Source organism: Bidens hawaiensis, unplaced genomic scaffold, assembly GCF_021521415.1.
Source record: "Bidens hawaiensis isolate Kalapana, Puna unplaced genomic scaffold, B.hawaiensis_p1.1 tig00014105_1, whole genome shotgun sequence".
Classification (NCBI taxonomy): Eukaryota; Viridiplantae; Streptophyta; class Magnoliopsida; order Asterales; family Asteraceae; genus Bidens; species Bidens hawaiensis.
This window is the reverse complement of record NW_027492214.1, coordinates 1-104,596: the sequence shown is the minus strand read 5'-3', so window position 1 is coordinate 104,596 and position 104,596 is coordinate 1. Positions and strand designations below refer to the sequence as shown.

The 104,596-nt window shown below is 34.8% G+C and overlaps 3 protein-coding genes and 5 pseudogenes across 3 annotated transcripts; 4 read left to right on the top strand and 4 right to left on the bottom strand.

The window, feature by feature from the left end:
- Nucleotides 1-22,270: 22,270 nt before the first annotated feature.
- On the top strand, nucleotides 22,271-32,587 carry LOC143545950 (ankyrin repeat-containing protein ITN1-like; annotated as a pseudogene).
- Nucleotides 32,588-45,945: 13,358 nt separating this feature from the next.
- LOC143545946 (protein RETARDED ROOT GROWTH-LIKE-like) lies at nucleotides 45,946-49,565 on the bottom strand. Its single transcript, XM_077037716.1, has 7 exons — nucleotides 49,114-49,565; nucleotides 48,110-48,221; nucleotides 47,828-47,993; nucleotides 47,595-47,743; nucleotides 46,495-46,646; nucleotides 46,292-46,406; nucleotides 45,946-46,173 (listed from the first exon to the last, which is right to left on the bottom strand). Exons 1-7 carry the CDS (start codon nucleotides 49,467-49,469, stop codon nucleotides 46,036-46,038), a joined length of 1,188 nt encoding a protein of 395 aa, XP_076893831.1. The 5' UTR covers nucleotides 49,470-49,565; the 3' UTR covers nucleotides 45,946-46,035.
- Nucleotides 49,566-55,594: 6,029 nt separating this feature from the next.
- On the top strand, nucleotides 55,595-65,139 carry LOC143545949 (ankyrin repeat-containing protein ITN1-like; annotated as a pseudogene).
- Nucleotides 65,140-89,139: 24,000 nt separating this feature from the next.
- LOC143545948 (F-box protein At5g07610-like) lies at nucleotides 89,140-90,401 on the bottom strand (annotated as a pseudogene).
- A 972-nt stretch (nucleotides 90,402-91,373) lies between these two features.
- On the top strand, nucleotides 91,374-92,126 carry LOC143545947 (dirigent protein 16-like). Its single transcript, XM_077037717.1, has one exon. It carries the CDS (start codon nucleotides 91,374-91,376, stop codon nucleotides 92,124-92,126), a length of 753 nt encoding a protein of 250 aa, XP_076893832.1.
- Nucleotides 92,127-93,395: 1,269 nt separating this feature from the next.
- Nucleotides 93,396-94,642, top strand: LOC143545944 (dirigent protein 24 pseudogene; annotated as a pseudogene).
- Nucleotides 94,643-95,486: 844 nt separating this feature from the next.
- LOC143545943 (dirigent protein 10 pseudogene) lies at nucleotides 95,487-96,177 on the bottom strand (annotated as a pseudogene).
- Nucleotides 96,178-97,019: 842 nt separating this feature from the next.
- On the bottom strand, nucleotides 97,020-99,121 carry LOC143545951 (uncharacterized). The gene is made up of 3 exons (XM_077037718.1): nucleotides 98,480-99,121; nucleotides 97,767-97,887; nucleotides 97,020-97,680 (listed from the first exon to the last, which is right to left on the bottom strand). Exons 1-3 carry the CDS (start codon nucleotides 99,119-99,121, stop codon nucleotides 97,124-97,126), a joined length of 1,320 nt encoding a protein of 439 aa, XP_076893833.1. The 3' UTR covers nucleotides 97,020-97,123.
- Between the last annotated feature and the right edge of the window lie 5,475 nt (nucleotides 99,122-104,596).

The following is a 104,596-nucleotide window of genomic DNA, read 5'->3' as shown; positions in this document are numbered from 1 at the left end:
GGAACCTGAACCTAAGAAGATGAAGAAGTTCCAATTCTTTCCGAATTCAAAGATGTATTTCCCGATGAACTACCTGGAATACCGCCAGATAGAGATGTTGAGTTCAGAATAGACTTAGTTCCAAGAACAGTTCCGATTGCTGAATCTCCTTACAGATTAGCACCAACAGGAATGAAGGAGCTAAAGAGACAATTAGATGAATTATAAAGGACTTATTCGACCGAGTTATTCACCTTGGGGAGCTCCAATATTATTTGTCAAAAAGAAAGATGGATCGATGAGGATGTGCATCGATTATCGTGAATTGAATAAAGTTACAATCAAGAATCGCTATCCGCTCCCGAGAATCGATGATCAATTCGATCAGCTCCAAGGGGCAAGTTATTTTTCTAAGATTGATTTGAGATCTGGATATCATCAGCTGAAAGTTCAAGAAGACGATATATCAAAGATAGCATTCCGAACTCGATACGGACATTATGAGTTCACTATTATGCCATTTGGAATCACAAATGCTCCGGCAGCTTTTATGGTCATGATGAACCGAATCTGCAAGCCCTATCTAGATAAGTTTGTTATTGTCTTCATTGATGATATTCTTATCTATTCAAAGACGAAAGAAGATCATCAAGCCCATTTAAGAGTCATACTGAAAACGTTGAGGAAGGAAAGACTTTATGCCAAATTCTCTAAGAGTTCTGGCTGTATGAAGTGCTATTCCTTGGGCATATTGTAAACGAGAAAAGAATTCAAGTAGATCTAGCAAAGATATCGGCAATTACGAAATGGGAGACACCCAAGGCACGACTCAAGTTAGAAGTATTCTGGGGTTAGCCGGTTACTACCGAAGGTTTATTCAGAATTTTTCCAAAATAGTCGTTCCTTTGACTTCACTTACTCAAAAATTTGTTAAGTTCGAATGGGAACTGAAACAAGAAGAAGCTTTAGAAATTCTGAAGCAGAAACTGACAATGCACCTATCTTAGCCTTACTTGAAGGTCAAGAAATTTTACCGTATACTGTGATGCCTCACACACAGGTATGCGGTGCGTTTTAATGCAAGACAAGAAGGTGATTTCTTGTGCTTCTAGACAACTGAAAGTTCATGAGAAGAATTACACCACACATGATCTGGAGTTAGGAGCTATAATATTCGCGTTGAAGTTATGGAGTCATTACTTATATGGTGTAAAGTTTATTGTTTATACTGATCATAAGAGTTTGAAGCATATCTTTGATCAAAAGGAGTTGAATATGAGACAAAGACGATGGATGGAAATGCTCAATGATTATGATTGTGAAATCGTCTATCATGAAGGAAAAGCCAATGTTGTGGCTGATGCTTTAAGTAGGAAAGAACACGATAAGCCGAAAAGAGTTCGAGCTTTGAGGTTGGAACTTAAAATTGATCTACTTACTGAAATTAAAGAAGCCTAAAAGTTAGCACTAGAACAAGAAAATATAAAGGCTGAAAAAGAGAATGGTACTATAGATCATTTGGTTAAAGGCGATGATGAGATACTCAGGTTAGGAAAAAGAATCTGGGGTACCGATGATAGGGAATCTACGAGAGAAAATCTTAGAAGAAGCACATAAATCCAAGTATATGATGCATCCTAGAAGTAATAAGATGTATCATAATCTTAAAGATGACTACTGGTGGATTGGTATGAAGAAGGAAATTGCCTTGTATGCTGCTAAGTATTTAACATGTTCAAAGGTCAAGGCAGAACATCAAAAGCCGTTAGGTTTATTACAGCAACCTGAGATACCAATCTGGAAATGGGATATGATTACTATGATTTCATCATGAAGTTACCAAAGACTTCTCGTCAAAATGATGCAATCTGGGTTATTGTAGATAGACTTACCCAGTTTGCACATTTCATTCCAATACAAGAAACGTTCAGCATGGATAAGTTAGCACAACTGTATGTAGAAAACATTGTATCATTACACGGTATGCCACTATCCATCATCTCTGATAGAGACAGTCGTTTCACTTCCAATTTTTGGAAAAGTTTTCAAAAGGCAATAGGTACACGCTTAAACTTGAGTATAGCATATCACCTATAAACTGATGGACAAAGTGAATGAACAATTCAAACACTAGAAGACATACTTCATGCTTGTGTCATAGATTTAGGTGGTAGTTGGGGTACTCACCTATCTCTAATGGAATTTTCATACAACAACAGTTACCACACAAGTATACAAATGGCACCATATGAAGCATTGTACAGACGAAAGTGTAGAACGCCTGTATGCTGGTCCAAAATTGGAGATAATCAATTGTCAGGACCATAAATTGTCCAAAGAACGACTGATCAAGTAATTCAAATTCAAGAAAAATTGAAAGTAGCACGAGATAGATAGAAGAGTTATGCTGATATACGACGAAAAGCATTAAAATTGAAAGAAGGAGATAAAGTGTTTCTTAAGGTATCACCTTGGAAGGGTGTTGTCCGTTTTGGTAAAAGGGGAAATTAAGTCTGCGTTTCGTAGGACCATTTAAAATTCTTGAAAGAATAGGTCCTGTAGCTTATCGGTTAGAGCTACCGGAGGAGATGCAAGGAATCATGATGTGTTCCATGTATCGAGTTTACGAAATTGTTTAGCTGATGAAATTCTGGCAATGCCGTTGAAAGACGGGCAAGTCAATGAGAAACTTAAGTTTATAGAAGAACCGATACAAATCGAGGATAGCCAAACCAAGTTCCTTAAACGGAAAAGAATGAAACTGGTAAAAGTTAGATGGAATTCTCGACGTGGTTCGGAATTCACTTGGGAACTTGAGTCTGAAATGAAAAGGAAATACCCACATGTATTCACGTAAATCTTGAGGACGAGATTTTTCTAAAGGTGGGGAGGATGTAACACCGTGAAAATACCCCATCTAATTTTTCGCTAAAAATGTAAATTCTGAAAGATAAAGGACTGAAAATGAAAATTATGGTTTTCATAAATCTTTGCGCGACGCGAAGCTGAACTAGAACTACTTCACGCTACGCGAAGTAGAAGGCACACAAATCAAAAAAGGTTGTTCTTCGCGCGACGCGAAACCTGGTTAAGTAATCTAATCCACGTGTCCTACTACGTGTCAACACGTGGCATCACGGGGCAGGCCACGTGTAAAATGGCGGCTGAGAGGTGGTTCACGCGGCACAGAGTTTCTTCGTGCGATGTGAAGAATCTTAAAATTCGCCTATAAAAGGGCACCTACGGATTTAAGCTCAAATCATCCCATTTCACTTCACATTTCACATAGTTAACCTAGGAATTCGTGCAAAGAGTTTCTTGGCATTTTGAGAGCTTGTTTTCGAGAATATTTGCACGAGAAACAAGGTTCTAAAGCCCTTTTGACAACCAACCGACTTGCTAAGCGAAGTACTGCTGACAAGTTGCCGATCTTTTCCTAGTCTTTTTCTCGAGTAGCCGCCTAAGGTAGGAACTATGCTTTAGTCACTTTACTACATAGTTACTTAGAGCCTAGTTAAGAGTATAGTCGTTAAACTATAATAGATTTTCCAAATAAGGTTTTACTAAAGTAATGACGTTACTTCCACAATAAGTAATGTTATCAAAACTATATATTTTGACGGGCATGTAGTAACTGTAAGGGGGATATCATTAGTAGACTCTTCTTGCCTAAGGTAAGTAATGAGTACAAATCTCAATCAGCTGCGGCACCCGCTTACTTACTTGGAGAAGTTTTCCAGTGTGATAGATTCTATTAAGCCAAAGCATGCTATCCCGAACATCATATGTAAATACAAGTATATTTTCATAAAAACGACTATAACTATACTAAGGTTATGTCAGACTTATGGTCTGCTGAACTGAATCAGACTTAAAGTGTCACATCCCAACCTAAGGCGAAAATGCCAGGGCGTGATCCGATTGCTCACAGCTCGAAGATACTATCATATATAAAATGTGACAATATCTAATTAATTATTTTATTCAAATAATACACAAATTATCCAATTATAACAGACAATTTACATATATGAATATAAGCACAAATAATGTTTATCTTGATCATATCCTAAGGTCTTGTCTAAATGTTCAAACTTCAACCTTCAATACAAGCAACCTGCATATGCATAGAAAATGGAGTTTGTCAACATAAAGTTGAGTGAGAATATCACCAGTTTTGACACCACAATATGAATAAGCATAACGTAATAAAGGCGGTTAATGTAATCAAACCATAAACAAGTATGTAGACCGTTGCCAAGCGAATCGGGCGTTGGTCAATAGCATGAGCACCCACTATATGAATGAATGAATAGTAATCCAAATATACGAATGAATGAATGGCAACACAAGTAAGCAAGTAGCACGTATGTTTGATTAAGTCACTCACAATGACACGTATGCATTTGTTTGAATATATATATATATATACATACATATATATATATATAGTATGAAATACGGATAGGTATGCATATATCCACAAAACGTTTAGAAAAGTTGGTAAAATAGGGGAATGATAAAGTCACTTTAGATTAATGACAAACGAATATAAACACGATTAAGCGAGTTAATGAATAAGCGAGTCGCCCGCTACACGTCAAACGATATAACCAACTCAGAATTTGGGATTTTAGGATATGGGATATATGAAAACGATATATGTATGTATATATATATATACATACATATATATATAGTATGAAATACGGATAGGTATGCATATATCCACAAAACTTTTAGAAAAGTTGGTAAAATAGGGGAATGATAAAGTCACTTTAGATTAATGACAAACGAATATAAACACGATTAAGCGAGTTAATGAATAAGCGAGTCGCCCGCTACACGTCAAACGATATAACCAACTCAGAATCTGGGATTTTAGGATATGGTAATATAAATGAAAACAAACTCGTTGCCGCTAGAATCAATCCAAACGGACGTTTAGAACTTAAGTTATGCTTGTTTTAAGTTTTTTAAGCGAGCTGGTACTGACCAGAATCCGAACTGCAAGTCGGAAGCCAATTTTTTTTCAGTAGCCTTAGAATTACGTTACGAGAATAAAAGTCTTCTGGACCGAACGTTGAATCCGACCAGAAGTATGAGAATACTTAAAGTCAAACTTGTTGACTGATTCACCCTTTAATGAGTTTTAAGCGAATTGACTAGTCAACACCCTTAAACCACCGAAATTTATTGAAGGTTATTGACTAGGAAATGTTAATGAACGATTTCTATGTTTACAACTTACCAGGAAAGTGAAAGAATAATGAGGTACGATGAGTCAAAAATCCTAAAGCAAGCAAAGTCAACCGTCTTAACTTGTATCTTCAACAATAACGCGAAAACCGAAGAATATGGTGAAGGTTGGAGGTAGATGACGGCTGGAGGGTCTTTCTAGGGTTAGGATACATGTTTGTGGCAGAGAATTATGATGTGTTTATATAGAGATTACAAAAACGACCTATATTTAGTAAATTCACTCGTTTAGGAAAATGAATACGCATTTAATGATTAAATCAATGAAATATGTTGTAAATTTCGTTCATGATCAGTATTTTAGAGTATGGACTTGTATATTTAGTTAATATCCTTTTCTTGGACCTTAATTCACTCGATTTATGCCTAAAATAGGCGATTTACATGCTAAAATCAAACTAGGAAACGAGATCGGACTTAGAGTCTGTTCAGCTAACCCATAGCGCCGCGTGGCCAGGCCCTAGGGGTGCTATCGCGCAGCGCTCTGGTTTGATAAGGGTTAGAGTTTGAAATTTGACATAAATGGTCGTTGTAGTTTTTAAATTGGTCAAATATTGAACATTTTATAATTAAAACAAGAAATTAGTTACGCATGAAACCTAAAGGAGATAAAATGAATTTTAGAACCTTAATTAGTTATAAATATGTAATATTATTATTAATAAAGATCCAAAATAAGTTCCCGGATCGGTTATTTGTAAACAATTACGGATTTGAAAAATCCGAAATGTTACAGTCTCCCTACTTTAGGGAATTTCGTCCTGAAATTAAGGAAAACCATAACATTATCGTTTTGAAAATAATAAACCTTTAAGGAAAATATCATAACGTAGAACTTTCAATAATCGAAGCAACGCTATCCGATAAGGGCACTTATATATAGGATGTACCAGCGGCGTATCAACTATGTCCTTATCATTTCATCATTTATACCGTTACTCAAAGTTTCTTCGGTTCTAAACTATGACACACAATTGTACGCATTATGATTTCCATGCGAGGACTCGGATAATTTTGTTCGCGATCATATTACTTTTATCGTCGGATGGTCCGCATAACTCGTTTCATCATGTGGGTTATAAAACATTTAAAATCATCATTTTGAAAGAAACAAATATTTTGATAACTTTAGATATCAATTCAAGAGATACTTATTAAACGTTCGGGTTTGATTATTAAAACCAGGTGACTTCTATTATATCCTTTGATTAGGAAAGTTACAAAATTTTGGAGATTGAACTGGATTTCTTGAAGTAGACATTTGAAATGAATTATGATGATCGAGAATAAGCTAAGAGTAGAATATGAAGTTAACCGTGATAGATAAAGGAACTTGATTCATGAAATGATATGTGCAAAAGTTTAATTCATAACAATTCTTAAGATCGAGATTATAAATTTAAATGAAGATTTTGGTGAGTCGAGTTTAGTTAGTTGAGAACTTATGAGATTTAAAGAGAAGTTAATATAAAGTTATAGCTTTTCAAGTTTGTGATTTTGAGATGAGATTTTAGATTAAGATATTCTTAAAATATTATAATAGTTAGTAATTAATAATTTAAATATTAATGATAATACGAAAATATACGTACTTGAATTAAATTGTTAATAGATTAAATTGGGAAGCGGATATCCCCGAATCACCTAGATAGTCTTATTCCAATTAAATTTTTAAAATTCAGATAAAATATAAAGTAGGTAATTGAAGATATTAAATTAGATTAAATTGGAAATTTGTGGATTTTTCTTCTTTTTAAAAAAAATATTATAAATAACAAATTTATAATGGAAATTAGTAAATTGAGTTATCGATGATTTATAATGGAAATTCAAGTAAATAACAAATTTTAAATTAATCGTAATTTCAAAATAAGATGTGAAGTATATAAGGTAAACACGGGGATAGAAATACATGAACCACCATAACTATTTTAACAACTACAAATTCACCATTAAAACATTCAAAATTTTCAATATATATCAAAAAATCAAAGTGGGGAGTTGAAGTATTTATGAACCAACGTTTTAGTTTCAAATAGCGCACTTAATCAATAAATAAAGTGAGTGATAGGTTTTAATGGGGATTTATCAAAAAGTCAATTTTAATGGTAAAAGTTAAATAAATCAATGGAAGATTTTTAATTTAAAAATAGAAATTATAATGTATCTTGTTGTTAATAATCTAACTATATTATTAAAGGGTCAAATTATTTTACAAAGGGAGACAAAAATGAGAAGGGTTTCTAGCCAGACAAAAACACAACCCCTCAAAAAAATTAAAAAAAAAATCATAACTCAAAATTTAATAAAATTTCAAAAAAAGTAAAAACACAAATTTTTCCACCGTCTTCCTCATTCTAAAAAAATGCCATAATGTTGAGGGAAAAAGATCATTGTGTCTTTTTGTTTATCATTGTGTTTTGTGTGTATTTTCTTCATTGATTGTGTTTTTTTTTCCTTGACACTGTGTCTTTTTTTCTTAATATTGTGTTATATTACTCAACATTATGTTATATTTTATTCGGCATTGTGGTATATTTTGCGACCTATTGTGTCTTTTTTTTAGTTATGTTAATTGTGTCTTTTGTTAATTTTTGTCATTTTGTTTTTTTGTCTCTGCATTGTGTCTTTTTAGCGTTTTTTTTATTTTTTTAAGAACGAGGAAGACGGTGGAAACATTTTGTTTTTATTTTTTTTGTTTTTTATTTATATTTTGAGTTATAATTTTTTTTTATTAATTTTTTGGAATTTTTTTGAGGGATTTTTTTTTTGTGGCCACAAATCATTATCACACTTCTTATTATTGTCTCAATTTGTATTTTAACATTTCCCTACTATAGCAAGATAATTTTTTCATATGACCTCACTCTAAGGTCTTCACATAAGATGTCACGTAGATACTATGTGAGCAGCTTCCTATATTATCAAGCCAATCAACTATGTTATATTTGGAAATCTTAATAAATAAGTTATAGATATATTCTAGATTGATGAATATATATACAATTTATTTAAATATCCTATTAGTATGTTATAAGTTAATCTTTGCATATGTATAAATATAATGATCTTGACATTTCTTCTAATCACGCGAGTCACTGTCCAATATTGTATTTAAAGAGGTTTTTAGAGATTTATGAATTGTAAAATTTTGTTTATCATTATTTATATCTTATTAATCCATAAGGTATGTTATTATGTATATTATTAAATTTAACTTTTTTGTTGTATTTTTTTAACCACTCGTGTATCACACGAGCTCTATACTAGTATGTTATTATAGACGTGTAGAGAATTTATTATAGCTATAGAATTAATGTATTTTCAAATTTAGAAAAATACTTTTTATATTAATGTAGAGATTTTATTAAAACTTGAAATGTAACGACTAGGACGAGAAGAATGACGATGATGAGGCTTGGGATTCAAAAGTCTCAGGCTCGAAACCTGGTTTAAGGGATTTTCTTGTAGCGGTAGGTTTCCTCCCTTAATTTACGTTATTCCTAGGTGAGTAAGCCCGGAGCATCAAAATCAATATAAACATATGACATCATGTCTCAAGAAGCCTCACTCGAGTATCGAAGGTACTTCCAAACGCTGCTAGAAAAAAAAATAATAACAGTTAATAGGGATTTGGTTTGCCAAATTATCAATAATAGTTTTTTATTTTTTGGAAAACCAACAATAATCGATACCTTTAAACATATGAACTTTGTGTGAATGTAAGAACGGTTAGGTAACGGACGAGAAGACAAAACAACGAATATTATCATAAATGGTTCTCATACTTAGTTCATACCTGTCACAGCCCCCGGCCCCTATACTTCGGGAGGGGAGCCGTGAACGTTGAGTGGTGGTGTCGGTGTTTATTAAAATAATTTGCAGCGGAGTTATAAAAACACTATAATTCTTATTTCATAAACTGGGATAAAAACCTATTTTTATACAAACATAAGTTTTATAGGGATAAACCCTAATTTATAAAACACGTTTCTTTATTCTGGTGACAGGCCACTTATTTAAGCTGGAAGCCCGTATGCATCATTCCTTTGTCTCTAACAAGTCACCTAAAACATATTTAAAAATATTTGATCAGCAGGAAATACTGGTGAGTACATTAATTTATAAATGACACATTTTACAGTTACAGCATTAAGATGCTTTTACATCTGCCTGCTTACAGATTACCGAAAGGTACTTGTCACTCGATCGTATCTATTGTTGTGGTCAAATTACTTATTGGCTAATACTTGTCTAATAAGTAACGTGTAATAGCCCAGTAGGCAAGCCTTGTATACAAAACCCCACAATACCAGTAGTAATCATCCTGTAAGTCTGCAGAGACTTAATCACTGTAATGTATCAAATATTTGGACTATCTGTCATGAGTTTAATGGGTTTAGAAAAGCATCATGACATCATTGGAAAATTAGTTGTCTCACGCAAATGTGAGTTGTGCAAAAACTCGAATGTCTTACCTTGCAAGTTTATATTTAACAAGCCTTCTGATGTTAAGCAACTAGATTAAGCACAATGTAGTATATCTATATTAGTATAAACCCATAATTATAACGATAATCACAAGACATGAAACTTTACACGATGGCACAATGTCATACCTTGTTAAGGTAGAGCTTTTGGATTCGTGTTATAAGTTCCTTTCGATCGGAGAGGTGCCGTTACAACTACTCGGGTATAATATCACCTTATATAAGAAAATATTGAGAGAGAAAGCGAAAATGAACGAGTTGTGAAGTCTAGAATCCCTCCCTATTTATACTCGAAATTGAGCATCTTCGCGTTGCGCAAAGGAATCTTCGCGTCACGCGAAGTTGATGTAGGGTTGTCGAGTCAGCCCTAGCTATGCCACGTGGCATGACACGTGTTAGGTACGTGTCATCGTTGTGTGACTTCCACTTCGCGTCGCGCGAAAAACTCCTTTGCGTCGTGCGCAGGGCAAAACACTTTCTGGATAACTATTGCAACTTCGCGTAGCACGAAGAATCTTAAGCTTACTCCTTCGCGTCACGCGAAGGAACAAAATACTAAGGCGGCCCTTAAGCGGCTCGCGGCGATGCGAGCGTGCAAAGTGCGCCATCAAAGCGCCACATTGCGCCCATCGCCCGAGCCCGTGCCCGTGCGCGTCGGGTGCTTCGCACCCTCTGCTAGGACTACTGGGTGTGATTTGGCACTTAAGAATATTATCATTTGAGCTCTCTTCCTTATAAAGAGCTTACAAGTTTTGTAATCTAGCGATGCGAGACAAGAATTAGGAATCCTATTTATACCATGGTGGAAGCCTTCCATTTTCTTTCCTCCACCAATGTGGGATGGAATTTCACTTCCTTTACATTCTCCATTCTTCCTTTTTTCTCTTTTCCTTCTTATTTCTTCATTTCTTCCTTTAATGATTTTATTTCTTTTTATGGTTTGTTATAGTCTCCCCTCCTTATTTTGAATCTCGTCCTCGAGATCTATTGGAATAGGTGTGGTTATTTCTGTTTCATTTCTAATTCCAATTCCCAAGTATATTCTGGTCCACATCGTTAATCCCATTTCACTTTGACAAAAACTATTCTTTTATGCTTGAGATTCTTGATCTTTCTATCTTCAATTCGTAGTGGTTTCTCAATGAATTTCAACTTTTCGTTTACCTTTATATCTTGAAGGGGTACTTTTAATGATTCATCAGCCAAGCATTTCCTTAGATTGCTTACATGAAATACATCATGTATACCTGTCATTTCTTTGGGTAACTCTAGTTGATAGGTTATTGGTCCAACTCGTTTAATAATTTAGAATGGTACAACAAATCGTGGACTTAATTTTCCTTTCTTACCGAATCGGACTACTCCTTTCCATGGAGATACCTTTAGTAGCACTTTATCTCCAACTTGGAATTCTAATGGTTTGCGTCTATGATCTGCATAACTTTTCTGACGATCTCGTGCGGTCTTTAATCTTTCATTGACTTGAATTATCTTGTCAGTAGTTCTTGTACGATTTCAGGACCTGATAATTGTTTTCCTCCTATTTCTGCCCAACACACTGGTGTTTTGCATTTTCGTCCATAAAGTGCTTCAAATGGGGCAGCATTAATACTTGTATAATAACTGTTATTGTAAGAGAATTTTATAAGTGGTAAGTGATCATCCAATTTCCACCAAAATCTATCATACAAGCTCTTAGCATGTCTTCCAATGTTTGTATGGTCCTTTCACTTTGACCGTCTTTCTGTGGATGGTATGTTGTGCTCAAGTTTAACCTTGTTCCCATGGCTATTTGGAAACTTTTCCAAAAATGAGAAGTAAAACGGCTATCCCGATCAGATGCAATGGATAATGGAACTCCATGTAGTGAGACAACTTTGTCTACATATAACTTAGCTAATTGTTCCATTTTGAAAGTTTCCTTCATTGGTATGAAATGAGCAGACTTTGTTAATCGGTCTACAATCACCCAGATTGTGTCATTACCTCTTCTTGTTGTAGGCAATTTAATAACAAAATCCTTTGTTATTAATTCCCATTTCCATTATGGAATTTATAATTGTTGAAGTAATCCTGATGGCTTTTGACGTTCAGCTTTAACTTACGAACAAGTTATGCATTTCGAAACATAATTAGCTACATCCTTTTTCATTCATATCCACCAATAGGTTTTCTTCAAATCTTGATACATTTTATCTTTTCCGGGATGCATCGTATACTTGGATTTGTGAGCTTCCTCGAGAATCCTTTCTCGTAGATTACCAATGATTGGTACCTAAATTCTATTCCCCATTCGGAGAGTCTCATTACTCCCTTTGATCAGTTGATCAATTGTACCATTTCTTTTCTCATCAGCAATGTTATTTTCTTCCATTGCTTGTTTCTGAACATTTTTCACTTCATTAATTAAATTGATTTGAAGTTCTAATCTTAAAGCTCGTACTCTTTTAGGTTTCTCATGCTCTTTTCTACTTAATACATCGGCTACTACATTAGCCTTACCTTCACGATACTGGATTTCACAATCATAATCGCTAAGAATTTCCATCCAACGTCTTTGCCTCATGTTGAGCTCCTTTTGCCCAAATATATACTTTAAACTTTTATGACATGTGAATAAAGTAAACTTGCTACCATACAAATAATGTCTCCAAGTCTTTAGGGAAAATATTATTATTGCTCCCAATTCTAAATCATGTGTTGTGTAATTCTCTTCATGCTTCTTTAATTGTCTGGATGCATAAGCAATAACCTTTTCATGTTGCATTAATACACATCCCAATCCTAATTTGGAAGCATCACAACATACTGTGAAATCTTCAATTCCTTCTGGCAATGCAAGTATTGGGGCGTTTGTTAATTTCTTGCTTTAAAGTTACAAAAGCTTCTTCTTGATTGGGTCCTCATTCGAATTTAACATTTTTACATGTTAACTTTGTTAACGGAACTGCTATTTGGGAAAAATCTTGAATGAAGTGTCTATAATATCCTGCTAATCCTAAGAAACTTTGAATTTCTATAGGAGTTTTAGGAACTTCCCATTTAATGATCGCTTCTATTTTGGCAGGGTCCACATGAATACCTTCATGGTTAATCAAGTGACCTAGAAACTGCACTTCTTTTAACCAAAACTCACACTTCGAGAATTTAGCATAAAGCTTCTGTTTTCTCAATAGTGTTAAAAGTGTATGAAGATGTTTAATATGATCATCACTAGTTTTGGAATAAATAAGTATATCGTCTATAAAAACGATTACAAATTTATCCATATACGGTTTACATATCCGATTCATCATATCCATGAATGCAGCTGGTGTATTGGTCAAACCAAATGGCATAACTGTAAACTCGTAGTGACCATATCTTGTCCTAAAAGCAGTTTTAGGAATGTCTTCTTCCTGCACCTTTAATTGATGGTATCCTGAGCGTGTTGAAAAATATCTAGCTCCTTGAAGTTGATCAAATAGATCATCAATTCTCGGTAAGGGATACCGATTCTTAATTGCGACCTTATTTAATTCTCTATAATCGATACACGTACGCGTCGATCCATCTTTCTTTTTAACAAACAATACTGGTGCTCCCTAAGGTGATGAGCTTGGTTGTATGAAACCTTTTTCTAGCAAATCGTCTAATTGCCTTTTCAATTCTAACATTTCTGTTGGCGCTAAGCGATATGGTGCTTTAGCAATTGTGATGTTCCTGGGATCATATGAATTCTGAATTCTATTTCACGATAAGGCGGTTGTCCCGGTAAATCTTCTGGAAAAACATCAGAATATTCCGATACTACCGGAATTTCTTTTAGCTCCCTTTCTTTGGCGCTAATGATTAAAGAAATCATATATACTATGCATTGCTTTCTTAAGTAATTTGCCTCTTTTATTACCGATATAAACTTCGTAGGTCTAGGAATCTTGTCTCCTTGAATTGTAATAGTCTCTCCTGTTGGCGTACGTATCTCAATAGAATTCTTATTACATAGGATTCGAGCATGATTGGCTGCTAACCAGTCCATTCCTAATATAGCATCGAATCCGAGTAAATTCATTGGAAGCAAATTTGCTTTAAACTTGTAACCTAGTAAGTCTATATTTTCTCCTTGAAGTACTTCGTGAATATAAATGGAATTCCCGTCGATCAGCTGTTTCTACTATGCATACTTGATTAAGGTTGGTTAAAGGTTGATTTAGGGTTTGACAAAATTTCTTATTTATGAAACTTTGATTTGCTCCAGAATCAAACAATACTTTAGCATAAACGTCGTTAATAAGAAACGTACCCGTAATGACGTTCGGAATCATTGCTGCCTCTTATGCAGTAAGCTGAAAAGCTCGTGCATTCCTCTTAGGGCCATCTGTATTTTTAGCTTTGTTGTCAGGCACCTTTGTCAACTTTGGACATTCTGGACTGATGTGGCCAGTTTCTCCGCAGTTATAGCAAACACGAGTTTCTTTTCTTTTACATTCTTCAACTGTATGACCAGCCATCTTACAATAGTTGCAGAATTTAGTCTTTTTGAAAGCGCATCTCCCTGAATGCCTCTTTCTGCAGACTTTAAAGAAAGGCTAAGCATAGGATTGCCCTGTTCCTTTCTTTCGAAATTCTTGAGAAATTTTCTGGGCTAAATCCTTCTTTTTGCTTTTTTCTTGTGTTCGGATTAATCCGTCTGTCATGGTATTGGCTAGCTCAACTGCTTCCTCAATTGTTTGAGGTCTAGCCGATTTTACTAGATCACGGATTTCACTTACTAATCCCCAAATGTAACGAGAAATTAGTATTGTTTCCGGCGAAGCCAAAGCCGGTGCCATTCTTGCATATTCAAAGAATTTCGTCGTATACTCACGACATTTCACACCTTCCATTTTGTGGTTAAAGAACATAGTAACAATCTTTTTTCTTTCATGTGGAGGACAAAATTTCCTTTCTACTATTTCTTTAAATTCACCCCAGATCATAATGTAAACTATGTTGTTTCATTTTACTTGGAGGACTGTATTCCACCATTCTAATGATTCATCAATAAGAGATTGGAAGCATACAATATCTTATCTTCTTCAGCATATTTACTAATTCTTATAACAGCTTCTGTCTTTTCTAACCAATGTAATGCTGAAATGGCTCCTTCATTTCCAGAAAATTTGGTTGTCTTACAGGCCAAGAAGTCCTTGTAAGTACAACCATTGGTTTTTAACTTTTTAGGTTGTTTATTTTTATTTCCTCCATTCACATTGTTACTAGCTTCAGTGTTAGACTTTCGTTTGTTGCTTTCGATTTTATCTCTAATGATAGTTACTGGTTGTCTAATGGCTGCAGCAATTTGTGGGATTGCTTCAGCAATTCTCTGAGCTATCATATTGTCAATAGCATTCATATTCAGAGCATTTTCTTGATTGGAATTTTCATGATTATTTTCACGGTTGTTAACAGAAACTTCATTATTCGACATCTGAATTCCAAATAAGAAAGGAATATTAATATCTTAATTGAATAATAAAATAAGCAAGATATTAATAACACATAAGCACAAAACATGTTAACACATAAACATAGAATATGTCAAAATCGTCAAGGTTTGCGATATGTACTCTTTTTTATATATGTATCACTATATTTTCATACATACACACCATTTTTTTTACAAAAAGGAAATTACTATAATAAACATATATATATATATATATATATTAGTTATATTATATATAGGGTTCTCTATCATATTATCTCCAGATCATGCTATCCCCAATGTCTCTCAGTCGGTTGGCGGTTTCAACAAGCTCTTCCCCGTAATGAAGGAGTTGGGTTGTCATCTCCGGTGTCATCGTGGGGTAGTTGGCAGTTTCGGCCTGGAATGGTGCGTATGGATTAGTCGTCATTGTGTGAAATTGCCAATCATTTGTCCACCATTCTTCGAACTGAGATTGGTTTATAAGTTCATCAGGGGGAAGCAGGTTGGTTGAGGTTCCTGCCCCCATGTCATTAACTATTGGTTGGAAGAATTCGCATTGGTCAGGCATAAGCCTAGCCTTTCTTCCATGGGGAGGTTAGCAATAGGTTGTGTTTGAGGGAGTTGTGGTTTGGTTGGTGTTTGAGGTTGTGGCTGTGGTTTGAGTTATGACTTTTCTTTTTTGTTTTCTCATTCCCTTTCTCCAATCTATATATCTTTTTCCCCTTTTTGGTTTTAGTTGGTTTGGAGTTGAGGTTGAAGACTGGGCATTAAACACCATTGGTTCAGCTGGTTTTTCTTCAGTTGATGGATTTACTCTCTCCATGTCTTTCGTATTGACCGATATATTCTCAAAAGCCTCTATAAGCTCACTCATGCTGTTAACCAAAAACAATAAAACAACGAATTCAAAAAAATATTATAGTATTTATATTTATGTATAGTTAAAATCTTATTCATAGAGTTAACACATAGGTTAATGCATTTATTTCATAACATTTAATTAGGTATTGTTAAAATACCTACATTACTTAAACAAGTGGCTCTGATACCACTTCAGCTGTCACAACCCCGACCCCTATACCCTGGGAGGAAAGCCGTGAACATTGATTGGTGGTATCAGTGTTTATTAAAATAATTTGCAGCGGAATATTTCATTAGAACCGTAGTTAGGAAAAATAGATCAGAGTTATAAAAACACCATAATTCTTATTTCATAAACTGGGATAAAAACCTATTTTTCTACAAACATAAGTTTTATAGGGATAAACCCTAATTTACAAAACACGTTTCTTTATTCTGGTGACAGGCCACTTATTTAAGCTGGAAGCCCGCATGCATCATTCCTTTGTCTCTAACAAGTCACCTGAAACATGTTTAAAAATAATTGATCAGCAGGAAATACAGGTGAGTACATTCATTTATAAATGACACATTTTACAGTTACAACATTAAGATGTTTTTACATCTGCCTGCTTACAGATTACCGAAAGGTACTTGTCACTCGACCGTATATATGACTGTGCTCATATTACTTATTGGCTAACACTTGTCCAATAAGTAATGTGTAATAGCCCAGTAGGCAAGCCTTGTATACAAAACCCCAGAATACCAGTAGTAATCGTCTCGTAAGTCTATAGAGACTTAATCACTGTAATGTATTTAAAATCCTTTGAAAATATTTGGACTATCTGTCATTAGTTTAATGGGTTTAGAAAAGCATCATGACAACATTGGAAAATTAGTTGTCACACGCAAATGTGAGTTGCGCAAAAACTCGAATGTCTTACCTTGCAAGTTTATATTTAACAAGCCTTCTGATGTTAAGCACCTAGATTAAGCACAATGTAGTATATCTATATTAGTATAAACCCATAATTATAACGATAATCACGAGACATGAAACTTTACACGATGGCACAACGTCATACTTTGTTAAGGTAGAGCTTTTGGATTCGTGTTATAAGTTCCTTTCAATCGGAGAGGTACCGTTACAACTACTCAGGTATAATATCACCTTATATCAGAAAATATTGAGAGAGAAAGCGAAAATGAACGAGTTGTGAAGTTCAGAATCCCTCCCTATTTATACTCGAAATTGAGCATCTTCGCGTTGCGCGAAGTTGATGTAGGGTTGTCGAGTCAGCCCTTGCTATGCCAGTGGCATGACACGTGTCAGGTACGTGTCACCGTTGTGTGACTTCCACTTCGCGTCGCGTGAAGAACTCCTTTGCGTCGCGCGCAGGAAAAAACACTTTCTGGATAACTATTACAACTTTGCGTAGCGCGAAGAAACGCGAAGGAACAAAAATACTAAGGCGGCCCTTAAGCGGTTCACGGCGATACGAGCGTGCAAAGTGCACCATTAAAGTGCCACATTGCGCCCATCGCAGTTTGCCCGAGCCCGTGCGTGTGCACGTCGGGTGCTCTGCACCCTTCTCTAGGACTACTGGGTGTGATTTGGCACTTAAGAATATTATCATGTGAGCTCTCTTCCTTATAAAGAGCTTACAAGTTTCGTAATCTAGCGATGTTGGACAAGAATTAGGAATCATATTTATACCATGGTGGAAGTCTTCCATTTTCTTTCCTCCACCAATGTGGGATGGAATTTCACTTCCTTTACATTCTCCATTCTTCCTTTCTTCTCTTTTTCTTCTTATTTCTTTATTTCTTCCTTTAATTATTTTATTTCTTTTTATGGTTTGTTATAATACCTTTTTTCTTATCATGTCCAAATATATCTTTATGATGCATACCCTTGGTGTGAGTTATAGCGGGAAAAGATTGCAATAACTAGTGTACACAAGTCGAATGTATCTCAAAATTCTTAAATACCATTATAAACCGGTGTGACAAAATTTGAGAAAAATATGGAAATAAAAAATAGTTTAATCCTTTAAAAATATTTTATTAGTTTTTAAATATATTTTATTATATTAAATTATACAAAATTAAGAAATAAATGAATTGATTATAAAAAGTAAAGATGAAAAGTGATAATGGTTTATCGGTTGAATGGGCATGTATGAAATGCTTTTAGACTCTCCACAAAATGTTCTTATACCCGTAATTATTAAATAATCAAAAAGGAAAGAAAATAAAAACAGTGCCGCAAAATATGATTTTGAACAAGTGAATGTTTTTTTATCTTAATTGACTTAGAAATCTTTAAAAATGTTAATATTTTTTAAAAGAAATTATATTTGAGATATTCAAATTTTATTATTATTTAAAGGTATTAACTAGTTTAATAAATTAAAAAAAAATGATTTTTTTTCTGGATTTCAGCTGTCGAGTAATAAAACTGTAAATGCACATATGATATGTTGAGTGTACTTTGGCATGGGACGTGGTCGTATGGTACCAAGTATTATGTTTAATAAATGAAACTTTTAATTACTCCTTTAAAATAGTACTATGCTGGGGTGGATTAAGGGTCTGTTTGGTATGAGTTAATGGAATGGACGAAAGAATGGAATGAACGTGGTAATGGAATGAACAAAGGAATAGAATGAGTTATTACCATTCCAATGAGATGTTTGGTTACCACATGGAAATGAAATCAATCATTATTTTGCTTTGTTTGATAGGTAGGAAAACAATAAAATTAAGATGGTAATCAGTGGCGATGGTGGTGGGAGGTAGGTGGTGGTCGTGGCATTGGTGAGTGGTGATGGTGGTTGGCGGTGGCGAGCGGTGGTGGGCGATGGGAGATAATGGTGGTTGGAGGCGGGTGGTGGTAGTGGCGGTGATGGTGGAGGTGGCAGGCGTGATGGTAGTGGCGGTGATGCAGTGGTGGTGAGGGTTGGGACGATGGTTGATGGTGGTGGGTGGTGGCGGTGGTAACGGCGGCGATGGACGGTGATGGTGGTGGTTGGTGACAGCATGCGGTGGTGGTTGGTGGTGGGTGTTGATGGTGGTAGGTGGCGGTGGTGGGAGGGTAATGTTGTCGATGTAAGGTGAAAGAGGGAATGGAATGAAAAAAAAACATGGGGTATGGATGGAATGAAATTGTAGTGTTTTAGAGGGAATGGAATGGACTAGGTAATGGGTCATTCCATTCCTTTGATCAACCGAACACACTTTTCTCCATTCCCTCATAATGAGTCATTCCATTCCAAACTCCATTCCTGCTTACCAAACGCTACCTAAGTGTCGAGCGATGGGGGTATAGGCATACCCTCAAATCTATAGATCCTTTTATAAACTTTTTATTTTAGGCTCAAGGACACAAGGGTTGTGGGACTCTGTTGAACCACCGCTTAATGCAGTTCTTGACGAAAAGATGAACAAGACTACACGTGCATTTATATTTCAAGCAATCCCAGAAGACGTCCTATTGCAGGTGGCAAAGAAAAGGACGGCGAAGGAGATCTGGGAGTCATTGAAAACAAGGTATGTAGGCGCTGAACGTGTACAGAAAGCACGCCTACAAACACTCAATAGTGAGTTTGAAGCCTTGAAGATGAAGGACGGTGAGTCGGTTGATGAATTTGCTGGAAAACTAAGTGGGATGATCTCAAAATATAGTAGCCTTGGGGCTACTCTCGAGGACGAGGTTTTGGTAAGAAAATTGTTAGATTCGGTTCCTGAAAAATACATTCAGTTGGTGGCATCGATAGAACAAACAACGGATGTTGACGATATGCCATTCGAAGAGGCCATCGGTCGGTTGAAGGCGTATGAAGATAGGTTAAGGCTTCGCCAAAGTAATCAAAGTAGTGATAGTGTTTGCTGTTCATGAAGGCAGAAAACTACTTGAGTTCAAAGGGTCCGGGGAGGACTCAATTTTCTGGTACTCGAGGGAAAAGCGACCGGGGTGGTCGAGGTGGTTCAAAAGGGCGAGGTAGCAACCATGGCAGGGGTAATCGTGGCGGATATGCTTGGCAAAATGATCAGAGAAACAACTCAAGAAACAAAGATAAGAAATACATTAAATGCTTTAAATGTGAAAAATATGGTCACTATGCATCAGATTGCAAAGAAACAAAAGAAAGAAGGGAAGAAGCAAACTTAACTGATGCACAAGAAGAAGAGGGTGCAGTGATGTTAAGCATATATGGAGAAGAAATGCCCACTATGGTGTTATTAAATGAAGACAAAGTGGTTCCAAACCAAGAAAAAGGACGGGTTGGTGAGGACCGCGGCACGTGGTACCTCGATAATGGGGTAAGCAACCACATGACGGGAAGGAAGGAATTGTTTTCTGTTTTGGATGAGAAGATAATGGGATCGGTACGTTTTGGAGATGGGTCGAAAGTTCAGATCAAAGGTAAAGGAACAATTCTATTTGAGTGCAAGAATGGCTAACAACGTGTCATCACAGGTGTGTATTTCATTCCTGTTTTGCATAGCAATATTATAAGCTTGGGACAGTTGACCGAGGAGGGATATGATGTGAGAATGCGGGGTGAACACCTAACTGTACATGACGAACCAGGGCGGTTGATCATGAAGGTGCAACGGTCGGTCAACAGGTTGTACAAAATTTTCCTCAAAGCTACTAAGCTTGTTTGTTTACATGCAAGTTTGGATGACGAGGCTTGGTTGTGGCATGAAAGATTGGGGCATGTAAACTTTCATGCTTTAGAAACAATGGGAAAAAAGAAACTGGTTGATGGCATACCAATAATTAAACACCCAAATCAAGTTTGTGAAAGGTGTGTAATGGCTAAGCAGGCAAGACAACCCTTTCCACAAGAATCACTTTGGCAGGCTAATCACCCATTAGAACTTATCTATGGTTATCTCTGTGGTCCGATAACGCCACAAACAGAAGGCGGAAACCGGTACTTTTTCTTGCTTGTTGATGATTATTCCCAGTTTATGTGGGTATACTTGATTAAAAACAAAGATGAAGCATTGTCTATATTCAAGAAATTTAAGATGCTGGTAGAGAAAGAAAGTTCTCACAAGATCAAAATGTTTTGATCAGACCGCGGTGGCGAGTTTAATTCTAATTTGTTTAAAGAGTTTTGTGAACAGGAAGGAATTAGAAGACAACTAACGGCTCCTCACACTCCGCAACAAAATGGAGTAGTAGAGCGGCGTAATCGTACAGTTATTGAAGCAACTAGAGCTATGCTAAAGACGATGTGTGTGCCAGAAACTTTGTGGGGCGAGGCTGTTCGACATGCTGTGTATGTTCTCAACCGGGTTCCAACAAGAAGAGTAAAAAACATGACACCGTATGAGAAGTTTAAAGGAAGAAAACCAACACTCAAACACCTTAGAGTTTTTGGTTGTGTCGCATACGTGAAGATGATTGGGAACCAAGTGACAAAATTGGGCGACAGAAGTGTTGCAATGATAAACTTGGGAATCGAAGAGGGTAGTAAAGTGTATCGGCTATAAATCCAAATACAAAAAGGATTGTAGTGGGTCGAGATGTTATTTTTGAAGAAAAGAGGAGATGGGAATGGAGTAATGTTGATAAAGTGCAGCCCATACCCAAGGTGGGTTGTATAAACGTTCCAGGATATGAAGAGGAGGGAACCACTGAAACCAACTCATTCAATAATGAAGAGAGTCAAAGTTCAACACCTGTGACACCAGTTAACCCTAATTCATCCCCATTTCTATCTGATCATGATGGTGGAGGAACCTCAAATGAACAACAGACCCCGATTACTCCGGTGTCGAGTTCAACCCAAAGTAGAAACATCCAGCAATCACCTAGTGTTCTCGATCACACACCTTTACAAGGGTTTAGATCAGTTCAGGGTATTTACGAGAGGACCACACAGATGACTAATGAGGAAGTACGAGACCTTTATGACCAAGAATTATTGTTGGCAGATGATGAGCCCACAACATTTAATGAAGTCGTGCAGTATGTTGATTGGCAACGAGCAATGGAGGCGAATTGGAATCAATTAAGAAGAACTATACTTGGACCTTAGTTGATTTACCAGCAGGTCACAAGCCTATCGGTCTGAAATGGGTCTACAAATTAAAAAAAGATGCTGATGGTCAGATAACATAGTGCAAGGCGCGATTAGTCGCGAAAGGGTATGTCCAAAGAAAAGGAATTGATTTCGAAGAGATTTTTGCTCCTGTGGCCACGTTAGAAACAATCTGGCTCATATTGTCGATGGCAGCTAAAGAAGGGTGGATTGTGCATCATCTTGATGTTAAATCCGCATTTCTTAATGGAGATTTACTAGAAGAAGTGTACGTCTCGCAACCTGAAGATTTTATCATGAAGGGAAAGGAAAATAAGGTATACAGGCTCAAGAAAGCACTTTATGGGTTGAGACAAGCTCCGAGGGCTTGGAATGCTCGTCTTGACAAATCACTCAAAGATCTCGGTTTCACTCGATGCGCTCAAGAACAAGCTGTGTACAAAAATAAGTGTTCGAACTCTCTTCTTATTGTAGGGGTCTATGTCGACGGCTTCATCGTGACCGGGACAAGTGAACAAGAGGTTAAAAGGTTTAAAAGAAAAATGATGAAAGTATTCGACATGAGTGATTTAGGCCTGTTGTCTTACTATCTTGGGATTGAGGTGAAACAAAATAAAGATGGAATAAGTCTAAATCAGTCCGGGTATGATAGGAAAATTCTAAAGTTAGCTGGGTTGGAGAATTGTAATCCCTCAAACTGGCCAATGGATCCGAAGCTACAGTTAACTAAAGATGAAAATGGTGAATGTGTGGACGAAACTATGTATCGTCGTCTGATCGGTAGCCTCCGTTATTTGCTCCACATTAGGCCTGATTTAGGGTACTTGACTGATGTGTTTTGAGTAGATTTATGGAAAAACCAAAGGTTTGTCATCTCCAAGCACTAAAGCAGGTTTGAAGGTACTTGAAGGGTACGATTGGATTTGGTTTAAAGTACAGAAGAGGAGGTGATGGTAAACTATTGGGGTATAATGATAGCAGCTATGGTTTGGATGTGGAAGATAGGAGAGGAACTTCAGGTATGGTGTTTTATTATTCAAATAGTTTGGTTACATGGGCCTCGCAGAAGCAAAGGAGTGTCGCGTTGAGCTCGTGTGAAGCGGAGTTCATGGCTGCTACATCAGCCGCTTGTCAGGCGTTGTGGCTGAGAAGTTTGTTAAGTGATTTAACAGAAGAACCCTAACGGGTGAAGTTACTGGTTGATAACGAGTCGGCTATCGCACTAATGAAAAATCCGTGTTCCACGGTCGTAGCAAACATATAGATACAAAGTATCATTTTATTCGAGAGTGTATCGAACGGGGACAAATTCAAGTGCAACATGTTAGCGGTGAACTTCAAAATGCTGATACATTAACAAAGGCACTACCTCGAGTCAAGTTCATGGAGATGAGAGCACTGATGGGTCTTGAAGTTCTTGGAGATCCAGGTCAACATTAAGGGGGAGAGTGTGACTTAATGCTGACTTGGGCAGTTAAAGAACTGGTAATGTCATAAGATTGGGTAAAAGAAAGGTCAAGAAATAAATAAATGTGAAGATGTTTCGCTTTCTTTTGTTACTTGTTTTCTTAATTATAAATAGCATGGTAGATTCAATGTCTAGATGTACTTTCAAATTTGCTTTTCCTTTCTGCAAGTAATAACATCAGAAGTTTGTTATCACACTTTTGTTCTTTCTATCTTTTGTTTTTTCAATTTATGCATCTCTGATTACCAACATATAGCTGCTGAAAAGGGACATCTTGAGGTTGTGAAACAACTTTTGAAGTACTCAGATAAAGAAACACTTACAAGAAAAAGCCATTTGGAGTTTGATACTTTGCATATAGCTGCTAGTCAAGGACACCATGGTAAATATCTTTTGTTGGTTTCTATAATAGATTTGTTTATAGCACTATGAGTTAGTCTACCAACATCTTTTTTTGATTCCTACTGCAGCTATAGTGAAACTACTACTTGACCATGATGTATCACTTTGCTAAACTAGATCAAAAGGCAATGCAACTCCACTTATTACTGCAGCTTCAAAAGGACACACTAAAGTTGTTCAAGAGCTACTTTCAAAGGATCCAAGCTTACTAGATACTCCCGGATTCAACGGTAAAAATGCATTGCATCTAGCTGCAAGATCAGGGCATGTTGAGATTGTGAAAAGGTTGCTTGAAAGGGACCCACACCTGGCTAGGAGGAGTGACAAAAAGGGTCAAACTGCATTACACATGGCTGTAAAAGGGGCTAGCAGTGATGTGGTTAAGTTGCTGCTGGAGGCTGATGCTGCTATTGTAATGTTGTCTGATAACTCTGGCTTTACTGCTTTGCATGTTGCCACAAAAAAGAAGAGAGTAAAGGTACATTTTGAAATCAAATAAATCTAACATACATAATCTGCATGTTGCATTTGAGACGTTGATAATATTCGAATTTTATATGAAAAATTAAAACGTGAAGAAAAATCACAACGAAATGTTGACAAAAATAAGCATGTTAAAATGGCGAATTAGAAATTTATAAAATCATATTTAAAAATTTTTAAGAGACACAAAAAAAGTAAAGAAATTCTAAACCATGAAGCAACCTCGAGGGCTTCAATGTTTGTGCTTCATTGACTTGTTTATTATTATAGGCAATAACTTCATTTTTGAATAAAATTTACATCAAAATTTAGAAAAATTGAGAGCCTTGAAACTTGAATTGAAATTGCATGTTACATATTTTATAGAACATCATATCCAAAAAAAAAAAAGTATAAGAGAAAAAAATCGAAATTGAGAGTGGGTCATCTTTCAAAGGTGGTTGAGGAAGAAAAGAGTTACATACAAAGAGACTACCTCTTAATGGCTCATAACCTCTTAATGATTAAAATATAAGGTAGCCTCTTAATGGTCATTAAGAGGCTACCTCTTAATGGCTCATAACCTCTTAATGTTTAAGAGGTAGCTTTAAGCCTGAATAGTTAAGAGGTAACCATTAAGAGGTAGTTTCTTAACCATTCAGACTTAAGGTTATCTCTTAACCATTAAGAGATTATGAGCTATTAAGAGGTGGCCTCTTAATAACCATTAAGAGGCTACCAAACAGCCCCTAAATCTAAATGGTTAACAAGCTATGAAGTATGTATTAATACTTAAGATATAAACATATTAATTCCAATATTTTGAAGATATAAACATATTAATTCAAATATTTTGAATTAATATCCGGCCAAGATTCATGCAGCAAATCATGTCTTTATATTAGGCATTAGTCTAAAATTAATGTATCATTAATAGTATAAAATCATCTCCTTGATTTTAGTCTATGGTTGTATTATATATTGTAACCTCATTATTGTATTATATATTGTATTATATATTGTAACCTCATTATCAATAATATTCACTTTGAAATTTCAAATATTATCTTATTCTCTAAATGGTATCACAGCCAAGGAATTCACAAACTCATCGCCAATACCTATTTTCCCCCCCTCACCTGCCACTATAACTCTTTTACGTTGACCACCCCTTTAAGCTTTTCACATACAGCCACTACCACACCTCTCTTCCTTCCCAATTATCTTGTTTCTTTTTCTTTCACCATTTTAAATCCAATATGGCTAACACAAACGAAACCTCACCAAGCACAAATCCATCGTATAACGTTACTCGCCCCTTTCTTGGCAAATGTCAATGGTGTCACACCATAGGCCATACCCTCACTACTTTCCCTACTTTCAGGAAATTAGTAACACATGTTACCGTACCTCCCTTCAACCACAATCCTACAACAAAAACTCCACCGCAAGCAAATATGATGGTTATGCAAAATAACTCTACAACAAAATGGTTAATGGATAGTGGAGCCACCCATAACGTAACTAATGACTTAAATGCATTGGCCAACCACGCACCGTACGATGGAACCGAGGAGCTCATCATTGGTGATGGTTCGTCTCTTAAAATCATGTAACGCCCGTCAATTCCGGTTTCAGGAATTAAAGCTTGTAGAGTATGTATAATTCTCGGGATTTATCCAACGTTTCTCGGAAGCCTTTACGTCATCCCGGTACGTCTAATCGCTTAACATTTCTTCCAAGTTGCATCATTATTAAATTCCGGGGGCTAGAATGAAAATGTTTTATAATATAACACTAAATAAAAAAACCCAAAACCCTATTTCAGCAGCCGGTCGCAGCTAAGACCCCCCCTGCTCGTTTTTCTTCTGCCCAGCCAAGTTTCGGCCGTGAAACTTCAATTCAAGGTCGGTTTTATGATTCCCCATGTCTTTTACACCTTAAGTGATCATATTAACGCGCTTATTGGTCGTTAAGGTTGAGTTTTGATGATAACAGTTTGCTGACAGATTCGTATACGTTTATTGTAGGGTCTGTAACGCGATGATAATCCATTGTTTTTTATCGATTCTTGATTCCATAATGTTCTACTTTGAGTCTAGTTTCCAGAAAGGTATAATACGTAATTTTTGGACGAGATTTGAATGGTTTTTATGAATTTATAAAATCGAGTGTCAAAGCTGATGCGGGATGACGGATTCTGGTCTGTCTTCCCGACGTCATAACCTTTTTTCGACAGGTCCAAATGGGTTGGTTCCACTTCTGGAAGTTAGTATTTTTAGTTAGGAACCAAACCCAATTGGAATCGTTTAATTTGGTTCGGTAATGAATTTTATAAAAATAAAACCATCTTGTTGCGCACTGAAATAGTTGCACGTACCTTGCTGTGTTGGATGAATTTTTATAATTTTTGTGTCCAATAGAAAAATATAATAAAAATATTTTTATAAACCTAAGACATTTATCAAAGTCTTGTAAAATTTTAATAATTTATTTCAAAGGTTACCCTATGTAACTAAATGCATCTTCGCATGCTAAAATCTACACGTTTTACTCGTTATTAATCGATAAGTTCGTTTTAGGCTTAACCGGTGGATTTGGTTAGTTGAAAGATTTTAGGGGCTGAGATAAGGTTGTTGGGCCTTGGGCCAAGTTGTTGGGCCTTGGGCCAAGTGTTGGGCTTGAACGGCCCATTAGGCAAGAGTGTTCTTACGGTCTAGTTTAGTAACACGTTGTGTATACTTTACAGGCCCTTGCTTGTGATTGTGCACTTAGGGATTTCCTAGCTCGTTGCAGGTGTTCGATTGATTTCATGTGAGTTCTTGATGCCCCGTTTAACTCTTTTTAAGTTTTGGGCTAGCATTTACACCTAAGTGTTTTTCTTCCTTGATGAAATGTTTTGAATGGTTTTACATAGGCTTGCTAGTATTGGTAGGCCTTGGAATGTTATAGAATGTGTATGTATATATATATTTATATATATTTAGAATGGCCAATATTTGGCGAATGTTGTAGTCGTCTCGACTACTGAATGTTGCGTATGCCTACCTTGTGTTGCATGCGCCGAATGTTACGTGTTTGGGTTGTACGTTTGCTCGACCCTGAATGTTTATAGTCGTCTCGACTACTGAATGTTGTGTATGCCTACCTTGTGTTGCATGCGCCGAATGTTACGTGTTTGGGTTGTACGTTTGCTCGACCCTGAATGTTTGTAGTTGTCTCGACTTCTGAATGTTGCGTATGCCTGCTTTGTGTTTGCATGCGCTGAATGTTACGTGTTTGGGTTGTACGTTTTCTCGGCCCTGAATGTTATTATTGAATGTTATATATATATAACATATATATATTGATATATATAGGAATGCACGTATAGAGATGCTCATACGTAAGAATGACTATTTATCGAATGTGGTGACCTAACCGATATATTTCCGTTTACCGTTTTTAAAACCGTTGGAATGATTATTTAAGACTTTTGTTACTTATTTAAAACTTGAACTCACTCAGCTTAAGCTGACTTTGTGTGCATGTTAGTTTGAGTTTCAGGTTAGGAAGAGGATGCCTTATCGCTTGGACGTGCACGAAGCTACTTGGACGGTGAAGGGCATACGGGGAATGAAGATTTTATTATTAAACATTTATTTTTAAAAGTTTTTATTTAAAGATAATTATGTTGATTTTGGGCAAAATTCCCAGGTTTTGGGAACTCATTTACTTATTTACGTTTTGCGCCGAATTATACTCTGTGATGCTTATTTTAATGAAAAGAATTGTTTTCAAGTTTAATTATTTTTACGAGTGTTTTAAATGATTACCAACTGTGAGGATCCCGGGGTTCGGGGCCTTACAAATCACTCATATTGGTTCACTTCTTATACATACACAAAACACTACTCTCATACTAAAAAATGTTCTCTGCGTTCCTTCCATCTCTAGAAATATTATTTCCATTTCTCCTCTATCTTGTGACAATAATGTTCTAGTTCAATTTTTTCATTATACTTTTTTTATCAAGGATCCAAGTTCGAATTTCCTACTCCTTGAAGGAAAAGCTACCCGTGGAATTTATGAACTTCGTTCTACTTCCCACCATCCTCCGTCTACTTTCACAATTCACAAGGCTACTTCAAAGTTTTGGCATCATAGGTTGGGACACCCAAATACTAAGATACTAAAATATTTATCTTCCTTTGTTGATTTCATTTCTCATTCTAACAATGATTGCAACTCTTGTCATATTAACAAGAGTCATAAATTATCATTTCATAAATCTACTTTACATTCAAATGCACTGTTACAATTAATCTTTTCGGATGTATGGTCATCGCCAATCACCTCCATTGATGGTTACAAGTATTACATTATTTTTGTAGACCATTTTACCAAATATACATGGCTATACCCACTTAAAAATAAATCTGATTCTTTATCTACCTTCATTCGTTTTCAAACTTTAGTTGAGAACTTTTTTCAAATAACTATAAAACAATTGTTCTCCGACAATGGTGGTGAAGATATAAAACTCTCTTCTCACCTTCAATCTCGAGGCATATCTCATCTTACCTCACCACCTCATACTCCCGAACACAATGGTTATGCCGAACGTAGACACCGTCACCTAGTTGAAACTGGCTTATCTTTACTTACCCATGCAAAAATGCCCACCACCTATTGGCCTTTTGCCTTAACTACAGCTGCTTACCTCATCAGTAGACTACCCACACCCACTTTACAAAATACTTCCCCTTTCAATAAACTATTCAATAAACAACCGAATTACGAAAAATTACGAAGCTTTGGTTGCTTTTGCTTCCCTTGGTTATGACCATACTCCCCACATAAACTATATCCTAAATCCAAACCGTGCATATTCGTAGGATATTCCTCTTCTCAAAGTGCTTACTATGCAATTGATCCCATCTCAAATAGAATTCACACTTCTAGACTTGTTCAATTCAATGAAAACCAATTTTCATATGAAGAGATTACCAACACTCAAGTTTCCCCACCAAATGCCATAGAGTGGCTTCCAATTACAATTCCTATTATTGCATCTATCACAGAAAGTGCTTCTAACCAAATAAGCCAAATTCAAGAATCCAACCCATCTAGTCTAAACAATCCATCTACGGATTCCTCGCCTCCGTGGACATTTCTAGTCCATCAAGCCCAAATATAGAAACACACACAACTCTTTTAGGATCAGACTTTAATCCCAGCCCACTCAACCATAACACCCAAAATTCATCTAGTTTACTATCTGGCCCAACAACTTCTTCCAGCCCACACAAATCTAAAACATTCCAACCGATTCTGACACTTCTGTTACACCTACTGACACAAATACTCAAACACAACCCCCTATACCCCATGTCCCTGTTACAGAACCACAAAATTCAAACACCACCCAACTACCTCAAACCCGTATCCGCAAACCCAACCCACGTTATCATAATCCTAACTTTCAATTATATAGCGCCATCAACGGTCCAATTACCGAACCTTCAACCATTACCTAAGCTTTAAAACATCCTCTTTGGAGAAATTCTATGACGGAAGAATATGAGGCTTTAATGAAAAATAATACTTGGACTCTTGTTCCCTCCAACCATGATTCAAATCTTGTTGGTTCTAAATGGGTCTTCCGCACCAAGTATAAACCTGACGGCTCCGTTGACCGTCTTAAGGCTTGCCTTGTAGCAAAAGGTTTTCACCAACGCCCGAGAATTGATTATGCCGAAACATTTAGCCCAGTCGTCAAACCCGCAAATCTTCGTCTTATTCTTTCCTTAGCCATATCGCAAAATTGGACGCTTCGTCAACTAGACATAAATAATGCCTTCCTACAAGGCACATTGTCCGAAAACGTATACATGGCTCAACCACCTGGTTTCATAAACCCATTTTTTCCAACACATATATGTAAGCTAAATAAAGCTATATATGGACTTCGACAAGCTTCACGTGCTTGGTATGAAGAACTAAAAACTCACCTCAATCGCAAAGGTTTCAAACCTGCCATCTCGGATCCTTCCTTGTTCATGCGAAGTTCCGGTTCCTCTCCCATCTACATCTTGGTCTATGTTGATGATATCATCATTACCGGACCAAATCCCCAACACATTAATTCGTTCATTTCTTCCCTTGCCACCAAATTCTCTCTTAAGGATCTCGGCACCCTATCCTACTTTCTTGGTGTTGAAGTTCTCCCACATTCTCATGGAATCTTACTCTCCCAAACCAAATATATCCATGACATTCTTCAACGAGCCAATATGAGTGAATGCAAGCCGATGACAACACCAATTACTTGCTCTGAGCCTCACACTCCATAGTGGAACACCTATTCCGTCACCCAAAGAATATAGAGCCTTGGTTGGTGCTCTACAGTATCTCTCTCTTACACAGCCTGACGTGGCATTCACAGTTAACAAGCTATCACAGTTTATGCATGCTCCCACCACTACTCATTGGAATGCCCTTAAACGTCTACTACGTTATCTTCACGGGTCGATAAACAAATGTATCCTACTTCGTTACAAATCACCGTTACAACTTCATGCTTTTACAGATGCAGATTGGGCAAGAGACAAAGATAACTGTCGTAGCACAACAGGTTATATTGTCTACCTAGGGTCTAATCCAATCGCATGGAGCTCCAAAAGACAACCCACCATAGCTCGCTCCTCAACTGAAGCCGAATTTCGGGCTGTTGCATCTACAACTACAGAAGTTGTATGGTTAAAATCTCTCTTACATGAGCTTGGATTCAAGTCTACAATCACCCCAACCATTTTTTGTGATAATCTAAGTGCCACACAATATTCTACCAATCCCATTTTTCCTCCCGTATGAAGCACCTTGCACTTGATTTCAACTTCGTATGCGAAAAAGTGTATGAACAATCTATTCGGGTTATACACATTTCCGGGAACGATCAGTTAGCCGATGCTCTTACAAAGCCTACTCCACGTTCACGATTTCATCTTTTAATGACCAAGATTGGACTAACTCCGAGACCGTCCATCTTGCGGGGGCCTATTAATACTTAAGATATAAACATATTAATTCAAATATTTTGAAGATATAAACATATTAATTCAAATATTTTGAATTAATATCCGGCCAAGATTCATGCAGCAAATCATGTCTTTATATTAGGCATTAGTCTAAAATTAATGTATCATTGATAGTATAAAATCATCTCCTTGATTTTAGTGTATGGTTGTATTATATATTGTAACCTCATTATCAATAATATTCACTTTGAAATTTCAAATATTATCTTATTCTCTAAAGTATGAACCATTAAGAGGTAGCCTCTTAATAATCCTTGAGGGATATATTGTAAATTTAATACAATAAATTAATTGCAGTTCAAATCATTTGTACATTTGTAGAAATGGGATAATCTTAACCCACTTCTGACTAGCTTGACCCAATTTATGAGATGATCCATTTTGACCCGAACCTTATATTCGTACTATGTTACAGATTGTAAAGGAGCTGCTTAACCTCCCAGACACCAATGTCAATGCAATAACCAGAGACCATGAAACCGCACTTGACATAGCCAAAGGGCTTCGTTTATCAAAAGAGTCAGCAGACATACAAGCTTGCCTGGTGAGCCAACAAATTAAACCAACCACGAGACGAGTTGATTCACACTGTGACCCAGATAAAAAATGATATCAGAAAACTCCACCACAAAGCAACCAATGACTCCAACTCCGTCACCGTGGTAGTGCTTTTCGCAGCGATCGCCTTTGCTGCTATTTTCACTGTTCTGGGTGGGGACAAAGATGATGGGATGGCAGCAGTGGCTCACAAGACTTCATTCAAAATCTTCTTTATTTTCAATGCGATTACGCTTTATATGGCTTTAGCAGTAGTGGTGATTCATACAACGTTGAGGGCTAGAAGTGAGATAGTCGATATACGTGTGGTTATGGTTACTAATAAGCTAATTTGGTTAGCTTCTGTGAGCACTATAGTGGCTTTTATGGCAGCATCTTATATAGTGGTCGGTCGGAAGCATGAGTGGGTGGCGGTTTTAATTACGGTGTTTGGTGTGAGTATGATCATGGCTGTGTTTGGAACAATGATGTTATTCGTGGTTGAATGGAGGATGGAGATAAATAAAACTATTGAAGCAAGAAAATCTGCTTTCTAGCATTGTTATTAATAAAGCTAAATGTTAGAACATTTCTAGCATGAGTAGCATCTTCGATTAATTCTTTGACTTGATAAAGTCATACTGTAGAACCTTTAATATTATTACTATTTTTTTCTCTTGCACCTTGAGGGGTGATATGTCATATGAATCAAAGGGGCTTACAATACCTAAAAACGTTTGCTATCATCATACATATATGCATTCTTATCATGGCACATTGATGCATATAACTTGTTGCTTATTATTTGCTTACTGTTTATCATTGTAACACCTCGGGAATACCCTATTCAAGTTTGGGCTAAAAATGACAACTTTGAAACTTAGAGGGTCAAAAATGAAAATTTTGATTTTCCAGAGACAAATGGGATCATCGCGCTACGCGATGCAATTCCTCTGATGTTATGAAAAAGGGGGCGCCGCGCTACGCGATGGTCCAAGGACATGGGAGCATTGCGCTACACGATGACCGGGTTAAGTAATCAGGGCCACGTGTCAACACGTGGCAGCACCTCATTAGTTGCAGCGTCGCGCTACGCGATGGCCTGGAGGAAGACCCATCGCGCTACGCGATGGTGTCCAAAACTTTGCCTATAAAAGGTGGCTACGGGTTTGAAGCTCATTCATCCCACAATCACATTCACAAACACATAGTTAATGGAGAACGTTCCCGAGTGCCGTGAAGTTCCGAGGTCTAGTTTTCTCATAAAACGTGCAAGAATCGAAGCTCTGACGTTCCGTTGATCAGGATAAGCGAGTTTCGAAGCGAAGTTCGGACAATCTAACAATCATTCTGCCTTAGAATTAGTATCCCGAGCATTCACTAAGATAGGATCTAAGTTTAAGTTATTTCAATTATATTTTAGATAGCTTAGACTTAGTCAAGGCTATGGCCTTTAACCTTGAAATGATTTTCAAAACATTCACAAACATTTTTCAATAAACGTTACTTCAGTAAGAAGTAATGACATACAAAACTAAATTTTGGCGGGCATGTAGTAATTGGAAGGGGGATATCATTAGTAGACTCTTCTTGCCTAAGGTAAGTAATTCGTACAAATCCCAATCAACTGCGGGACCCGTTTACTTACCTGGAGAAGTTTACCAACGTGATAGACTCTATTAGGCCAAAGCATGCCATATCAAACGTCACACAAATGCAATCATGATTTCAAAACATTCGTAAAGATAATCAAGGTTAAAACCAGACTTAAGGTCTGCAGTCTAAACAAAACACACCCTCAAAGGTGATCATTTAAACCTATTTGTTATAGGATGGCAATCATTTACAATCATGAAGGTTTATCCGACAATCACACCGACCGTACAGGTGAATACGTTAAACCTTTACAAATATTCAAACATATTTATACTTTATACGATAGATAGGTTGTTTATCTTATAAAGTCAATCAAATATTTGCATGAGATTATGTGATCTCTAAAAAATTGTAATACAAAGTAGAGAATAAAAACAACTCAGACCAAATACACATGTGTCTGGATCCAAACATAACCATTAGGCCTATAGAGTCAAAGGCTACGTGGCCGAGGGCTAATGGTCATATATAGTTTATCCGGTATGGGCTACGTGGCTCGGAGACTTGTGTGTGTGTAGGGCAGTGTTATAAATACCAGGTATAGCAATATATGTAACGTCCGTAATTTTCCGATAAAAAGGTTTAACCTTGTAATGTTGTGTACACATTTCGGGCTTGACCCGGCATTCTTCCGAGAGCTCCTTGCCACCCTCGTAAACGTATTTTACTTAACTTTTCTTACAAGTTCAACCATTAGTAAAGCGGAGGGGCTAGGATGTATTATTATTATAATGTTATACAAAAAAAAATAATCCTAACCCTAACCTAAATCCCGATCGGCGCCCCCTCCCCCTCTGTTCTCAATTTCCGTGCAAGACCAGCTCGTTTCCGGCCATCCAAACTTCAATTCCAGGTCGGTATTATATGTCTACAACCCTTTTTCACCTTAATTCATCCATATGGCGCGTTTATTCGTCGAAATTCAGTTGTTTTTAGGCTTGTCGGGTGGCTGTCCAATTGGGTAGTTTCGGGGCTGTTTCGGCTAAGGTTTTTGCACCAAAAATTTCCTAGGTATGTCACCTTACAACATACTAAAATTTCATGGTCATTGGAATTGGTTAGGTCGGCCAATTGTTAATAGTTTGAAAACTAGGATTCGGTTGACTAGTTTGTGAGTTGTTGTGTTTAACGCGTTGTTTGAGGGAATTGACAACCAATTCGAATGTTGTAGACTCAGCATGATATGTTGGCTGTGAAAAATTGATTTTTTTGAGTATTTGGGGTGAATTGGTTGTCGGTTACTTGAACGGGTCGGTACGGCGCAAATTCGCGTTTATTGGTAATTTGTGCATCGTGCTTGCGAATTACCGACCCATTCAACTCGTGTAGCGTCGTGTGACTTGTTGGCTGTGATTTTACTAAATTTGGTCCACACGGGGCTGAGTCGATACCTAAGTGCATAAACAACTCGTTAACGCGCGTATTCGATAAAGTCAACAACTTTCGGGGGTAAATTGGGAACCCTTTGTCCCCGGGATTAACTAATGGTGATTTTGGTAAATACATGGCCTCGGGGGCTAATGTAATTGAATTTGGTAATGTCAAGGCTTTAGGTCAATCAAATCATGTTAGAACGTCTCGTAGGATAAACGAGTCGGTACGTTTAGTTAGTAATCTTTGTGTACAATCCGACAAGCTTGTAAACTGTGGATTGGCTTTGAGGTTCTCAAACCCTTTGGTATTTGTGTGGCTGTCTCAGGTGAGTTCATGATGCCCCTTTTTAACCTTTTTACGTTTTGGGCTAGCATACACACCTTATTATGATTTTAACCGATTTTATTCATTTAAACTATTGGGTTGGTATTGTATGATCTTGTTTGTGGTTGTGCCTTTATGAAGACGTGTAAATTATATTTTATGCCTTAGGATATTTTAGACTCGTTATAGGGTCATATATCCCTTAAGGTTATACATATTACTTGGGCTCTAAGCCTCGAGGTTGCTATTAGACTTAGTATTGAATGCCTAGATTATCCATTATTTATGGATTGTATGTGGTGATATTGTTGGTTGGATGTTCGAATTAGATGTTTGTATGTGTGTATGTGAATGTGTATGTGTTGGTAAACTATGACCGGGTCAAATATATTACTCGGGGAAGACCCGGGGTGAGGAGGCCCGTGTTGCATGTTTATGACACGGCTGGGTCAAATATATTACTTGGGGAAGACCCGGGGTGAGGAGGCGCGCCGTTCTGAAAACCGTGGTCGGGTCAAATATATTACTTGGGGAAGACCCAGGGTTAGGAGGCCCGTATCACGTGTTTAGGTATGTTAAACCATGACCGAGTCAAATATATTACTTGGGGATGACCCGGGGTGAGGAGGCTCGTGTTGCGTGAATTGTTTTATTTAAACTGTAATCGAGTCAAATATATTACTTAGGGATGACCCGGGGTGAGGAGGCTCGTGTTACATGATTTTAATGGTTTTGTTAAACTGCGGCTGGGTCAAATATATTACTCGAGGAAGACCCGGGGTGAGGAGTCCCGTGCTACGTGAAAAGATGTTTAATGTTTTATTTACTTATTATTTGAATAAGAAAAGCTATTTATGATTTTATGGACTTATGTTTTGACCAAGGGAAATTATGTAACTAATTACTCATGATTTTCCCCTACATTTCATACTCATGGAGTTTAAATTGTTTAATGAATGTCGATTATGAAAAACTTGAACTCACTCAGCTCTAGCTGACTTTGTGTGTATGTTAGATTGATTTTCAGGTTAAGGATTGGAGGTTACCGCTTGGACGTGCTGGGGACTACTCGGAAGGTTGAAGGCATTTCTGGTCGAGGATTTCCAATAAAACGGATATTATATTTATATTTGATTTTTGGACGCTTGTACCCATATTTGGGATTTTTAAATACTTAAACTTTTCCGCTGTTATTTACTCTGAACTTATTTTGAATAAAACAAATCGTTTGGTTTTAAATTTTTGTGAATTTGTGGACGTGATCACCAATTGTAGGATTCCTGGGATTCGGGGTCTTACAAGTTGGTATCAGAGCCATGGTTCGAGGGATCCGAGCATTCTCGAATGCTTGGACTCGAACTGTAAAAGGAAAGACTAGAAATGCCAACCGCGAGTAGCCGCACGCCAAGAGGTAAATTTTATATTTGTTATTCATTTTTATAAGCATTAGAGTTCTATTATGTGCATATTTTCTTAAATGTCAGATGGGATGCTAATATGGTTAGGGGTAGGGGTACTTAGGATGGGCGGGTAAAGTAAACAATTAATAACACTTGATCAACGTTATTAGTAGTTTACCGTTACCTTTCATGTTCTAAATGCTACTTGTACCTGACCGTGTTGGGGTTATGTCATTATAGGAAAAGGATATGGCCAGTACCTGTTCAACGGTCTACCTGGTTTATCAAATTCTATTTGTCTTTTTAGTTCAACCGAACACAGTCTATTCTCTTCGGTTTACTTTCTTGTTACAAGAAAACTTCATAATTGTAATAGAGTTTTTCATAGGTTTCATTAAACTTTGATTTATTCATTCATGTTGTGTTTTTTTTTTTTTCTGTCATGAGAAAGTCCGACAAATATTTATTCCAAATAGGTTTATTTTTATTTTTATTTAAAGTAATAAATGGAAAAGAAAGGAAAAAAATGTAGTTGTGTTACAATATGCAAAACAAAGCCAACGAAAAACTGGTTGTTCGATGGGCGCCGTGACTACAAGGCAATTTATATGGGCTGCAAGACTTTCTAAACAAGAAAGAAACATATAAAGGGTTTATAAGAGGAGCTCATTTCTATTATGTCGTAAATCATAATGCATACATTCGAAAGAAAGAATACAACTTTTTGGAGTAATTCTCTTTAGCCGTTCTAGAGTAATGACGAAGAGAAGTTTTTAGTGCTTCAAGTATTTTGTTGTTTTGTGAAGATAAACGATGTTTCGAGACAGATAGTTTCTCGTTGGTAATATCTATTACTCGTTTTCTCTTGCATATTTTATTTCATATACTTGAAGATTTTTTGTTCCAAGTATATGATGATTGTTGTATGCCTCTAGTTTACCTAGAAAAGAATTTGTATTGCTTTATTATGGGTGATAGTTGATTTGAAATGGCTCTTAGTAGTCTCTTGGATTTTTACTCTCGGTTTTAAGAGGTTTTCCAAGCTAAAATTTTCGTGTCCCTTGAATTCAAATGCCCTATTTGTTTCCATCCTCATAGGTTCATTCTGGTAGGGAAAAATTTTAGTCAAACAAAGATTATTTCCGCATTATTTGTTTACCGTTTGTTGCTAGGTTATCGTTTTTTCCAACAGACTGGTATCAGAGCTTCGGCTCTTGTCAAATCATATTATTATGGTTCGAGAGAAAATAACAGTATCTACTCGGACACTACAGTGGAAGTGTGTTCTTGGATTAAGACTTGTTTAAACAATGGAAGCCAATACAAGTAGGAGTGTTAATTTGAATGGTTTTAATTATCATGTTTGGAAAGTCAAGATGGAAGACCTTCTTTATGTGAAGGATTGTTATTTGTCTGCGTTTAATACCGATAAACCTGAAGATAAAACTGATGAAGAGTAGAATATTTTGCATAGAAAAGTTTGTGGGTATATTCAGCAGTTGGTTGATGATAATGTTTTAAACCATATTACCTGGAAAACTCATGCTCATACTCTATGGACGAAGCTTGAAGAGTTGTATGCTCAGAAGACCGGTAACAATAAATTATTCTTGATTAAACAGTTGATAAACTTGAAAAACCATGATGGAACTCTTGTTGCTGATCATTTAAATGTTTTCAGGGTGTTATTAATCAGCTTGCAGGTATGGGTATTAGGTTTGAAGACGAGATACAAGGTTTATGGCGTCTTGGTACTTTACCTGCTTGGAGACTTTTTAGACATCATTGTCCAACTTCGCAGCAAACGGTTTTATTACTATGGAATTGGCTAAAGGTAGTATTTTAAATAAAGAGATGAGAATAAAATCACAATGTTCCTCTTCACATTCAGATGCCTTAGTTATCGAAAGTAAATGGAAAAGCCATAGTAGAGGTCCGAGTAATAGAGCGAGCACCAGAGTAAGTCTAAAGGGAAGTTTGCAGATTTTAAGTGCCATCATTGTGGTAGAAAAGGCACACAATAAAATATTACATACAATTAAAAAAGGAGAACAAGAAAGCTAATTACAACAATCAAAAGAACAACCACAAGAAAGATGACTGTGATGAAGGTACTTCTTTAACTAACACTTCCATCGACGAGTTGCATATTTGTTGTGATTATGATATGGTGAATATTGCGCGTGATGATTTAAGTTGGGTTGTTTATAGTGGTGCTACTTGTCATGTGACATCACAAAGAGATTTTTATTCATCTTATACTCCTGATGATTTTAGGAATGTTAAGATTGGTAATAATGGGCTATCAAATACCGTTGGTGTTAAGGATGTTTGCTTGAAGTTTGATACCGGGATGGAGTTGGTTTTACACAATGTAAAACATGTTCTGGATATTAGACTTAATTTGATCTCCGTAAGCACATTAGATGACGATGGCTTCCACGGTACCTTTGGTGGTGGAATTTGGAAACTCACTCATGGTTCGTTGATCGTGGCAAGAGGTAAAAGAAATTCGAAGTTAGATATGGCACGTCCAAATATTTCTAGAGACTCGGTTCATTTCTTAAGGAATACTGATATATGACCGATCTATGGCATAAGATGTCACACCCCAACATAAGGCGGAAATGTCGGGGCGCAAACTGATTGTTCACAGCTCACAAGGTACTATCTTACAATATAAAATATGACAATATCTATTTACTTTAGTTATTTCAAAATTCAAATAAAATGCACAAGTTTCAAAATATGAAAATATAATCCCAAACTAAATAATAAAGCAAATATTCTTTATTTTATTTTCTAAGGTCTTTCTATACGTTCTTCACTTTAGCTTCAAATCAACTGTTAACCTGCATATGCGTAGAAAACAAAGAGATTTGTCAACAACACATGTTGAGTGAGATGATCACCAGTTTTCATGTACAATAATATATATATATATATATATGTAATATAATAAATGATAAATGCGCAAACAAAATAATGTGAGTAATAATCAATCAAACCATGAACAAATAATATGATTCTCGGTTGACCATGCCTCACGAACACAGGCTATGGCTACTAAGACGGTGTATGATCATACTGACATGCCTGACTTCTGATGAACCTCCCCGAATGTGAAAGAATATAAACACTTAAACAAGTAGCAATTAGCATTTAATTGAAATATACACAATAATTATGTTTGCGAATTTGTGTATATATAAAATATAAAATATAAATATAAAATATGAATTAGATACGCATATGTCCCCAAAACATTTGAAAACAATAATATAAAAAGAGGAATGATATCTCACCTTATTGCTTAGGCGAGTGTGCGAGAAATTAGAATAAAACATGATTAAACGAGCGAATCGTCCTTTAACGTGCTGACTGAGATAAACCGAACAGACCTGAAACTTAGAGATAATAAACTATGATTAAAACCGAGAACATAGCCACTGTAAACGATCCAAACGGATGTCTAGAACTCCAGTTATGAGAAATTTAATGAATAAGCGAGCTGGTACTAACCAGAATCCGAACAACGAGTCAGAACTCAAATTTTGGTTAGAAGCCTTAAAATCTCGATATAAAAATAAAAGTTTTCTGGACTGAAAGTCAGTTCCGACCAGAAGTGTTAGAAATTGATTAGTCAAAGTTGTTAACCGTTTTGCCCTTAAACGGGTTTGAATTAAATTGACCCGTCAATACCCTCAATATCATAAATTGATTGAAGGTTATTGAAAAGTGAGTCATAATAAACAATTCATCAGTTGACAACTTACCTGGATAACGCTTGAGTTGACGGAAAATCGAGGTCAAAGGTCAGATAAACGTCAAACTCAAACTGCAGCTTCAAGTCTTCGAGTAAATATACAACAACGAGAGAGAAATCGAGGGTATAGTGATGGTGACAGCTGGGAATGCTATGTTTCAGTAACCTCTAGGGTTTGGAATGATGGTTTGTTTATATAGTTAGTATATCAACTTGTAGGACAAGAAACAAGTCGGTTTTGGTAAACGAATAACACATTAATGACGAAATTGAGCCTTATAATCTTCGATATTTTGATCAAAATACAGAAAATGAACCTAGACATTATTCCCTAGTAGATTCAATAACTTGTTGCTCAATTTTCGTGATTTAGGGTTGTTTAGGGAAAGGTTTAGCATTAAACGAATATCGAAAACCAAAATAGCTGAACTGGGCGCGCTTCGTGCCGTGCGGAGGATCAATCCCTCCTCCTTCGTGTCGTGCGAAGGGGGAGTTTTCACCAGCTTTCCATTTTTGGGATTTTTGGTCCTCGAAGTTCAAAAAAATTCATTTTAAGCCATTTTAAGCGCTTTTAAGAGTTTCTAAGCACTATTTGGCATGATTGAAAGTTATGAAATTATAAAATAAGTTAAATACAAGTTTTAAATAGTTCGAAAGATCCGAATTACATTCTAGGATCGGTTTAAACAAATACGAAAAATCCGAGATGTTACATTAGAGACTTGCTCTCATGAGTGAAACATGGATGTCCATATTATTGACGAAAGATGCCTTGTCCGGTGTGAAAGACGTTCATCTAAAGAAGTGTTATTATTGTATGAATCGTAGGCATACGAGTGTTTCCTTTCAGAGTCATCCTCCTTATATAAAAGAAAGTATACTAGACTTGGTGCATTCAGACGTATGTGGTCCTATAAAAACTAGAACACTTGGTTTGGGGGGGGGGGGGGGGGCTACTTATACTTTGTTACATTTATAGATGATCATTCAAGGAAGGTATGGGTTTATACCTTGAAGTCTAAAGATCAAGTGTTTGATGCATTTAAGCAGTTTCATGCCTTAGTTGAGAGACAAACTAGAAACAAGCTCAAGTGTATTCATACAAATAATGAAGGTGAATACATTGGCTCTTTTAATGGTTATTTAGAGAGAAACGTATTCAACACTAAAGGCCACCTCCAAAGACACCACAATTGAATGGTTTAGCAGAACAGATGAATATAACGTTGGTTGAAAGGTTTAAATGTTTTCTCTCACATGCAGGGTTGCCTAATTATTTTTAGGGAGAAGCTTTAAATACGGCGGTACATGTTATTAATCTTACTTCTATTCCTTTTGCATAATTAATGATGTTCCATATTGGGTTTGGAGTGGCAAAGATGCTTCATATCGTCATTTGCGGGTCTTTGGATGTAAAGCATTTGTGCATATTCTCAAAGATAAAAGATCAAAGCTTGATGTGAAGTCGAGACAATGCCTTGGTTATGGGCAAGATGAATTTGGTTACAAGCTATATGATCCAGTTTCAAAGAAACTTGTTAGAAGTTGTGAAGTTGTGTTTGTGGAATATCAAAGTTTGAAAGATATTAAGAAGACACGGGCAATTCCTTAATACATTTGTGATCTCATTGATTTAGATCATATTCCTACTTAGCATACTGAGTCACATCACGAAGATGGTATTCAAAATGACGAACAACACTGTACCGATAATATTAATAATCAAGTGCTGGTAGAGTTGGGGGAGAATATTCATCCCGAGTTACCAGTAGATATGCCTGCATTTGTCCCACTCAAGCGGTCTACAAGATACCGTCAACTTTCTACCCGTTATTCTACTAGTGAGTACGATAGTACGTCTTACTCACTAATGGGGGAGAGCCCGAGTGTTATAAAAAGGCCCTGGAAGATAAGCATAAAAGAGAGTGGGCTAAAGCCATGCAAGAGAGATGAATTTTCTTGTATGAGATGAATACCTTTGAGTTGCTAAAGTTGCCTAAGGGCAAAAGATCTTTGAAGAACATGTATGTCTGCATATTAAAGACTGAAGAACATACCTCACGACCTAGGTACAAGGCAAGATTGGTGGTCAAAGGGTTCAGTTAAAGAAAGGGTATTGATTTTGATGAGATTTTCTCTCTAGTCATGAAGATGAGTTCCATTAGAGTAATTCTTGGTTTAGCTGCTAGTCTTGAGAATGAGGTTGAACAAATGGATGTCAAGACAACATTCCTTCACGGTGACTTGGATAAAGAAATCTATATGAAGCAACCAGATGGTTTTCAGGTTAAGGGTAAAGAAGATTATGTTTGTAAACTTCAGAAAAATCTTTACGAGTTAAAGAAAGCACCAAGACAGTAGTACAAGAAATTTGAGTCAGTTATGAGGAAACAAGGCTACCAAAAGACTACTTCAGATCACTGTGTTTTCTTTAAGAGGGTTGTTGGTGATGATTTCATTATTTTATTCCTTTATGTTGATGACATGTTGATTGTTAACAAGAATGCAAAAAGAATTGCTTCACTAAAGAATTAAGCAAATCATTTTCTATGAAAGAATTAGGACCGACTAAGAATATCCTTGGCATTCGATTACTAGAGATAGAGCTTCAAAGAAGTTGCATGTCACAAGAGAAATACATTGAAAAGGTGCTTAGCTGATTCAAGATGGCTAAGTTAATGTGGTTAGTACACCTCTTACTCCAAACTTTAAGTTAACTGAAAAATATTGCCCTACTTCTGAGAAGGAGATTGAAGAAATGGATGGTGTTTCATATGCATTAGCGGTTGGAAGCTTGTTGTATGCAATGATATGTGCACAACTTGATATTGCCCATGCAGTAGGTATTATTAGTCGGTTCTTGTCAAATCTGAGTAAGAAGAGTTGGGAAGCAGTTAAATGGATCCTTAGATATTGCCCATGAGTGGCTTGCCATTTCTTGTGTTTGGTGGGATTATAATGTTTCTTGTGCTTGGAACGATGATGTACCATGTGATTAAAAATGGACGAGAACTACTTCGACGAGCAGGAAGAAGATTGCAAGCCTAGGGGAAAATTCGAGCATAATGTTGCTTGTGCTTGAAACAATGATGTACTATGTGATTAAGGAGGTTTTTGTTTATTCATAAAATGTCTTCTGAACCTCTTTTGTCTGTGCCGTGCAGACGTTTAGTTCTACATAGTGTTTGTATTCGGAAGATATTTCATTAAAAAATGTCTACGCATCCTCTTATCCAAGAGTCAAGGACCATAGTCTTCAAGCCTCTTCTCTTCTTTTTTTTTCTATCAGACAACATATGTTCATCTCCTCCAACCTCCAACCCTAACCTACCGCTCCTCTCCTTCTCCCCATCCACTGCCGTTGGCCGTCTCCTCCACCCCAACCGCCGCGGCGTCGCTGCTTCTCTCTAGCCAAACCGCAACCGCCGCCTTCTTTGATTATTCAAGTTTGTTTTTTGTTGTTTGATTAGCCCTCTTTGACTGTTCAAAGTTTGATTTTTGCTATTGATTATAGTCCATGATGAGTTCTGTCCACTTACGAACAGATTTGAAACCACTACATTTAAATAACACAGACTTTGATTTAGGGCTAACTTTTTTACAATCTTTATTCTTGATTTTCTTTAGATTAATTATAAAATACTTGATTAATGTTCAGTATCTAATTTCGTGAGGATGGCTTAAGTCATAAGTGGTGTATTAAAGTGAAACCTTTGAGGATGGATTCTTGATTTTTGACCCGTTTTGTTTTGGGTTGTTATATACAAACACCATCCCCATGGTGTGTGAATAAGCCTATACGGCTCGTATAGGGCCTATACGAGTCATATAGGCTTAACTTATTAACATGCGTACGGAGGTGACAGTGTGGCAGCCTTTTGCAGTCTATACGAGCTGTATAGACCCTATACGAGTCGTATAGATATTCTTGTTCGTATAGACCCTATACGACCCGTATAGACACTATACGGCTCGTATAGACCTATACGAGCCGTTTAGGGTCTATACGACACATATAGACAGCATGTCAGCTGTACTTTGGCCAGATATTTATAATTATTTTATGGTCTAGACGAGCCGTATAGATGGTATACGACTCGTACATGCCATGTATCAGTTTTTCATGCTCCAAATGTAATTATTTTTATGGCAGTTATATTTCAAAAGCTTAGATAACTCACATGGGCGTCAACCAAAATGGATTGCATGACCACATATAAAAAGTCGTTACCCAAAAACGCATGTTGTTCGTATGTTTTATGTATATAGCAAAATATTTACTTTTAAATTACGTGTTTCTATTCTGTAAATAACTCGGATGTTATTTTTAATATTTTGTAATTTTAAAAAAATCTAAAAAAAAATACTATACGAGTCAAACAGACTCTATACGAGTCATATAGCCCAATACGGCTCGTATAGGGTCTATACGATGCAAATAAATGAAAACTGACACTCCTGACCGAAAATGACTTGACATACACCTATACGAGTCGTATAGATACGAATCGTATAGGCCCTATACGACTCGTATAGGTCTTCCTGGTGTGTGAATAACCTCCTTGGTGTATGAATAACCTAAGCCTTTGTTTTTTTTATCCATTTTGTTTATGTTTTGGTTTGATTTGTGTATTAGAAGATTGTTTAATGTTTAGGTTTTAGTTGGGCATTTGAAAAACTGTTTATGTTTAGGTTTGTTTGTTGATTGTTGAAAAATTTAGCAGCCTCCAAACGTTAAAAAACAGTCTTCTTCTTGTAGACTGTAAATGTTTTGTCCACATCTTCTACAGATGTCTGCAGATGTGGTCCGCAGACTGCAAACATTTTACATCTGAAAAAACGAACAACACCTAAATGGACAAGAACTACTTTAACGAGCAGGAAGAAGATTGCAAACCAAGGGGCAAATTCGAGCATGGCCGCCGTGTATCATGTAAGCGAAAGAAAGAAACACCACATACATTCAGCATTCTAGTATAATCAGATCGTGACTTTCTTATCTTGATTGAAATGTCATCATTTAGAGATTCACTGGTTTCAATTCAACCACGGAATAATTATTAAACCAGGAACCAACTATTACCGATCTGATTACTAACAAACAAACCAGAGACAATTGTACCAGCCATTATTAATAAACCAGAAAACTGGCTCAAAATGCAAAAATAATAATAAAATATCAAATTCCAGCAGAAAAACTTGAATGCTAAACTCAATACAATAACATAACTATAATCATAGTAGTAATCCTGGCCTCATAGATAAGGTCATCCAAATTTTGAAACACGTGAAACAATTCGAACAGTCGATAACCAACCCAAATTTGAAAACATTGGATTAAATCATTAAAAGAGCAAAAATATCTTACTGCACCAACTAAAATGTTGACCCAAATTTATATATCTTCCCATAGAAATACCAGTTCTCTAGACTAAATAGAAAAGCAAAAGGATGCGAGCCAAAATTATTAACAAAATGATCTGTTCTATAGAGACGTGACAGACTTGTGCGCAATGTCATAAACAGATATGAGAATTTCGGCACCTATGAGGATAATAATCAGCCACTCAAGAAAGTCCGATTTCCTGTTCTGAAGTATCTCTTGAAGAAACCTAATGTTATGCTGCAATCAAAAGAAGAAAAAAAAATTATTCTAATGCAATAAAATAAAATAAAATAATAATTCATTAAAAATAATTAAATAAATAAATAATTGGAATTTGCAGAAATAAGTATCTTACCTCCACAAATTTCAATTTAAAATCCAAACTTGCAAATCTTTGAGTCAACTCAAATTCATCTCTTAGATACTCCCATATTTGTGCATATTTAGCATCCTTCCAAGCAATATCAGATCTATGTATCCACCAATAAAATTCCCATTAACAATTTTTCATACAATTTTTTTATATAAAAACTTATGATGTTATAACTTGGAAGTTACCTCTCAAAAAGCCCAAGCTTAAGTATGACATCAGCGAGATTTGAATTTGCCTTCCCCACCAATTGAAATAACTTTTTCCTCTTCATTGTAAACGTTCCAGTTTTTTCCATACCACGATTAATATCAGTAAATTCTCCAACCATTCCATCAACCTAAAACAAGTACAAGGTTTTCATAATTACTAGGCATGCCTGAATTCTTAATGTTTTAAGATATAATTAGCGTACAAAATATGATACAAGTATATTCTTATTTCAATTATAAGCAATTTTTTGTAAGATTATTAAGAAGGTTATTAAGAAGGTTTTACGCACTACCGACCCGTTCTACCCATTTCCTAGGCTTGACAACAAACCAAACAAAGCATGTTCATGTTCATCCGTTTAACTTAACCAAACAAACAATTGAGCAAGAACAAGACTTCTTCGTGTTCATTTGTTAAGAGAATGAATATATTAGTGTTCATTCGTTAAAGTGAACATATTCGTGTTCGTTTATGTTCGCTCGATAACAGTATAGATAAACAGTTCAGAGACAAACATAACTGAACATAGATGAATGAGCATAACAAAGCTGAAAGCCTAAAACCAGTTAAAACTTAAAAGTAATGTGAAGAAAAATGTCTTGGGCTTCAAAGTTATTAAAACCAGACTAAGTTGTAATGGGCCAAAAATTTTAAATGCATATATTAACGAATGTAAACTAACGGACATAAATGACCATAGACTAACAAGCATAAACAGATATAAATGAATGAACACAAACGAACGTAGATGAACAAACGAGACGTGTGTTCATGTCCATTCTTTTAACTAAATAGATAAAAAAATTTGTTCATGTTCGCCTGTTTATTAAATAAACAAACATAAACAAACTTCTCACCAATCGGTTCGCGAACTGTTTACTCAACACTTGGTTCGTTTACAGGCATACAATTTCCTTTTAAGTTTTAAGCAAACTTTATTGTGTTGGGTTGTTTGGCATGCTAGAAATGAAACATATCCCAAATAGACCCATTCTTTAGTAAATGGATCAAAAATGCTACCTCTAAGGCTCTAACAATTAATAAGAGAAACTTGAACTGCAGATAGTTATCATACCTGCCAAACATAGTAATCAAGAGCTACACTCTGTCCTAAAACACTGCCTATTGTACGGATCCCATCAATATTCAAATATTGAAGCATTATATAATCCAACCCACCTTCCATCCATGTTTCCAAAGTCGGTTTCTCCTTAACTTCATACTCTGAATTAATCACAAAAGACTGATTATTAATATCTAAATGAAAAACAAACAAAAGAAAATATCATAAACTCAAAGAAACGTTACCATCTTTTCTCATTTCCTGTTCGGATAACTCCCCAGAAGCATGCTCTTTTACAATTTTAAGATACCGCTCAGTTTCATGCTCACGAGAATTAAACAGGACAACTGAACCATACTGAAAAACTACCATATAGACGTTGTCACTCCCACTTAAACTTGCACCTAAACCCTGAAAAACGAAAACCATATTAATCAAGATATAAAATGACACTTGAGAACTTGTATCATACAAAATTAGCTGATTTAGATAATGAAAAGATACAAGAAATGCAAGATAAGACTTACAATAGACTCAGGCTTTGTGTTGCCAAATCTCAGGACAACATAATTAGTCATCCTGGAAGTAGGCTGGATGTAATTAGGTCTGTTTTGGTCAGTTAACTCCTTCAAATTCACACTGAAAACAAAAATCAAGAAGTAAATAATAACAAATATGCTATCAAAAAATTACAATAGCATAGTTACATAAACCAAACCAGCTAAATGCACACACACACACACTTGCATATCATTTATCAGGGGTGAGTACATAACCAAATGAACTGAAACCAAACAATTAACATACTGTTCGATTAAGTTATAACCGATTAGCCAAAGATTGTAGTTCAATTATGAGTTTAGCGTATGACATAACCAAATTAACCAATATTGTTCAGTTAGGCCATAACCGATTAAGCAAAAACTGTTACGGTTTTAGTGTATTGTGCATAACCGAATTAACAGAACTTTGACGATATAACCAACTTAACCAAGCCAAAGTATCTGAGCTGAACAACTAAGCTGTAACCGATTAACCAAAAATTGTAGTTCGGTTATGGTGTACTATATTACCAAATTAACCGAACCGAAACATTCTAACTGTAATTTTTTAGAAATTCAGAGCAGTTCCTCCTAGTCATCTAATTTGTGCCCTATAAAGATCATTTAATTACATGTTGTTTTTTAACAAATAGCAACACCATTGCATTATAAAATTAGGAAACCAATTAACATATTGTTTAGTTAAGCCATAGCTGGGGTTAACCTAAAATTGTAGTTCGGTTATGGTTTTAGTGCCTGGCATAACCGAAGTAACAGACCCGTGGCCAAATTAACTTAACCGAACAATTAACAAATGGATTGATCAAAGCCTTAATAAAAATTCAAAACGGTTCCTCCTAATCTTCTAATTTATGCTATCATAATACATGTTTATGTTTATTTAACGAATAAGTATAACAATACAATTACACCATAAAATTAGAAAAATAAATAATAATAATAATTATTATAATAATAAGGTAACATACCTAGTGGAGAAGAAATAAGCCTTAACAGGAATAGACGGCTTAACATCCTCATCCACCACATCATCCTCACCACCTGACTCATCCTCAACACCCACATCACGCTCCACCGCATCCACCACCGCCGCCGCCGGCGGCAACGACGAAAACCATTTACTGATAACTCCGTTGGGACTAAACCCAAAAAACTGACGGTCCGCCGGAGACGAATGTGAGAACCGTGTTAGGGTTTGGTGGAAGTGGGGTACGGCGTGGTGTGTTGGTGTGAAGAGAGTGATGGGGTTCGATGAGAGGGAGATTAGGGTTCGGAATGATCGGAGGATCAGGGTTTGGGATGATGGAGATGGGTGGAAGAACATGGTGGATGATGAAGTGTATTTGGTATCGGGATATTATTTAGGTTGGCCGGAGCATTTGCGCCGCCGTGTGAATCCGTCGTGGGGTTTAGGTTGAGGTTGTGTTTCGTGTGGGGGGTTGTATAGTGTGTTTATAGTTTGACCAATTCCATACCCACTAAAATCATTATATCTATTTTTCCTTTTAACTAATTATTACTTTTATATGCATTTAACATTATCTTTTTATCTTATTCACCAAACTTTCTAAAATACTAAATATAAAAAGTCTTGTACAGAAATTCATTTTAACTCATTCTTATTGGTTGATTTTACTATATTTCAAAAATAATAAGCCCTTATAGAATTTATTGCTAATAAAATAAATCAAAATTAAAATTATAATAATTATTTAATCTATTTAATAAATACTATTAAATACATTCTTTTTGCTCATTCCTATTGGTTTATTTTACTATATTCCAAAAATAACAAGCCCTCATAGAATTTGTTACTAATAAAATAATTCACAATTAAAATCATAATAATCATTTAATTGAATACGTTTTCTCTTGGACAACCAATTATGGACACGTATACATTTCATAACCCTAATTTTCATTCATTTCTCTCCAACTCACTGTTTGCGAATCACACCATTTTCAAATTATCTTATTTGAATATGTATATTTCCCTCAATTTAACATGCTTCGTGTCTACAATGCTATCAAGTTCTTGGTGTTTTTAAGAGTTTAGAATCGACAAATTGGAATCACTGGTTGGACTAATATAAGCACAAGTTATAGTTTCTTAGTAATCATAATCTGACCTCTCTATATACTTTTGCATTAATTTTGCCTGAAGTTTGACCTTTTCGGTTAATAACATTTTTGTTTGGTATCTGCCCATATTGAATTAACTGCGTTTGCAAATGAATTTTAAATTAAATTTGAACTATTTTTCTTATCATTTGCTAAATTTGCTTCCCAATTAAAGCTTTAGATGTAGAAGATGATAAATTGATTTTATACACTGGTGAGTCACTTATGCTCCCATAAATTGTTCTATTCTTGCTCATTTTGTTAGTAAATTAGCATACATTAAACATGCACACCAATATTGCAAAATCAAGTTTAAAATTTGGAGATAAGAAGGAAAAGAATATACAGTAAATGGCAAATTAAGAATTCCCATGAACGGAAATTCCCAAGATAACGAGTTTGGGTCAAAACCAGTTGTTTTAGATTGTAGTATATAAACTTAAAAGGCAAATTCGTTAATGATGTATTCTTAATTTTTATGCTATTTTAAACAAGCGGGTCGGGTTGGATGGAGTAACAGGCCAAATTAGATTCGGGTCAAAATGGGTAATAATGATCATAATGAGTTCGGGTCGAAACGAGTTGTTTAAAAAACTATTAGATCAGAATAAGTCAAAAGAGCTAACTTTATTTAATGAGTAGGATGTGATGGGTCGGTTTTGGTGTGCATCAATTACATAATATAGACCAAGGGTATAGAAGTTGTGACACATGCTGTTTACATTCAGGCTTTCTTATCAGGTAAGGCTGATATTAGAAATTACAAATTTGAGACGCCATATGTGGCAAAGATAATTAGTAATGGGCTTGGCTATGTTGTTGTATCCAATGATTTGGATTAGGTGATCGTTTCACAAAAGTATTGAGAACTTAATTACAAGAAAAGATATATTACAATTGAACTATTGATAATTTTTTTTAAGCTAATCCTTTCAGAGAGCTATTTCTATTTGGGGATTTTTTGAATCGGCACGTCATTACAATAATATTATAGTTTCATCTTTCTTTTTTGATTGGTTAAACACGACAGGATTTTGTGGATATACATAAATCTTCAGCAATAATATTTGGCAACATGACTGCAAGCTGGTCATCCTTTGTCGTAGTGGTGACAATTTTGTGCATGTTACTACTTATAATGTTTGGTTAATTTTTCCATGCAATATGTAATTTTAAGTAGCATTGTAATATAAAACGTAGTTCTATTAATAATATATGATAATTTTATTGTGTATCATATTTTGTTTACATTTTCTTAAATTGGTCAAAATCTAATATGTCTATTTCTTTTAGTAAAAAAATTTGGGCCACTATAACCATCATCTCTTCCACATTACACTAACATTAATATTAAATTTATCAAATAGCCACATTTATTTGGTATAATATGCTTATGATGGTTTAAATAGAAATAGTTTAAAAAGTTTATAATTCCATAGAATAAATTTTTAACAAATATTGTTGTGACACACTAAATTAAATAAAATATATAGGATTAGTTTTTACAACAAATTAATTATTCAAGGTAAAACGATCTAATTTATGAATATTATTATATCACGCAAACTTAAATAAATATATGGAATTATTTTTCATAACAAATTAATTATTCAAAGTAAAACGATCTATTTGATGAAAATTTGAAAATGTTTAAGTGAATGAAACAAAATAAGGAGTCCTTTTATATAGTTTCTTTTTTTTTTTGTCAGATGGTGTTATGTTCACTAAAATGAATTATTAATTTTGTGATTATTAAAATGCATTTTATATGTGAGTTAAAGACAAACATAACATAGGCGGGGGCTAGAGGTGGAGAATCTCCGTCCAGAAGCACATCCTCTAAGAGTTCCGACACAAGCTCGCATCTAGAAAACTTGGAGCGGAGGCTAGCCGAGATTGCCAACATTAAAAAACAAAGATAGGATGGCCTCATGAAGGTGCACGAAGAAAGAAAGGCGATGCTTGAGGAATACAAAGCGATCCACAAGGAGAGAACGAAACAAAAGAAACTCGAGCTCATCACTAAAGATCTATCGTATCTAGATCTTGTGTCGTGGGCGGTGATGGAAAAAAGAAGAGCAAATATATTAACCAAATATGCAAACGAGGACGACGACAACGAGCATTAGTTATATTTTTATTTGTATTGATTTTTTTTATTTATGTGTTTGTTATTTTTATTTGTATTGATTTTTTTGTTTTATAAAAAAAATAAAATAAAAAAGGTTGGGCTTCGAAGCCCCCTCACCATAGAGGGGCATTATGCCCCGGGGCTTCGATGCCCCCAGTACCTACGTGGCGCTGACGTGACGCTGTGGAGAGGTTTCGAAGCCCCCCACCATAACACGCAGCCTTACAGAGAACCTGGCATAACACCAAATGTCCAAAACCTTTTTCCATAAATTTAAACTTCTTTTTAAGTATGTTTGGTATAATGTATTAAACAACAACTAAACCAAATCAAACCACTTTTAGCACTCATGCTAAGAGCATTCTCAACCTATTTCTTAAAAATACGTGAAAGAAATTTGTAAATTATATCGTATGGTTATAAGTGGTTGTGAGTAAAGAAGAAAGAAATTGTTATACGGAAAGTTAAATTTGAGGTTTCACTGTACACATTGTATAATATTTTTTAATATTTTCTGAAAGTGGTTGTGAGTTAATGGGAGAGAAATGATAATGATAAAAGTATAATAGTGTATTCTTTAATTGAAAATGGAGAGAAAAACTGTAATGATTTTTAGTATATATGATACTAATTTGAGGCCCGTGTATTACACGAGTAATTGATGAAAAAATTAAAATTTAACCATTAAGTGAAATACAGTCAATAAAATGATCATATATTGTTAATACAATTACAATTTTCATTAAAATTACATAAATCACATAACTAAGATTACACAAATATGTTACAAATAAGTAAAACTTCCTTGTACACTACATTTTTGAATGTATTGGTAGGTATATATCGTTTATTAAATATCAAAATCTTTAGTCCATGTCTGCTTACAACTCTTGATACGGTAACATAAAGGTCTGCTTATAACTCTTGATATAGTCACGTATAGTTGTCCGTGTGACAAATAAGGTTCTTCAAGTACATACCAACCTAGATAAATGATAATATATCCATATAACTAACAAAAAGAAAATAATTATACACATAAAATATCATACCTTTTAATCCATTAATAATATGATATCATTGGAGATCATCTGCTCATGTTTATCCAAAAACATGATTATCCTAAAAACCAGATTACCTGAACTTTGATGATATAATCGTCCATAGAATCTTTAGAGTTTGAAATTAATTCATTATGATAAATTTGTTGTCATTAATATTCTGTGTATGACAAATTTTTAATTGATTTTATATTTTTACAATTAACAATTCAGAAATTACACACTTTCTTGAGTTCAAATGCATATGAGGAAATTTTAAATTCAAATTTGAAACCTATCTTATATATAAAAAAAACCATGCATTGCTACTCGAATAGCAGTTTTAAAAAAATTTATTTGACAATGATGCACCTTTATTTTCTTTAATTTCCTTATTTTTTTTTATTTCATCATTAATGTTAATGAACGAATCGATTATGATTTACATTTTATAAAAATAAACTTGAATTCATATATTGAAATAGCTTAAACGATAAGAATCATATATTGAAATGGGTTGAAAAAAAAATGTAAGAATGACTATGAGATTGACAAGTGACAAAAATAATAGTCTTTTATTAGAGTAGATAGATATATAGATTTACGACAGGGAACTAAATATGAATGCTCTAAAACATACCAGTAGAGCCCAAAACCAGTTTTAAGCACGTTAACCAAATTTTCCTATTTTGGTATTTTTGGACCAACCAAAGCCCAATATGAGACCAGCATGTAAAACAAAAACATTACAATTTCAATATCAAGACACAATGAAATTAGAACAAAAGTATCAAAATATAAATATAATTCAACAAACATAATCAAGTGGGAAAAACATTAAATCGTGCGTATTAGAGTTGTAGTGAGTTTTAGAAAAAGGAAAGTAATCTATTATCAACTAGACGTTAGAACTTTTGGGTCGAACAACTAAAATGTTAAAATGTACACAATCATGCGTATTAGAGTTGTAGAAAAAAGAAAATAACTTTTCAAACGCACACTTGTAACTACTGACTACTACTGTTTTACATCGTGTAATGAACAATTAAACAAGATTTAGTCGGCTAGGCTACTATAAAACTTATTATTTGTTGAAGGCAAAAAAGAATGCTGATTATGTCTCTCGCTTAAATAGTTACCCAACGAAACAATCAATTATCTAATGGTCAGGTAATTCAAAAGAACGTTATAGAGTACAAGTAAACATCAAATACACTAAACTATTTATACATTGCATTTATCACACAGACAATATAATTAATTAATACTTTAATATAAGAAACAGAGAAGGCTCAAAATGTCTTAACTTAGCTTGTCTTCCAATATCTTTTTTTGAACACCAAATTTTTTCGACCTTAAAAAATCATTCAAACCTTTCGGATTTGTATTTACCACCTCACTTTTATAAAGAAAACAACATACTACTAGACAATCATATTACTAGACCAATCACATATTTGAAAAATATTATATTTAACTTAAAATCTTTAACAATATTTTTTGATTTGATTTCTTATTTTGAATACCGTTTTCATAGTCAAGTCACTTCAATATTTTGAACATAATACTAAGTATGATAACCAATCATTAAGATTCAAATAAACTCAAATCATATAAACTAATTTTTGTAAAACGACAATTAACGTTATAACAATAATCGATGATTCTCTTACCCTTATTATCTCCAATGACTGTAAATAATTGTTGTAGAATATTGTGACATTTCATGCATTATGATCTCCGCTTGACCGCCTCAAAACAAAACATATAATAAATTATATAAAAGTATATGTAAAATGGACGAGATCTGATCTATACGTCTTAAAACATATGAGAAAATGTCGAATAAAAAGTAGTTAAAAATATAAAATCATATTAACATTCAGAAATGAAAATTTATATTAAACATCCATGTAGTAATATTTGTAATTAACTAGTCATTTTTCTGTGATTGTAAATGTGAAAGAGAAAAAGCAATATGTTGATACTTTTCATTTTCACTCATTATTTGCATGTACAACAACCATACATGAAAATGAAATGAAATCCTGATTGGCAAAACAGTACACTCATTATTTGCATGTTCTTGTGTACCTTCTTTTCTGTTATTAAATACCTCTTAAACCTTTAGCGTTTAGTCGAAGTTTTTCATCTCCGATGAAGAAAGGTTCATCCATGGATGAAGGTACTCTTCTAACTCTTAGATATGTGTGTGTGACTGTGTATTTGTCAGTTATCAGCTTGAATGTGTAAAATTGAAGTTTGAAGTGCTAGTGAGACGAGGATTAATGCATTTTATGTGTCGAATTGTGCACCAAATCGATAAATATTCTTAATTTGGTTTATGTTTCTTTCTAATTTTGTGATCGGACCAAAATCAGTTGTCTGTATATTTATTGGATTTTTAAATTTATTATTATTATTACTAGATTTTATCCCCCGTATTACGGGGGTTGTTTTACATTATTCGTTTTTAATATTTATATATGTATATTTGGATTTTAATTTTATTTATTGTAAGAAATTTAATAATTAATATACTTGAGATTTGATGATAAAATGGTTTCACAAATAAATGATATGTTATAATCCGGTTTAAAAGTTATCTGGGTTTGGTGATACCAATTACCCGTTTATTTTTTTTATTATAAAATTGTTTCTTAATTAATAATATCTTTTTTTTAGTAAAATAGGATATTAATTTTTAGTATATCCCTATTTTATAGGATTTTCATATCAAATATTTTATGAGATTAATTTTTAATATAATGAGATGTTATAACCCGTTTAAAAGCTATCTGAGTTTGGTGAGACCTTTACCCGTGAAAATGCGTGAGAAATCTTCATTTACAAATAAAGCAATATGATGGATTGAGAGAATAGTTGTTTTACATTTTCCGTTTTTTAATATTTATTTTTTGGATTTTAATTTTCTTTATTATAAGAAAGTTAATAATATACTTAGGGTTTGATGATGAAAGGGTTTCATAAATAAATGATATGCTATAACCTGTTTAAAAGCTATCTGGATTTGATGACCCATGACCCGTTTATGTTTTTTACTATAAAATTGTTTTTTAATTATAAATAATATATTTTTCTTTTTAAATTGAATATTAAATTTTAGTATATCCATATTTTATAGGATTTTCATATCAAATAATTGGTAAGATTAATTTTTAATTTAATGAGATGTTATAACCCGTTTAAGAGCTATCTGGTTTTGGTAAGACTCATACCCATGAATTTGAGTTAAATCAATGAGAGGCCTCCATTTAAAAATCAAGCAATCTGGTAGCTTCCATAAAAGGGGGGAACGACCACATCGCGACACGTAGGATTTTAGGGGTTTCGTTTATATATATTATAGATGTATATATATACTAGATTTTATCTCCCGTATTACGGGGGTTGTTTTACATTATTCTTTTTTAATATTTATATATGTATATTTGGATTTTAATTTTATTTATTGTAAGAAATTTAATAATTAATATACATGAGGTTTAATGATAAAATGGTTTCACATATAAATGATATAATATAATTCGGTTTAAAAGCCATCTGGGTTTAGTGATACCCATTACCCGTTTATTTTTTCATTATAAAATTGTTTCTTAATTATGAATAATATCTTTTTTTTAAATAAAATAGGATATTAATTTTTAGTATATTCTTATTTTATAGGATTTTCATATCAAATATTTGATGAGATAATTTTTTTTAATATAATGAGATGTTATAACCCGTTTAAGAGCTATCTAGGTTTGGTGAGACCTTTACTCGTGAATTCGGGTAAAATGCGTGAAAAGCCTTCATTTACAAACAAAGCAATCTGATGGCTTGAGAGAATGGTTGTTTTACATTTTTCGTTTTTTAATATTAATTTTTTGGATTTTAATTTTCTTTATTGTAAGAAAATTAATAATATACTTAGGGTTTGATGATGAAAGGGTTTTATAAATAAATGATATGTTATAACCCATTTAAAAGCTATCTAGATTTGGTGATCCATGACTCGCTTATGTTTTTTACTATAAAATTGTTTATTAATTATAAATAATATATTTTTCTTTTTAAATTGGATATTAAATTTTAGTATATCTTTATTTTATAGGATTTTCATATCAAATAATTAGTAAGATTTTAAGAGCTATCTGGTTTTGGTAAGATCCATACCCATGAATTTAGGTTCCATAAAGGGGGGAGCGACCACATCGCGACACATAGGATTTTAGGGTTTTCGTTTATATATATTATAGATTATTATTATTATTATTATGGAAATGAAGCTTGAAGTGCTTGCGCTATTAATATTAACAAACAATCTAAAATAATGTGTGCATTATAAACCGACCCACAAAAACGATAGATTTTTATGCTTTTGCTTCTTATGATTCTTTGTTCAGCTAAGTCAAATCGTCTGATGTTCCAAACTTCTTTGATTAATGGATTCTGTGTTTGTGTTAGATTTTTATGTAATCACTGGTGATAATTTAGTAATTTTGTTGTATGTGTTTGATCTAAACATGCAATTTGCATATGCATATCATCATAATTAGTTTTCTGGTTGCTAGCTTGATTTCTCTACACATATTGCATCTGTTAGAAACTTAGAACAAATATGCTAAAAACGTTCATTTCTTTCGATTTGATAAGTTAAAATTTACTTGCAATTGCTACTTAATGAACGAACTGTAGATTTAGAGACGGGGAAACTCATGACTCCATCAAGCCTTCTACATCTAGCAGCCCACCAAGGTGATCTGGCACAAGTGAAGCTTATCCTTGATGAAATCAATTCTCAAATAATGGTGAATGAAGTGAACGAACCGGGAGAAACCGCGTTGTATACAGCTGCTGAAAATGGGCATCTTGAAGTCGTGAAAGAACTCTTGAAGTACGCGAATACAGAAACACTGACTAGAAGAAGCCATTTGGATTTTGATCCTTTGCATATAGCTGCTAGTCAAGGACATCATGGTAAATATATTTTCTTGGTTTGTAATTTTGTATAATTAATTTGTTTATTAATATATGCCTATTGACTCTTATTGCAGCCATAGTGAAACTACTACTGGACCATGATGTATCACTATGCTAAATCAGATCAAAAGGAAATGCAACTCCACTCATCACAGCAGCTTCAAAAGGACACGCCGCTGTTGTTAACGAGCTACTTTCAAAGGATCCGATCTTGTTAACTATTCCCAAACCCGACCTTAAAAAAGCATTGTATCAAGCAGCAAGATCAGGGCATCTCGAGACTGTGAAAAGTTTGCTTCAAAAGGACCCGCAGCTGGCTCGAAGGACCGACCAAAAGGGCCAAACTGTATTACATGTGGCTGCAAAAGGGGCTAGCAGCGAGGTGGTTAAGTTTCTACTTTGTATCCCTGATATGAAACTGAAAGTCAATGCATTAACCAATGACAACAAAACCGCACTCGACATTGCTAACGGGCTTTCCCCATCAGAAAAGTCAACTGATATACGGGCCAGTCTGGTCCACCATGGAGCGGTCCAAGCCAATCAACTGAACAAGCCACGAGCTGAGTTAATAGACACCATGAGCCAGATCAAACACGAAGTTAAGACAATCACTAAAAAGGTTAAGAAACTTAACCGTCCCACTGACTCTGTCATTGTGGTGTGCTATTTGCAGCAGTTGCATTTGCTGCTAGTTTTATGGTTCCTGGTTATGATGATGGGATAGTAGTTGGAATCTTCTATGTTTTCAATGCAGTTGCTCTTTATACGTCTTTAGCGGTGGTGGTGATTCATATGATGCTGGGAGTTAGAGGTGAGGCGAAAGCCGGAAGAAAAAAAGTGGGTAAGGTGGTTAATAAGTTAATGTGGTTAGTTTCTGTGTGCACTTCGGTTGCTTTAATGGCGGCGTCTTACATAGTGATCGGTTGGGAGAACGAGTGGTTCGCCGAGTCTGTTACAGTGATTGGTGTCGTTATAATGTCGGTGGTGCCGGGGACGATGATGTGTTGTGTGGGTAAGTGGAAGAGAGCTCGGTTATTGAAAATGGAGGAGAAGATTGCAAAACAATGTGGACAAATTCAAGCATATGGCTTCCTTGCTCCAAAGAAATAAAAACTAGATGCATTCTCTAGTAATATAATTTTATTTAAGTAATTTGATTTAACCAACTAGTATCTATGCACTACTGTACTGTTTCTTTTTTTTAGACTTAGTTGTTTTAACTTCTTGATTCCCTCTTTACTATGTTAACGTATTTTTGTGACTTTTAACCGTATGGTTGTGATATATACAATTAATGTGTTGATCTTTGTTAAGCTTTTAAAAATTAAATTACATCGAAACAGAAGGCAGGCGGGCAACAAGCTGCGCCGCTTTTCGAATCGCAAAACATGTTCTCTTGTAGTGTAAAATGAAGAAAACGAAAAACCATAAGAGTGAATACCGGTATCGGTTATTTAATAAAAAAATGTTTATCCCTATTTTCTAGTTTATGATAAAAAAAATGATATTTTATTTTCAATACAACTTTGTTTTTAATAACCTGTCACTTTCTTGTTTAAAAAAAATAATATTATCAACTTTAAAGCGATTACATAACAAATTTATATTTTGCTAATATAAATATAAATAAACAAAAATAACTCTAGTTTTTATCGTCACTGGACAATTGAAGTACGCAATAATATCCACAATTTAAAAAAAAATACATTTTATTTTGATTACAACTCCTTTATTAATAAACTAGGGTAATAACCCGTGTTATACACGGGTGGAAAACGTATCAACAAACAATATAATATAAACTACGTATTCAGTCAACACAATTATTTGACGTAAGTTTTTTACCCTCAAATGTCTAAAAGATGTTAAACTATGTCTATAACATAAAAAAAAAACACTTTATAAATAAACAATGCAATGAATAAGAAATAATATATATAACATAAGTAAACCATTAGACCTGAAAAAAATAAAAAAAACACATATTAGTAAAAGATTTTGTAATATTAATTGAAATGTTTACAAATACATACCTGTTTGAAACTGTATCACATTAAGTTTCCGAAAATCTCTTTGTAAACAACGTTTGTTGTTTTATTTGTAAGCTGTGATTCTTTGTCGAGTATGACTAACTTAACATCGGCTCTACTCTTCACTCTTGACAAAGCTACATAAAGTTGGCCATGTGAAAAAACTGGATCTTTTAAGTATAAGCCAACTCTATATAATGATTGACCTTGACTTTTGTTGATGGTCATGACAAAACAAAGTGCAATAGGAAATTGTCTTCTTTTTAACTTGAAAGGAAGTTTCTTATCCGATGGAGTCAGACTGATGCGACTAAGTAAGGTACGATATCCTATATGAGTACCAGAAACAACTTTAGCTTAAATGACACGTCTATCGAGACCAACGACTTGTAGGCGTGTACCGTTGCACAATCCCTTTTTATGATTAATATTCCGTAGTAACATAATTGAGACACTTTGTGATTTGGCATTCCAGACGTCTTTATCCCATTTAGAAAATCAGAAGAGTACAATTGGGGGTCGACATTATCAGTTAGATACTCGACTTCGTCACCGGGAAATAGTGCTAACATACGCTCATTAATTTCCTGAACAACCTTGTTTAAAGGTGCCAATAGTGCCCGATCTTGAAAGTAACTTCATTGAATCTGTCTAACATGTTATGATAGACAAACTGAATTAAATCACCAATTGGATCTAATGAATTCAAAATTAAAAGATCATCTGGAATCTCAACAATTGACTCTCCATCATTTGGTTCACCAATGTTCCCTTCACTTATATCCAATAGCCAATCAGCAAACTCTTTGATCTCTTCAAGATTTGAGGATCTACATCCAACTATAAGCCTCATGTTCTTTGTAAGTTTAAGTAGTTTACATTTTGACCAAATGAACAAAGAATTTATAGAAGCATTTACAAATTCACTTCTAGTACCGTTTGTAACAATGAGCAAAATCTGTCAGAAATCACCACCAAGAACAACCACCTTACCTCCAAATAATGCTTCTGAAGTATTTGCGGGATCACCAGCCATAACATCTTTTAACGTCCTATCCAATGCTTCAAATGTGTGCTTATGAATCATTGGCGCTTCATCCCAAATAATTAAGGTTGTCTTTTTCAATAATTCATACACGTTTTTATTTCCCTTAACCTAATTTGGAAAACAAATAAAAACATGATTAATGCAACGAATGTATATTAAAATTGAAATTCAAACATATGAAATTGAATATTAAGAACAAAATATACTTATAATATTTCTAAATAGACATTTTTGTTAAGTCAATAGGAAAAAACAAAAGGTGTGAATAACATTCGCATGAGAAGATATAGTGTATGATAAATAATACCAGACATTGAGAATCTTCAGTTAGATTAATCGGAATGAGAAATCTTGAGTGGGCTGTTCTACCACCCTCCAATAACAAAGAAGCGATTCCGCTTGAAGCAACGTTCAATACAACTTCTCCCTTAGACCTTATGGAAACAGATAAGGTTTTCCATAAAGTACCACCATAGCCATAAACAAAAAATACACCACCTCTTTTAGCAACCAATTAATGAATTCATTATTTCATTAAAAACACCTTGTTGTTCATCTGTTAACGAATTAAAAAGATGATTAAATTCGTTAGACATGGTTTCGGTATCATAAGAAAGTTCTTCAACCATCAACGGATTAGTTACTTTAGAAATAGAATCCTTGTCTGGAAAAGGCATCTCCTTATACTTTTTGAGAGTTGAGTTATTAGAAACCAAAAAATTTTCAATTTCAAGCAATGCTAGGTTCTTTAGTTGTTCTTCGTTAAGACTCAAGTCTTCAAAATAAAATAACATTATGTATTCAAAAAAAGTATAAACAAAAATTATTTAAAAGAAATAATTGTGCAGTAAGAAAACGGATTAAAATTTTATAAATCGTACCCGGATTATTTTGATCCTTTTGTTGTTTATATAGAATGCCGTCAACTAAAAGTTGCCATGTGCTTTCCCAAACAAAATGAGGTCTAGATAAACTGTATGTAATCAACATTGTAGAAAATAAATGTCCAAGATAATAACCGTTCGATGTATAATTTGCTTCTTGAATGGCTTCTATATACTCTTTGTCGTCATCTAAAAGGCCTCTTCTATAACATGCCTCTCTAAAAATATCACAAACAACTCCATCAACTGTTCGAATGTCTTCAAAACATTTAGGACCTTTAACCTTATTTAATAGAATTCTTAGGTAGTAAGCTTCATCGAACGCGGGTGGAACAGCATGAACAATACCTATTGCAAACCCCTTTTTTCGCAATTTCCATTTACGTTGGTTTTTTTTCATACAAACTTTGTTGGAAACTCAGAGTAAGTGAGATGGCTCGCAGACTCGTACTTCTTATTACACTCAAACCAACCAGTAAACATTGAAGACGCATTAGTGGTTTTGTTAAGTACATCTTCAATATCATCATCAGCACCATATATTACTTGGTGTTCACCAGGTAAATGAAAAGCGAGCCTCATAACTGACGGAAGTCTATAAGCACATCAAATACAAATATTCTCCATGTGGCTTTGCATGCCGAAACATATCTGCAGTCATAAAATGCTTTAATTTCGTCCAAATTAGGATCTTGGTTATCAGAATTTTTATTTTGTACAAGCGAAATTGTCGCTCGATCTGGACCCTTATTAATGTATTTAAACAAATACTTGATTGACCCATCTTGATTACACCACTCGACGTTTATATGGGCTTGAAATTTTTTTAATAGAGTCTTGTTATAGGGAACAACACTTCTATTATCTAAATTTATATCTGACTTAATAACATATTCTCCATTATCTCTTCTTTTGTAGACAGAAAAGCCTTCAGAATCGATACTTGTTTCATTTTGAAATCTTTTTGGAAAATTCTTGGAACATCTTTTATTAACCATGCCCGGTGCATTTAAGGTTAGCCTCACCACATGGACCGTGAATCATGTGATCAGATACAAGCTTGTATAGCTCCGGTTCAGTGTTCTTGTTTGGAATTTCAGCAGAGATAAAATTATCTATCAGTTGTGGATTATGAATCTTACTTTCTGCATGCATAAACATGCAAATATGCGTGTGAGATAACCCCCTTTTCTGAAATTCAATTGTATAAACAACTGCAAAAAAAAGAAAAGAAAAGAAAAACTGTTAAACAATGACTTTTTTAATATTAATAGTCATAAGATAAAAAGATGTTACCTGCTTGAACCTTTCCAAACAAAAACTTTTCCTTCAACTCTTTAATCATTGAATCAAGCTTGAGCTTAAAAAGTATACATAATATATCAGGTCTATCCTCTGACTTTAAGGTAGTATCTTTAAGAAACCTTGTCACTTCTGGCCAATTGGGATTACATGATATAGTTATGAAAAAATCAGGATAGCTATACCATCTACAAAGGTTCATAGCATCTAGATAATTTTGCATCATATATCATGCTCCCCCGGTAAATGAGGAAGGTAGAACAACACGCTGACCAACTGTAGAAAGATCACTATTTCCAGTTGATTGAATACCTTGTAAACTTTCGTACATATCATACCTAAGATCATGTTGTTTAGTGCGAATATAATGTAACCTTTGAGCCTCAATCATGGTATATTCGTCAACTAACATCTGTTGAAACAAACGCCTACCATTTAACGTCACTGAAAATTTATTTGGCCTATCTTGAATCCGATATGCAAAAAACTCACGCATTGTAACCTTCTTACGTTTGGCTGTAGATGAAGACGTAACATTTTTATTATGCTAACCTGATAACCATCCTCCCCAAAAGGAAAGAACAACGGCAACTGTAGAGGAACATATGATGGGTGAAGTTCACTAATCCGCTTTAATGTACCACATTTTTTTGTTACAATTATATCTCTTTTATCAACAGCATCACCAATATCGCCAACGATTAAAGCAGCAACTTCAGAAGCGGATGGTAAGTTATAAGTCCTTGCATCATATTGTCTTGTTCCAATAATACGCAACTTCAAATCCATTTGTGGGTTTTGTTGAAAACAATCCCGTACCATTCGATACACTTGAACCAAATGATTATGTGAATCTAACATCGTCTTAAGATAATTAATTATATCATTTTCTTGATCATCGATCATTTTTTAGTGTCACTACAAAAAAAACGATAAATATATTAAAAAACTAAACAAAAATATATATGATAATAAAAATTGTTGATTAGTATTGTTGTTAATACCTAGAAACACTTTGACGATTTGAAATCTCATTTTCAGTGTCATAGATGTAAAGTTGAGCAAACTGAGGTTTACGCCCATCTAATGGTAGAAGACTTCCCAAACAATGATAGTTTTCACCACTAAGTCTAAACATATATGGAGCATTTCCTCCGTTTAGAGAATTGTCAATCTTTCCATCCATAGACGTAAACGAAAACATTGAATTGAAACGTCTAATGTTTTTCAAGAAATACTTGCTCATCGCGCTGACCACAAAATAATTAAATATAACTTTCATCAGATTGCCTAACATCCGGAAGTTCAACCTTGCCCTTATAACAACATAGAGAAAAACCTCCATCAACGTTACTCTTCTTCCCTCCCTTAACTTCAGCTTTCCACAACAATGAAACCTTTTACAATTTTGAAGTTAAAAGTGTAAGACCCTCGTTAAGAGTTGCATAACTGGTGGAGGGCTTGTCTTCAACACTCGCCGCCTTAACCTTAGTTGCCGACATCCTAGCTTCATCATCAACTTCAAAAACGTCCACAAGTTTCCTTTTGAGTCTATCATCAGAGAGCTAATAGATCCCTTGTTATTGTTTGTGTCATCATGAGCATCGATATTAGAACTTGGAGTTTGATTTTCACCAATATCAGAAAGCTGTTATTAAAATTAGATAACAAAGGATAAACATTTTAAACAACATTTTATTATATATATTTTTTACGAAGAATATACATAGATAGTATATGTACCTTAATTGAAAGAGAACCGCTTGATTGGAGTTCTGAAACAAATGCTCCCAAAGTAACCGATTCGGAATCAGATGGCTGAAGTTTGAAAAGGTAAGGTAAAAATTTGTAATTTAAAGTATAACAAACAAATAATATAAAATAATTATGTTCTAATTATTTAAGATAATTACCGAAGGAATCAAAACCCTTTTCTCAATTTGTGAAATAATTCCGTGATCATCAGTAAGCTTGGAAATCCCATAGTCTTCCCCATTGTTTCTGAAGTTGAAGTCAGCAATGTCAACCTTGAAAGCAAATTTCTTTTCTAACAAACTATTCAACTCAATGGGAAATCCACCCCTTGCAATCCCATTCTGTAGTAAATTAAACCAAAAAAGTTAAAAGACATGTCGGAAGAAACGCGAAGACACGATACACAAAAGAAAATTAGACATGTTAATTAAATAATTTGCAAAAGTAAATCAACGCAAACCTCATCTTCAGCAACAATCAAATCACTGGCTGGTTTGTTAATCAACAACTTAGCATCTCTATCAAAGAGGTCAAAGAAACAACTCCAATGGAATCTTGCACCCTTATCTTTATCTTATACCTACAATAGGGTTGGCATATCCTTTAATTACAAGTTAAAAAAATCTTAACAATATAAACCAAAGATATTCATCATATTAATTTAATAACAAAGTATAAGGAAATATATACCTAGGTGTAGGGACAATACCTAATGCATTGCATCTTGTATTTTTACATTCATAAGCATTGCCACCTTCAACAACATTAACAATTAGTTTACGACTACAAGTGCTACACCCAATGTAATACCAATCTGTATCCGGACATATAGCTTTTATTGTTCCGAGCAAAATGATACTTTTTGGCTGTAAAAAAGTACCAATATAATTAATCGTTATACAATAGGGTATAAGAGACAAATCGGAGACTCTAAAAATTTTAACCACTAACTTACCACGAGTATTGTGCAAATCTTGCAAATATTATAGAAAGATGTTGTTTTCAAAAACTCGTCATCAAGAGATGACAATAACTTCACTGGAATTGGTCTGCGAATGTTGACATTATTTCCATTTAGCAATCCAAACAATCTGCAGATGATAATTTATGTTATTACATAAAATTAACGTATTTAAAAATATTAATCAAAATATTTAGGATAAAAAGCAGACACTAATTGTTATATACCTGTTTTGTATTCCTCAATTCCAAACAAGTAGTCATTGATAAACACACGGCTCACACCCGATCCAAAGGAATTGGAGATATAAACTTTCTCTATAAAAATTGAAGATTATAGAATGACATAATATATTGAAGATGATAATTTTGGAAGATAAATGAAATTAAAGTAGAATTTATATAATTACCTTTATTATCAGAACCGGTATAATACTTTAATCTACCAAATTGAAGTAGAATAATTGCTTGGCTTTCCTCAAAATGATCAATGACGTATTTAGACAATTGTGAGGCATAATCATCCCAGAGTGTAAGATAAACACAATTTCCACTAAAAAAACGTAGATGTTAATTATATAACATATTATAAATTACACCGTAAGTTTTACTATAAATTAAACCGAGTGTAAGTTTTACTATATACCGTAATTAAATAAAGATGTAGATAATACAGATGAATAAGGTAACATCACACTATATATCAAAACTCTCAATTACCGTAAATATATTGCTAAAATTTAAAGACGCATAGTTAAGAAAGGTAACAAAATATACCCTTTAAAGTTTTACTAATAGAGAAAACGTTTTGTTAAAGGAAGTTGAGTAAAGATACGTTTATTTTTAGTCACCAACTAATCATTTAACCCATAAACCCAATACCATTTTTAACGTTGAAATTTCAACTGCATTCCTTTCATCCTTGCTTTGCAAAGTCAAGTATATAAAAATAGTCATAAGTAAATTTATATAAATCTTAAATAATCAGACAACTTTCATGAATTCAAATGACAAAAAATAAATTGAGTCATTTTATCAATTTCTAAGATAAGTATTGTAAATAGTTAAAATGAAAGGAGGTAAAATGAAATTGTATCAATGTGATAACTAAGTTATGTATTAGTGGATTTGTTACATATATCAGTCTTATATGTTATTTATTCTGGAAATTTAGCATTTTTAAAAATTTAATATATCCTAAAAAGTTAAACTACAGTTTTTAAAGATATGTTAAATAGGTATCAATAGTATTACCTTAAATCGAAGATCTCCATGGTACGTTTGTTTTTGTCTTTAAAGTTTGACCCGTTGCTTTTGAAGATGTGAACCACATGACCAATGACATATACCAAAATCAAATAAAAATATTAGTTGAGATACAAACTTGCATAATTAATAAAAAAATCTATCAAAGATATAAAAAAATGTTATTTATATATAAAATGACGTGTTTACCTATAGTGGACTTCAAAGGAATCTCTTTGTTAATTATTGGTTGAAAAGACGTTATTTTGAAACCAAACATACGACCTTCAAAGTCTTCACATGGATTGACATGGGTGTTTGGTCCCAACACCAACTTGTTTGGACAATCAATTACTCTATAGTTGGAAGCATTCAAACCCACGCCGGGATTCACAATTGTTAGATTAGAGTTTTCGTTCAAAAACCTTTTGAAACGAAAAATGTCGGGTTTGAAAACCGTAGCTTGCATTCTATTCTTCTGTCATGAAATAATAATATATTAAAACAGAAGCATGTGTAAGTAATTCATGAAAAGAGTAGTAATTTTCAAAGAGAAAGGAAAATATAAAATCATTGAAAACTTACAGATTGATCTATGAGGACCATTTCCATCAAGAAGTCTTCATTGGCATTTTTGTTATCCTTGACGTTCCATACTCTTAAAACTCTAACTTTAACTGTTGACAGAGATGTTTTGAGAACATCAATTTCGTTCAACATTGTAAAGTTTTGAACCTCCATTGTAATCTGTTTTGAATAAAATGATAGAAGACTTTAGTGAAATAATATGTTTAAATATAGAAATTATAAATAACAGTTGAAAAACTTACTTGGTAAAAGCTTCGAGTGAAGAAGATTGATATGAATGTGGATGGAGAATGCATATACAATTAGATGTTATATAGTATGTATGGAGATGTTCAATTTTGTTAAACATCGTAATTTTAGGAACTTCCTTTCTAATTATATAGTAAATAGAAAAATTTTGTTATTAATTAAATATAATATAAATCCTTGACTAAATATACCGTATAAATAAAGAATATAATTTCTTCCCAAAATACGGAGCTTGATTTTGGGAACTATCAAAAATAATTAGTGCACAAAATTAAGCATTAACCATTAACCATTAACCATCCTAAGTATAAGTCATCTCAAAATGCCCAAACCGTTTATAACCGGAGAATATTTGTCATAATGTTTAAACATATTGTTTTAACATATTTAAAATTATTTTATTCACCCATCATCCTATTGGTCACTATTGTGTCATTAAAAAAGTAGTTCGTGCGATGCAAGCTAAATATAATATTATAAAGAAATAACGTACAAGTTGAGGTTATCATATAACACACATACACCTCATGTTCTTAATTTTTAACTTGGATTCATCTGAAGTATATATCACACACCTTAATTAGGAGCATTGCTGAATGAACACGTAACGGTTCCTAGATCAGTAAGCTAAACACATTCAATTTCCTAAGGAGATGTTTGATATATAATATAAACCTTTGACTATATTAATTTCTTCCCTTATTAATACCGTTGACTATATTAATTTAAACAAAGCGTCACTACAGTATAAGAATAATAACAACTTTTTTTTGAAAGGCAAATATCATTAAACACCCAAAAAACGAACTAACTCCAAGACGGAGATAGTTCCAAGCCAAAACAAGGAAAACGGCTAAATTACATCAAAAAATTGAAAGAATGCCAACCCTTCCAATCTACATCACTTTTACCCCTACTTCTATACCAAAGGAAACCCAACGACTTTACGTCCGAAATATTCTCAGTAATCTTTGTATTATTCTTCGTAAACACCTTCTCGTTTCTCGCCTTCCAAATGCGCCAACATGTTAGCACCAAGATGCCATGAAGAAGCTCCTTTTTCCGGTTCGAACTCCCCGACTGATCAACAATAGTCTGTATATCATTAATTGAGAATAAGAAGATCGGAGGAATGTGACACCACTGAGCGATTCCATTCCAAACTCCGTCAGCAATTCGACACACCGTGAACACATGTTCAGCCGTCTCTTCAGCTTCTCCACATAGGACACACTTGCAGTCTCCTACCAAGATATTCCGTCTTCTAAGGGCAACCTTTGTAGGAATCCGATCTAATAAAGTTCGCCACATAAAAATGTTGCACTTAGCCGGTAGCCAACTACTCCATCGAAACGTATGCCCAACAGCATCTGAATTGAAACTTTTAATCCACGACTTAGTTTCCTGTACCGTTAGTTGCTGCAGTCGACCCTTATTCCATTCCAATGAATCCCGGCTCGAGTCGAGTGTAGTCCCTGAAACCATCTGAGAACACTCAACAACCTCAGCTATTTCCTGGACAGTGGCCGGATACTTCTTCCATTCCCAAGTTATAGCACCAACAAAGTCATTATTGCCGACTCTATCCGCGACCATACACCATTTATTCTTTTCGAGACGGAAGAGTGCAGGGAATAAAGTCTTCAAAGGAAGGGGATTTATCCAAGGATCAATCCAGAATTTAATACTGACCTTACCTTGCATCAAACTACTAAAGCTAGAGCCATTCACTATAAGCCGAGAACCACTGTTAACAATCTTTGACCAAGTACCCGAAACATTCCTATTACACGGAACAGATTGCCACCGTCGTTTAGACCCATGAACAGCATCAACTACTTTCCTCCATATAGCATCGCCCTCCATTCGGTATCTCCATATCCTTTTGAGTAATAACGCATTGTCGCAATCATCCAACTTACTCAAGCCTAACCCACCATCCTTTTTTGAGCGAGTAACTACATCCCATCCAACCCAGTGGACTTTATTAGCTTCCAAGTTTCCTCCCCACAGAAACTTTTTAATCATCACCTCAAGCTTTTGGATAACCGCAACCAGGGCTTTAAACAATGAAAAATAATATGACGGGAGACTCTCCAAAACGGCTTTTATCAAAACAACCCTTCCACCAATTGAGAGGACTCTAGATTTCCACTTCGAAAGCCTGTTCTTGAACACTTGCACCACCGGCTCCCAATTATTAATTCTGTTCATATTAGCACCAACTTGAATCCCAAGATACTTGAACGGGGTTACTCCCGGACGACATCCCAACTCTCCCGCCTTCACCCTAACCTCCTCCCCTTTTTTCCCAACACCAAAAAGGGTCGACTTGTTAATATTAATTTTTAGGCCCGAACACAAATGGAAAATCCGCAAAATTCTTTTAAGCGTCCGGAAATTCGAATCCGACCATTCACCCATAACCATGGCGTCATCCGCATACAGCAAATGAGAAATACTAGGACCTTCATTAGGAAGATCAACGCCCTTGAATAGACCAACATCACACGCCTTTTTAATAAGACCTGAGAGTGCCTCCATAGCTATAATAAACAAAAAAGGGGAAATAGGATCTCCTTGGCGCATACCTTTCCCACAAGCGAACTCAAAAGTAGGAGACCCGTTAACAAGAATAGAAGACCTAGCCGATGACAGCACCCCATAAATCCACATACACCAAGATTCTGGAAACCTCATTTGCCGCATCACCATCAATAGAAATCCCCAATTCACATTGTCGTAGGCTTTTTCGAAATCAATTTTAAACATAAAGAACTCTTTACCACTTCTTCTAGCCCAAGACAAAACTTCACTGACGACTAATGGCCCATCTAAAATATATCTTCCCGCAATAAAAGCCGATTGAGTTTCATTAATCAGAGAACCCATTACCTTCTTTAATCTGTTGGCTAAGACTTTAGATATAACTTTGCTAACTATCCCAATTAAGTTAATAGGCCGATATTCTCCCAATTCCACCGGGTCGCTCACTTTAGGGATCAGAGTTATGAAAGACGACCCCACCCTACGACTAATCACCCCATTGTTAAAGAAATGTTGAAAAATACTACATAAATCTTGTGAAATGGAAGACCAAAACTTTTTCACAAACCGAAAATTGAATCCATCTGGACCCGGTGCTTTATCACTTCCGCAACCGAACACCGCATCCTTAATTTCCTTTTCAGAAAAAGGAATCACCATCTCCTCTGCATCAGCCGCCTTGACTTGCTTTAACCCGTAACATGCGAGGTACGGTCGCTCACCCATATCTTCAGTAAACTTTTTTCTAAAAAAACCGAATACCTCTTTTTTTATTGCACTCGGTTTCGTCTCCCATCTCCCATTGATCATGAGGCCAGGAATCGAATTACGAGCTTTCCTAATATTAATCGAACCGTGGAAAAAACTGGTGTTTTCGTCTCCATCTTTCGCCCACTTGATCCGAGCCTTCTGTCTGAGATCTTTATTCTTGAAATCCTCAATTTCCTTCAATCGCTTTTTACCCTCCTCAAAAATCCAAGATTCCTCTGCAGACAACTCCCTACTCTCCAATATAACCTCCCGATCGTTCACCTCTTTTTTTAAACAAAATTCCTCATCCACTTCATTAGTCAAAACATCTTTTATCCACAATTGAATTCCGCTCCTTATCTTCTTTAACTTAGACATAAACACCTCATCTGGCTTTCCCACCATTCCATTGAACCTCAACAAGGACCGGCTAACAACCTCTTCGATACCGTTCCTGTGCAGCCAAGAATTGAAAAAACGAAAAGGTTTCGCACCGAAGTTCCGAGACACAACCTTTAAAACTAACGGGCAGTGATCCGATTTCTCCCTAGCCAATGCCCGATACTCCGCATTGGGCCAATCATTAAAAAAGTTCCACGAAACAAAAATCCGGTCGATTCGGCTTAACTTATCTCCTGCAAGAAAAGTAAACTTACGATCTCTCAAAACAAATTCACATAAACCCGATTCTTCAATAAATTCATTAAATTCCGAAGAAGCAACCGCATTGAACTTTGAGTTCCTCCTCTCGTCTCGGTGTCTAACACAGTTGAAGTCACCACCCACGATCCAGTACTTATCATCCGCCTCCATAATGCTCTTTAAATCGTTCCATACCAACCGTTTGTCTACCAACTTATGAGGGGCATAAACATTGATGAACGTAACTTCCTTTCCACTTTCTTTAATCACACCTGAAACGGCTAGAAAGTTCCTTTGCTTGACCACCACTGTGTTCACCAGCAGTTTCGGGTCCCATAATGAAACCAATCCACCCGACCGTCCCGTCGCATCAACCCATTCATATTGAAATTCTGAATTCCCCCAAAATTTACCCATATCCAGCCCCGCAATAGACACAAATTGAGATTCCTGTAACATCACAAACCCCACCTCATTAGCACTTCGAAGATTACGAACCCAGACACTCTTACCCTCGGATCCCATCCCTCGAATGTTCAACGATAAAACATTCATTGACAAACAGATTGAGAACCTTCTTCCATTATCGCCTTGGCCACAGGACCTTCGAATTTCTCTATATTAGAAGCACCGAGCACCTTTCCCAGCTGAACTGTTTCCATGACTTCGTTCATCTAAGGATCTAGTATTGAGTGGGAGTTCTCTTCGATGCCGTCAATAGACTTGAAACCCATCGGGTTCACAACTTTGTTCAAATCTGGAGTCTGAAAATTATCCTGAGAAGCTTCAGTATTCGAGACCGAAGTTCTGGGCATTGGGCTCCCCTTCACAGCAAAAATATATCGGTCCAAATCGAACATATCATCTCCCTCTCTAAGCCTCTTCTTGGGCCTCTCCTGGCCCACTGGTGAAATTGATTTATGTTGCCTGGATTTTTTACGGAACCCCTTCCCTTTCTTTTTCAAACTATCCCTACAATTACTCCCATCAAATAAATGATGATTAAAAGTTTCCTGAATTCTCGGACCGTTTCCTTCTTCAATGGCATCAAGATTGGAAGGTTGATCTTGTTCCACAAAATTTGCACCTTCCAAATTAGCCCCTTGTCCGTTCCCACCCATGACCCCGGCGTTGACCTCATCCGAGCCCATGCTCACTTCGTCTTCTACGTCCTCCGCCGCATAATCTTCATCTTCCACATTAGCTATGCAATCAGGAATCCAATCACCGGACTCCTCTTCCACCAGAATGGGAAAAACATTAGCCTTCCAATTCAAATTGATCCGTTGTTGAATCCTGCTCACCGAGTTACTTAGAACCCCAATCAACACATACGAGACATCATCATCTTCTTCAGATATGTTCGCAGGTTGGACCACAACACCGAATTTGGATCCAATGTCATTGATCACCTGTTCAACCGCCAAACACAACGGGACCCATAGACTTTAATCCATGCATTACGTTCAAAATCAAGAACCTGTCCATCCCACTCTTCCATCCTCTCAAAAACCGAATCCCACACTTCTTTTCTTTCTAAAAACAACTCTTTCTTTTCTTTATCTTCAAACACGAGGATAACCAAAAAACCACCCACATACTTAATGCAAATCTTACTCTTAGCAGCCCGTGACAGCCAATTCCTTAGATTTGTCAATGAATTAAAATCTTTTACCCTGCCAACCAATCCAAGGTCGCTCCAGTTCGACCGTACAGCAATTTCAGACTCCACCGTCACCTCCATCGTCCCCTGCTCTGGATCTTTATCAATGAGTGTCCCGGAAAGACCTAAGGCCAACAACACTCGGACCCGGCTTATCCGTAACCACCTCTGTAACTTTTTCCATAGAAACATCTTTCTGTGCCGCGTTCTCGATAACCGGCTGCCAAACCTTGGTATCCTTCCTAGGCATCTTCTCGCCATCCACAAACCTTGCTAATAATATAAATAACTTATAGCTGCCGATCCAAACGTCTTTGAGATCCTTCTCGAGTCCCACCGGATCCCTCACGTTACGAAAGGATACAAAACCAAACCTCTTCCCGAGTTTATCATATTTCCTAGCAATATACGATCCGTGAATGTCCCCAAAAACCTTCAGCACCGCAACCAGCTCTGCCGATGAACATCTCTCCGGCATATTTGAAACAAAAACCTTTGTGATCACCACGTCCTGTTGTCTTGATCTCCTGCTATTTTTCGTCGGAACATCATACCAAGTATCAACCCTAAAGCGTTCCCTGCCCGCCATACGTAGTTTTCTCTCTAAGAATAATAACAACTATAAAAATATATTGCTAATAACAACTACCAAAAATATACCCTATAATTAATGCACAAAATTAAGCATACAAGTATAAGAATAATAACAACTACCAAAAATATTGTTTGACTATATTAATTTCTTCCCAAAATACCATATAGTTTGACTTTAAGCAAATATACCCTATTGTTTGACTGCAAAATTAAGCATACAAGTATAAGAATACCATATTGTTTGACTGCAGTATAAGAATAATAACAACTACTAAAAATATACCCTATAATTAATGCACAAAATTAAGCATACAAGTATAAGAACCCTAACAACTACCAACAATATTGTAAATTTGGCTATGAATAACTTTAATTGCAGGAGCATCTTAAGTAGTAACTAATTTATCTTGCTAAGAATGATAACAACTAACAATAACAAATCAGCAATAATACGATACAATTAATATATTATGTTAATACAAGAAAATAGAATACCAAAAAGATAGAGATAATTTACAGTCGCATACTCTGAATGTGACGCACCAGCAGCAGCAGCAGCGAGTTCAGGAGTTGCAATCTTCGGGTTATAGTTCCTGTTTGCACCAATTTTCATTTTTCAAAAGTTTTTAGTGATAATCCAAATATTCAAGATTCTATAAGACAGACATTTACCTCGTGAAGATCCAAACCAGATGCATCACCATCACCAAATCTCTCTATAAACAAAAGCAAATTATAAGAATAAGAATTGCAAATAAACATAAATAGATCTGTTATTAATGGACGAATACCAACCATCAAGTCCAAAATTAGATGTAGAATAAATAACACCCTCCATAGTATAACCGGAAGGCTGCAACTGACTAAATTAACATGTGAAACACTTAATTTTTATTAAACATATATCCAATAAGCCCTTATTTTCATGTTTTTCTTAAAAGTCCAATCACTGGATTAATCAGCGTAACAACTTACCAGCATAACAACTTACCCTGAAATCAATGGATTAATCAGTGGTATTGGCTTCTGAAAATCAACGAAGGATTATGATGGTTTTGGCTTGTCGTGGACATTAGGGTTGAAAAGATGAAAGATGATTCGAAGGGTTAAAAAAATCAACGATTAATCAATGAAGAGGACGGCGATGGCAAAGTTAGGGTTGAGAGAATGAACAGGGTATTGGCTTCTGAAAATCAACGAAGGATTATGATGGTTTTGGATCAATGAACAGCAGTGTATACGGCAGTTGTGACACCCCACCAAAAAAAAAAGTTATTATCCGTACAAATTTAAATGATCTAAAATTTGAAAACCTTCATGATAAACTTGATTATAAGTAATTAGGTTATCATATGCATTAAAAAGTCCACAATTGATTAGATGTCTTCTATCAGATTAGTGGAGGATTACCATGTCACACTAGTCTGTCCGAAACAAACAAACAATGGTAATAAAGCAATTCGAATTAGAAACACAAATCACTAGTCCATAAGGGACAGACTAGAAATATACATATATTTTTGTAGAAAATAAAAGCATGTCTCGTTAAATTTTATCTTGGAGCGTCAAACATATACGAGAATATTTATATGTGTTACACAAATATTAAGTATGTGTTAATTCGGTTTTATTAGTAAAAGCTTCTAAAACTAATGCCATATATATATATATATGCGTTATAGATCGATCTATAAAAACCCACCAAATATATATATGAGTATGCACGCGATTTGATCCTGAACCAAACGAACATCCGACACCGTTCTGTCTCCTCCCATCACCACCGCACAAAATCGATCTCTTCGGTTTTGTGCTCATCCGAATGATTTTGTTCTATTTTGTTGGTTTGGATGAAGTAACAAAAGTTACATCCCCATCATGCATCATAAGTATTTATTGCTTGTTTGCATGAACAAGCAAAATATAAATATAACCATGCACCATCCAAGAACGTTTGAAAGCTAAGTCATTTTAACTTACATGCATCATGTCACCCGTACATGATCACCACACCATCAATTATCAACTACTCCATCCATCATCATCTTTTGTTTTGTCCTGTCCCTCTCACTAACCTGAATCCCAAACCATTTCTTTTCATTCATTTTGCTTCTCCAATACACAATCAATCTATTCCACACCAAAATTATCCCCATGAGATCACAATTTAAAAAAGGTAGACAAGATCTAACAAAGCCATACCTTATCCCTCCGTATCCTTTTGACTTCGGCCGATCACCATTCAACCTACTACTCCTTTCTTTTCTTGGTTTATCTCACACTCCATCACCATATCATTTATATTATATTATGCATGCACATGTCTCATGTCTTTCTATTAATACATACACTCCTTGATACAAGAACCAAACACACACACTTATTAATCTCATATCTTGCTAGCTCTCTCTCACGTTTTTGAGCTCCAAGGTCCGAAGTCCTTGCTCCCCTCGACCATCCACACAAATTGACATACACATGCATACACTTCATCAACTTACAAGATAACCTCAAATATAAGCAAGTATCTAGGAGTATTTGGTGGAGTCATAAGCCACTAGGAAACCAAGATCATCATCTATTTCTCTTTTGTTCTACTCCTAGCATTTGTAAGGAAGACTCATCATAATTTATTATTTTTATAAAAGATTAAACTTTGTTCAAGACCCTAATCACCCAAAAAGCTATGTTAGATCATAAACTTGTGTGTTTCGTACAGTAAAAATGTTACATAAACTTGTAAGAAAATGATTATTTAAACACCAAAGATATGTATAAAAGGCATGTAACATTATAAACTAGTTGACGAAGAATGCACGTTTGTGAAAACGTGTAAATATAAACTTGTATGAATCTTGTATGACCTTGTATGAAAACGTGTAAAGGATTATGAAATATGGTTAAAAATGTATGAGCTTGTAAAAGACGAAGAATGCACGTGTACGCGTCTTGAAATATATAGTAACGCATTTAAAAGAATGATTTTTATGAAAATGATCATTTAATGCCTACACATAATTATATAGTGTAATTATGTGTGGAGAAACCGAAAGCATATTTGAAAATATCTAAACTCCATAAAAATTATACATATATGCCTTTTCATGAAAAACATACAGAGAGAGAATATATTAAAGTTTTGCAACTTTAAAGATCGAAAACGGTATTGCGGAAAGTATATAGCACAAATGGATATTATATTCTATTATGAGACTTGTGTGTTAAATGAATCTTTAGAAACTAGAATATATAATGTATATATGTTTTTACAATAAAAGCGAACATGCTTGGATATGAAAACTTACATAGTGTTATGAGAAAAAAAAAAACAATATATTTATATTTATATAAATAAGAATCACAAAACTTATCACCAATGAGTTGTTGAATCATGTTTAAGTTGACATTTTGTCTAAGCACATTTAACTAGTTGGGTGAAACGTGGTCATGAAACACTGAAGGAAACACTTAAGTGTTGAAATTGAAACATTAGACTTAAATTATTATTGTACGTTATAGGCACTCGTTGGTCGGGCTTTGGGCTTTTATATTATCTAGCGCATCTTTAAGAATCAGGTGAGTCTCACGAACCCTTTTTAATTAAACTGTTTTGAGACTCTTGGGAGGGGGGGAATGCATGGAGAAACACATGTTTGGAAACGAGTAGAAACGCGTTCTCATTTTGTTACATGGGTTGGAATCTATGATCATTAATTATTGTAGACGTGGCCAATGTGAATAGTACTATTCGGGATTAACACACCCCACCCGTGGTTAGTCGCACTAACTTAGATTGGAGGTCTAGCGGGTGATATTTGTCCAACAGATGACTTCCATGTTTTCGCATTAGAACATCAAGAAGGGCGCTCATAGAAACGCTGTTAGGTCTTGATCATAGAGCTCATGGTAACTGTCTGAGAAATTGGTTGACTCGTTGTCCAAGAAACACATATTTTTAGATGTCATATAAACCTGTGAAACTCACCAACAAATTTTTGTTGACGTTTTTATGAATGCATTCTCAGGTAATTGAAACATTGGAAACACATATGGAGTGACATGCATGTGGAGGCATTCTAATGAAGTATTATCGTAAAGTCTATAAACAGTGACTGTGATCCATGACGTCATCACGCCCCCGCGTTTCCGCCGTTGGCGGGGGTGTGACAGATTGGTATCAGAGCCACTGGTTATAGCGAATTAGATATGCATGAGTAGGTCTAGGCTATATCCACGGCTCACGGAATAATCATTTTGTATTGCATCGCATCGCATCGCATGACTCATAGATACAATATTATTATTAGTATTATTATACGGATATTAGTGAAACATAAATGTCGTTCTCATCACTCACTTTGGGAATCCTTCCCTGGCGTTGTAAATATTGGTCTCCCGATCACCGCTCAACTATAGAGTGTGCTTCACTAGTTCTTGAACCCACACTAGCCGTCTATAACCTCAAAAGTAAATTGATAACCATTAACTAAACGTTGTGATGGATGAAATATTTATGAAAACTATAATAAATAGGAACACGCGCACTATGATTCATGATGGTGCAATACTAGGGTAATCATGTAAGGTTGAATTACAGTTACGGTGGCCAACGTAACGGTAAATCCACAATTATATGAGAACTCTAGTAGACCCATTGAGTGGATTAATGCACAATATAGGAAACTCTTTACATCTATTTTTCCAAATTGTAGATTCAACATGTGAACTAGGAACCACCACATTGATAACTTTATTCGGATTTTCCGTGACTATCAACTTAAGGCTTTCTCATTTTAAAAGATACCTCGAATATGATGTTCAAATTAAAGGTTTTAACTTTACCTACATACTTATAATTTCATTACTCAACACAAGTGTGACATGCATAATTGATATCTTAGACTTACCCTTGTAAATTGATCGGATGTTGACACATAATCTTCATGGAAACCTCATTTCCCAAGAAGATGCATTTTTGATTAACAACCTCATGATTAATAGCCATTCGAAAACTTTACTCGACCTTTATCGAAACTTATATGTTCTTTAACTAAGAATTATTTGTATACACATGAGTATCCTAAAAATAGTGTACCCACTACTCTACAAAAAGATCATGAACCAGTTACACACTATCTATCATGTGTAGTGAGTACTTACTGACTAAGTTTTCGAAAGTAGGCAAAATATGAAACTTTAAGGAAATCTCATAGACTAGTAAAAAAAATTAAATTTTCTTAGTTAGTACAACAAAATGGCCTTATGAGATTCAACACTAGGAATTAGCCGTCAATAATTAACCATTAAATGACGTGATCATTTCATTTTATCTTCAAAGGAATAGCTAGTATGCCTAAGAATACACAGATTTCACCCTTGAAACGTTATCCATGAAATTACTCGATCTATTCGGTTATAACATGACAACCTAGTTATTCTATGCAATAGCCTCAGGATATACCATCTATGTCAACACAAACTATCCAAAGGACTTGTTGTAAACTCATTCCTCATTTCTAAGAACTACTATAATACTTAAGGCACATACAGGCTTAGTTATTCTCTGTGAACACCTTAGTTGTCTCATCGAATGAAGTTCCATTCTTGTGAGTAATCATTAGACAACACATAATTATTGTACATTTTTCTTTAAGTACCTAATGGACTCGGATGTCTGGTTAAATGCCTAATTAGACAACACATGTTTTCGAAGCACATTTAACTAGTTGGGTGAAACACGGTTATGAAACACTTAAGGAAACACTTTAAGTGTTGAAATTGAAACATTAGACTTAAATTATTATTGTACATTATAGGGCACTCATTGGTCGGGATTTAGGTTTTTATATTATCTAGCGAATCTTTGAGAATCAGGTGAGTCTCACGGCCCCTTTTTAATTAAACTGTTTTGAGACTCTTAGGGGGGGGGGGGGAATGCATGGAGAAACACATGTTTGGAAACGAGTAGAAACGTCGTCTCATTTTTTTACATGGGTTGGAAACAATAATGCACCAAAAGTCCCCTAGAATCTATGATCATTAACTATTGTAGACGTGGCCAATGTGAATAGTACTATTCGGGATTAACACACCCCACCCTTGGTTAGTCGCACTAACTTAGATTGGAGGTCTAGCGGGTGATATTTGTCCAACAGATGACTTCCATATTTTCGCATTAGAACATCAAGAGGGGCGTTCATAGAAACGTTGTTAGGTCTTGATCATAGAGCTCATGGTAATTGTCTAAGAAATTGGTTGACTAGTTGTCCAAGAAACACATATTTTTAGATGTCATATAAACCTGTGAAACTCACTAACAAATTTTTGTTGACGTTTTTATGCATGCATTCTCAGGTAATTGAAGCATTGGAAACACATATGGAGTGACATGCATGTGAAGGCATTCTAATGAAGTATCTATCGTAAAGTCTATAAATAGTGACTGTGATCCATGACGTCATCACTCCCCCGCGTTTCCGCCTTCGACGGGGGTGTGACAACAGTAAAGAAATTAGGGTTAGAGAGAATGAAAAGGGATGATGTAAACTTGTTATTGGGTTATCGGGTTGCTCTCCATGGGTCGCGTGTTTTTTAATTTAGTGGATTAATAATAAATGTGAATATAACTGTGAATATGTAGAAATTATTGATATGAAAATATGCTTATATGGAGGCCTATATGGATAGGTTAGAATAAGGACATGTGGAGAACACCATCTTGCTTTAATATATAAGTAAGATATTTCTAATTTTTTTAAAATACAATAATAGTAGCATACTTATAATAATTACTTAAAACACGTGATAAAAAAGTACGTTTCTTGTAGGTAACTCCAAAGCTATCATGAAAAAGGTTTAAGTAGAATTCGTTTATATTTGCTTTATAATAATTTGTGTGGATTGAGTTAATCTATAAAGGTCAACAAAAATGAAAAGTGTAATAAAACATAATTAATTGAAATGCGTTAAGTAGGGACCAAAGGAAAAAGGGTATTAAAGTAATAGTACATATTTTATCTCTTCACATGGAAGTCACATGTCATTTCCTTCATTATTTTAAAACGTCTATAACTTATTCATATGATTTTTTTTAAAATCACCATAATAACAAGCAGTTTTTTATCTTTAATATGAATATAACTTTGTTATAGAAAAAAATAAAACTAAAATTATGTCATTATGTCTTTTTTCGTCATTATGTCTTTCTGTTTGTCATTCTGTTTTTTCGTCATTGTGTCTTACAAATCATCATTGTATTTTTTTAAAATGCTAATAATACGGTTATGTAATAATAATACGTAAATATAATGATAAAATAACAATAAATTATCTAATACATAAAACACAATGATGAATACATATTATACAATTACCTGAAACGTAAAACACAATGATGAATACATATAACACAAGGACCTGAAACGTAAAACACAATGGTGAATACATATAACACAAGGACTTGAAACGTAAAACACAATGGTGAATACATATAACACAATTACCTGAAACGTAAAACACAATGGAAACATATTACACAATGACATGAACATAATACACAATGACTAAAACACAATGATAAGTAGAAAGACAAATGATAAGCACAAAGACACAATGACATAATCTTTGTTTTAATTGTTATCTTTAATATGAGTACCAATTGATAACACAATGAACAAAATCTATAACACAATGCATAGAAAAACCCAATTAAAAATCATAATGAACAACCAATAACACAACATAAAAAACCCATTATTTTTTTTATTTTTATATAACAATATGATACTTGTTATGATTTTACAAAAATTAACACAAGATTAGTGCTAAAACTTGAGAACATTAGAAAATTTCGTAAAGAGAGAAAGTAATGAAATGTATCACTTATGAATTTGTATGTATGAGATGCATTTTCTCCTTTACATTGAGCTAGTATTTATACTACAAAAGATTAACCTTTTCTCTAGACAAGATTAACTATTTGATGGTTATGTAATATGGCACATTATCAATAAGTTTGACAAAGTGCTCATCCACTTGCTTGGAAGATCTAGATGGGTAAATCTTGATTGTGATATAGATATTCATAACACTCCCCCTTGGATGACACTTTGCAAACTTTGGGGTCTTGAAGTACTGCCTTGTTAAAAACCTTGCTAAAGAAAAACCCAATGGGATAAAAACTTTAGCTAGGGGAAAAAGAGTGCAGTTTGTAGCTCCCCCTCAAGTTGCAGTATATAATGTGTTACATCCTCTGTACATGGCGCATGCCAATGTCATGAACGTGTTTCCGGAATGTTGCTGTGGGAAGTGCTTTTGTGAAAAGATCAGCTGAGTTGTTGCTTGATTGGACATATCTCATCTTAACCTGATTGTCTTTAATAAGGTCCCGAGTATACTCAAAGTATCTTGGTGGTATATGCTTTGTTCTGTCACTTTTGATATACCCTTCCTTCATCTGCGAGACACAAGCTGCATTATCTTCATAGATAGGAGTTGGACTTTGATCTTTCTCTAGTCCAGTAGAGGTCAATATGTGTCGTGACATAGATCTTAACCATACGCATTCTTTTGAAGCTTCATGCAGTGCAATGACTTTAGCATGATTTGAAGATGTTGCAACAAGTGTTTGCTTTTGTGAACGCCATGAAATCGCAGTTCCTCCATTCTTAAATACATATCCAGTTTGAGATTTTGCTTTATGGGGATCATACAAATAACCTGCATCTGCATAATCAACTAACCCTTCTTTTGAATCTTTAGGATAATACAAGCCTAAATCAACAGTACCTCGAAGGTATCGAAAAATGTGTTTAATCCCGTTCTAGTGCCTTTTAGTAGGGGCTGAACTAAATCTTGCTAACAAATTAACTGCAAAAGAAATGTCAAGTCTTGTACAGTTAGTAAGATGCATAAGAGCTCCAATTGCATTGAGATATGGTATCTCTGGACCAAGAATCTCTTCATTATCTTCGCGAGGACGAAATGGAACATTGTCAACATTGAGTGATCTAACAACCATCGGGGTGCTTAAAGGATTTTCTTTGTCCATATTGAAACGCTTTAAGAGTTTCTCAGTATAAGTTGACTGATGCACAAGTATGCCATTATGCATATGCTCAATCTGTAAACCAAGACAATATTTGGTTTATGTGAGGTCTTTCATTTCAAATTCTTTCTTTAAAAGAGCAATTGCTTCATTGATTTATTTTTGCGTTCCAATTATATTAAGATCATCAACTACACACTATGATCACATATCATGACGTTGTCTTCTTAATGAAGAGGCATGGACAAATAAGATTATTTGTGTATCCTTTACTTATCAAATAATCACTCAAACGATTATACCACATCCTTCCAGATTGTTTTAGTCCATACAAGGATCTGTGTAACTTGATGGAATACATTTCCTTAGGCTTTAAGCTTAATGCTTCTGGGAGTTTAAATCCATCAGGAATTTTCATATATATGTCACTATCTAGTGATCCATACAAGTAAGCTGTGACAATGTCCATAAGACGCATCTCTAAATTTTTAGAGACTGCTAAGTTGATTAAATATCTAAAGGTTATTCCATCTATAACAGGGGAATATGTTTCCTCATAATCAATCCCTGGCCTTTGTGAAAAACCTTGAGCTACAAGTCTAGCTTTGTATCTTGTAACTTCATTTTTCTCATTTCGTTTTCTTACAAAAAACCCATTTATACCCTACTGGCCTTAAAACCTTTGGTGTAATAACAATAGGCCCAAAAACCTTCCGTTTGTTAAGTGAATCTAATTCAGCTTGCATAGCGCCTTTCCATTTATCCCAGTCATGTTTATTTTGACAATCATTAACAGATTTTGGCTCAAGATCATCATATCCACTCATGATGTCACTTGCTACAGAATAAGAAAATATTTCATCAATATTTTCCGTTTCATCTTGATTCCACAAGATATGGGTCTGACCATAGTTTAATAGTTTATTGATATTTCTTTATTATTATCAACATCCTCCTCATGGGAGGTTTTAGTATTCAATGTTTCATCAAGATCATTCACTTTGTGATTAACTTCCTTTTCAAGAGTTTTTCTTTTTCGAGGATTTTTATCCTTTGAACCGATTGGTCTTCCACATTTCAAACGTTTATGAGATTCATGAGCCATTTTGTTATCTACTTGATTATTTGGAATCTCAATTCAAGCTGGGGCATTAGCAGCTGGCATGTGAGATTTAGTAACTTTGTTTGTATCAGTAAATGCATCAGGCAATTGATTTGCAATTTCTTGTAGATGTATTATTTTTTGAACCTCTGTCTCACATTGTTTAGTCCTTGGATCAAGATGTAACAATGTATGTACATACCATGAGACATCATTTTCTTTTTTTTTCTTTTCTCCCCCTGATGCAGGGAAAAATGCCTCATTAAAACGACAATCAGCAAAACGTGCTGTAAATACATCACCCGTTAAGGGTTCAAGATATCTTATAATGGAAGCCAATTCGTACCCAACATATATTCCCAACCTTCTTTGAGGTCCCATTTTTGTGTGTTGTGGTGGTACAATAGAAACATACACTACACACCCAAAAATTCTAATATGGGATATATCAGGTTGTTGGCCAAAGGCAAGTTGTAGAGGAGAGTATTTATGATTTGCACTTGGTCTCACACGAATTAATGAGCTAGCATGAAAATTGCATGACCCCAAACAGACACAGGAAGTTTTGTTCTCATTATTAATGGTCTAGCTATTAATTGTAGACGTTTAATCAACGATTCAGCTAAGCCATTTTGTGTGTGTACATGAGCAACGGGGTGCTCGACTATAATTCCCACAGACATGCAATAATCGTTAAAAGCATGTGATGTAAATTCACTAGCATTATCCTCACCCTTTTAATAGTGTAATCAGGTAAATGTGCTTGTAATTTAATAATTTGTGCAAGAAATTTAGCAAAAGCTATATTACGAGTTGATAACAAAGAGACGTGAGACCATCTACTTGATGCGTCTATTAAAACCATGAAGTATCTAAATGGTCCACATGCTGGATGAATTGGTCCACATATATCTCCTTGAATTCTTTCAAGAAATACAGGTTGATTCCTTTTCAACTTTTACAGGCGAAGGCCTTGTAATTAATTTCCAAGAGAACAAGATGTACACACATGAATTTTATCCGATTGTGGAATCTTTTGATATTTCAATGGATGCCCATGAGTATTCTCAATTATTCTTTTCATCATTGTAGATCCTGGATGGCCTGATCTATCATGTCATAAATTAAATGTCTCAGGATCACAAAAATTTTCTGTAACTACCATATGTGCTTGAGGCACATTAATATGTGTATAGTGTAAGCCAGAATGAAGCATTGGCAGTTTTTCCAATTTCTGATCTTTGCTTATGATATGCAAATATTTTTTATTACCAACAGTCTTTGACTGAGAATCATATCCATTATGATATATGTTTTTGAAACTCAACAAATTTCTTGTTGATTTTGGGGAAAACAAAGCATTTTCTATAATGAGCTTTGTACCATTTGGTAAAGCTAAATTAGCTTTTCCCACACTTCTATAAAGTTTGTAGGACCTGATATTGTATTCACGATCCCTTTTGTTGGTTTCATTTCATAAAAATATTTTTTAGATCTAAGTATAGTATGCGTGGCTCCACTGTCCGCTATACATATATCTTCTTCATTTGTTTGACCTTGTGTTCCACTGATGTTCATTTTAATCTTGAAAGTATTAAGAAAAATAATAAGTGTATAACGAAGACATTAAGATATTTTAATTAGAACTTTATTTCATCGAAAGACAAACAGTACATAAAGGAAAAACACATAATTAAAGATAAAACACACAACTAAAGATAGTAGGAAACACACTTAGTTGTTGCATATAATTATTGTGGTCAAGCAACATTTTTTTTAGAGTTCCACATCAAAGTCTGCAGTGTTCAGCTCAACACCAAGATCATCAAAGTTATCCACATGGTTCACTTCCTTCTCTTTTCTTTTGAGAGAGGCTTGGTAAAGTTCACATAGATGTGGAGCTGTGCGACAAGCCTTTGACCAGTGGTTTGTACTATCACATCTAAAACAGGAAGTGCCATTGTTTTCGGACCTACCAGCTTCATTCCATTTATTGTGTTGGTTGGAATTGGTATTTTGTGGAGCGCGATAATAGGTAGTTCTTTGATTTCGGCCACGATCACGTCCACGGCCATGAAAATTTCCTCGGTAATTATTATTACCTTTGAAAAGATGGTTTCGACCATTAAAATAACTTTTATCAAAATGGCCACGACCACGGCCTCGTACCCACTTTTTCCCAGAGTCTTAATATCATTATTAGTAGCAACATTCACTTCTGGGATTGCTAGTGATCCGGTGGGACGAGATTGATGATTTTTCATTAAAAGCTCGTTATTCTTTTCTGCTACGAGGAGAAATGAATTTTGATCGGTATATCTTTTAAAATTTTGCAACCTATATTGTTGTTGCAGATTTATATTTGATGCATGAAATGTGGAGAAAGTTTTCTCCAACATATCTTCCTCAGTAACAGTTTGCCCACAAAATCGGAGCGTTGAGCATATTCTGAACAAAGCAGAGGTGTACTCATTTACTTTATTGAAATCTTGGAACCCGAGATTGTTCCATTCATCTCTAGCAGTGGGAAGTAGAACTTCCCTTTGATGGTCAAATATGCTTTTTAAATCTTTCCACAAAACGTATGGATCCTCACAATTTGAATACTCAAATTGTAACATCTCGTCAATGTGTTTGTGGAGGAAGACATCGGCTTTTGCCTTGTCTTGTTCTTCGCAATTATTTCCCTCCATTATCGTTTTCAAAACACCCATTGATTTGAGATGTCGTTTAACATGTTCCGTCCACGGCATATAATTATCTCCGGTGATGTTAAGAGCCGGAAATTCAAGTTTTGCGATGTTTGCCATTTTATTACTAAACACAAATAAGATAAACATTATGATTACATACTTATTAAAATTGAAAGAAAATACAAAGGTAGAGCTAGAAATAGTAAAGGAAAATGAAAAAATCAAACTCCTTAGGTGGGAGATTACAAATTAAGAACAATAAAATTATCAGCATTATGGTGGTTAACACCAAAACCGGACGGATCATTTATTAAAAATTATCCTGAGTAATCTTGAGTTGAAGAGTGTTTATGGTGAAAGAAATGAGATTAAAAATTGGAAATTTATAGGGTAATTTTATACCCATTTGATAACGATTATATTACCGTTATAACCGTTGCATAATGGTGTTATATATATATAATATTAATTATTTTAAAGTAAGATATTAAATGAAGTTTATTTTATAAAGTATATACTTAGTACGCACAATGATAAGAATAAAAATGTTAGTAAACATAAATAAATGTATGCTTTAACTGAAATATTAGCGTGTATATATAAATAAAAGTTAGTTGCGATGAAAGTAAAAGTTAGATGCTTAATTAAATGTTAGATGCATAAATAAAAGTTATATTGTTAGTAGTCTCATTGTTGTCAAATTTAAATAACATTCTTTATTCTTATTTATTATTAGTATTACTTTATATATGTATGTGTGTGTATATATATAATGTATAAAATTAAAGAAGTGTTTATGATGTTTATGTGGATACCTTTGTGTCTAATACCTTTCTTGATTAGGATATAAATTGCTCGTACTGATAACATGTTATGATTTTTTACAAGAATTAACACAAGATTAGTGATAAAACTTGAGAACTTTAGAAAATTTAGTAAAGAGAGAAAGTAGTGAAATGTATCACTTATGAATTTGTATGTATGAGGTGCATTTTCTTCTTTACATTGAGCTAGTATTTATACTATAAAAGATTAACCTTTTCTTTAGACAAGATTAACTATTTGATGGTCATGTAGTATGACACATTATCAATAAGTTTGACAAAGTGTTCATCCACTTGCTTGGAATATCTAGATGGGTAAATCTTGATTGTGATATAGATATTCATAACAATACTCATATTAAATATAAAAAAAACGCTTGTTATTATGGTGAAATTTAAAAAAAAAAAGAATGTTGCATGAAAAAATTTATAGACATTTTAAAATGATGGGAAGTTTGACATGTGCCTTGCATGTGAAAAAAGAAAGTCAACAAAAGTGAGTTATTACATTTATGTTATTCCCATCAATTTTTTTTTTTAAATTAACCTTCACCATTCAAATCTAAGATCAATAAATTAGATTACTTATCACACTTCTCATTTTTGTTGTCATTTGTATTTTAACTTCACTCTAGTTTGTGTTGTTACATCTAATAAATAAATGGTAAACAATATTAAAAGATCTTATTATACCAAAATGAAATACAAAAGAAAAAATATATATATTTTTTCATCTCGCTTTAAACCTTGAAAAGATTGAGTAGTTCTTGTCATGACCCAAGATTTGAACTCTAGAAGGAAGATAAGAATTGAGTGTAACGATGAAAATCATTGCAAGAGTATCTTTGATAGAGGCTAGGTAGATCAAACAACGGTTTGAAACTCTTGTTAACAACATTATATTTTATGATCTTCTCTCGAGTCCTCACCACCATAAAGGTAGATCCTTCTTCTTCGCCTCTAACCACATCAACAATTCCAAATTGATATTCTGACTGACCATGGCTGTTATAGATCGAGCAAGGATAAGCGGTCGGAAGCTCATCAAGCTCCACTTGGTATTTGACTATCCACCCCGAATAATCGGTCAACATTTCATACACATTAAGGTGTAGAGGGTTTTCATTGTGCTCGCCCTCCACCAAATGCAGATGGCCTCCAGATTCCCTGAAGTAATGTTGCCTTAATCCACTAGACCAAGATGGCATTTCCTCCATCTCAACTCCCACCTCTGCCTCCACCAAATCATGATGGCCTCCAGATTCCCAAAAGTAATTTCGCCTATTTGGCAACAACATCGTTTGCAACTGTTCTACATCTAGCTTAAAGTATACGAGATTACAACCATATGGAATCCAGTGCACCGCACCATTCCAGTAAACGCCGTAGTTTATCTCATAACTGAAAGATGTAAACTCAGACGCATAGAGAGATTCTTGTAAAATTCTCCAATTCCCAGTATCAGATGAGTAGACTTGGATTTGAAACTTATTCTCGTAACGAATTACATTGCGAATACAAACAACTTTGTAATGCACACATTCTGTTATATGGAAGGCTAGACCCATAAAACGAATAGTTTTACTAGCACTCAAACCTCCAATGATAGATGGGATGACCACAATTGCTTGGTGGTGGGATTAAACACGTAGTATTTACATGTATGTTCCTTCCCTCGATTGCTACAACAAAGCAGTAATCCGTTACAAGATTGAACGATTTTGATACCAGAACGATCGGGGTAGAAATTAAGACTACGAAAAGGAGGAGGGGTTGGATTTTCAACATCAAACGGAATATACAAATCCCGAAGAAAAAGACCAAGAGAAACCGGAACATTGTCATACAAGAGGGTGAAGCGTTGGTGACTCAAAAGCGATTGCCAGTGTTTGGAAACAGATTTGAACCGAAGGACAGAGGTCACGGGGAGCCGGTGAAGGATTTCGGTTAAAAGATCATAGTTGGAACCAACTATAGCTCCAGACTGTGTCTCCGAGAAGTAGGTTTCGAGGGTGTTTCGAGTTTTCTTGATTTTTGTTCTTTTGTTCACCATTTTTTAAGTGATCTGATGATCATGAACATGAAGAAAAGGTGTATTTAAGTTGGGTTGTCATGGTGAAAGCTTGCAATGAAAATCTGAAATAGAACTTGTTATGGAAGCTTTAGGACTTTGGTATGGTTGACTTGAATCATTCAACATTTATAAGACATTTTTTTATACTTTAAGAACTATTGATTTTCAAAACTTTGTATAATAGGGTTTTAAAAATTCGTATTGGACGTGAAAATGTGATGTTCTCTGTCAACTTCATGACTTTAAATTGTTTAATTCTCAAACGGTGAAGGAATAATAGAAAGAATAAATATACCTAAACTTTGAGGATGTTGGTATTTTCGGTTATATTATGGCCAATTAACATTATTACATTAAAGTTTATATAAAAAAAAGTGTGCCCGAGAAATTAGAAAAAAACGAACTTAATACGAAAAATAAGACATCAATACACAATAGGTCAACCCACCCGACTAAGCCACACCTGTTTAACCAATTTTTAAAAATAGTAAAAAATTCTTCGACGCACTGCGAAAAGAATTCAATCAGTATCGCCGTATGGTTTATGTTCATGACCATAGTTGTTAATATAATAACAATCACATTTTTTCAGTATATCAAAAACAATGCTTCATCATTTTAAAGGTATAATTTCTAAATCCACGTTTAATTTACTAAAATTAAGAACGTTAGTTTACTATTCAAAATAAATTGTGAAGTTGTTGGTTTTGCTTATTTTCCCACCATTTTATTTCTTCTAAAAATCGGTTATTGAATAAATAACGACAATACAATTGATGGTAATAAGTTATTTGTAATATTAAAATAATGCATGCCTGACATATTTTCATAATCTTGCATTTAACATTCAACAACTACCCCACTATGAAACCAAAACCACCATAATATTCCTTTTGATTTTCACCTATTTATGCATCTAATAACAGTGTGCAAAGCCCTCTTAGATTCTCAATGGACCTGCCCAAACCCCCTTTCAAGCTAACCCCTCTAGCTTGTTTCTTCCTGTTGCTATTCACCACCATTATCCGATCACCTTCGGCCCGAACCCTTGGCGGCATCCCACCACCACCAAGGCGTCGCCACCACCACCACCCCAAAACAATGACTTTCTACATGCCAAATATACTCAACTCCACCATATACTACCCTCCAACCACCCCTCCAACAAACCAAATAAACACCCAACCCATTCCCTTCTCTAAACCCTTAGGTCTTTTTCCTCCCGTAGGCGGAATCCCAGTTTCTGATTCCAATTCCATCCCAAGCCAACCATTTGGCATAGCAGGAATTGGAACTGGAACTGGGATATCCTTTTCTGCATCAGATATCCTCCGTGAAGAATTAGAGTTCGGTATGGTCAACACTATTGATGTTGACTTACTAGAGAAAACAAATCTCTATGGCTTGACATTATTGGGAAAAGCCAAAGGAATGTATGTTGCTAGTTTGGGAAATGGAAGCAGTCAAATGATGGCAATGACAACAAGCTTTGTTGATAACGAGTTTAAAGATGAATTAAGGTTTTTTGGATTACATCAGGCGGATATAAATTCGGTGTCGCATGTCTCAATCATTGGGGGCTCTGGGAAGTACGAAGACACCAATGGATATGCGACGATAAAGCCTGTGAAACTTAGATCCAAAAGTGTAAAGAAACATGGAGGATCGGATAGCTTTCTTTTGGTAGATGTTTACCTAGGTTGAGATATATATAAGTACAAAGCGGACTATTCATTCGCACAATTAAATAAATATTAATATTGTTATATTCGAGTTTCAAAACTCGCTCACTAGTACACAAACCAGTATGAATGACACTCGTGGCAAAGGTGATTTGTCAAATCCCCAAAAACACCTCTCGTGTGGCTATTTCTGGTCGTCACAAATAGTTTAATCATGTTACGATTGTAGTATGGAATCGCCTAACCAAAAGAGCGTATATGACTTGGCATGTTGCCATCTGAAGACCGGATTGAAGCGGGTCAAGCTAAGTGAACATGTGTTTGAACGTAACATGGATAATTCTGTATTTTTATTTGCCATTTAAATATAATGTTACCGTTATAATGTAAATGCAGCTTATTATTATATTTCTTTTATGTTTAACTCTTGTCGTCAATTATACAAAGTACAAAATTAAATTGGTTCATAACTGTTATTGTTATTCAGTATCAATAACAAGTGATGTATCAAGTTCTTTGGTTAATTTTTAAAGTGACTTTGTCCAACCATATCAATAAAATCTTATTAAGTAAAATTATCTATACGGTTATATAACAGTTCACATTATTTGAAAAGATTTGCCCCCACAGTTCTTTGTATGATTCACAAGGCTATGCAACAATACATGAACACAATTTATTTAATTAAACAAATAACATTTTTTTAAAATTGTTCAAAAGCATTATTTTACCTCTGTCACGTTTGTTAAACACTATTATCGTATAATAGGATATGCCATATTATAATGTATAGTGTAAATCTACATTATATATTTTTAAAATAAAGATGCAACCCCAAAAACTAGAATAGATCTCATTGTCTCAACTTATCAAATAGAGCAAAAATTTCTACTTGTTTATAACCATATACTCTTAACATAAATATCTATTTGTTTATAGCTTGATCATCATAATAGTTTTTTTGGTTTTAAACCAATACTAACTATAACTTGTCGCCGATGTTTATGGATGCCAACATTACTTTTGTCAAATTGTCCATCTTCACATCCCCTGAAGTCTAATGCTGACCACTCATAAACTTCGATTATTGTCTGTTATTGTAAAATATACTTATGGACAAAAGAGTCCAGTTATATAATTCGAAATATATAAAAATAAAGTAACCCATAAATCCATAATCTATATAGAGCAGTTCATATAAACCAAATATGATTATAAAGTAGTTGTTTAACCAAAACACCCCATCATCTATGCACCAAACAACTCCACCAACTCTATATTGTATCATCACTATATATGCCTACCCCCTTCAACATCAAAACACACACATCTTCCCTTTGCCATTCAAAGACATACAACACCCAAATGGCTAATATCACTTCCACCATTTTCAAAACCACAATTTGCTTCTTTTTGCTAGCCATTTCTCTAGAATGTTCCAAGGGGACCCGAATCTTACTTGATACGACCAACGATGTAACTCCTGTGGCCCTATTACCAACCAGCGAGCCTGATACAACTGGTCCAGTAGATGAGACAGACACCCATGTGGAAGATATAATGCCTACATCAAGTGGTCAAACTCCTACCACTGGTGCTTCAACACCAGTAGCGGGTCTGACCACCCCGGTACCAACTACAGTAACACCTATTGTAGCAACACCTGCAACCAAGCGGGCACCAGTAACTACCCCCGTAGGTGCTACACCTACAGGTGGAGCAGGGGCTCTTGCTGCCACCGGTGGTGCTGTTGAGGTGGGGACCACCCAACTTTGAGTTTCTTTATGCATGATGTCTTAGGAGGGTCTCATGCTACAAGTAGAGTGGTTACAGGTATCGTAGCGAATTCAGACGCTAACGTTGTACCTTTCTCAACCCCGAATAGCCAAGTGTTCCCAATCACCGGCGGTGTCCCATTAAACAACATTAACGGTATAGTTAACAACAATAACCTCCCATTCTTAGCCGGTTTCAATGGTAACAACCCCAACAACCCTAACTCCAACACCATCCTCCAAAACACGGGGAACAACAACGTTGTCAAGGGAGGAAAGAACCTACCCTTCGTTGCAGCCGGTCAACTCCCCGCTGGCATAACACTCCAACAACTCATGTTTGGTTCAATAACCGTCATCGACAATGAACTAACCGAAGGGCACGAGCTAGGAACCGCAGTGTTAGGCCGAGGACAGGGTTTCTACCTTTCAAGCTCAATAGATGGGAGTAGCCACACATTTGCGCTAACCACATTATTTCACGGTGGTGAACATGAGGTGGATGATACAATTAGCTTTTTCGGGGTTCATCGGACAGCTTCCGAGATATCACATATCGCGGTGATTGGTGGGACCGGGAAGTATGAAGAGGCTAAAGGGTATGCCACTATTGAGAGTCTGCCTCAAGTAGATGAACACACCACTGATGGTGTTGAGACCATTGTTCATGTTAATGTCTACCTCACCACACCATAGACATGTTCCACTACGTTTGTGTTATGCGGTTTTGCTTGTGGTTGTAGTACTTTCTTTATTTGTACTTTGAAGTGATATGTAATCAAAATGTGTTACTTGTGTATTTTTAAAACTCATAGCATTGGTTTCTTTTTATATAAGACACTGTATGACTAGGGTAAAACATGACTAAGGCACATTTATAATTTTTTTGAGGTGAATATTTTCACCTAGTGTATTCTTGAATCATCAGTACTGATGAAATAAAGAAAAACCAAACTACCTGGGTGTTTTTTGGCCTCATATGCACTTTTAGTATATACGAGTCTCTAGATCAACATAATTTAGTTAGGGATGTTTATGTTATAGTTTTGATAGTTTTTTTTTTCGAATAATAAGTCAAATCATTAATAACAGTCTTTTATCAACGTAAGCCAACCAAACCTTTAAACACTAAACATATCTTTATAAAAAATCCCTACATTACCAAATACCTACCATACATTATAAATGTAATATATATATATATATATATTAACTTTTTTTATATATTAACATTATTTGAGACTTGTTTTATCATATTTATAAACAAAAAAATTGATTACATATATAAATTATAAGTTATACATATGTAAAATTTATGTGATAAAAATTTACATATGTGTAAAAAACATAGATATGCGTAAAAAAAACTAATTTTCATAATTGTAATCGTAAATTTAGATGTCAAAAGTGATAAAACTACACTTAAATAACATTAACATACAAAAATTTTTATAAAAAACGTAAGTTATTTAGAGTTCCTTCAAGTTCTTAAATAATTTAAGAGTTCTCAAATGATACTAATCTTATATATATATATATATATATATGTGTGTGTGATGATGGAAAATGTTATCTTAAAAATTCATCTCGTGCACAATAAGATAGTTTAATTAATATGCAACATAAACTAAAAACTCAAGCTCGATCTCCCCTCCATAAGTGACTTGCTCGTTGTCCAATCAAACGTTCTTAACTTTCGCATAACCCTTCGCGTTCACATACTTTCCGGTTCCACCCATGATGGTTAGTTGAGACTCGGACACCCCGGTCCTATGAACACCGAAAAAGCTAAGGCTATCTATGTAGTTTCCACTCTTAAACATAGCCGTAAACAAGACACATTGGCTATTACCATCTATAGAGCTAGCCACATAAAACCCTTGTGCCTTCCCAATCAAGTTGGACCCGGACTCATGCCCTTCGATCAACTCATCATCAAAGACTGTTATGGTCCCAAACATGAGACGATGAAGGCCAGAGCCGTAGGGCATTTGGGTCCATCCGGTCCCGGTTTGAAACACATTTGTTATGGGCCCACCAAGACCAATGAAGAAAGGGATGTTTTCGTTGTTGGTTGGCTGAACCGGGAGGACAACACCATAGGGCTTGGCGAATGGGAGTAAACCTTTGACCGTTGGGTTGTTGACTATGCCCGTCACGGCTTGAGCCGAGGGGTTGGGTCCGCCTAGGACCTCATGCATGTACAACACTAGGGTGTGGTGTGGTTCAGGTTGTGTAGAGATTGGTGCAGCCAAAGGAGCTAGATTGATAAGCATGCAAACACTGAATTTGACTAAGGTTCCCATTGGTAGAAATTACTTCAAGAGTGGATTTAATATTCTAATGTGTGCATCATATATTATGCTGGCCAACAGTGGTGCAGTTAGGATATTGACTTTATGTTGTTGGAGTCCATAGTGATTTAGTTAGAACTTTGACTTCTGATATGGATTCAGATTAATATTTGCCTACACCACCTCTTGTAACATCCAACTTCTCATACCAATCAATATTATCTATTTTGCCTACAAGAAGCTTATAGATTTGTTTTTTTTTTTTTTTGTTGTCCGAGTAAAGACTTCTAAGAGGTTACCAATATTGGTGCTATACCTGTCGAGTGCACTTGGCTGTTCTTATCCACAACCATTGCCCGCAATACGCATTTGTGATATTGAGGCAGGACATTATCTATGGCCCAACATCTCCCTTGTATAGAGCAAACACCGTCCGCATCATTGCATTGCCGTCACCATCGTCGTCATGCAACTGTCACTTCCACCTACTGCCACTAGTTTCCTGCGGGTAGAATCCATTCTGATTTTTCCTTCTAAACGACTCATTTGCCACAGGTGTGAACCACATTGTTACTTTCTTAAACGTCCCATTTTGACCCAAACTTATTTTACTCACACCCATTTTAACCAAACCCAGTTTAATCCAAACCCATTTTGGCATGTTAATTTTACCCGGTTTAGATCCAGCTTTTCCCAAAAAGACAAAAAAAAAAAACAAATTGACCAAAACTGGTACTATAAAGTCAATCAAACCAAATTTCACTTTTATTCACTCATATCTAAAAGAATGACACACATATATGCTTCTATACACCCCTATATTACAAGCAAACCAATCTTTATAACCACATCCTATATACCCGGACCACATTGAACCATGGTTCAACAAAAGGGCGAGCCCGGGTGCCCAACTCATTACCTATTTTTACAAAAAGAATTCAAATCAATCATCAAACAGTAATAAACTCTGTTGCAAGCTCATTAAATAAAAAATCTTCAATCTCTACAACAATAGAATCCACTTCATCCCGCAACTCTAACCACGGTTCCTCCCAGCGCGCGCTCTTAGATAAGTCAAAGTTGACATTTTTCTCTACATTAAGTAACATATTCCACAGTTCTTCTTCAACCACATCTCTCCTCAAACTATTATTCATTCTTCTCCTCAAAGACTTTGACCGAAAAACCTCGGTCAACCCTAAGTTTATCCAGTCAAACAAGAGCCATCTATCGGCTTGACTCCATGATTTTTGGTTCTCGTATTTCTTCTCTATTGTTTCGAATATCATAGGGTCTGTCATGCATGTTTCAGAATTTAACAATACATTTTCATCATGAAATCCCATTTCATTTAGCACGTCGACTAGATACAAAAACTGCTGACTTTCTTTCGGTCCGAGGAATCTAACGGGTTTCGTGTTTTGACTAATAGAAACAACCGACTCTGATTTGTTAGACTGGTTTGCTTCCGATTCAGACTTTAGAAGTTGAAGTTTCATCCATAAACCTAAAGTATTTAACAATAATATTAGAATATTATACACACGCATACAAAGATTTTGAATACATAATAATTGTTTTTAACAAACTAACCATTGAGATCAACGCAAACACTCTCACCATTTTCAGAGCTTGATGAATTGTCCGGTTCCAAAACTGAATTTGGACTCGGCTGATAAGCTTCACCTGTATATCCCTCTTCAAGTGGCAATTCCTGTAAAGGTTATATGAAATATGAAGTCAAAATTGACCAACTAACACTATCGGTGTAGTTTATTCGGTTTTGGAATTTTATTCGATTGTAAACGAAAACCGAACCGAATAAGAATTCGGTTCGTTTTGATTAAAAACTAAATAAACCGAATTTGACCAAATTGATTTTTTTAACTATTTTTTTTTATTTTAACATTTTACTTCTTTAGTTTTTATTAAAATTCATTAATAATGAGATAAGTTAATCTTGAATAATATTCTCATTAAGTAGCTAGTGTAATTAATTATTATATAATGTTAACGACATGTTAACTTGGTATAACTTTTTTATCAACTTATTTAATTGATTTAAAGTATTATACAAAGATTAATTATGCTAGCATAAAAAATTTAGAGTGGGATTTTGAAAGATATGGTTAAGATAAAACGTGTTAAATACTATTATCAATATCTAGTATAATTCAAGTCTTTCAGTTATAACCGAATTCAAAATTGCATAACTGAAAACCAAAGTAGTTAACCGAATTAGAATTCGGCTAGGTTCGAGAACCCTAACTAACAAGATAAAACAACAGCAAAAGGGCGTGTATTACCTTTTCAAATGAAACACCAAAAGAACAAGAAAACTCAGCAGGCTGTGAGTTTGCAGACACATTTTTATCGGGATCCACAGAGCTCAATCTCAAATCACCTTTGGACATGTTCTTGAACCTTGTGTTGCCACTAGATGATCTATTAACAGATTTAAACTGTTTGGATATTGGTAATTTGGTAACTGATGTATTGTCCCAACCATCATAATTGCTAACATTAACGCGTGTTACCATCTCTAATCTTTGCTTCGTTTCATCCGGTCTGCAAACCGGTTTACTAAACCAACTTTCTTGACGAACTTTGGTCCTTTTGGATCTTTCTAAAAGCTGCTTCTTGTATTCCCATCCCGTATGCGAATCTTGCAAAAACAACGGTCGAGATTCGTGTTTAGCATTCCCGAAATTCGGTCTCAAAACAAAATGTTTTCTTTCGTCAATACGTTTTAATTTCTTCTCGTTTCTTAGCTTTTGCCTAAATGTTCTTGGATTGTTCTCATGTGAACCTATAGAAGCAGATTTCTGTAGATAATTCTCCGAAAGGGCTCGTGACCGACGGTAAACTTGCTTCTGCTGACATGGCGGTGACGTGTCGAAACGCATGAATTTTGCAATGACACCTCGATTGTTGTGTTCAGTTGACATCATCTTCAACAATTTGAAACCTAATTTCAAGAGAATTGAGTTCTTAACTGAAATTGATAATAATGTGACCTAATTGAATAACATCATGATGAATAATTGAATATCATCATAATTAAATGGCCACTTGACGAACACAAAAGAAGAACAGAATCACATCAATTCAGCAATATGATGATCAAAATTTCACACATCACATGCTCTTCAAGAATTTGAAATGAAATGAAATTAAATTGATAAAAAGATTAAAAAAAACAAACCGTAGGTGAATGGTTCCGCTTCGTAATCCAAGTATGATCCCGTAATGAATCGTGATTAATCAAACAGAGGATTAAGTGAATTATGAATTAACAGTAGAATTGAATGACGCGGCGGCGTAATTGAATTGAATTGGATATTAGTGAGAGAATTAGGGTTTATAAAATGACTGTGGGATCTTGCCCAAAAGGTATGTATAATATTCTTTCTTTGTGTTTCTGTTGGTCAATGAGCTTCATATTATATTTATATGGTGTTTCGCCATAACTCTACAAACCAATTCGATTGACAGAAATATAATAAAGGGTACGTGACGTTTTTAAAGCAGATACCCGCGTAAATCACGCAATCAAGAGTTACTGGTTAGTTCAAGTAACGTACATCTTTTCTAGATAACTTTACCTATAGAGATTTAACTATAATAAAGGGTAACACGATAATAATATGTAAAGAATTAGGTATATTGGTTTTTAATGGTCCCAACTAAACTATTGTCTTTTGGTCACTGTTGGTCCTAACTAATGAATTGGCTACGGATAGTCTCAACTTTTGTTCCTAACAGTCCGCGATTACAAAATCCTAACGCCGTTAGTTTCAGGTCGCCGGGAAAACGTTTTTGGCCGGAAATTTCAAATTTGTTGCCGGAAAACACCACCTGAACGCTGCAACCACCGCCAATTGACTCACAGTTAACCAACTACCACCACTTGAGCACCATCAACCGATTCCGACGATGGTTCTAAGGTTTTCGACGATCTCAATAATTGGGGCTTTTACTAGAAAAAGGTTCCTAAAGGTCCGATACAAAGTTACCAAGATGTCTAGGACGAAAATGTTGAGTTTTCGGGAAAAAAAAATTGAATTTTCCGGCCAAACCTGTTTTTTTCGGCGACCTGAAACTAACGACGTTAGGATTCTGTTAGTCGCGGACCGTTAGGAACAAATACTTTAAAAGTTGGGACCATTAGTAGCCAATTCATAAGTTGAACCAGCAGTGACCAAAAGGCAATAGTTGGGATCACTAAAAACAAATATACCAAAGAATTATTAAGTGATACGTTAAATAAAAAATCAAGTTGCTGTTTTTAATTTGCTTTTTGTGACATTCGTCAATTTCGGGTCTTGTTTGTATTTGTTTATTATGTAAACCAACCCGATTTGTAAACCGAAGCTTATGTTATAATAAAAATGATGGATTTATGTTACAATATTGTTTCACACTTGTTGGGTCTTGAAAACATCCTAACTTTATTTTTATTTTTATTTATTTATTATTATTTTTCTTATTGTTTTTTTTTTGTTGTTTTGTGTTTTTGTCTTGATCCATTTTGCATGAAAACTCTTGTGTCTCACACCCATATTTGACCACCAACATTACCCTATATATACACCACATTTCCTCTTCATTTTTCCTTGCTACAACACCAAAAAAAAAACTCTCTCAAACATCAAAGATTCAAGGTTATCTTTTTAAGTGTTCTTGAAGGTTTTTAGTCTTTCATCTTAATTAGTTTATGTAGCCTTATTAATACTTGTTTATAATTGTGCAACATATATATAATATACACCCCTTGTTTACCTTTGGTAGTTACTTCTCCGATTCCGGTCGGTGAGGTTTCGGACCTCATAAGGCAAGGCTTCATGGAGGACTTCGTGTCCTTGATATATATACATCTATATAACTTGTTCATACATATTAATCTTGCTTATTTTAGTTTGTTGGTCATGTTTACAAGTTCCATGGTTATGGGTTTTTAAGAGTCTATGCTTCGGTTTAACCGTAAATAGCTCTAAACCGTAAACCGAACTTTGTTACTAGTTTTGTTAAATAATTGTTTAAACATACTTATTGTTAGATCTAAGTTTCTAAAATCATTTTTACAAATTCTATGGTTATGGGTTCGTAGAATCTTACCTCGGTCTTAACCCGAAACACGATCCGAACCGAAAACCAAACTTTTGTTTAAAGACTTTATTGTTAACTTTTGGTTGTAAAACTTAAAGTATTTTATTAGTACATTATTATACAAGTTCTTTAGTGTTTGGATATGTGAAAACCATCTATGAACTTGTTGTGAGATGGAAACCGAACCAAACCGATTCTTACTCGCTTTAAGACACACAAGTGTGTTTTTTTAGCCATCAAGACTTGTATATTTCTTTAAAAATAGTTAAAAATTGATTTTTAAATATTTTCTTAAGTACTTGGAAATGTTGGATCCAACTTGATCTCATAACAAAGTTTGGACCGACAAAACCGAACACTCGTTTAACGTGCGTTGTTAGTTCTAAAACAATGGAACTACATACTTGGTTAAGTCTTATTAAATTTTATTGAGTTATCTCATAACATTCAATATTTTGAAAGTTGAATTTGGGTTTGACCAATTATCAAGACTCGAACGGACAACCCGAACACTCGATAAAAAAAACTGTTTTAGTATCTTTATTCCAAAGGGATTTGCATTCTTGCATTTTATCCACCTTATTACTTAACATAGGTTGAGTAATATTAAGGTTAGATACTTTAACCCGGTTTCGAGCAAACTTACATTTTTAAAGGGTTATTATTATAAATTCTTAAATAGTTACATTTTAAACCTTGAACTTTAATTATTTACATTTCTCAACATTTATTTTGTTTAAAAACCTTCAAGACAACCTTTTTAAATTCAAGACTCTTTTCTTTTTATGCATTGTGTGTTAAACTCGTCGTTCTGACAAATCTCCAAATTATCATCTTTCAAGTTTACTACTTGAAGGTGAGTACTTCATACCCCATTTTCCATCTTTTATTTTGGGGGTGACATTTCGTACTTATTCAACAAAAAGCTTTATATTTGAATCTTAAACCACAAATATAGTTGTATACTTTACCTAAATAATGCTCGATTTGGTGTTCTATGCTTATATGCCTATGTGTTTATCGCTTTTGGTTGGTGGAACTATAAAATTCTTAGACTATTTGGCATCCCCTTATAGCAAGGTGTCGTTAACGTAATGCAATTAACGATAACTATAAAATCCTAGACTATTTGGCATCCCCTTATAGCTAGGTGTCGCTAATGTGTTTAGCGATATCTATTTATCCAAATTACCATTTAATTATCATTTTGTATTCAAGTTTTGTGGCTATCTTTTATTATATATTAATATGATTAAACTTATGAATTGCTCACCAACCTTTGTGTTGACAACTTTATTTTATGAAATGTTGCAGGTTTGCATCTTGGTTTGATTATGATTGTGAAGAAAACGACATCAAAGACCTTAGGATATTAGTAAAAATGAACAATATCAAATTTGTCATATTTTGTGATATCTTGTTTATGGTTATTTTTTGGATAATTGTTATGTGACATTTTCGATGTTATGAAATGAAATAAGTTTATTAAATACTATCACTTTAATTAGTGTCATGTGCTTATGGACAATCATTACACATCGGCATGTTCCGCCGCATTTGGTCGGGGGTGTGGACACTTTTATCCATGCAAGTTTTTTTCTCTAAAAATATCATTTTGTACCAAAGGGGATGAATCGATGTCTATCAATGGAGGTGGTCACATGGAAGAGAGAGCAAATTGTTTGGATTGACAAACTCTATTGTGAGAGAGAAAGGAAATAAGAAGATGAGGGAGAATAAGGTGGTGCTGATGTAGAGCTGTTTGGATTGGCAAACAGCTACAATCATTGTGGATACTCTTTTAATAAATAATATCCACATCGTGTTAGAGAATTTAACTTTCTAATAATATACGTCTAAAATTTTACCAATGCAAAAGCAAAATATGAACATATTTGCAAGTCCCACATCTGTTGAGAAAGAGAACAAAATATTTCTTATTAAGAGGGTGGAAACCTTTTTCTTTACAAAGATGAGCTTTGTCCTAGGCGAGCAATTTTTAGTTGAAACATATGTTTTAAAGATTAAAGAAGTTTGAAAATAAAGATATTAATATAAATTTTAATTTATGGTTAGGGTTATCGACGTGGTTTGTTTAGTGATTTAATAGAGCTTGAGTTAGAATATAATAATGTTATTTTGGTTAGTATAATATAGGCCTAGTGGTATATTCATATATTTGTCGAGCTTTACAAGTTTATTAATAAAAGAAGTCAATAATTAAGTTTAGTATCAATCTAGTATTATGTGTGTTTGTGTTAATCAAGATTTGGCCATAAATTCACCCAATCCATGATTTTCAAGAGCTCGAAACAAATCAAATCGATAAAAAAGAAAAATAAAGAAAATGGTCGTAAGTGGACGATTCTACTTTGTAATCGAACTAGATGGACTAATGAGTATGCGATCATCTGTGTTTTTAATCCCGTATTCAACTGTGGTATGAAACAAACAATATCCTGAGGGTTAATCAAACAAAAGATTATTGACTTGAGTGTCTTTGGATCCGAAAGTTTTCTGATAATCAGAAGATTAACGGGGGGGGGGGGGGGGGGGGTCGGAAAACAATTAACTTTACACTACTGAGAAAAGAAAGGTATGGGGGCCTCTCAAGTCCCTATGTAGGCTTCGCCATAAATATAGAAATCTAATTTAATTAATTTTTTTACGAATAGCGTATCCTTTTTCAAGCAATTGAATTGATATCATCATTATATAAATAAGGTTTATAGATTCTAGTTGCATCACTTTAAGCGCCCACAAATATGTATATATATATTTTTTGGTTGGTCAACGACCGATATAATTTGGCGCTATTTGCGAATTGGCGCCACAAATATATACTTTACAAATGAAAGAATTTTAAGTCACTTTATTTGATGGGAAATTAGGCATATGCCCGATATGCGACAAAAATGAATTCTACTTTTAACCGACCAAAAACGTTTTCCCCAATTAAAATATACACAATAATAAAAACTTATTTATTTCATTGATATATATATATTTGAACTAGCTTTTGAACCCGTGCATTAAACTGGATTTGTCAAATAACAAAAATTAATAAGGTATGTTATTACAATTGTGATTCTTAAAATACTTATAAATTAATATAATGTACAAAGTAAAATTATGCATTATATTTTTTTTTCAGTTCAAGACTTATGAAACGTATGTTTTCATGTTTCACCCTGTATAACTACGCATATGAAAAATATGACCTTAATATAATTTCTCGTGTAACAATATTTAAAAGATGGCGATTAATGTGTATATAGTCATATAGACAATAATCTACAGCATAATGTCAAACA

What these genes read in the sequence shown, in the direction of transcription:
- LOC143545951 (XM_077037718.1), bottom strand. Translation starts at nt 99,121, where the DNA reads ATGTCAACTGAACACAACAATCGAGGTGTCATTGCAAAATTCATGCGT. An exon ending in TTGGTGTTTCATTTGAAAAG is followed by an intron (nt 97,888 to 98,479) that starts GTAATACACGCC and finishes TAACCTTTACAG; the next exon opens with GAATTGCCACTTGAAGAGGG. An exon ending in TGTTTGCGTTGATCTCAATG is followed by an intron (nt 97,681 to 97,766) that starts GTTAGTTTGTTA and finishes TAAATACTTTAG; the next exon opens with GTTTATGGATGAAACTTCAA.
- LOC143545946 (XM_077037716.1), bottom strand. Translation starts at nt 49,469, where the DNA reads ATGTTCTTCCACCCATCTCCATCATCCCAAACCCTGATCCTCCGATCA. An exon ending in TTGATTACTATGTTTGGCAG is followed by an intron (nt 46,647 to 47,594) that starts GTATGATAACTA and finishes TACTTGTTTTAG; the next exon opens with GTTGATGGAATGGTTGGAGA. An exon ending in TTAAATTGAAATTTGTGGAG is followed by an intron (nt 46,174 to 46,291) that starts GTAAGATACTTA and finishes TTTTGATTGCAG; the next exon opens with CATAACATTAGGTTTCTTCA.
- LOC143545947 (XM_077037717.1), top strand. Translation starts at nt 91,374, where the DNA reads ATGGACCTGCCCAAACCCCCTTTCAAGCTAACCCCTCTAGCTTGTTTC.